The 144,179-nt window shown below is 37.1% G+C and overlaps 7 protein-coding genes and 2 long non-coding RNA genes across 11 annotated transcripts; 4 read left to right on the top strand and 5 right to left on the bottom strand.

Moving 5' to 3' along the window:
• Positions 1–56,429: 56,429 nt before the first annotated feature.
• Positions 56,430–58,861, bottom strand: LOC104103900 (uncharacterized). Its single transcript, XM_009611854.4, has 2 exons — positions 58,209–58,861; positions 56,430–56,969 (listed from the first exon to the last, which is right to left on the bottom strand). The coding sequence occupies exons 1-2, from the start codon at positions 58,677–58,679 to the stop codon at positions 56,907–56,909; spliced, it is 534 nt and encodes a 177-aa protein (XP_009610149.1). The 5' UTR covers positions 58,680–58,861; the 3' UTR covers positions 56,430–56,906.
• A 6,684-nt stretch (positions 58,862–65,545) lies between these two features.
• Positions 65,546–68,472, top strand: LOC117278637 (uncharacterized). Its single transcript, XR_004508989.2, has 2 exons — positions 65,546–65,728; positions 68,237–68,472. It is a non-coding gene; the product is annotated as an uncharacterized lncRNA (long non-coding RNA).
• A 9,512-nt stretch (positions 68,473–77,984) lies between these two features.
• LOC104103903 (uncharacterized) lies at positions 77,985–79,586 on the top strand. The gene has a single exon (XM_009611855.4). The coding sequence runs from the start codon at positions 78,880–78,882 to the stop codon at positions 79,369–79,371; it is 492 nt and encodes a 163-aa protein (XP_009610150.1). The 5' UTR covers positions 77,985–78,879; the 3' UTR covers positions 79,372–79,586.
• A 6,582-nt stretch (positions 79,587–86,168) lies between these two features.
• On the bottom strand, positions 86,169–90,675 carry LOC104103904 (FRIGIDA-like protein 3). 2 transcript variants are annotated; one of them, XM_009611856.4, is made up of 4 exons: positions 90,493–90,675; positions 88,330–89,385; positions 86,982–87,154; positions 86,169–86,738 (listed from the first exon to the last, which is right to left on the bottom strand). In XM_009611856.4, exons 2-4 carry the CDS (start codon positions 89,372–89,374, stop codon positions 86,319–86,321), a joined length of 1,638 nt encoding a protein of 545 aa, XP_009610151.1. In that variant the 5' UTR covers positions 89,375–89,385; positions 90,493–90,675; the 3' UTR covers positions 86,169–86,318. The 2 variants fall into 2 exon arrangements, with proteins under 2 accessions (XP_009610151.1, XP_070052478.1); XM_070196377.1 differs by having other exon boundaries at positions 90,498–90,675.
• Positions 90,224–90,605, top strand: LOC138906780 (uncharacterized). The gene is made up of 2 exons (XR_011414422.1): positions 90,224–90,380; positions 90,484–90,605. It is a non-coding gene; the product is annotated as an uncharacterized lncRNA (long non-coding RNA).
• A 4,206-nt stretch (positions 90,676–94,881) lies between the features above and the next one.
• LOC138906236 (uncharacterized) lies at positions 94,882–95,880 on the top strand. The gene has a single exon (XM_070194768.1). The coding sequence runs from the start codon at positions 94,882–94,884 to the stop codon at positions 95,878–95,880; it is 999 nt and encodes a 332-aa protein (XP_070050869.1).
• A 10,147-nt stretch (positions 95,881–106,027) lies between these two features.
• LOC104117623 (uncharacterized) lies at positions 106,028–106,663 on the bottom strand. The gene has a single exon (XM_009628697.1). The coding sequence runs from the start codon at positions 106,661–106,663 to the stop codon at positions 106,028–106,030; it is 636 nt and encodes a 211-aa protein (XP_009626992.1).
• A 2,245-nt stretch (positions 106,664–108,908) lies between these two features.
• LOC104117621 (mediator of RNA polymerase II transcription subunit 19a-like) lies at positions 108,909–114,303 on the bottom strand. Of its 2 annotated transcripts, none has more exons than XM_009628695.3 (7): positions 114,064–114,303; positions 113,467–113,533; positions 111,887–112,176; positions 111,462–111,689; positions 110,592–110,651; positions 110,304–110,446; positions 108,909–109,511 (listed from the first exon to the last, which is right to left on the bottom strand). In XM_009628695.3, the coding sequence occupies exons 2-6, from the start codon at positions 113,495–113,497 to the stop codon at positions 110,396–110,398; spliced, it is 660 nt and encodes a 219-aa protein (XP_009626990.1). In that variant the 5' UTR covers positions 113,498–113,533; positions 114,064–114,303; the 3' UTR covers positions 108,909–109,511; positions 110,304–110,395. The 2 variants fall into 2 exon arrangements, with proteins under 2 accessions (XP_009626990.1, XP_009626991.1); XM_009628696.4 differs by having other exon boundaries at positions 108,909–109,506.
• Positions 114,304–116,373: 2,070 nt separating this feature from the next.
• Positions 116,374–119,889, bottom strand: LOC104117620 (large ribosomal subunit protein uL18-like). The gene is made up of 9 exons (XM_009628694.4): positions 119,752–119,889; positions 118,763–118,832; positions 118,577–118,668; positions 118,208–118,334; positions 118,036–118,115; positions 117,848–117,964; positions 117,231–117,365; positions 116,916–117,085; positions 116,374–116,673 (listed from the first exon to the last, which is right to left on the bottom strand). The coding sequence occupies exons 1-9, from the start codon at positions 119,752–119,754 to the stop codon at positions 116,562–116,564; spliced, it is 906 nt and encodes a 301-aa protein (XP_009626989.1). The 5' UTR covers positions 119,755–119,889; the 3' UTR covers positions 116,374–116,561.
• Between the last annotated feature and the right edge of the window lie 24,290 nt (positions 119,890–144,179).

Below are 144,179 nucleotides of genomic sequence, written 5' to 3'. Positions count from 1 at the left end.
TAGGCTTCATTCAGCACCTTCATCAGGGCATTCCTATTTGCCTCGGAGTTTTACAACAGTGATAAAATGGATATTTGAGCAGGGGTTTTGTTCAGATAATCAACCACAGAATATTCTCTTGCTTGTACCTTTCTCCAAAGGTCATCCGGGCCAACCTCAATAACAGGCGGTTTAGATGCAGCTTCTTTGCTCATTCCTCCCAAATGCTCGGGTGTATAGACCCTACCGGTTCTAGCCATGCCTTGCGCTTCACCTGTTTCTTCCATTTTTTGCTTTTCCTTTCCTTCTTGCTTCCGCAACATAATCCCATGGTATAACATTAGACTTATAAGACGACATAGGTGCTACCATCACGGTGAAGGGCATTGTTCCTTCAACCTCAAACAGGGTTAGTGCAGCTACCTTAACTTCAATTGGTGCCTGAGTTTGTACCACGATAGGTGTGAGAGTGACTAGAGATGTTTTATGATTATCCCCTTCTCGAATGAGTCTAATTGACCCTTCCGAGTCCCATTCATCATCGGTCTCTATCACATTTACCCCTTCACCCCTATGATCCGGGAGAGGATTCTTATGGATATTGGGTGCAGCCTCATTTGCCTGTATGACTTTGGTGTCAATTAATGTCTGAATCTTATCCTTCAAAGTACGACACTCATCAATAGTATGGCCCTTCATGCCTGAGTGATAGGCACATGTCTTATTTGGGTTAATCCAATGGGAAGAGTTTTCCATAGCAATATCGGGAATGGGAGTGACATAACCGGCAGCCTTTAGCCTCTCGTATAGTTGGTCTATGGGTTCAGCAATTGGAGATCATGAACAACTTCATAAGAATTCTTTCATCCTTTCCAACCCCTACAAGTTTGTCACAATATGTTCTCAAATGTACCTTCGGATCACCTGTTCCGTCCAACATTTTGAACTTAGGAGGTTTGTAACCCTCTGGCAGTTCTACATCTGGTTGAATACACAAATCCTCATAATTCAAACCCTCAATGCCTTTGCCACCTTCGACACTTTGAACTCTGCCAGTAAGTTTTTTGAGTTCTTCCGCCATATTCTTGATGAGCAAGTCCTTCTCGGAGGATTTGGGTATATATAGGGTCAGTTGTGGAGTGTATGGTAAAGTTTTCACATATGGGATTGCTTTGGTGGACTCCGGGAATCTGGGCGTAATGGTGGTCGTTGGTTGAGTTTTGTGGATCAAGAGTAGGCTGTGGTGTATTCTGAGGGGTGTGGTACGTGGTTATTTATGGGTATTGAGTTGGATAGTGATGGTGTTGTTGAGGACTAAGTACCGGTGGAGGGTTGTGGTTCTGAGGAGGTGTGGCATATTGATGTGGTGCGGGAGGATTTGGTGGTGGGTTTTGATTCTGCGTGTTTTGGGGAGGTGTCGGGTTTTGGGCGTTTGTGTTTTGTTGGTTGATATCATGGATGTTTAGGGTAAGGGAAAGGTTTGCCAAGTTTCGGACCTGCTCAAGTTCCCCTTGTAGCTCCAATATTTTCTGTTCCAGATGCAGGACCAATTTATTCTATGCTGGAGTACTCTGATCGTCCGAAGTTTCAACGTTCTCTACATTGTCCTTTCTGATACCTCTTAAATCATCCATTTTTCCTTTCCTTTTGCTTTTGCCTTTAGGATCACTTGGTGGAGGAGGAGGTGGAGGACCTCTGGATCTAGTATGATATGTGGATGATGCCAGTATACACGAACCAACCTTGGGGAATGGGAATAATCAAAAAAAGAAAAACAAAAGGTAACCAAGTCAGTAAGGGATATTGAAAGAATGCTTGCAATATTGAACATGCTCTGCAAAATCGTGTAATAGAATCGCGTCCTAATTTGGGGGACCTCGTTGTGCCCGAGGTAGGCCTAAGCGACACATAGACTTGGAAGAAAATTGATGCCAATAATTGTGTCATTTCATTAATGCGAAAATAAATTAAATCCTTACTAAAACGACAATAATAAGAAAGTTACTAATGGCATTTGCCTTATTATATTTGAAATCTAAAACTAAGCTAAAAAGAAGTAAAGAACATCATTTCCTAATCTACTTGGTCCCAGAAGGACCTTCCCCGTGCTTGTCTCTCTTGACTCCGTCAATCAGATTCCCCAGGTCGTGCATATCCAACAACAGGTAAGCCTTTGCTAGATGCCCCCTTCATTGTCATCCGTGTTCTGACAATTTGAAAGCCTCTTTCTCATCTTTCCCTCAAGCTCCATCAACCCTTGCGCCAAATATTCTAATCTTTCTCTTGATTTAGTGGCGGTTTTCTTCCATTCGTTGATTGCTTCCATATCCACTTTGTGTTGTTCCATATGCCTAGCTTCTGACTCTGAAAACCCTCTTACGTAGCATCCTATACTTGACTTGTGCTTTAGCAGCGTCATCTATAACCCTATTTTTTAGATTAATTCCTAGCTTAACATCCCCCGCTATATTATCTGCCAACCATGATGGGTAGAAGTACAGATGGCCGACATGATACTTGTCTGGCTCGATGGTATCTTTCCCCACAATGACCTTTTTATTCCACATATGTTGTGCCTCGAACTTGAACGGAATGATGTTCCCTGTAAAATCTGCTTTGCATTGGACCATGTTGGAAACCCGAGGTATAACCTGTTTTCTTCCCGCTTGCCTCATTACCCTTATAGGAGCATAAGGATAGATCCATCTTAACCCGATCAACACTAGATGAGTAGTTTCTCTTGATCTGATGATGAACTCACTACTAGGGAACCATTCAAACATCCAATGTACCTTTTCATCAGTCAGATTGCTGAAGAAACGCACCCAGCTCACAGCACTTCCAGGTTATGCAAACCTATATGGGATAAATGTCATTCTATTTGGATGATGGTAAGCTATGTAGTTATTCAATGGTCATCGCAGAAGCTCTTGGCGATATTTACCTCTCTGGAAATGTTCTAATAACCAAACCTGCAGCAACAGATTACAGCCCTTGAAGTGTCCATATTCATGCTTGCATCGATCTAAAGCGCGATACATTTCGGCTAAGATCATAGTAATGATAGTGTAAGTTTGTCCCTCGATTCCTTCCATTAGAGTCCTAGCGACCATGGCTAAGCGAGTGTGGATCCTTCCCCCTTTCATCGGAAATATCAGCGATCCCAAGAAACAGACAATGAACACAAAAACTCGCGATGCGTCCAACCTAAGGAAGTGATGTCAAGTTCATCATGATGAAGGCGATATGACTTGCTATGCCCATAACGTTCATAAAGGAATTCAAATGGGATGTATGACTTCTTCAAACAAAACAACTCATCATTTTTCTTGAAACCCAGCATTTTCAGAAAACCGCGAGAGGTGCGATTCTCTGGCACTAATAACCCTGGACTATCCCACGGGAGCTTAGCGAAACCTCCTATTTCCTCTGAGAGAGGAGTCATTTCTATGTTACCGAAGCGGAAGACAGCTCTTTTCTCATCCCAAAACATAGTGGCGGCCTCAATCAAACCCCTATTTGGCCGAATGTCCAATAAGAAAGGTAAATTACCAAGGACCCTTTTCACATGATTCTTGTCACTAGGTGAAAGGTTCTTCCACCAATCAAGTAGCAAAGGTGGGATGTTTTGGACCATGCCGAACCTGGGAACTTCGTGCTTCATTTTCTTCAAACAAAGAGAATTAGCCTTTTTTCCCTCTAGATTCGACTATTTACACACTAATGATCAACATATTGGCCTATTTTCTCCAAGTAATGCACATAACGTGACAGTGTCCATTGGGATTGTGAAAATTCCGTCGGACTTTGGACAAGGCTTATCTTAGCGGGCTATCACGTTAGCAATGTTCTAACCCGTACTAGGTTTAATCTGATGCATGTACATTTAATGTTGGAGTGAGGTTTCTAGAATGTCCTAGACTGGTACTCCCAAGTGGACAACTTGAGAGGGAAAGGTACGGGACCGTCGACTGCACCGCCGATCGACTAGTCTACCACAAATAAGCCTTTCTAATTTAAAAGGGTAATTTTGGCCGAGCGCGGGCACTCATCAAGTATCGCTATGATGATAGTTGGCACGAGTGGAGTATGATGTGGAGCATGCTTTATGCAGCAATAATAACACCTCAAATAGTTTTCATTAATGAAAGGCTGGACAAATTAATTACATGAGTCCAAAAACTATCTAGAAAGGATATTACAAAGGATAAAGAGCAAATTGCTACTGCCATTATCCAACCACCTCCTGAGATCAAAGACTTTAAAATACAAAGTCTCAAACATCTGGAGGATTTGTTAGATAAAAGATTTGAAGGATTTAGAATTAGTCCTTTAAATTTAGAGCATTTATCTGACGAAGATAGGAGAGTAAGACTCTCTGATGAGATAAATACGATCTGAGAAAAGTATGCTCGAAAACCATACCAAAGGATGTATTATTATCCTAGGCCAACTCCTCAAGATGTACTACTAGAGGAACCAAATTTTAGCCATTACTTACAAAGTTACAATGGCAAAGAAATCTATGAATGGAATATAGATGGTTTTACTGACCATCAGATTTATACCCAAGTGCATAGAATACTTATGTACAGTATCATTTGCAAGGTTAATAATAATTCTGAAAAGGCCATTGTTGATATGATAACAGCAAGGTTTACTGGCTAATTAAAAGGCTGGTGGGATAACTATTTGAAACCCCAACAACGCGCTGAAATTATAGGCGCAATAAAGGTAGAAAATGGTTAGAATGTTCAGAATGTTATTTATTCTTTGATTCTTAATATTATAAAACACTTTTCTGAAATGTGGTCAGATAAAGTGAGACCATTAAGACCATGCTCCAAAACCTTAGATGTAAAACTTTAACAAGTTTTAGATGGTATAAGGATATTTTCTTATCTAGGGTAATGGAATTACCAGAGTGTAATAGCACTAACTGGAAGTCCAAATTTATTGATGGACTCCCCACACTCTTTGCTGAAAGAGTTAGAAAAGCTCTTCGTGGAACAACAATGAGTATAGATTATGATAGTTATTCCTATGAAAAACTTATTAGTGTACGTACACAAGAAGGCTTAGCTCTGTGCAATGAGATTAAGCTAAACCAGGAAAGTAAGAAGCATCATCTTATTGAAAGACAACAGTTAGGTGAATTTTGTGAATAATTTGCCATAGATATTCCTAAGAATAAAAAATCTTATAGACATAAGAAAGATCAGAAAGAGCCATATAGGTACAAGAAAAAGAATAGACGATCTTCTGATAAGAGATCTGAGCGGAAAGATAAGAGGAAAAAGGCTTATAAGCATAGAAAGGATTTTACAAAATCCAATAAGCCTAATGCATGTTATAAATGTGGCAGAGTAGGTCATTATGCGAGAGATTGCAAAGTCAATGATAAGATTAAGAACCTTGACTTAGATGATAATATTAAAGACTCTTTCTACAAGATTCTGTTAAATTCTTCTCGTAAAAATTCACCAGAAAATAGTGATAGAGAAAATTCATCAACTAATGAAGATCTAAGGGTTCTAAATGAGGAAAATTATATTTCTTCAGATGATGAATGTGGACCCTGTAAACAAAATCAGGATAATCAGTGTTGTAATAATAACACAGATGATGAGTTTTTTAATATTTATTCTAAATTGAAGGACTTAGAAGTTAATGTCCTCACAAATGATGGTTTATTAGAACTTCTCAGGTTTATTAAAGACCCGGAATTAAGGTCCCAGATAATTGATAAGGTAGACAAAATTCAGTAAAATATTCCTTCTACTCCAGAGATTGAAGAAATTTCGTCTCTAAAGGGACCATATACAATGTCTGATATTAAAAAGAATTTTTAGAAAAATATCCTAGGCCATTGATAGGCCAATTATAGTTCAAGATTTGAAAAATGAGATTAATAATCTCAAAGGAGAAATCTTGGACTTAAAGGCTCTATTATAGCCTTAGACAAGAGAATTATCATATTAGAAAATTCTCATGCCACTACAAGTCAATAATTCAGTACTAATATTACTGAACAAGGTTTTGATGATATTAATGCTAGTACCTCTAAGAATGAGGTAAAAGATGATTTTCTAGGAGTAGTTAATATGGTTGATGATGAGTTTTTACAAAAACTTCAGCTATTTACTACTCAAAAGTTTTTGATAAAAGTTACTCTTTTAATTGATTATAATTTCAAAAAAGAGTTTGTTGCTTTATTTGATAGTGGTGCAGATTTAAATTGTATTAAAGAAGGGATAAAACCTTCGAGATATTTTCAAAAAACTATACATAAACTAAACAATGCTAGTGGTAATAGAATGAGTATTTCTTATAAATTACCTAAGGCTTATATTTGCCAAAACAAAGTCTGTATACCAGAAAGTTTTGTTTTAGTAAAAGACATCCACCAAGATATAATATTAGGTGTCCCATTTTTTCATCACCTAATTCCTTTTACTAATTGGGATACTCATAGTTTTACAGGAACTTTTAATGGGAAAAAGATTACTTTTGAGTTTATAACTCAACCAGTTCAAAGATTTTTGAATGAAATAATTTCTAAAAAATATCACTGCAAAAACCAGACAAATTGATTTCTTAAAAAACGAGATTTGCAGTCTTACTATTGAACATGATTTAAAAACTCCTAAACTCACTAGAAAAATTGATCTATTAAAAAATCAATTGTCTTTACAGATTTGTGGAGACCATCCAAATTAATTTTATAATAGGAAGAAACGCATAGTTGGTCTTCCATATGAAGAAGACTTTTCGGAGGATAATATTCCTACAAAGGCAAGACTCTGCCAAATGAATTCTGAATATTTGAAATTATGCAAAAAAGAAATAGATTCTTTGTTGCATAAAGGTCTTATCAGACCTTCAAAGTCTAATTGGTCCTGTACTGCTTTTTATGTTAATAAACATGCTGAACAGGAACGAGGATCCAAGGTTAGTTACTAATTATAAACCCTTTAATAAGGCTTTAAAATGGATTAGGTATTCAATCCCTAATAAAAATGATTTATTGGATAGGTTACATGATGCTATTATATTTTCAAACTTTGATTTAAAATCAGGTTATTGGCAAATTCAAATATCTGAGTTAGATAGATATAAAACTATTTTTAACGTCTCGATGGGTCAATATGAGTGGAATGTCATGCCTTTTGGTTTGAAAATTGCCCCTTTTGAATTTCAGAAAATAATGAATGATATTTTCATACCTTATACTAATTTTATAATTGTCTATATATATGATATCTTAATATTTTCTAAAAATATAGAAATGCACTTTAGGCATTTAGATATTTTCAAAAAGATTATAATTCAAAATGGTCTGGTAATATCCAAGCCCAAGATTCATCTTTTCCAAACAAATGTAAGGTTTTTTGGTCATAATATTGAAAAGGGAAAAAATATTCCTATTCATCAGAGTATTGAATTTGCTTCTAAATGCCCTGATATAATCACTGATAAAACTCAGCTTCAAAGATTTATAGGAAGCTTGAATTACATTTCTCCTTTTATAAAAGATCTTGCCAAGGATACTACAATTTTATGCGAAAGGTTGAAGAAAAATCCAAAGCCTTGGACTGATAGTCATACAGAATCAGTCAAACGAATTAAATAAAAAGTTAATAACCTTTCATGTTTAACTCTTGCTAATCCAGGCTGGGCAAAGGTTGTGGAAACTGATGCCTCGGATATAGGATATAGTGGGATACTAAAACAGTGTTCCCTAACTGATAAACAAGAATATCTTGTTTAATTCTATTCGGAAAAATGGAATACCTTCCAAAAGAATTATGCTATTGTGGCTAAGGAAATCTTTGCTATAGTAAAGTGTGTATTAAAGTTCCAAACTGATTTATACAATCAGAAGTTTTTAATAAAAATTTATTGTCAAGCAGCAAGATTTATTTTTAATAAAGATTGTAAGCATGATGTTTCTAAGCAAATGTTTGCAAGATGGCAAGCCTTACTAGCCCCATTTGATTTTGAGATTAATTATAAAAAGGGACAGATAATAGTCTCCTTGACTTTCTTACTAGAGAATTTTTAAATTAATAATTCTTCTTTTAATTTCAGGAAATGAGACCTGCATACAGGCCTCCTCGAGGACGAGGAAGATGAAATAATAGAGGCAATATCCTTTCCCAAATTGGAAATCAATAGTTGGCAGCTGCTAATATAGGATAAACTTCAGGTGTTGATACAGAACACCCACTGTATAAAGAATTCATGGATTTCATAAAATCCAAGCAGAAAGAAGGTAATACACCAGCGTACTCTTCAGTTATAACGGAAGAAAGTCATGAGAATTTAGAGGTTTTTAACCGTAAGGACAAAAAATAATTAATAATTATTTTAGAGCAATCCGATCTTAAATGTAAGGATGATCCATGGCAGTTAATGACAAGGTATTTCGATACATTGTCATATGCCACTCCTTCTTATAAGTACAGGATGCATTATGAGGTAATTGTAACGATCCGGACGGTCATTTTGAGTATTACAACCCAGTTCCCCCATTTACTGCTCAATTTGTGCTTTACAGTTGTTATGAGATTTGTCGGGGTAATTGGTTCGGGTCCGGTGAGGTTTTTAAATGAATTGAGACACTTAGTCTCCAAAATGAGAACTTAAGTTGAAAAGGTTGACCAGACGCTGGCTTATGTGTAAACGACCCTGGAATGGAATTTTGATGGTTCCAATAGCTCCGTATGATGATTTTAGACTTAGGAGCGTGTCCGAAAAATTATTTAGAAGTCCATAGTTAAATTAGGCTTAAAATGGCTAAAATAGAAATTTAAGTTGGGAAGCTTGACCGGGGAGTCGACTCTTTGATATCGGGGCCGAAATCCGATTCTAAAAATTTAAATACCTGTGTTATGTCATTTATGACTTGTGTGCAAAATTTGAGGTCAATCGGACTTGATTTGATAGGTTTCGGCATCGAATGTAGAAGTTGAAAATTCATAAATTCATTAAGATTGAATTGAGGTGTGATTTGTGATTTTAGCGTTGTTTGATGTGATTTGAGGCTTCGCCTAAGTTTGTATGATGTTTTAGGACTTGTTGGTGTATTTAGTTGAGGTCCCGGGGGTCTCGGGTGAGTTTTAGATGATTAACGGATCAAATTTGGACATAGAACAATTGAAACTTGTCGCTGCCTACTGATTCAATCGCACCTGCGGAATTTGGCTCGTAGGTGCGAGCTCGCAGAAGCGAGCCTGAAATCGCAGAAGTGGATGGTCTACAGAAGAGGATGAGGCATCGCAGAAGCGACGCAATGGTCGCAGATGCGGCCTGGGCTAAGGGGGACTTGGATCGCAGAAGCGGACTCCTTGTACGCAGAAGCGGGAGATTTACTGCAAAAGCGGAACCACAGATGCGGTTAAACATTCCGCAGAAGCGGAACCTCAGGCCAGTGTACAAAAACATAGGGTTCCGAGTTTTTGTCACTTTTGGACATTTCCAACACGGTTTTGGGGCGATTTCAGAGATAATTCACGAGAAAACTTGAAGTAAGCCACTTGTGATCATTGTTAGTCAATAATATTGGATTATCATTGAGTATTTCGCTTATATTACATGTTTTTTAGGTGAAATTAGAGGATTTGGGGCTAGAAATTTCAAAATAAAAATTTGAGATTTGGAGGTCGAGTTGATATCGGAATTCGGTAAAATTGGTATGGTTGGACTCGTGATTGAATGAGCGTTTATATTTTGTAACTTTTGTCGGGTTCCAAGACGTGGGCCCCACGGGCGATTTTTGAGTTAAATTTGGGGGTTTTATTGAAAAATCTGTATTTTCATATGGAATTAATTCATATAATTAGTATTGACTGAATCGAATTAATTGTGACTAGATTCGAGCCGATCGGAGTTGAAAAATCGAGGGAAAGGCATTCTTATTGACTGATTGAGCTTGGCTCGAGGTAAGTGACTTTTCTAACTTTGTGTGGGGGAAATCCCCTTAGGATTTCGTACTATTGTAACAATTTGTATTATGCAAGCGCCGTGTATGCGAGGTGACGAGTTCGTATACAGGCTGATTATGAAAAAATTTGGTTCTTGCTGATTTGTCATCTTTTAAAATATATTAACTGAGTTGTCTTCTTTTAAAATACATTAACTGAGTTGCCTTAGCATATGTAGTGATCATGTCTAGCCTAGTATCACATGTCTACGTGCCTTAACTCTTACGTGCAATACGTGCAACATGATTAACCGAATTACCTGCTTTCCTTGATTTGATTTAAATCTATAACTATAAGATTTCTTGCTGAAAATTTATTGTTCCTCCGACTACCTGTTGCATATTTACCTTGGGACTACGAGGCGGTTCCTCGGGAGATCCCTATGTACTGGATATTTATATTTGGGACTACGAGTCGGTTTCTCGGGAGATCCCCTTGTACTGCATATTTACTTTGGGACTACGAGGCGGTTCCTCGAGAGATCCCCCTGTACTACATATTTACTTTTGGGATTACGAGGCGGTTCTTCGGGAGATCCTCCTGTACTGCATATTTACTTTGGGACTAGAGGCGATTCCTCGGGACATCCCCCTGTACTGCATATTTACTTTTGGGACTACGAGGCGGTTCCTCGGGAGATCCCCCTGTACTGCATATTTACTTTGAGACTACGAGGCAGTTCCTCGGGAGATCCCCCAGTGCTGCATATTTACTTTTGGGACTATGAGGTGATTCCTCGGGAGATCCCCCTGTACTGCATATTTACTTTTGGGACTACAATGCGGTTTCTTGGAAGATCCCCCTACACTGCATATTTACTTTTGGGACTACAAGGCGGTACCTCGGGAGCGCCCCTGTTGTTTACCTCTATTTGCTGTGTTGTTCACTTCTCAGTCATTTTGTTATATTATTATATCCTTTGTCTTACTTTTCTATTATTTCCAGTAGGGCTTGACCTGACCTCGTCACTACTCTACCGAGGTTAGCCTTGGCACTTACTGGGTACCGCTGTGATGTACTCATACTACGTTTCTGCACATCTTTTTTATGCAGATCCAGGTACTTCTTACAAGCCCAGATATCAGTGAGCTACTGTGTGTGGAGACTTCAAGGTACATCTGCCAGCGTTCGCAGACCTCGGAGTCCCCCTCTATCTTTAAATCCTTATCATGTTGTTTTCTTTATTTTAGTAAACTCTGATGTATAGAGATATTAGTATTCCTCTTAGAATCTTGTGACTTGTTTCTATCGGGTTTTGGGAGATTGTAGTTCTTTGACTTGCAGCTTTCATTTATTACAACTATTAAGGTTTGAGTTTCAGACTCTTATTATGTTATTTCGCAATTTGTTAGGCTTACCTAGTCTTAGAGACAAGGTGCCATCACGATATCCCACAGAGGGTGAATTGGGGTGGTGACAAGTTGGTATTAGAGCCCTAGTTTCATAGGTGTTATGAGTCATAAACAGGTTTAGAAGAGTCTGGCAGATCGGTATGTAGACATCTGTACTTATCTTCGGGAGGCTATGGAACTGTTAGGAAAATGTTCACTTCTTTGATTCCTTATCGTGCGCATTTGTTGACTTCAAAATTCTAAACCCTTGTCTTTCTATTTTCTCACATATGGTGAGTACACGCACAACTGGATCCGATGATCAGACACCCATACCCCGTGTTGGAGTCGTAAGAGGCCGAGGAAGACCATGTGGTGCAGCCATAACACCTGCACGAGCTACTGCAACAGAGCCGCCAGTAGTGCCTGTTACTACCCCTGCACTTTAGGAGACTCTTGCCCAGTTTTTGAGCATGCTCGGCACTCTAGCTCAGGCAGGGTTGATTCCACTTGGTCCTGCCACATATCAGGTCGGGGGAGGAGCACAGACTCCCGCCGCCCGTACCCTAGAGCCACGGGCCTAGGTTGACCATGCCCTAGAGGTTATACCAGTACAGACAGTTGTCCCAGTTCGGCCGTGGTTAGGGCAGTAGTTTCAGAGGGGGAGTAGCTCAGGCTCGAGAGGTACAAGAAGTACCACCCTCCCACTTTCAGCGGTTTGGATTCAGAAGATGCTCAGGGTTTTCTTGAGGAATGTCACTGTATTCTCCGTACTATAGGTATTTTAGATTCTAATGGGGTTTCTTTCACGGCATTCCAGCTTAGAGGAGTGGACTACCAGTGGTGGCGGGCATACGAGTTGGATAGTCCAGCTGAGGCAGCTTCACTCACTTGGACTCAATTTTCAGATATGTTCCTGAGGGAATATGTTCCTCAAAGTCGTAGAGATGTATGGCGTGTAGAGTTTGAGCAGTTTCTCCAGGGTTCTATGATTGTGTCAGAGTATGCGGTCTGATTCAGTGACTTGGCTAGGCATGCACCAGCCTTGGTTGCTACTGTTCGAGAGCGGGTTCGCAGATTTATTGAGGGGCTCCACCCTAGTATCAGATTCAGTATGGCCCAAGAGTTGGAGATGGACATCGCATACCAGCAGGTGGTGTTAAATGCTAGGAGATTGAAGGGTATGCGTATCCGAGAGAGAAAAGAGAGGGAAGATATGAGACCCCAAGATTCTGGCATGTATAACAGTTCTCGTGCCCCATCTACAACTCATCAGGGTAGGGGTTATGGGAGTTTCCCTGTTCATTCGGCACTTCCAACTACCAGCAGTACTCTAGCCACTCCTAGGCCCCAGGATCTCTATTATGCACTGTCAGTGTCTAGTGTACCTCTTGTACGGGGTGCTTCCAATGGTCAGTCCAGTCGATCAGGCCCGAGCCAGTCACAGCAGACGCGTCCTCCAAGAGCTTGTTTTGAGTGTGGTGTCACTCGTAATATTGTGAGGGATTGCCTCAGATTCAGGAGGGGTGCACCTCCACAGATTTTGCAGGTTCCACCTATTCCATAGGGACCTCAGGCTTCCCATGCCATGATTGTTGCACCATCTACCACTCCACTTGCACAACCAGCTAGAGGCGGAGGTCAGACAAGTACAGGTCGGACAGGTAAAGGTTGCCCTAGAGGGGGAGGCCATGCCAGATATTATGTTATTCCTGATAGGACGGAGGAAGTTACATCTGATTTTGTTATCATAGGTATTGTTCTGGTCTGTCATAGAGATGCATCAGTCTTATTTGATCCAGGCTCCACTTATTCTTATGTGTCATCTTATTTTGCCTCGTATTTGGGCGTATACCGTGATTATTTGAGTTCCTCTATTTATGTATCTACACCCGTGGGTGATTCTATTATTGTTGACCGCGTGTATTGGTCGTGTTTGATTATTATCAGTGGTTTTGAGACCAGAGCTGATTTATTATTGCTCAGTATGGTAGATTTTGATGTTATTTTGGGCATGGACTGGTTGTCGCCCTATCACGCTATCCTTGATTGTCACGCCAAGATGATGACGTTAGCTATGCCAGGTCTACCGCGGCTCGAGTGGAGAGGTACCTTGGATCATGTTCCTAGCAGGGCTGTTTCATCTCTTAAGGCTCAACGAATGGTTGAGAAGGGGTGTGATGCGTATCTGGCCTATGTGAGAGATGTTAGTGTTGATACTCCTACCATGGAGTCAATCCCTATAGTAAGGGATTTTCCTTATATATTCTAGCGGATCTTCCGGGTATGCCACCCGACAGGGATATTGACTTTGGCATTGATTTGTTACTGGGCACTCAGCCCATTTCTATTCCATTATATCGTATGGCCCCAACAGAACTGAAATAATTAAAAGAGCAGTTACAAGAGCTGCTTGATAAGGGTTTTGTCCAGCCCAGTGTATCGCTTTGGGGTGCTCTTGTCTTATTTGTGAAGAAGAAGGATGGTTCTATGCGGATGTGTATTGATTACCGCCAGTTGAACAAGGTTACAGTAAAGAACATGTATCTATTGCCACGTATTGATGACCTATTTGATCAGCTTCACGGTGCCATGGTATTCTCTAAAATTGACTTGCGTTCGGGCTATCACTAGCCAAAGATTCGGGAGCCATATATCACAAAGACTGCTTTCAGGACTCGGTATGGTCATTATGAGTTCCTTGTGATGTCTTTTGGGCTGACCAACGCCCCCAACAACATTTATGCATTTGATAAATAGTGTATTTCAGCCCTATCTTGACTCATTAGTCATTGTGTTTATTGACGACATTCTGGTGTACTCCCGGAGACAGGAGGATCATGAACATCACCTGAGGACTGTGCTTCGGATTTTGAGAGAAAAGATGTTATATGCAAAATTTTCAAAGTGTGAATTCTGGCTTGATTCAGTGGGATTTTTGGGTCATATAGTTTCGTGCGAGGGGATCCAGGTAGATCCAAAGAAAATTGAAGCAGTGCATAGTTGGCTCAAACCATCATCACCTACTGAGATCCGGAGTTTTCTTGGCTTGGTGGGGTAATATTGCCGATTTGTAGAGGGTTTCTCTTCTATTGTTGCACCTATGACCAAATTGACCCAGAAGGGTGCTCCGTTCAGGTGGACCAAGGAATGTGAGGAGAGCTTTCAAAAGCTCAAGACAACTTTGACTACAGCCCCAGTATTGGTATTACCTACAGGTTCAGGGTCTTATATTGTGTATTGTGATGTGTCGTGTATTGTTCTCAGTGCAGTGTTGATGTAAGATAGTAGGGTGATTGCCTATGCATCCAGACAGTTAAAGGTACATAAGAAGAATTATCCAGTCCATGACCTTGAGTTAGCAGTTATTGTTCATGCTTTGAAGATTTGGAGGCATTATTTGTATGGTGTCCATTGTGAGGTCTGCACCGATCACAGGAGTCTACAACATCTGTTTAAATAGAAGGATCTTAACTTGTGGCAGCGGAGGTGGTTGGAGTTGCTTAAGGATTATGATATCACCATTCTCTATCATCCCTGAAAGGCCAATGTAGTGGCCGATGCCTTGAGTCGTAAGGCAGAGAGTTTGGGTAGCTTAGCATACTTATCAGTAGCAGAGATGCCTTTAGCCTTAGATGTTCAGGCCTTGGCCAACCAGTTTGTTAGATTGGATATTTCCGAGCCGAGCCGAGCTGAGTTTTGGCTTGTGTGGTTTCTCAGTCTTCTCTTTATGATCATATCAGAGAACGCCAGTATGATGACCCCCATTTGCTTGTCCTTAAGGACACAGTTCAGCATGGTGATTCCAAGGAAGTCATTATTGGAGATGACGGTGTATTACGGATGCATGGCAGGCTATGTGTGCCTAATGTAGATGGTTTGCATGAGTTGATTCTCCAGGAGGCTCACACTTCGCGGAACTCCATTCATCTAGGTACCGCAAAGATGTATCAGGATTTGAGGCAGTACTATTGGTGGAGGCGAATGAAGAAAGATAGAGTTGGTTTTGTAGCTCAGTGTTTAAATTATCAACACGTGAAGTACGAGCATCAGAGACCGGGCGGCTTACTTAACAGACTTGAAATTCCGAAGTGGAAGTGGGAGCATATTACCATGGACTTCCTAGTTGGGCTTCCACAGACTTTGAGGAAGTTTGATGTTGTTTGGGTGATTGTAGATTGGTTAACCAAATCCGTGCATTTTATTCTAGCTGTTACTACTTATTCTTCGAAGCGGTTGGCTGAGATTTATATCTGCGAGATTGTTCGCCTACATGGTATGCCAGTGTCCATCATTTCGGATCGATGCACGCAGTTTACATCACAATTTTGGAGAGCAGTGCAGTGATAAATAGGTACACAGGTTCAGTCGAGTACAGCATTTCACCCTCAGAAGGACGGACAGTCCGAGCGCACTATTCAAATATTGGAGGATATGCTACGCATTTGTGTCATTGATTTTGGGGGTTCTTGGGATAAGTTTCCACCACTTGCAGAATTTGCTTACAATAATAGATACCAATCGAGCATTCATATGGCTCCGTATGAGGCTTTATATGGGAGACGGTGTCGGTCTCCAGTGGGTTGGTTCGAGCCGGGGAGGCTAGGCTATTGGGTACATACCTAGTTCACGATGCTTTGGAAAAGGTTAAATTGATACAGGATCGACTTCGTACAGCCCAATCTAGACAGAAGAGTTATGCGGATTGGAAGGTTCGTGATGTTGCATTCATGGTTGGTGAGTGGGTCTTGCTCCGGATTTCGCCCATGAAGGGTGTTATGAGATTTGAGAAGAAGGGAAAGTTGAGTCCTAGGTATATTGGACCTTTTGAAATACTTAAGAAGATTGGAGAGGTGGCTTATGAACTTGCATTGCCGCCTAATCTATCGGGTGTTCATCTAGTGTTTTATGTATCTATGCTCCAGAAATATGTCGGGGATCCGTCTCATGTTTTGGATTTCAGCACAGTATAATTGGATGGTAAATTGACTTATGATGTGGAGCCGATAGCCATTTTAGATTAGCAGATTCAAAGGTTGAGATCAAAGAACATAGCTTCAGTGAAAGTACAGTGGAGAGGCCAGCCGGTCAGAGAAGCTACTTGGGAGATTGAGCGGGAGATGTGGAGCAAATATCCACACCTATTTGAGACTCCATGTATGATTCTAAACCCGTTCGAGGACGAACGTTTGTTTAAGAGGGGAAAAATGTAACGACCCGGCCGATCGTTTAGTATTACAACCCCGTTTCCCCATTTACAACTCAATTTATGCTTTACAGTTGTTATGAGACATGTCGGGGTAATTGGTTCGGGTCCGGTGAGGTTTTGAAATGAATTGAGACACTTAGTCTCCAAAATGAGAACTTAAGTTGAAAAGGTTGACCGGATGTTGATTTATGTGTAAACGACCCCGGAATGGAATTTTTATGGTTTCAATAGCTCCGTATGATAATTTTGGACTTAGGAGCATGTCCAAAAAATTATTTGGAAGTCCGTAGTTAAATTAGGTTTGAAATGGTTGAAATAGAAATTTAAGTTTTGGAAGTTTGACCAGGGAGTTGACTTTTTTATATCGGGGACGAAATCCGATTCTAAAAATTTGAATACCTCTGTTATGTCATTTATGACTTCTGTGCAAAATTTGAGGTCAATCGGACTTGATTTGATAGGTTTCGGCATCGAATGTAGAAGTTAAAAATTCTTAAGTTCATTAAGCTTGAATTGAGGTGTGATTTGTGATTTTAGCGTTGTTTGATGTGATTTGAGGCTTCGACTAAGTTCATATGATGTTTTAGGACTTGTTGGTGTATTTGATTGAGGTATTGGGGGCCTCGGGTGAGTTTTGGATGGTTAACGGATCAAATTTGGACTTAGAACAATTGAAACATGTTGCTGCCTACTGATACAATCGCACCTGCGGAATTTGTCTCACATGTTCTAGCTCGCAGAAGCGAGCCTAGCATTGCAGAAGCGGATGGTCCGTAGAATCAAATTAGGCATCGCAGAAGTGGCGCAATGGTCACAGATGTGGCCTGGGCTAAAGGAGCCTTGGACCGCAGAAGTGGACGCTTCATCGCAGAAACGAGCCCGCAGAAGCGGACTCCTTGTCCGCAGAAGTGAAGTCTTTCGTAAAAGCGGGAGATTTACCGCATATGCAGTTAAAATATCCACAGAAGCGGAATCTCTGGGCAGTGTACAAAAACAGAGGGTTCAGAGTTTTTGTCATTTTTGGACATTTCCAACACGATTTTGGGGCGATTTTCAGAGAGAATTCACGGGAAAACTTGAGGTAAGTCACTTGTGATTATTGTTAGTCAGTAATATTGGATTATTATTGAGTATTTCGCTTAGATTACATATTTTTGAGGTGAAATTAGAGGATTTGGGCCTAGGGATTTTAAAATAAGAATTTAAGATTTGGAGGTCGAGTTGATGTCGGAATTTGGTAAAATTGGTATGTTGGACTCGTGGTTAAATGGGCATTCATATTTGGTAAATTTTGTCTGGTTCCAAGACGTGGTCCCCGCGGGCGATGTTTGAGTTAAATTTCGAGTTTTTATTGAAAAATCTGTAGTTTCATATGGAATTAATTCCTATAATTTGTATTGACTAAATCGAATTATTGTGACTAGATTCGAGCCGATCGGAGTCGGAAAATCGAGGGAAAGGAATTCTTATTGACTGATTGAGTTTGGCTTGAGGTAAGTGACTTATCTAACTTTATGTGGGGGAAATCCCCTTAGGATTTGGTACTATTTTAACAATTTGTGATATGCAAGCGTCGTGTACGCGAGGTGACGAGTGCGTACACGGGATGATTATGGAAAAATTCGGTTCTTGCTGATTTTTCATCATTTAAAATACATTAACTGAGTTGCCTTAGCATATGTAGTGATCATGTCTAGCCTAGTATCACATGTCTACGTGTCATAACTCTTACGTGCAATATGTGCAACATGCTTAACTGAACTACCTGCTCTCCTTGATTTGATTTAAATCTTTAACTGTAAGATTTCTTACTGAAAATTTATTGTTCCTCCGACTACGTTCTACATATTTACTTTAAGACTACGAGGCGGTTCCTCGGGAGATCCTCATGTACTGCATATTTACTTTAGGAACTACGGGGCAGTTTCTCGGGAGATCTCCATGTACTTCATATTTACTTTGGGACTATGAGGCGGTTCCTCAGGAGATCCCGCTATACTGCAAATTTACTTTTGGGACTACGAGGTGGTTCCTTGGGAGACACCCCTGTACTGCATATTTACTTTTGGGACTACGAGGCGGTTCCTCGGGAGATTCCCCTATACTACATATAATTACTTTGGGACTACGAGGAGATTCCTAGGGAGATCGCCTGTACTGCATATTTACTTTTGGGACTACGAGGCGGTTCCTTGGGAGATCCCCTTGTATTGCATATTTACTTTTAGGACTACGAGGCGATTTCTTGGGAGATCCCCATGTACTGCATATTTACTTTTGGGACTACAAGACGGTACCTCGGGAGCGCCCCCTGTTGTTTACCTCTATTTGATGTGTTATTCACTTCTTAGTCATTTCGTTATATTATTATATCCCCTGTCTTACTTTTCTATTATTTTCAGTAGGACCTAACCTGACCTTGTCACTACTCTACTAAGGTTAGGCTTGGCACTTACTAGGCACCGTTGTGGTGTACTCATACTATGCTTTTGCACATCTTTTTGTGTAGATCCAGGTACTTCTTACCCTCCCAGATATCAGTGAGCTATTTGTGTGAGACTTCACGGTTCATCTTCCAGCGTCGGCAGACCTCATAGTCCCCTCCCCCCCATCCTTATCTTGTTGTTTTCCTTATTTTAGTAGACTCTTATGTATAGAGACATTAGTATTCCTCTTAGAAGCTTATGACTTATTTCTACCGGGTTTTGGGGGATTTTAGTTCTTTGACTTGCAGTTCTCATTTAGTATAACTATTGAGGTTTGATTTTCAGACTCTTATTATTTTATTCCTGTAACGACCCAGCCGGTCCTTTTGAGTATTATAACCATGTTCCCTCATTTACTGCTTATTTGTGCTTTATAGTTGTTGTATGACTTACGGGGTTAGTTAGTTCGGGTCCAGAGGGAATTTAGAGTGAAATGAGACACTTAGTCTCTTAAATGGAAAGCTTAAGTTGGAAAAGTCGATCGGATGTTGATCTATGTAAATGACTTTGGATTCGAATTATGATGATTCCAGTAGTGCCGTATGGTAATTTTGGACTTAGGAGCATGTCTGAAAAATTATTGGGAGGTCCGTAGTAGAATTAGGCTTGACATGGCGAAAGTTAAATTTTTGTGAAGTTTGACCGGGGGTTAACTTTTTTATATCGGGGTCAGAATCCGATTTTGGAAATTGGAATAGATCCGTAATGTGAAATGTGACTTGTGTGCAAAATTTGAAGTCATTCCGGATTGATTTGATGTGTTTCGGCACAAGATATAGAATTTAAAAGTTCAAAGTTCAAAGATTTTTTATTTGAGGTGCGATTCATCATTTTGATGTTTTTTGATGTGAGTTGAGGCCTTGAGTAGGTCTGTGGTATGTTTTAGGACTTGTTGGTGTATTTGGTTGAGGTCCCGGGGGCCTCGGGTGAGCTTCGGATGAGGTTCGGATCAATTTCATTTCATATTGCATTGTTGAAGGCTACTAGTTCTGGTGTTTTCACATATGCGGAAGAATGAACACAAATGCGGACAGTTGGTTGCAGAAGCGAAGGAAGGCTGGGCTGGAATTGATCGCAGAAGCGGGAAATTGGGGCGCATCGGCGGCCCCGCAGAAGCGAAGGTCGTGGGCGCAGAAGCGAGTTTTAGCGCAGGTGCGGCATTGTTCTCGCAGAAGCGGTTGCACATGAGCAAGCCCAGGCTCCGCAGGTGCGAAAAGCCTGGGCAGAACCCTTTAAGTTTGAGGGTTTGACATTTTCACCCATTTTCGGATTTTGGAGCTCGGTTTGGGCGATTTTGGAGAGGAATGTTTCCATACAACTTAGGGAGAGTGTTCTTGACTCCCTTGTGATTATATTTCATGAATTAATCTTCACTTTCGGTGTAAGATTATCGAATCCTCAAGAGAAATTGAAGGAAATTCCTTTAATTTCATAAAACGGATTTTTGAGTTTTGAACATCGATTTGGAGTCGGAATTGAGTGAAATTAGTATGGTTGAACTTGTAATTGGATGGGTTTTTGGATTTTGTGAGTTTAATTGGATTTCGAGATGTCGTCCCCATGGGCGATTTTGGAGTGTAATTTCGGATTTTGTGAGAAAATATTAGTATTTTGATATGGAATTAATTTCTATAAATTGTGTGGACTGAATCAAATTTATTGTGGCTAGATTCGAGCCATTCAAGAGTTGATACGTGCAGAATAGGATTTCTTGAGCATTATTTAGCTTGCTCGGCATTGGATTCGTCTTGTTCGAGGTAAGTAACTCTTCTAATCTTGGAGCTTAGGGTATGAACCCTGATTATACGTGTTATGTATTTGGTGTTGAGGTGACGCACATGCTAGGTGATGGGGTGTGGGCGTGCACCGTGTGAATTGTGACTCTATTATTTTTGGGGTATTGTATAGTTACCTGAACTTATCTATAATCATGAAATCCCTACGTACTAGAGTTATTGAGTTGTGATTCGTATTAGAAACCATGTCTAAGCTACATGCTTATTTTGTTAGGACCCACTGAGGTCATTACTGTTGTTGAGTTATTTGCTTACATTGCATTGTCATACTCAGTCATATTCATTCATTACATATCATATCTCAGTCTCTGCTGTTATTTATTGATACATCATATCATCATTTTCGGGGTAGTTTCAGGACATTGTGAGCCCGTGAGAGAGAGACTGGAGAGATTGATGACTGAGTGAGGCCGAGGGCCTGATTGATTTTGATATTGATATTATGGCACGTGAGTTGTCTGTGCAGATTATAGCGCTTGGGCTGAATGAGCCCCTACGGAGTCTGCACACACCCCCAGTAATCGCAGTTGATATTATTGAGGGATGGATCTTGTCAAAAAGTATTATATACCTGGAGATGGATCTTCTCCACGGGCTGGATTGGCCCTACTCGGTACTGGGTGACTGATGATCAGTTGATGTGTATATTCCGGGATAGATCTTCCCTGGGTTGGATTAGCTATATAGAGTACTGACTGATTGGGCATGATGAGTGGAATGTGTGAGAGAAAGTGATATTGAGTACTCTGAGAGTGTGAGTACATGAGTTCATCTCTGAGATACATTGCATTGACATGCACACATGACATCCAGGCATAGAGATATATTTTTCTCATGTTCTATGGTATCACATCATTCATGATTTCTCACACATGTTGACAAATGGGCATAGTGATGCATTTGTTTTACACTAGTTATCTGGAAAGAAACTGAAACATCTTATTTATTATTGAAAGGATTTTGGGAAAATTATTATTTTCAAACTTATTCATATTTTTGGCAACTTCGGTAAACAATTTGGGTTTTCATTGATGTACTTGAAAGGCAGAACTCTTTTCAGAAATCATGTTTTTGTTGAGCATTTTATCGTTGAGTTACTTCTGGTATTACTTGTTTTATGTTGTTATGAACTATTGTTGATTATTGAAGTTGGACCCGACCTTGGTACAAGCTCGTCACTACTTTCAACCTAAGGTTAGGTTTGTTACTTATTGAGTACATGGGGTCCGTTGTACTCATACTGCACTTCTGCATCTTGCGTGCAGATGTTGGTTGTTGATGTTGCTGTGTTCGTTGGGAGATGGATCTAAAGATTTACATGCGCTTCGGTTGTAGCTGCCTTTTGTTCATAGGAGCCTTAGATTCATAAAACTCTATTTATGTACTTTTCAAATAGATGATGTATTTACTTCATACCAGCTTTGTATGCTCTATTCTTAGAAGCTCATGATTTGTACTACCAGTTCTTGGGGAATGTATAAGATTAAGATTTTTCTTTACTTAAGTTGCTTTAATAATTGTTATTGGAATTGGATAGTTGATAATTGGCTTACCTAGCGGGTTGGGTTAGGTGCCATCACAACTAGTTGGATTTTGGGTTGTGACAAGATGGTATCAACAGTGATCAGGAATGGTGCTGCGAGCATGCGAGATGTGAATATGTCTGGGGTCATAGTTGTGGCTAGATACAGCTTGTTCGGGCTGTATCAAGTTAATGATTTTTGTTGAGTTGTGATGTCGGGCCTATATAGAATAGGGTGACATGGGTTCATCCCCGGGTACGTGCGTGGTAAGATGGAATAGTGATTTTATGGCTTGGAAATAACTCTTGGCACGTTCGAGGACGAACGTATGTTTAAGTGAGGGAGAATGTAATGACTCAGCTAGTCGTTTTGAGTATTACAACCTCGTTCCCCTATTTACTGCTTCATTTGTGCTTTATAGTTGTTGTATGACTTATCGGGTTAGTTAATTCGGGTCCGGAGGGAATTTAGAGTGAAATAAGACACTTAGTCTCTTAAATGGAAAGCTTAAGTTGGAAAAGTTGACCGGATGTTTATCTATGTGTAAACGACTTCGGGTTCGAATTCTGATGATTTCAGTAGCTCCGTATGGTGATTTTGGACTTAGGAACATGTCCGGAAAATTATTTAGAGGTTCGTAGTAGAATTAGGCTTGAAATGGCGAAAGTTGAATTTTTGGAAAGTTAGACCGGGGGGTTAATTTTTTTGATATCGGGGTCGGAATCCGATTCTTAAAATTGGAATAGGTCTATAATGTGAAATGTGACTTGTGTGCAAACTTTGAAGTCATTCCAGATTGATTTGATGTGTTTTGGCACAAGATATATAATTTGAAAGTCCAAAGTTCATAAATTTTTTATTTGAGGTGTGATTCGTCGTTTTGATGTTATTTGATGTAATTTGAGGCCTCGAGTCGGTCCGCGGTAAGTTTTAGAATTTGTTGGTGTATTTGGTTGAGGTCTCGGGGGCCTCGGGTGAGTTTCGGACGAGGTTCGGATCAATTTCATTTCATATTGCAATGTTGAAGGCTGCTAGTTCTGGTGTTTCCACATCTGCAGAAGAATGAACGCAGATGCGAGTCCGCATATGCGGACAGTTGGTCGCAAAAGTGAAGGAAGGCTGGGCTGGAATTGATCGCAGAAGCGGTAAATTGGGGCGCATCTGCGGCCCAGCAGAAGCAAAGGTCATGGGCGCAGAAGTGAGTTTTAGCGTAGGTGCGGCATTTTTCCCGCAGAAGCGGTTGTGCAGGAGCGAGCCCAGGCTCTGCATGTGCGAAAAGCCTGGGCAGAACCCTTTAAGTTCGAGGGTTTGACATTTTCACCCATTTTAGGATTTTAGAGCTCGGTTTGGGCGATTTTGGAGAGGGATTTTTCCACACAACTTGGGGTAAGTGTTCTTGACTCCCTTGTGATTATATTTTATGAATTACTCTTCATTTTTGGTGTAATATTATCGAATCTTTAAGAGAAATCGAAGGAAATTCCTATAATTTCATTAAAAAAATTGAGTTTTGAACATCGATTTGGAGTCAGAATTGAGTGAAATTAGTATGGTTGAACTTCTAATTGGATGGGGGCCATGAGCGATATTCGGAGTGTAATTTCGGATTTTGTGGGAAAATATTTGTATTTTGATATGGAATTAATTCCTACAAATTTTGTGGACTGAATCAAATTTATTGTGGCTAGATTCGAGCCGTTTTGGAGTTGATACGCGTAGAATGGGATTTCTGGAGCATTGTTTAGCTTGCTCGGCATTGGATTCGTCTTGTTCGAGGTAAGTAACTCTTCTAATCTTGGAGTTGAGGGTATGAACCCTGATTATATGTGTTATGTATTTGGTGTTAAGGTAACGCACATGCTAGGTGACGGGCGTGTGGGCATGCACCGTGTGAACTGTGACTCCGTTATTTCTGGGGTATTGTGTAGTTACCTGAACTTATCTATAATCATGAAATCCCTACGTACTAGAGTTATCGAGCTATGATTCGTATTAGAAACTATGTCTAGGCTACATGCTTATTTTGTTGGGACTCACTGAGGTCATTACTGTTGTTGGGTTATTTGCTTACATTGCAATGTCATACTCAGTCATATTCATTCATTACATATCATATCTCAGTCTCTATTGTTATTTATTGATACATCATATCATCATTTTCGGGCTAGTTTCATGACATTGTGAGCCCATGAGAGAGAGACTGGAGAGATTAATGACAGAGTGAGACCGAGGGCCTGATTGATTATGATATTGATATTATGGCACGTGAGTTGTCCGTGCGGATTATAGCGCTTGGGCTGAAGGAACCCCTCCGAAGTCTGCACACACCCCCAGTGAGCGCGGTTGATATTATTGAGGGATGGATATTCCCTAGACATGGATCTTGTCCGAAGTATTATATACCTGGAGATGGATCTTCTCCACGGGCTGGATTGGTCCTACTCGGTACTGGGTGACTGATGATCAGTTGATGTGTATATTCCGGGATAGATCTTCCCTGGGTCGGATTGGCTATATAGAGTACTGACTGATTGGGCATGATGAGTGGAATGTGTGAGAGAAAGTGAGATTGAGTACTTTGAGAGTGTGAGTACATAAGTTCATCTCTGAGATACATTGCATTGACATGCACACATGACATCCAGGCATAGAGATGTATTTTTCTCATGTTCTATGGTATCACATCATTCATGATTTCTCACACATGTTGACAGATGGGCATAGTGAAGCATTTGTTTTATACTAGTTATCTGGAAAGAAAATGAAACATCTTATTTATTATTGAAAGGATTTTGGAAAAATTATTATTTTCAAACTTATTCATATTTTTGGCAACTTCGGTGAACGATTTGGGTTTTCATTGATATACTTGAAAGGCGGAACTATTTTCAGAAATCATGTTTTTGTTGAGCATTTGATCGTTGAGTTACTTCTCGTATTACTTGTTTTATGTTGTTATAAACTATTGTTGATTATTGAATTGGACCCAACCTTGGTACAAGCTCGTCACTACTTTCAACTTAAGGTTAGGTTTGTTACTTATTGAGTACATGGGGTCCGTTGTACTCATACTACACTTTTGCACCTTGCGTGCAGATGTTGATTGCTGATATTGTTGTGTTCGTTGAGAGATGGATCTGAAGATGTACTTGTGCTCCGGTTGTAGCTGCCTCTTGTTCATGGTAGCCTTAGATTCATAAAACTCTGTTTTTGTACTTTTCAAACATATGATGTACTTACTTTATACCAGCTTTGTATACTCTATTCTTAGAAGCTCATGATTTTTACTACCAGTTCTTGGGAAATGTATAATATTAAGATTTTTCTTTACTTAAGTTGCTTTAATAATTGTTATTGGAATTGTATAGTTGATAATTGGCTTGCCTAGCGGGTTGGGTTAGGTGCCATCACGACTAGTTGGATTTTGAGTCGTGACAATTCCGCAATTTGTTAGGCTTACCTAGTCTTAGATACTAGGTGCCATCACAATATCCCACGAAGGGTGAATTGGGGTAGTGACAGTAATACTCTCATCTACACGATCAGCTGAAATTCAGCATTTTTATCTTGCTAATACGAAGAAAATTTACATTGTTTCTAAGATTATTGTTAAAAAGGTATTAGCCTCAGATGAATGGGGACTTAGTACTTTAAAGGAAAGGGAATTCACCCATCCTGAACAAAAAGTCGCGGTAAGATTCAATTACTGGGAATATGTTGAAAGTTTTAATAAAATTTTCTTATATGAAAATCCTAATAGGAAACATTCATGGTTCATAAAACTATGTTCTAATATAATAGAGCAACAGATCCCAAATTTGTTCTGTAAATGGTGAAAATCATATGGACCATCATTAGACATACTTCCTCTACTATTTAAAAGTTTATATACTCAATGGGTAGATATATCACCCAAAATTATTTATTTACAAAAAGATGATATCTTTTATGATGGTATAGCAGCCATATTTTTTTTCATAGAATTTTCAATCCCTTGGATAGTGAAATGGGATGTAAAAATTGGTTATACCACAGAAGGATTCCCCAGCCTAAACAGAATCATTTATACAAAATTCTGGAGTAAATTACTCCAAACAAATAAGCAAGGAAAAATCTATGGTGAAGAGTTAATACAAGAAATTCAAGCCAAAATTGAAGGCTATGCTAAGACAGAGGTAACAGATGTGGTAATGGAAGAACTAAGTCCATTCCAAAAGGTTACCAGAAAACTTCAGATGAAGAAAGGAGCTCTCTCCAAAAAAGAAATTCTATCTTCATATTTCGAAGAAATAAAAAAGGATTTAGAAAGAAACTTCGAGATTGAAGTAAGTGATGATGTATCAATGACCTCTCTGGGTAATACCTCAGAAGAAGAAACATTTCTGGCAGGAGAAGCACAACAAAGCTAGCAAGAACCAATTAATTTGGAAGAAATTGAAGAATTCCTAAAGAAAATGAAGGAAGGAGCAGAAAAATCTTCTGTAAAAAATGATAAAGGAAAAGAAAAGATCTGAAAAAGATTGAAGACCCCACCACTAAATTATTGCGATAATAAGAATGAAGGAATCTACTTTAATAAAAGCAGACGGACCTTGCTATGATAAGATGCTGGGAATCTACTTTTAAAAAGTTTTTTGTTTTATTACTTTTATCTTTTTCTTTTGTCGGACAATCTTGTCGGCCATTTTACTATTCTTATTTTGTTATTTTGTGTATGAGATCCATTATATAAGGATCTAATATTCATTAGTAGAGGCAGGTTTCAGCTTAAACTTCAGATAACTCTCCCTTCTCTCTAACCTCTCTCTAAATTTCTTTTGTAAATCTCCCTTTGTAAAAATTTTGTATTGAATAAAAAATCAGAAAAGGCTACTTAGCCACAACTCCGGTAGTCTCAGGTACTCTTTTATTTATTTAGTTTCTTTATAATATAGATATTCATTTAGCCTTAATGATAGGCTAAATAGTATTGTGTTGAACTTATGCATACTAGTCTATTCTTAAAGCATGTTTTATTGCTAGTTTTATACTGCATCACCCAATGGTTCTAAGGTTGAGACTGTAGAGCCCAGGCAGTTTAACAATCCAGGCAGTAAGCCTTGGTTATGGCAACGTAACTGGTGGTCCTCAAAGTCTCGTATTATCCAGGGGCATTGTAAAGAGTCATGAAGAGGACCGTGGTTTAAGGCTTGCCTGACAGGACTGTGGCTTGACAGGGTTGGGGTCTCACAAAAAGCTATTTAATTGTTGTCTTGTAGTTCCATTTAAGTGATCTTAACTTGGTATTAGAGCCATGTGAAAGAATCAAGCCATGTGGCTTGATAGGTGCTAAGTTCAACATAATTCTCTCTAATGAATATCATTAGAAAGCAGACTATTGTCAAAAATAATAGAAAAAAAGAGTATGATATGCCCCAACAATTAGATCTACTTAATAAATGGGCGATTCCTAGAATCTAACCTAAGGTTATATATCAACTAGGTACCTTAGTGTTAAAACAAATAGTTAAAACTACTGAAGAGACTATCACGGTAGATAGTGATCATGCTACCTTTAGATTATTATCTGAAAATAATTTAGCCCCTTATAGGAAAACTCGTGATTCTTACATATTGGTTTAATACAAGTTGTTTTCAAGCCACTCACGTTAAGAGGCTTACCTGACAGTTTCATAGCAGCTCTCAGAGATGGCAGAAACCAAAACTGGAAAAAATTCCTTATAGGGACAATACAAACCAGTTGGCCTATGGCCCTGTTTATTTAATTATTGTCCTATAATTCCATAGAAGTGATCTGGTCTTAACTTAATATTTGACTTTGTTCTTTTATATTTTTAAACATCATAATTTATTAAGAATGTTTTTATTTGGGTTGTTTATATCTAGAGAAAGAAACATATTTAATTACAAAGTTAATTTTGTATATCACATATTCTTTGTATGGAATTAGGATTATTTTTTATTCTACATGGAAGAAACATACTTATAATTACATGCTGGTAGTTATTTTATTCAATTCAAGTAAGGAAAAATATTAGATAAATAAAAGCTTATTTGATTTTAAATTATTAAATATTAGGACTTTCTAAATAATTCAAATAAGAAAATATTTAACAACAATAATTTTAGTTGATTTAAAGTCCTAAATATTAGGAAAATAAAAGTCCTAACTATTAGAAAAATAAAAAAAAAACTAACTATTAGGAAAATAATTAAATTACTAACTAATAGGAAAATAAAAAAAACCTAACTATTAGGGAAATAATTAAATTACTATTTTGTCTAGTCTGAATTATATTTTTAAAGGGTAAAAAAGGCGAACGACATTTCGCTAAGAGCCTTCGTACTTTTAATATAGAGAAAATCTCACTTTATACCTATTAAGCCTAAACTATTTACCTTTTAATACGTAGGCCCAAACTATTTACTGTTCCTACCCATACGACTCATACTATTACGTGATCCACCTAATAGCGGATTCTCATACCCGGCCCAAGCTATTTCACCCAACAGCCCACGCAATTAGCGGATCTCATACCCACCGTCTTTCTCATTTATTTTGTCTTCGTCCTTTAACACTACAGACAGTTTCCAAATCTCCATGGTCAAACCATGAGAACCCATATTTCACCCAGATTCTAGTTTTTAATTTTTTCTTCAGATTTCGTTCTATCTCTTCGTCTAATAGTAATTTCTGGTGAAATTTTTGCTTGTGAAAGTACATTTTAGTGAAAGTGGATTTTGAAAATTGTAATGACCCGGTCGGTCGTTTTGAGAATTTAAATCCCGTCCGACGGCATAAGGCCCTGAGCAATTTCGTATTATGTGTATTGACTTGCGTGCGTGGTTGAATTCAATTACCGGGTGATTCGGAGTGATTTAGATTAGTCCCTAAAATGGAAGCTTAAGTCTTAAGATTTTGACCGTAGTCGGAACTGTGTAGAGACAACTCCGGAATAGAGTTTCGTCAGTTCCGTTAGCTCCGTTGGGTAATTTTGGACTTAGGGGCGTGTCCGGATTGTGTTTTGGAGGTATGTAGCTCAATTAGGCTTGAAATGGCAAAAGTTGAATTTTTGGAGATTTTGACCGGAAGTGAACTTTTTGATATCGAGGTCAGAATGCGATTCCGGGAGTTGAACATCTTTGTTATATTATTTTGGACTTGCCTGCAAAATTTGACGTCATTCCGGGTTGGTCAGATTAGTTTCGGTACGAGTTTTTGAAGTTGGAAGTTTTAGAAGTTCATAAGTTTGATTCGTGGTGCGATTTGTATTTCCGGCATTGTTTATATAATTTGAGACCTCGAGCGAGTCCGTGTTAGGTTATGGAACTTGTCGGTATGTTTGGACGGGGTCCTGGGGGTCTCGGGTGTGTTTCGGATGGGCTACGGGCCATTTCCTTATCGGAATGGATGTTCGGGTTTGGTAAAATTTGTCGGGTTTCGAGGTGCGATCCCGGGAGTCAACTTTTGGGTCGATTTTTAGATTTTGATAAAGATTGAGGCTTTATGATCCGAAATAGTTTCTTATGAGTTTTATTTATGCTTTGATATTATTTTGGTTAGATTTGAGCTGCTGGAGGTCATTTCACCTGAGAAGTTTATTTTAGAGTATCGGTTTGTCTTCTTTGAGGTAAGTATCCTGCCTAACTTCGTGTGGGGGAACTACCCCTTAGGATTTGAGTCTTCTATGCTAATTTTAGTTCGTGTACACGAGGTGACGAGTACGTGCCCGGACTTATTTGTGAAAAATTTGGCCTTTTAAGGATTCTTAGGTCCTTATATTCATTGAATATGTAGTTGTTCTCGTTACGATTACATTTCTAAATTTTCAGTTTCACTTCTACCTGCTTTAATTGGAATTAATTGCTTCATGATCCACTCGTGTTGTTCATTTGATTCATATGTGCCTAACTGAAATTGTTATCTCTTCTATTGTCGTGTTGTCTTTTCCCTAACTGCTTATCTTTATCTGAAATTATAATTATCTCTTCTGTAATTGCTCATCCTTAATTTAGGCAAATAATTATCCTTATACTGTTTATCCTTAATTGAAGTTGTTGTATCTCTATCTTAATTGACCAACCTTAAAAGAAGTTAGATATCCTATATTTTAGTTGACTTGTCCTTAATTGGAATTATTCGTCTTGTGTTAGCTCCCTCGTTGTCGAACTGTACATTGTGGACAGTTGTTACATACAGTAATATTTTCTTTCTTGCTGAGCTGTTCTTATTATGACTAGTATTCTCTATTGTGGCTACTCCTTATGAATTAGTTCCTTCGTTTTCTTGAGTTCTGAAATTTCTGAGTTGACGTATTTGTCGTATCCTTGTATTATTATCATTGTTGTTGTTGTACTTATTGTGGTGATGCACGAGGTTCTACCGTGCGGTTGATGTTATTGTGATGCACGAGGTTTCTGCCGTGCGGTTGGTGTTATTGTGATGCACGATATTTCTGTCGTGCGGTTGTTGTTATTATGATGTACGAGGTTTCTGTCGTGCGGTTGTTGTTATGGGGTTGCACGAGGTTTCTGCCGTGCTATTGTTACTAATATATTTGCACATGTGGCGTGACAAGGCGGGTATATATATATATATATATATATATATATATATATATGGGGGTTGCGCATGTGGCGACACAAGGTGGGAACATTATTATGCACGGGTGGCGAGACAAGGCGGGCACTTACTTTATTATTGCACACATGGTGAGACAAGGTGGGCTATGTCAGGGATTGATTTGTGATGATTTGTGATGTCCTGGGGGCATTCTTGTTGTTGATATTTGTGTAGTGGTACACTTACCTGTGTGAGCTTTATCTTATGAAAGTTGTGAGCAAACATTCTACGTATTGTCCATTCTTTTCCTTATGCTCACTAGCTGGTATGAACTATGTCAGAACACTTGCACAAGCATACACGTAGTTAAGCACTCTTATCGGATAAGAGGTTTTCTTGATATTGTTGAGTATAAATGCACACCCTTGCTTACTTGACTTCTATGTGAGAATGGCTTTATTGGCACGTGAGTCGTCAGTGCGGTTATGAGGTATTATGAACAGGATGCCAAGTGTTAGGGTTCAGGTATTGAGACCCGTGAGTTGTGATTTGTCCGAGGTTCGGTACCTCGTGGAGTTTGATGACTAAAACCTGATGTAAAAGCGATTTTAGTTGATGAGTTATTACTTGTCCTTGCTGTATTTGTGATTCCGGATTTAGGTTGTGTCCCATTCACTTTTCTGTGTCATTTTTATGGTATTTCGCTAATACCTGTTATTTCCTTTCTTATTGCAATTACTGTATTGTGAGCCATATTGCATAGTCTTTATGTATATATCGTATTTCTGCTGTTCATATACTTATACCTGTTCATTTTATTAGACCAGTAGGTGTCTTGACTGTTCCTCGTTACTACTCCACCGAGGTTAGTCTTGATACTTACTAGGCACCGCTATGATGTGCTCATTCTACACTTCTCTATATTTTTGTGCAGATCCAGGGATTTTGTTCGTTAGCAGTTGTGCGGGTCATTGCTGTGGAGACTCAAGGTAAACCTGTTGCTGTATTCGCATGCTTCGGAGTCACCTTCAAGTTTTTGTTTTGCACTGTTTATTCTTATTTCTGGACAGTTATATTTAGAAGTTTTCTAGCAAACACTCTGTAGAGCTTATGACTTGTAAGAGCTTATGGTTTTGGGAATTGTAAATTTTAAGAGATTTCTATTTCAAATTGTTATATGTTATTTAAATAATGTTGTTGTTTCAATTAATGCTAGGCTTACCTAGTCTCTAAGACTAAGTGCCATCACGATACCCAACGGAGGGGAAATTGGGTCGTGACAAAAATCATAGAATTTTTGTATTTTTCTTTGTACTTTTGTGAATCAATGTCTATGGGTAGTTGTTTTCACTATGGGTCGGAAGCATTGTGCGCGTAGATGGTGGCGTCATGGACAACATCATTCTTCAACCAAAGTAGTTGTTGAATCTGTTGCCTCAGTCATGTTCTGTCCTAGTAAACCCTAGCAGTAGTCGTGTTGAAAACACAACTAAAATGTAGAATTAGAGGGTGGAAAAGGCAACAATATTGATTCTTCGTCAGTCGATGGAACTCCCTACCAGTCTTTACCCGACACAAATTCTGAACCAGTCATAGCAGGTGTTGCTGTGAATGATAAGGGAAAAGGTAAGGTTGTTGAGGATTCTGAATTTGGGGGAAGCCGACGTGAATCCGTGCCTGAAACAGAGACTCAACCAGTAGATGTTGATTGTAGCAATGATTCTCAGTTAAAGAAGAAAAATTGGTGTCGCACCCAAGAAGGTAATTTTCTTAAAATTAGGATCTGTGCTTTTGAATGTATAGTACATTGTTATTTTTTGATTTCCTGGTATGCTTTTGTATTATATTATAGTTATAGTCAGTTGTGTTATTTTTAAGTGAATTCTATTTCTGAAATAATTTATATGATCATGTTTTGCATTGTTGAGATTCTCTTGTGCCTATAGACATAGTGTCTGTGTGTTATGTAATAGTTTTTATAGTTATAGGCAGTTGTTGGAACAATCACGTACAACTATATACCTTGTTAGTATAGTTATATACTATATTGGTATCATATGCTTTTGGATCCTTTTTTGGCTGTCTTGGCTATTTATTTTTCCTTTAATAATAGTAGTATCGTACAATATCTTGAAAATACTTTATAGCTGCATAGCTTTTTGCTTTTTCTCTTTATGCCTATCTGTTATGTAATAGTAGTATATTCATTTATATTGGCCGGAAATTAGCCAGTAGAACTGTATACCCTATTGGTATAGTTATATGCCGTATTGGTATCGTATGGTAGTTGTAACATTTTTGGTTGTTTTAGTTACATTTTTAAGTGAATTCTATTTCTGAAATTATTTATATGAATATTTTTTTCAGTGTTGGGATTTCCTTATGCCTATGGACATAGATTATAAACCAAAGGTTGATTGGGATACCAACTGCCATGTTATTCGTCTGTTGAAAGAGAATTTATCAAAGACGCAACTTCGGATGTTTAAAAAAATATGCTTTGGATATTTTTTGGATCTGCCACCACTTATTGTGCAAATTCGGGTTATGCACCATTTTCTTATTAGAGAAGTACATCATGAGGTAAAAAATGAGATGTGGTTTGTAGTGAGTGATTCTAGGTTGCGCTTTGGTTTGGGTGAATTTGCACTTGTTAATGGGCTGAAATGTAAGGGTGATATAAATATAGAGAGCGTAGAAGAGAATAGGTTGATTTTAAAATATTTTGGAACTGCATCTGTGACATTGGCCCAACTAATAGACTGTTTTACGAAGAAGAAATGGGAAACAGATGATGATGCATTGAAGATAGCAGTTCTTTATTTTATGAACAACTTCTTACTTTCTCTACTCAAAACAAAGGTTATTTCACGGTCTTACATTGACTTGGTTGAGTGCGGTGATTTTAATAATTATCACTGGGGTATAGATGTTTATAACTCTACAATCGACTCGTGTTCCAACAAGTTTCAAGATAAGCCTTCTTTTTATAGACTCGGTAGCTTCCCGTTGGCTTTACATATTTGGTTGTATGAATGTTGCCCAAGTTAGGATGGTCACTTTGCTGATCATATTGGAAACAAACTTCCACGAATTCTGAATTGGGTAGTCATGGTTCAAATACAGAATGAGCGAGTTGCTTTGCGAATGTTTAGCTTGCAACACGAGCAGGTAATTTTCTCATATTTTTGTTGCCTATCTTAATATTTTAGTATAGTAGTTTAGTCATGGGTAGTTGTAGCAATATTCCAGATCAATTATATACTCTGTTGGTATACATGTATATCATATTGGTATCATATGGTAATAGGGATATTTTCTGCTACTTATACTTTTAATTTTCTCACACTTTTATTGCATCTTTTAATGTTTTGGTACAGTATTTTAGTCACAGGCAGTTGTATCAATATCCCATATCAATGATATATTCTGTTGGTATACATGTATATCATATTGGTATCATATGGTAATAGGGATCTTTTCTGCTACTTATAGTTTTATTGCTACTTATACTTTTAATTTTCTCATACTTTTATTTCATCTTTTAATGTTTTGGTACAGTAGTTTAGTCACAGGTAGTTGTAGCAATATCCCAGATCAATGATATACTCTGTTGGTATACATGTACACCATATTGGTATCATATGGTAATAGGGATCTTTTATCTTTCCCTGTTTTATTATCATTTCTATTTCTAATAGTGTGTTTAATAATTGCACCTAAAGAACATTACCCCAACTGATGCTGAGAAACAACTATTTGATGTGCGTGGTCTAAACTTTGAAATTGAAGTTGATTGCACTGACAGTCAGCCTGATAGCTTTCAGGTTTTTGGCACTCAATTGCCAAAGACACAAAGTATGCATCAAAGTACTGGAGGTGATTCCGAACCTACCAATGCTGAGGTAATGAAGGAGTTACAAGATTTGAAGCTTTTTGTAGAGACCAAGTTTGAGGAAGTGCTTGTAGCTATTGGTAGGCAATCAATGAAACTAGAGGGAAATTCAGCGGTATTGATCTTTTATATAATATAATGCTATAGTATATTGTTCAAAGATGCAATATATGCTTATAGGATACTATTCCATTTTTTACTTTTAGTGTACATAGTATTCTTGTAATATACATAATAATAAAATTGTTATTTTCTCATTTTCAGCATAAACAACAGGATAATGATCCTTACTTTGGTGAGATGCGTAATGATTATGACCGGTTTGAAAGGGCGACGGTGGGAATGATCCTGTAGTTATTGGAGATAGCATGCCCAAAGCGCCTTCTAGTACGTAAATCACATATTTGATTTTATTTTTTTTGCTATTGTTTTTTTAAAATAGTACTCCTGATTATACTTTTATATGTTTAGTGTCTGGTTTTAGTGGGGTTGGTCGAGAGGGTGGTGCCAGTGGTGTCAATGTGAAGAACGTCACAGCAAGGCATGGCGTAGTTAATGATGATTTACGTTCTGGTAAAATGTTGTATATGTAATTTTTTATTCTTTTTTTATTTATTTAACTTTATGTATTTGTGCATTCACTAACCTTTTTTAACTTTTTTCAGCCCCATTCGTAAATGAGCATGATATTGGCTTGGATTCTAACTTTGAACTGTCTGCATCTGCAATTGATCAAATCACCGCCATTACACAACAAGCAAAATATAAGCTCTCATCTCATGATGTTAAAAAGTTTGGACCTGCTCCATTGCCATCAGGAATTCCTGCACAGACATGACCAGATGCTGTTATTGAGTCTAATACTGCTCTGCATGGTACGATTGTTGATGTTACTGATTCTGAAGTTAGTATGTAAATGAGAGATTTTTGATAGTTTTATTTATTTGAAATAGTGATATTGATAATGCTTTTATGTGTTCAGCATCTCGGGTTGATGGTGTTGGTCAAGTGGATGTTGGTGGCAGTAATGTGAATATGCCTTCTGGTAATGTCTTTGTAACGACCTGGCCGGTTGTTTCGAGAGTTATAGCCATGTTTCCCCAATTTCTGCTTCTTTTTGTGTTCTTCAGCTATATTGTGATATACCGGATTAGTTGGTTCGGGTCCGGGGTGGTTTCAGAGTGAATTGAGACACTTAGGCTCTTTATTAGAAGCTTAAGTTGGAAAAGTCAACCGGATGTTGACTTATGTGTAAACGATCTCAAAATTGAATTTTGATGGTTTCGTTAGCTCCGTTAGGTGATTTTGGGCTTAGGAGCGCATCCAGAATGTGATTTGGAGGTCTGTAGGAGAATTAGGTTTGAATTGGCGAAAGTTGGAAATTTAGCAATTTTGGTCGGCAGTCGAAATTTTGATATCGGGGTCGGAATGGATTTTCGGAAGTTGGAGTAGGTTTGTGGTGTTATTTTTCACGTGTGTGTAAAATTTGAGGTCATTCGGGTGTGGTTTGATAGGTTTCGGCTTTGGTTGCGAAATTTGGAAGTTTAGAAGTTCTTAGGTTTGAATCTGAGGGTAATTTGGTGTTTCGATGTTATTTTGAGTGATCCGAAAGTTCGAGTAAGTTTGTATGATGTTATAGGATATGTTGGTATGTTTGGTTGTAGTCCCGAGGGCCTCGAGGTGATTCTGGGTGGTTAACGGTTGGAGTTGGAGGAGTGCAGCTGAAGCTGCTGCTACTGGCGCTTTCTGCACCTGCGGAGTGGGAACAGCGGGTGCGAGGCCGCAAGAGCGAAGGAAGAGCCGCAGGTGCGGCTAAGGGAGACCTAGGCTCAGACCGCAGGTGCAATGGAAATCCTGCATCTACGGTGGCCGCAGAAGTAGTTAGGGAGGCGCAGATGTGCAGATGGAACGCAGGTGCGGCTTGGGTCCCGCATCTGCGATGACCGCAGGTGCGGTCAGGTGATCACAAGAGCGGAGTCAGTCTTTTAATGAATTTTTGCAGAAGCAGAGCCCTTTTCGCAGATGCGGTTCCGTAGGTGCGATTTTAACTGGGCAGAAAATCCCAGCTCGAGGTTTTGTCTTCCATTTCCAATTTTGGACTTGGGGAGCTCGGGAGAGAGGCGATTGTTCGAAGGTTTTCAAGAAGGTCATTGAGGTAAGTGATTCTAACCCGTATTGGTCTAATTTCTATGAATCTATGACTTTGCTCATCATTTAATTAGGGATTGGAATTGGAAATTTGGGGATTTAGGGCTTGGGAATTAGAGAATGAATTTTGGGGTTTTGGAGGGGCAATTGAGGTTGGATTTTGGTAAATTTGTTATTACTAGACTCGTTAGTGAATGAACTTTCGGGTTTTGTGATTTTTGTTGGATTCCGAGACATGGACCCGGGGGCCTGGTTTGAGCCGATTTCGGATTTTGGTTATAAATTGGTATTTTTCTTATGGAATTGGTTCCTTTATATTGATCGTATGGTATTGCTTTTGGCTAGATTCGGGACGTTTGGAGGCCGATTTGCGAGGCAAGGGCATCGCATAGTAGGATTTTGCTTGGGTTGAGGTAAGTAACGCTTCCAAACTTGGTTCTGAGGATTCGAAACCCCAAATTATGTGTTATATGATTGATATTGAGGTGACGCACATGCCAAGTAACGGGCGTGCGGGCGTGCACCGTGAGGATTGTGACCTGGGTGATTCCATGGCACCGTTTAGTGACTCTATCCTGTTGATATCTATGTTTTCATTAGGTGATAAAGTAGTTGAGTTGTAGATCGTGCTAGATATCATATTTAGGCTTTATGTCGGTATTGGTTGGAACCTTGGCGGTCGTTTATTGCTGTCATCTCACTAGTTTCATTAACCATTCCATACTAAGTCATGATTATGCATTTTTATATCATATCTCGGTCTCAGTTATTTTTTGATTCATCATATCATTGTTCCAGGTTATTTTCAGGACATTGTGAGCCCGTGGTGAGACTGGAGAGGTTGATGACTGAGTGAGGCCGAGTGCTTGATTATGAGTGATAGTTATGGGATCGGGATGCATGCCGCAGTGGTTATATTGATGATTATGATAGCTCTTGGTTTGTAGGAGCCCCTCCGGAGTCTGTAACACACCCCTAGTGAGCGCGGATGATATTATTGAGGGATGGATTTCCCTGGACATGGATTTGTCTGAAGTACTTGATACCTAGAGATGGATTTCTCTACAGGGTTGGATTGCCCTTTTTCCTCGGTGCTGATAACTTATAGTCAGTGTTGTATATGTTCCGGGATGGATTTCCCTGGGCTGGATGGCCATATACAGTACCGAGTGGTTGAATACTTGAGAGTGGAGTACATGGTGCATTTCATACAGTCTGTGCATTGGCATGTAGAGATAGCTGAGTTGTATACCTTACACTATTCAGATCCATATTTCCTTTACTGTTTGAGCTGTATATTTGACTTGAAAGCATGCCAACGTTTCTGCACATTTATTTCTGTTATACCTGTTGAGGTTAAGTTCGTCACTACCTTTCAGTCCAAAGATTGGACTTGTTACTTACTGTGTTGGTGTACTCACGTTACTCACTGCACCTAGTGTGCAGATCTAGGCGATACCGATCGTAGCGGCGGTTGCTGATTGAGGATCCTAGAGTTTTAGAGACTATCAAGGTAGCTGCACTGCGTTCGCGTGCCTTGACTCTCCTTCTTTATCTTTGTCGTACTTTCAGTTAATATCTCTAGACACTGTAGTAGACTGTATTTCTGATCTAGACGCTCATGTACTCAGTGACACCCTGATTTTAGGTGGATTGTATCACTTTGGGATTTTCATATGTTTTAAACAGTTTTTTCTTAAATGTTAAATGCTTTCATTAACATTTTCAAACTTATTGTTATTGGTGTTGGGTTGTTGAGTTAAGGCTGGCCTAGTTCCACGATAGGCTCCATCACGATGGTTGATTTTGGATCGTGATAAATTAGTATCAGAGCCTAGGTTACATAGGTCTCATGAGTAATGAGCGAGTTTAGTAGAGTCTTGCGGATCGGTACAGAGACGTATGTACTTATCTTCGATAGGCTGCAGTACCCTTAGGAAACTCTACATTCTTGAATTCTTGTCGTGTGAATCTGTTGGTTCTAGTAAATAACATATATTATTTCATTCTCTCACATATGGTGAGGACTCATACTATCGGGAAGGATGGACAGCCACCAGTACCACTAGTCAGGGCCGCGAGAGGCCGAGGGCGTGGTAGAGGCCGCGGTAGGGGCAGAGGTGTAGCCCGCACAGCAGCTGGGATAGTACCTGCAGATCCACCAGTTGCCCCAGATCAGGACTAGATTCCAGTTGTTGATGCACCAGCTCAGGCACCACCTGTGCCTATTGTGATTCCAGGCCTTCAGGAGGCCTTAGCTCAAATTCTGACCGCGTGTACCAGTCTTGCTCAGGTGGTCTCTGTTCCGGCCGCAATAGCCATTTCTCAGGCTGGGGGAGGTGCTCAGACTCCTGCTGCCAACACACCAGAGCAGGTGGTACAGGGATTCCAGACACCGGGGGCACCACCAGCCCATCTGGTTGCATCTACTCAAGACTGTGTGGTTCCCGCTATTCCTAAGGATGAGCAGCGTAGATTGGAGAGGTTTGGGAAACTCCAGCCTCCATCTTTCAGTGGTGCAGAGGGAGAGGATGCAAAGGGTTTCTTGGACAGGTGTCAAAGGATACTCCGTATAGCAGGTATTCTGGAGATCGGTGGGGTCTCGTTCACTACCTTTCAGTTCTCTGGGGCTGCATTCAGTTGGTGGGAGGCTTACGAGAGGCGTAGGCTGGTCGGCGCAGCGCCCCTGACTTGGCAGCAGTTCTCCGTTATCTTTCTGGAGAAGTTCGTGCCTCAGTCCCACAGAGAGGAGTTGCGCAGGCAATTTAAGTAGCTTCGTTAGGGTGATATGTCTGTGACACAGTATGAGATGCGATTCTCAGAGTTGGCCCGTCATGATATCTGGTTGGTTCCCACAGACAGGGAGAGGATCAGGAGGTTAATAGATGGCCTCACTTATCAGCTGCGATTGCTTATGACCAGAGAGAGAGTGTCCGGTGCTATTTTGATAAGGTTGTCAACATTGCTCGTCAGATTGAGATGGTTCGCAGTCAGGAGAGGGTTGAGAGGGAGGCCAAGAGGCCTTGTGGATAAGGAAGATTTAGTGGTGCTCCTTCTGGGGGTCAGTTACAGCACGGTAGAGGTCGTCCTTTTAGGCATGCTCAGACGGCTCGCCTAGTGCACCGAGGTGCATCATCTGGTCATGGGCCCCATGGTTATCAGCAGGGCCAGACATCATTCGGTGCGCTACCAGCTCAGAGTTCGTCGCATGCACCATTAGCTCAGGGTTCATCTGTGCCAGGACCTTCTAGCGGTTATTCTAGTGCTCGGGGTTCCCTTCAGTCCCCAATGGCCGGTAGAGGTTGCTTTGAGTATAGGGATTTGGTTCATATCAAGAGGTTTTGTCCCCGCCTGACGGGGAGGTTCATCTTAATAGAGGAGACAGCCTTCAACTTCAACACCAGTTCCTCCACCACCCGCCCAGCCAGCTAGGGGTGGAGCTCAGTCAGCTAGGGGCCGTCCGAGAGGGGGAGGCCGATCAGGGGGTGGCTAGGCCCGTTTCTATGCCCGCCCAGCTAGACAGATGCCATTGCTTCAGATGCTGTGATTACAGGTATTGTTTCGGTTTGCCACCGAGATGCCTTGGTATAATTTGACCTGGGTCCACTTATTCATATGTTTCCTCGTATTTCTCTCATTTTCTGGATATGCCCCGTGAATCCTTAGTCTCATCTATTTATGTATCTACTTCTGTGGGTGATACTGTTATTGTGGACCATGTATATCGATCTTGTGCGGTGACTATTAGGGGTCTGGAGACCCGAGTGGACCTTTTACTGCTCAGTATGGTTGATTTTGATGTGATACTGGGTATAGATTGGCTGTCTCCATGTCATGTTGTTCTAGATTGTCATGCTAAGACCGTGACGTTGGTGATGTCGGGGTTTCCAAGGGTTGAGTGGAGCGGTTCTATAGAGTATGTACCTAGTGGGGTGATTTCATATTTGAAGGCTCAGCGTATGGTTGAGAAGGGTTATCTATCCTATTTGGATTTTGTGAGGGATGTTAGTGCAGAGACCCCTACCATTGATTCTGTTCCGGTGGTACATGATTTTTCGGATGTGTTTCCTGCAGACCTGTCGGGCATGCCGCCTAACAGGGATATTGACTTTGGTATTTATTTGGTGTCGGGCACTCAGCCCATTTCTATTCCACCGTATCGTATGGCAATGGCGAAATTGAATAAGTTGAAGGGACAGCTTCAGGAACTCCTTGATAAAGGGTTTATTCGGCCTAGTGTGTCACCTTGGGGTGCACCGGTCCTATTTGTGAAAAAGAAGGATGATTCCATGAGGATGTGCATTTATTACAGGCAGTTAAACAAAGTCACAGTCAAGAACAAGAATCCTTTTCCTCGTATTGATGATCTATTTGACCAGCTTCAGGGAGCGAAAGTGTTCTCCAAGATTGATTTGAGGTCTGGGTATCACCAGCTGAAGATTCAGGATTCAGATATTCTTAAGACAGCTTTCAGGACCCGATATGGCCATTATGAGTTCTTAGTGATGTCTTTTGGGTTGACCAATGCCCCATCAGCGTTCATGCATTTGATGAGCAGTGTATTACAGCCCTATTTGGACTCATTCGTTATTGTATTCATTGATGACATCCCGGTGTCCTCTCGTAGCTAGGAGGAGCATGCTCAGCATCTGAGGATTGTATTATAGAGATTGAGGGAGGAGAATCTTTATGCAAAGTTCTCCAAGTGTGAGTTTTGGCTCGGTTCAGTGGCATTTTTGGGGCACGTGGTGTCCAGTGAGGGCATTCAGGTGGATCCGAAAAAGATAGAAGTAGTGCAGAGTTGGCCTAGACCATCCTCAGTCACGGATATTAGGAGCTTCTTTGGTTTGGCGGGCTATTACCGTCGCTTTATGGAAGGATTATCATCTATTGCATCGCCCTTGACCAAATTGACCCAAAAGGGTGCTCCATTCAGGTGGTCGAATGAGTGTGAGGAGAGCTTCCAGAAGCTCAAGACTGCTTTGACCACAGCTCCAGTTCTAGTTCTACCGTCAGCTTTAGGTTCTTACACCATGTATTGTGATGCTTCGAGGATAGGTATTGGATGTGTTCTGATGCAGGAGAGTAGAGTGATTGCCTATGCCTCGTGCCAGTTGAAGACTCATGAGAAGAACTATCCTGTCCATGACCTTGAGTTAGCAGCTATTGTGCATGCCTTAAAGATTTGGCGACACTATTTGTACGGGGTTCATTGTGAGATCTATACTAATCACCAGAGTTTGAAGTACCTATTCAAGCAGAAGGATCTTAATTTGCGCTAGCGGAGATGATTGGAGCTTCTCAAGGACTATGATATCATTATTTTGTACCATCCGGAGAAGGCCAATGTGGTGGCCGATGCTTTGAGTTGTCGGGCGGAGAGTTTGGGGAGTTTAGCATATCTTCCAGCAGCATAGAGACCTTTGGCATTGGATGTTCAGGCCTTAGCTGGCTAGCTTGTCAGATTAGATATTTCGGAGCCGAGTCGGGTATTGTCTTGTGTGGTCTCCTGGTCTTCTCTTTATGACTGTATCAGGAAGCGTCAGTATGATGACCCCCACCAGCTCGTTCTTCAGGACAGGGTTCAGTGAGGTGATGCTATAGATGTGACTATTGGTGATGATGGTGTGTTGAGGATGTAGGGCCGGATATGTGTACCCAATGTGGATGGGCTTTGAGAGTTGATTCTTGAGGTGGCCCACAGCTCGCGGTATTCTATCCATCTGGGTGTCGCAAAGATGTACGAGGATTTGAGACAGCACTATTGTTGGAGGCGGATGCAGAAGGATATAGTTGGGTTTGTGGCTCGATGTCTCAACTGTCAGCAGGTTAAGTATGAATATCAAAGGTCGGGTGGTTTGCTTCAGAGGTTAGAGATCCCAGAGTGGAAGTGGGAGCGGATCACCATAGACTTCGTAATTGGGCTCCCACGGACTTCAAGGAAGTTCGATGCTATTTGGGTTATTATGGATCGGCTGACCAAGTCCACGCACTTCATTCCAGTTGGTACTACTTACTCTTCAGAGCGGTTGGCGGAGATTTACATCCGAGATATTGTTCACATGCATGGTGTCCCAGTTTCCATCATTTCCTATAGGGGCACTCAGTTTACATCGTATTTTTGGAGGGCCGTGCAGCGAGAGTTGGGTACTCAGGTTGAGTTGAGCACAGCCTTTCACCCTCAGACAGATGTACTGTCCGAGCGCACTATTAAGATATTAGAGGACATGCTACGCGCTTGTGTCATCGATTTTGGGGGTTCATGGGACCAGTTTCTGCCGCTCGCGGAGTTTGCATATGACAACAGTTATCAATCAAGCATTCAGATGGCTCCGTACGAGGCTTTATATGGAAGGAGGTGTAGATCTCCAGTAGGATGGTTTGAGACGGGTGAGGCTAGGCTCTTGGGTACAGACTTGGTCCAGGATGTATTAGACAAGGTGAAATTGATTCAGGAGCGGCTTCGCATGGCGCAGTCTAGGCAGAAGAGCTATGCGGACAGGAAGGTCTGTGATGTGTCTTTCATGGTCGGAGAGAAGGTTTTGCTGAAGGTATCACCCATGAAGGGTGTTATGAGGTTTGGGAAAAGGGGCAAGTTGGGCCCCCGGTTTATTGGGCCTTTTGAGGTGCTTCAGAGGATAGGGGAGGTGGCTTATAAGCTTGCCTTGCCACCCAGCTTGTCGAGTGTGCATCTAGTGTTTCACATTTCTATGCTCCAGAAGTATAATGGCGATCCATCCCATGTTTTGGAATATAACACGGTTCAGTTGGATAGTGATATGATTTATGATGTGGAGCCGGTGGCCATTTTGGAGTGGCAGGTTCGGAAGTTGAGGTCAAAGGATATAGCTTCAGTGAAGGTGCAGTGGAGAGGTCGGCCTGTAGAGGAGGCCACCTGGGAGACCAAGCGGGAGATGCGGAGCAGATATCCACACCTATTTGAGGCTCCAGGTATGTTTCTAGACTCGTTCGAGGATGAATGTTTGTTTAAGATGGGGAGGATGTAACGACCCGGCCATTCGTTTCGAGAGTTATAGCCCCGTTTTCCCCATTTCTGCTTCTTTTTGTGTTCTTCAGCTATATTGTGATATACCGGGTTAGTTGGTTCGGGTCCGGAGTGATTTCGGAGTGAATTGAGATACTTAGTCTCTTTATTAGAAGTTTAAGTTGGAAAAGTCAACTGGATGTTGACTTATATGTAAACGATCTTGGATTTGAATTTTGATGGTTTCGTTAGCTCCGTTAGGTGATTTTGGGCTTAGGATCACGTCCGGAATGTGATTTGGAGGTCCGTAGGAGAATTAGGTTTGAATTGGCAAAAGTTGGAAATTTGGCGATTTTGGTCGGCAGTGGAAATTTTGATATCGGGGTCAGAATGAATTTCCGGAAGTTGGAGTAGGTTCGTGGTGTCATTTTTCATGTATGTGTAAAATTTGAGGTCATTCGAACATGGTTTGATAGGTTTCGGCGTCGATTGCGGAATTTGGAAGTTTAGAAGTTCCTAGACTTGAATTCGAGGGTAATTTGGTGTTTCGATGTTATTTTGAGTGATCCAAAAGTTCGACTAAGTTTGTATGAGGTTATAGGATATGTTGCTATGTTTGGTTGTGGTCCCGAGGGCCTTGAGGTGATTTCGGGTGGTTAACGGAAGGTTTGGAGTTGGAGGAGTGCAGCGGAAGCTGTTGCTACTGGTGTTTTCCGCACCTGCGGAGTGGGAACAGCAGGTGCGAGGCCGCAGGAGCGAAGGAAGAGCCGCAGGTGCGGCTAAGGGAGACCTGGGCTCAAACCGCAGGTGCGATGGAAATCCCGCATGTATGGTGGTCGCAGAAGTGGTTTGGGAGGCGCAGATGCGCAGATGGAACGCAGGTGCGGCTTGGGTCCCGCATCTGCGATGACCGGAGATGCGGTCAGGTGATCGCAGGAGCGCAGTCAGTCTTGTAATGAATTTTCGCAGAAGCGGAGCCCTTTTCACAGATGCGGTTCTGCAGGTTCGATTTAACTGGCCAGAAAACCCCAGCTCGAGGTTTTGTCTTCCATTTTCAATTTTGGACTTGGGGAGCTCGGGAGAGAGGTGATTTTTTGAAGGTTTTCAAGGAGGAAATTGGGGTAAGTGATTCTAACCCGTATTGGTCTAATTTCCGTGAATCTATGGCTTTGTTCATCATTTAATTAGGGATTGGAATTGGAAATTTGGGTATTTAGGGCTTGAAAATTGGAGAGTGAACTTTGGGGTTTTGGAGGGGCAATTGAGGTCGGATTTTGGTAGATTTGTTATGATAAGACTCGTGAGTGAATGGGCTTTCGGGTTTTGTAATTTTTTTTGGATTCCGAGATGTGGTCCCGAGGGGCCAGTTAGAATCGATTTCGGATTTTGGCTATAATTTGGTATTTTTCTTGTGGAATTGGTTCCTTTAGCCTATATTGATCGTATGGTATTGCTTTTGGCTAGATTCGGGATGTTTGGAGGCCGATTTGCGAGGAAAGGGCATCGCAGAGTAGGATTCTGCTTGGTTTGAGGTAAGTATCGCTTCCAAACTTGGTTGAGGGTTCGAAACCCCAAATTATGTGTTATGTGATTGGTATTGAAGTGACGCACATGCCAAGTGACGGGAGTGCGGGCGTGCACCGTGAGGATTGTGACCTGGGTGCTTCCATGGCACCGTTTAGTGACTTTATCCTGTTGATATCCATGTTTTCATCAGGTGATAAAGTAGTTGAGTTGTAGATCGTGCTAGATATCATGTTTAGGCTTTGTGCCGGTATTGGTTGGAACCTTAGCGGTCGTTTCTTGCTGTCATCTCACTAGTTTCATTTACTATTCCATACTCGGTCATGATCATGCATTTTTATATCATATCTCGGTCTCAGTTATTTGTTGATTCGTCATATCATTGTTCCGGGTTATTTTTATGACATTGTGAGCCAGTGGTGAGACTGGAGAGGTTGATGACTGAGTAAGGTCGAGTGCCTGGTTATGAATGACAGTTATGGGATCGGGTTGCACGCCGCAGTGGTTATATTGATGATTATGATAGCGCTTGGGCTGTAGGAGCCCCTCCGGAATCTGTAACACACCCCTAGTGAGCGCGGATGAAATTATTGAGGGGTGGATTTCCCTAGACATGGATTTGTCCGAAGTACTTGATACCTGGAGATGGATTTCTCCACAGGGTTGGATTGCCCTTTTTCCTCGGTACTGGTGACTTATAGTCAGTATTGTATATGTTCCGAGATAGATTTCCCAGGGCCGGATGGCCATATACAGTACCGAGTGGTTGAATACTTGATAGTGGAGCACATAGTGCATTTCATACAGTCTGTGCATTGGCATGTAGAGATAGCTGAGTTGTATACCTTACACTATTCATATCTGTATTTCCTTTACTGTTTGAGCTGTATATTTGACTTGAAAGCATGCCTACGTTTCTGCACATTTATTTCTGTTATACCTGTTGAGGTTGAGTTCGTCACTACCTTTCAGTCATAAGTTTGGACTTGTTACTTACTGAGTTGGTGTACTCACGTTACTCCTTACACCTCGTGTGCAGATCCAGGCGATACCGGTCATAGCGGCGGTTGCTGATTGAGGATCCTAGAGTTTTGGAGACTATCAAGGTATCTGCACTGTGTTCACGGGCCTTGACTCTCCTTCTTTATCTTTGTCGTACTTTTATTTTATATCTCTAGACACTGTAGTAGACTGTATTTCTGATCTAGACGCTCATGTACTCAGTGACACCCTGGTTTTAGGCTGGATTGTATCACTTTGGGATTTTTATATGTTTTAAACAGTTTTTTCTTAAATGTTAAATACTTCCATTAACATTTTCAAACTTATTATTGTTGGTGTTGGGTTGTTGAGTTGAGGCTGGCCTAGTTCCACGATAGGCGCCATCACGATGGTTGATTTTGGGTTATGACAGCCTTCTATATATAACTTTTCATTCTTTTTTTTTATTTAAATTTCTTAACTTGGTATATTTGTTGATTCACTGTCATTTTCTAACTTAAGCTCCATGTCGACACGAGGGTGATCTTGACTTGGATTCTGATTTTGAATATACAGATTCTCAACTTGATCTAATTGTTGTCATTACACAAGGAGAGAGACGTAATGTAAATCAATCTGGAAATGAACTGACAATTCGTGATGTAAATAAGTCTAAACCTGATCAGTCGGTATCAAAAACTGTTGTCCAGACACAAATAGATGTTGAAACAACTCCTGTAGTTTTCACACAGAGAAGACGCCCTGCAACTGTAAAACAGTCGTCGTATAGGAATAACTGGCAATCTGGTGTTAGTGTAGTTGGGGGATCCTCGAAGGTTATCAAAGGAAGATTTCCATTTGTAAATGACATTTCAGTGGTTGTTGATTATAAGCTTACGACTGCATTCTCAAACTTTGTTGAAGCAAACATGCAATTGGGAGAGTGCGTATTCGTTTCCATGTACTTTTGTTTTCATGTTTTCTTAATTTTTGTTGATATATTTCTTATGCATATCTTCTTTTATACGAAATAGGAAAGTGTATTTACCTGGTGATCAAAAGCTGGAGCCTTGTTTTGACTTTGAAGTTGAACAGATTGATGATAAGATGTTTTTCCATACATTAAACTATTCTGGCAGGCCGCTGTCTAGTTCGGTATGTGTACTGCTTTTTATTTTTATTGTTGTATTAGTTCATGCATATTGCTAGTGTTAGTCATGTTTTCTTCCTCTCATTTTTGCAGCACTTGAATATTATATTCTACTATCTTAGGAAGAAGGCGAAATATGGAGTTAATATGCCAATCAAAGTCACAACTATAGATACTCTTTTTAATAATATCATTCAAAGGGTTTACACAGAATTTGTAAAAGGTGAGAAACAAGATCATTTGATTGATAGATTAGACGATATTATGGAGTACATAAAATAATTTAGGATACATTGCAACACTCCATGGCACCAGGTTGATCATGTCCTCTTTCCAATTAATTTGGCAGAAAAGTGACATTGGATATTGGGGTGTGTATCATTCCATAAGAGATGTTTTTATGTATATAACTCGCTACATAGTCGAAAGCACAAAAAAGCTATTCAAAAGGTGGCAGAGGCATATGCTGTGTTGATCCCCGTGTTTCTAGTTAGCATTGAATTTTATAACCAAAGAAGTGACATTGTAGTACAAAATGGTGTGCACATAGGAAAGGACTTGACTGATCCATTTGAGATTAAAGTGATTACAAATCTACCAACACAGCAAAATTCGTAAGAATAGTTACTTTTTTTTACTTTGTTTTCCTCATTCATATTAACATTTTTCACTACAAATTTTATATTCTATTCATTTGTTTTATTTCATAGATTGTGGAGTATATGTTGCATACTTTGCTGAGTACATTATTGAAGGTCTTCCAGTCCTTGTTGCCAATTTTGATATGGATGGTCTTCGAGCTAGGTTTAGTATACTGTTGTGGCACTATGGGAGGAACCAGCAGTTGCATGGTGAATCAAGTGAATTTGAGGCTCCAGTAGCAACAAAAAAGACTCGTGGAAAGAAGCGCAAGAAATAGTATAGGTCTCTTTTTGCTTTTAGTTAATCGTAGCATGAAAACTTTGCAGGATTTTAATAGTTTTTGGTGAAGTATGGTATTTTGCATTATTAGATTGTAAAAATGCTAGCTTTTAAAAATGTGTTCTAGGAATACAATTGTAATAGTACAATATGTTGCTATAACTGTTTTAATGTTGGAATCTATCTTCAGTTTGTTTTATTAGTCTTTTCTTAGATTTCTTCAATAAAGTTGTTGGTTTATTAGGAGTGCCTTTCGGAGACAAAATTTTCTCAGCACTTGAAGTCAAGCCATTAGTGCAGAACATGTATGTTATAGCAGCACTGTTAGTTCCTACTCTTACTGCCATTTGTAGTAGGAGGAGCATTGTTAGTTCGATGTAATACACCAGCAGAAGTTATTTTTGGAGGTGTATTTTTAACGGAGTTACGACGTTCAAAAAGAGGAACTATGTTGCTATTTGGTTGAAGAACAGGGCGAGCATTGATTTGAATGAGAAGAAATATTTTTAGAAAGTGAACTGCTTTTGAATTTGTATTGAGAGTAGATTTTCTGTGCAGATTTTGCATTGCTGCACCAGTTGTATTCTGCAAAGATTTTGGTTCAGGTATATTAGTGCAGTAGAACTATATACCAATTGGGTATACAGATATACCATTTGGGTATCACGTTGTATTTGAGTACCTTTTTTTCTGCAGCAACTAGATGTAAATACTGACATGAGTTACAAAGTGTGCTAATTTTGTTGAGGAAGTATGTATAAATGTTGCATTTTTTTGGTGCGCCACTTGTATTTCTGCACATATTTTGATTTAACCATATTAGTGCAATACAACTATATATCATTAAGGTATACAAATATACTATTCGGGTATCACATTGTATTTGAGTACCTTTTTGTTATACTTCAATGTTGACATGAGTTGCAAAGTGCGCCCATTTTGTTGAGGAAGTATGTACAGATGTTGCATTTTTTTGATGCAGCACTTATATTTCTGCACATATTATGGTTTAACCATATTAGTGCAATACAAATATATACTAATAAGGTATACAAATATACCATTCGGGTATCACATTGTATTTGGGTACCTTTTTGTTATACTTTAATATTGACATGAGTTGCACATTGTGCCCATTTTATTAAGGAAGTATGTACAGATGTTGCATTTTTTTAGTGCACCACTTCTATTTCTACATATATTTTGGTTTAACCATATTAGTGCAATACAACTATATACCAATAAGGTATACAAATATACCATTTGGGTATCACATTGTAATTGAGTACCTGATGATGTACATAACTGCATGTAAATGGCTTCCAATTTTTTATACTTCAATACGGACATGAGCTGCAAAGCGTGCCCATTATGTTAATGATGTATGTACAAATGTTGCATTTGGGGCACCACTTCTATTTCTGCACATATTTTGATACCAATAGGGTATACAAATATACCAATAAGGTATACAAATATACCACTTGGGTATCACATTATATTTTAGCACCTTTTTTCCTGCATCAACTAGATGTAAATGCATCCCACTTTTATAAAGTAAAATAGAAAATAAATAGATTTTTATTGAAAACACAAGTAGCCATATAAAGTTTTTGCTAAAAAGTAATTTGGCAAAGAATCACCATATCAAATATATGTCTAGTGCAAAACATGCATTTTATTTCTTTGTAATTCAAATGATATGATTTTACGATATATGAGTTCTATAAAAATATTGAAGTATTATATCAATCTCTTTTTGGAATATTTCGGCACGTTCTCCGGTTGTGTTCTTTTTTCCCGCATAGTGCACATGTAATTATATTTCCTTCCCAACCTCTTATGCCTCTGTTCTTTTTAGGTCTTCCTGGTTTAATTTTTTCTTTTGGTGGCAGTACCACATGCGAAGACACATGTTCTGAAATTTGCCACGTTGTTTCATCAAGCAAAGGGTTTACTAGTATCTCATATGTTTTCAACAAGTAGTTTATGCTATAGGAATCCGAGCAATACTTGTATGAATCCATATGGGATTTTTGTATAACTGTCACTGCATGTGAACATGGAATATCGTCTAGCTGAAACCTTCCACAAATGCAGTTTTTTCATGTAGGCGTACCACATTTTTTGTTTGGCCATCAATTACTAAATGTAAGAATTGAGTTGATGGCAACACCTAATATAATTTTAATTAAGAAAAGTCATTAGTTGTATGAAGTAATAGTATTTTTTTTAATAACAATATGCAGTTGTTTAGTGAAATCTCTCAGGTGCAGAAGTAAAACTACAGTACATGCAGTATTTTTATGATTCTGAAAATGCATACCGTCATCGTCTGTGATAAGATAGTATTATCTGCCAATATTTTTTCATACTTTATACCGATCTTCATAAATGATTCCATCGTCAGTGTGTAGTCGTGTCACTGATCCTGGGTTAGCGTACTCTAACATATAAAGATATGTTGGTATTTTCTTGTATGATTCACTTTGTGTTCCTCTCAACAATTGCATTGCTTTTTCTTTTGATCTCCATGCTTGCATGTAGCTTAAGTCCATACCATATACTTTTTGGATGTCTCTCTGGATATCTGTTGGTGTATATGTGATTTTCGGATTAACAAGTTTATCTTGTACCACAGCTGCAACAAAAGCTGAGACAGTTTGCTTTTGTGAACAAAATCTCTTATCATTTAAACAACTGTTGACAGAATTGAAATCCGTCACTTTGAAAAGATTTGATGCTCGCAGGTTTGATACTTTAAGTCTCCAAGTGCATCTTTCGTCCACGCATTCAAGGGTATACCTGTTTATAATACAAATACATTTATGTATCATATTTTATTGATAAAAAAACACACACACAAATCTGTATAATTCTATACTCACATAATATACTCATATAGCATACCTATATACTATATCAGTATCATATTTTACTGATAAAAAATATAGACAAACCATCACAATTCTATACTCATATAGTATACTGATTTAGCATACATATATACTATATTGGTATCATATTTTATTGATAATAACAAAAACACAAACCAGTACAATTATATACTCGCATAGTATACTGATATAGCATACTTATATACCATATCAGTATCATCTTTTACTGATAAAAAACACATACAAACCAATACAATTCTATACTCGCATAGTATACTAATTTAGCATACTTATATACTATATCCATATCATCTTTTACTGATAAAAAAATACAAACACAAACCAATATATTCTATACTTACATAGTATACTGATATAGCATAGTGATATACTATATCGGTATCATGTTTTACTGATAAAAAATACACACAAACCAGTAGAATTCACATAGTATACTGATATAGCATCCTGGTATACTCACATAGTATACTGATATAGCATCATGATATACTATATAGGTATCACATAGTTTTTTTACTTGAAAAAATGCAGACGAACCTTCTTAGGCATGATTTATTAACCCGATATTGATATTTTTCTCTAACAACATATTGTTTCATAAGGAGAGCCAGCAGTTTCTTGTCTTTGTAAATTTGTCCTCTTTCAACTTTTTGATGAAATTAATCAGTTATCATGTTTATGATGTTTGCCTCATCAAGTTCAATACCGGTGTTATCTCCTTCTTGCATATCAAAAGTACTAATTATATCACTGCTTTCAAATTGTGCAATTTCTGATGAAATTGTAGCAACATCGAAACTGGAGGTGCTTGCAGCTATAGTATTTTTAGCAAACGACACACATAGTGGGAGTGTTATCATCCTTGCACTTGATTTTTTTAATTTCATGTAAACACTAACACGCATATTGCTGCAAATTATAATTGGTGGATATCCTTGAGCAATAGCATACTGAATAACTATTGTGTTACTGTCCTTTTGAAGTTGCTTTGCAATTTCTCTGAGAAGTTCAAATTTCCAACAGGTCTTTATTAGAATTTCATCAACATGAAAGTTTATGAAATTATGGTTATCATCCCATTCTCCACTATGCTGCACCAGAATTGGTATATTTTCCATGATTCTGAAGTTATAACTACTTTTATATCCAAAATTGAATCTCGACAATGCAAATTTCAATAGTATTGATGTCAAATACTGAATTTCAAATAGAAGATTTTTTTTCGAAATCAAATCAGTTGTTATGATTCAAACCTCCAGATATCCAAACTGAGAACAGAACTTTCAGCTAAAAATTCAGAAGTTTGAGCGCTAAACTTCTATAATCTGCGAAATCAAAATCGGAAAAATAAGATGTCAATTTGAGCATCAAAAGTTTTAGCATCTTCCAAAGTCAAATCAGCTACTTTTACAAAATTTAAGGAGAAAACTAGAATTTTAAAGAGAAATCAGCATCTTCTCTCTGTTTTTTCACACTTCTGATCTTCAAATTAGGGTGGCAATCTTCAAATCTTCAACAGATGTTGGTGGAAATCTCAATTTTTGTGCGCTAATTTTCTGAAATTTTGAGCAGCTTTTGCATTTTTATAGGCAGTGCATTAGCGTGGGGTAGTTATTTTGAGAAACTCGTTCGTTTATTAAATGGGTAGGGGATTATAATTATTTAATGGGTAGAGCACGGTAAATATTTTAACTTTTATAGGTACTCCTATCTTTTTCCCTTTAATATAGTATAAATTTCACTGGCAGAATATATTGGCGTTGTAGGTAGGGCAGAGCCTTTAATCCATATTTTGTATTTATGTTAAAAATTTTAATATATATATATAAGTAAAATTAGATTTCAATTACGAACACATGATGTCGCTATCTTATAATTTAGAACCCACAAAATTCAAATTCTAACTTCACTTCTGGTTATGTGACAACTTTTATTGCCACGAAAAAGTCTGATTTCATCTCGTAGTTAATTTAATTTTTCGTGCTAAATCAAATTTTCCCTTTGTTTAGCTTCTTTGCGTTAGTTCCCTAACTGTTCCACTACTAGAATAGACAGTCTTAATCCTCAACATGTGGATCGAGAGAAGGAAAATGAGAGGTAGAGTCTATATAAGGAAAGAGGAATAGCAAAAAATAGGTGAAATTAGAATAAGTTTAGGTGAACTCAATAAGTTTTGTTTAGATTTTATATATGTATTAAAAATTTATTAAATATCTTTAAATATTTGATTGTGACCTCAATTATTAATATATATATATATACTCATTCCGTTCCAATTTATGTGAACCTATTTCCTTTGGTCCGTTTCAAAAAGAATGACCATTTTCTAAATTTGAAAACAATTTAGTTTAAACTTATAAATTTACCCTTAATAAGAAACTTTTATAACCACACAAATACTCTGGGGCCCTTTTTTGACTTGTTTAGGACCATAAATTTCAAAAGTCTTCATTTTTTCTTAAACTCCGTATCCAATCAAACGAATTCACATAAATTGGAACGGATAAAGTATTAAATTAAAATTGCTATAAAAAACCATAAACTTTAAATTCTGAGATTAAATATCATTGTTGTCAGTGTTGAATAGAGAGAAGCTTTAGAGACAGAAAACAAAAAGGACAAACAACAAGTGAGGTTTGTTCTTTTCTTTAATAACCAGCAAAAATCCAATAGGTAGCAGTGGCCAAAGAGTCAATAGTAGTGATATATATGGGGCTTCTTATAATATTCCTTTTCCATTTTCCACCTGAGTTGCTAACAGCCTAGCCCTTCTTCCATGTGATTTCCTCACATACAGACATAAAATCTACGTGGTATATAACGTATCAACTACTAATTTATTATTATTATTATGATGATGATGTTGTACGTATCCACGTGCTCACATCTTACTTCGCCAAATATTTATTGCCTCATTCTTGGGCTGAATACCTTTGTCCATCAAGTTTTAGGCGAATAGGAGAAAATTATAAAAACATATTTTGACTTTGTTAGAATTTGAACCATAATCTCTCGTGATTTTCACTCAGTTTATTTATCATCTGACCACACTTCATATGTGTATCTCAAAGTGTTTAAGCTTGCACGACAAGTGCGTATGTGACTTACACAACATCAATATGAATCTACCATCTCTCAATCGAGTTTCAATATACCTGAGATTACCACAACGATACTGTCTGTAAATTATATCATGAATTGAATTCCACTTGACCTGTCGATTGTTCCATTGTGTAATTGAATGATGTCTAGAAGTCCTCATCTATAGAATTTAGAAAGAAAAAAAATCAGCTAGAAACATAGTGGAGAAGTCATTGACTTCAGATCCTTTTTTTTATCACTTCCTGCCCCTCTGATTGTTATTTTTGTTGTCAATAAGGGCAGCACAATCCAAAGCAATGCACAAAAGCCAGTCTGGTATAATACCAACAAAAACATGGCTTCTTGTGTGTTAGAAAAGCTGGTGCTCATTTTTCTGTTTGGCCCCCAACAACTTTTTTTAATAACTGTAGTGTACGTGCCACCATTTACTATTTTTCAACAACACATATATTGATAACAGGGACGACGGGGCTAGAATTTTAAGTTAATGAGTTTTATATTTTAAAAAAGGCAATATGCTGCTGTTCTAGGTAAATTATTTACATATAAAATGAATTTCATATAGAATTTGGATTAAAGTTATAGGGTTTTGCCGAATCTGTATGCAGGTTTGTGGCTCCGCCCGTGTTAAATTTGTCTATCAAAACTCAGACAAATAAAAAAAATTACTTAGTAGGCGGTTGGACATAAAAAATATAATTTTTGAAAAAGGTAGTATTTGGAATTAACTAGAAAAATGATATTTAGAATTTAAAATTATGTTTGGACATGAATTTCACTTGAAAATAAGTTATAGTTTTGTGAGGTAAAAAAAAAAAATCATTGTCAAAAACTTATAAAATTTCATGAACAAACACATTTTTGAAAGAAAAAATAAATAAACAAAAAAACCACTCTTGTGCTCATTTTGCTGTTGCCATAGCAACTTTTCACAAACAAAAGATACTAATGGAAGTGGAAAACCACTCTGGCAAATTAAAGACCTTTTAATTAAAAAAACAGCAAAAGACAAAATTGCTTTTTTAACTTGCACATCCTACACCCTATAAAAATCCTTTAGCCATAACCAATTATACAGATTCCAATATTTGCCTCATTCCACTAAAAAAGACAAGACATCTCTGTGGTCTTTTCATATTCTGTTTTTGTGTGTGAGAGAGAGCATGAAACTTTGTCTTCTCTTGCAAAGAAATCAACCTATTTGTACATTTAAAGGTTTAGGCTAGCTGTCAATGAATTAGGATAAAATTAAAAAAGATAAGGGTTCACAAGTAGAGGAAATCAAGATACAAAACTCAAATACCACAATTTCTTAAAAGAAAAAAGAAGAAATCAACCTATTTGTACATTTAAACATTTAGGCTAGGTGTCGATTCGTTTTCATTTGCCTAAGCCTTTCATAATTATTGGAAATATGTACTAATAGGAGGTAGCGAATGGAATAATATATAACACCATTTTTACAAAGAAAAGAAGAAGAAATCAACCTATTTGCTTTGGACCACCCTTTCTGCACTGCAAGCCAGAACTTGCTCTTTATCCATCTGGCTTAACCAGCAAAACTTTTTTCTCACATCTTGATTAAATTTACCTATAGTATTAAAAATATCTAATTTCTATGATTCACGTCCTTTTAGTTCCACCAACTTTAGAATGGTACAAGACTACAAGTTAATACATACTAGCACTCAACCCCTATTCGTAGCAAAATCACTATAGTGCTCAACCCCTATTCATAGCAAATTAATACATACTAGCACTCAACAGTACACAGAAGAAAATATAGTGCAACCCGGTGCACAAGGTATCTTGCATTCATCCAAAGTTAAAAAAAAGATCGCACCCTAGGGGTGTGACGTAAATAGCTCTAACCTATGCAAGTATTATTTCATAGCAAAATAACTACAACACTACAGAGAAGAAAATATAGTATACGAAAGAAATGGCAAATTTATTTCATTATTTCATATTCTCTGTCTCCAACTACAAAAAAGTGAATTGTTCTAATAACCATTATTTATGACTATATCCATAAATGAATAATCCAACAAAGAAACAAACCTTTACTGAGAATTTCACATTTAGAGCTGACGATGCCCTTTATCCCTATACCCCAAACTCCAAGTACTGTAAGATGCCCTTGACATCACTCTCTTGCTTACCATCTTAGCTTCCAATTTCTAATAAGATATCGCTCTTACTCGCTGACTCTAAATTCTGAATTCACTTCTGTCTGCACTGTACAAGAAAATGCAAACCAGCATAGAGCACAATCTGTTCCAAGCAAATGAGACCTGCTAAAACCAGACTTGACTCTCTGCAGACATTTACAATACAAGGAATGACAAGACAACCACACCTTTGATTGAGCTATGTGCAATTTTGTACCAACTTTTGAACCTGCATATTCTACAAAACAGCATTCCCAATATTCCCCTGATCAAGTTTGTACTTAATCTTACTGGATAGACTCTGCTCACAAATAAACACAAGGAAATCAGTACAAGCTTATCAAATCAAAAATGGAACTTGATGTGCTAATCTTGTACTACCGTCAGACCTCTCTATAACAGCATTCATTATAAAAACCAAATTTTATATGGAACCAATTTTCATGCTATGTAGTAATATATATTTTCTATAACAGCACTTTGCTATAACAGCCAAAAAAATCCGGAACAAATACAGCTGTTATAGAAAGGTTTGGCTGTACTTTAAACACAATGCTGACAAAAACAAAGAATTATAAATTCTTGAAATCTCTCTATATAGCACTCAAATAGAACCCCAAAAAAGACAAATTTTGGAACATTCTGCCTGCAGCTTGTTCCAAATATAGTACTAACTATGCTTAACATGAATTTTTCAGATTTAATCAACAAATGGACAGAAACCCGAAAAACCATATCAGAAAACCATACAGATTTAGAGCAGAACTGAAATCACCAATATTTGATTAACCATCCAATTGGTAATTGGATTGCTGTCAAGAACTAAAGTTCAAATCTTGTAAATAACTACTACTACACCTAAATTCATTCTGCTCTATTTAGACCATTCTAATTTTAATAGTACTCAATAATTTCTCCCTCTTAGCCATAGAGTCATGAGACACAAATAGTCAATTCATGAACTCCGAGCAGGGAATACACAATGCAAATCCATATTAGTCAAGATAGTGGATACTAAATATCGAATACAACAACAACAAGTACGCCTCAGTCCCAAACAAGTTGGGATCAGCTATATGAATTCTCATTGACCACGTTACTCCATTTTGATTATAATAGTACTCAATAACTTCTCCCTCTTAATATTAGAATCTTAAGAAACAAATAGTCAATTCATGAACTCCCGGCAGGGAGTGCACGACGTGAATCTAAATTAGTCAGGATAATGGATTCTAAATATCGAATACAACAACAAGCACGCCTCAGTCCCAAACAAGTTGGGATTAACTATATGAATTCTCATTGACCACTTTACTCCATTCTGATTTCAATAGTATTCAATAATTTCTCCCTCTTAATCATAGAATCTTGAGAAGCAAACAGTCAATCCATACAAGTGGATTCCGAATACTGAATGATTAAACAAAAAAAACAATACTAGTAAAAGCAAACCAATCAAGAAAAAGTTAAGACCTTAGACACGTGTCATGTATATATTTGGTTTGATTAGTGTAAACACCAGGTGCCGGCAAGTTCTTACCTTAGCTTCAAGATCTGTAAGTTGAACAGCAGTACATTCCTTTGGACTATCAAATGCAGACAATGAAAACTGCTTAGAGACAACACCAACATCAAAGTAAATAACCCCAGAACTTGAAGCTGATACATAGATTCTTTTCACTTGAAACCATAAAAACAAATCCTTAGCTGAAATCCCAGAAACTGAATCGATCTGACCATCACTAACTCTTCCTGATACATTCCTTTCATAGTGTAATTCATTCTCTTTTTTATCAAATACTGCATTACAAGCTTGATCTAAATGGACAACAAAATTGCCAGAGTTGTCTAATGTAAAATTCCTCACACCCTTTGGTAGTAATCCCTCTGGTAAGCCATGGGATTTAAGTACTTCATATATTGATGATTCTGCTGTGGCTAAAACCAATATAGAAAATAAAAGAAAAGTGAATATCACAAAGGATTTTTCAAGATTATGATAAAACAACATCTTGGTGTTAGTGCATAGGGGAAAAAAGAGTTTTGGGGTTTGAGAAAATTAAGGTTTTGGGGTTGTTTAAAAAGTGGGATTTTAACAAGAAGAAAAAAAGAGGAAAATGATGGTGGAGGAGAATAAGAAGATGAAATGAGGAACAAAGGAGAAGCTTAGAGGCAAGTGTTGCCAGCAGGAGTACAGAAAGATTAGGAGAATTATCAATTATTGGTGGTCATTATGTGGGTCCCTTCAAGTTGAGGTATTTTTCCCATGTGGTGAAGTACACCAGAGCTAGTAGTACAGTTTTAGTCTTTTTTTTGTTTTGCTTTCCCACTTAGGGGTCGTTTGACAGGGATGTAGTAATAGTGCTGAATAAGGTGTATTAGTAATTTAGGGATTAATAATATATTTGTTAGTGATGCAAATATTAGTTATGCAGAGATTATTTTTTATACACTGTTTGGTGTGGTATATTAAAAATTAAAATATATTATATAATTTTTAAGAAAATTAATTGTTTACAAAAATACTCTTCATATTCTTAGTTTTAAGGGACTTTAAGGATAATTTTATCCTTAACTATGCTAGTGCATGCATTATTATCTTTGGTATTGTTAATACCATAATTTCTTATGTATTAGTTATATATAAGATAATACCAAATATGTTGTATAACTAATGCTTGCATTAGTAATATATATATTAAAAAAATATATCAAATAAGAGATTAATAATATCAAAATATTTAATTTCTCTAATACATCTTACCAAACAATCCCTTAGTTTGTTCAGGGTCACGACTAATCTGAAATCACATTTCGTAAGGCTGATTAAGGGTGAAACGCTCTTAGAATTATTTTTACAGGTACCATGTATATCACATCACAACTCGTGGTGATCAATTAGTAGTGCCATATGTTTAATAGGGTTATATTTGGACAGACAATCAATAAATTTGAGTTATAATCTGTTTAATGTTCGCTTGGATCAAGCTACCTGAATCATTTGAGTTAAATACCAGCTCATAATCATTAATCAAAATTGCCAAATTCAAAATCGTTTTCCATTGCTTGTTGTTTATTAATTACCAAATCAATTTTTTTTAAATGTTTTTCATTATCATGACTATCTTAAGTAAATCAAAACACCACTATTTTGATGAATTTGTTGTGTTTCATTTTGGGCTTCATTTGAAGTTCAAATTGACGCAAGCTTCAAAATGGAATAATTTAAACTATGTCTAAAATGATCTGCAGTAAGTGTATGTCATTAGACTAAGGACTTATCCATAGATTTTTTTTTCTTTTTTCGTTTTTTTTTTCAAAAATGTATTTGTCCGTCAAAATTAGTAAGTTTAATTATAAATTTCAAATATTATTTTTCAACTTAACTCTAAATATATTCATAAATTAAGTGGGTGTTTGAACATAAGAATTGTAAAATTTCAAAAAAAAGTAAAAAAAATATTCAAGTGAAAATGGTATTTGAAAACTAGAGTTGTATTGGGATATAAATATAATTTTGAGTTATTTTTGAAGTTTTATGAGTGATATGAGTTAAAATTTTGAAAAACAAAACGTTCTAAAATTTGACATAGTAAGTTCTGACCTACTCCTATAGACACAGTAGAGGATATAGTCGTAATTTCACCCTGGACAATGAAAATATCTGCATACACGCGTAGGATTCTGCGTGGAAGATGAGCTGGCACAATGGAGAGTGTAATTAACGTGCAAGTGTTAGCGAGTGGGCCGCTAAGGGACCCGATAAGATATGCAGCTTGATATGCATGAAAATTGAGCGATAAGTACGAGTGGGGCGAAAATGACGTAAGAAAACAGTGACTTTTAAGGGAGCGTGGACCGGCAGACTAGTGGAAGCTGCGGTTGGATAAGCATAAAAGACCAAAATTTTGCGTTTACTACATTTAATCATGAAATATGTGCATGAACAAAGGTAAATGGGAATACAAGGAAAATGAGACATCACCTTTGCTTGGAAAGAAGAGAAAAAAAATATGGAAAATAATTAAAGAGCGAAGAACAAGGTTATAGTTTGGTGGGAAGTCGGATGTATATGAATAGTACTGAATATAATATTAATAATGTTGGGATTAGTAATAATAAAATTAGTTATGTTATGATTATTTCTATCAACTGTTTGATTTAGTGTATTAAAGGTTTTGAAATGACAGTTTTATCATTATACATATTTAATTATATATTAAAAATTATGGTATTGCTAATGCCCTGATTTGCTAATATTTGTATTAGTTATACATATGTTGAACAATATTACTAACAAGCAAGGGATTAGTAATAACAAAGTTAATACATACATTATTTTCGCTAATACTTCCTACAAAACGATCACTTAGTGCAATAACCTCCCGCTATACATAAAAATAAGAGGAAAGGCCCAATAATATTAGGACCTACATAGTCATACCTTGTATTTTTATGAAGGCTATTTTTATAGCTTGGATTAGTGACTTTTTTATCACTTTTCATTAATTTTTTGTTACACCAAAACTCCCCTTTAATGAAAAATAAAGAACAAGTGTGAGAAAATATATGTTTTTCTCATTTTATAAAAATAGAAGATTTTTACTTTAAATAGAAAAGTATAATAAGTGAGAATTCATATACTAAATTATAAGTTTTGTTGCGAAAGATTCTTGGTGTGCATCAGTGCATGTATAACTTTTTTCCCTTGAATTAGACACGTGAAACTGTTTTCGTTGAGTTGGGTGATGATGCTGGAATTCATAATCTTTGTCAATTATGAGAAAGTGCCACTACAAAAACCTATTAAACGTAAGAAAATATATTTTTGAAAAAGAAACTTAAAAAAAGGTCAAACAGTCAATTTCTTCTTATATGAGAAATATGTTGATATTTTTTTTAAACATTCACTTTCTTCTAACATGGTGCTTCTGTTAATCAACTTATGTCTGCAACACGAGCGGTGGTATCCGTTTCGAGTCCCTAACTAATTTAAGTTTGTACAGTGTAAGACCAATTAAAGGGAAAACGTTTTTTTTCTATCAATTTTTTTTTTATTCTCAAAGGCTCAATTCCGGAACATCTTATTGAAGGCAGCAAGATTCTCACATCTTTTTCTTCAATGTGTGAGTACTTTACTTTTTTGTTTTTTGTCACTTTGTCGTTTGATAAACAGTACATATAGGGAGCAGGCAAGAGTGTATCCAGTACAGAGGCTATTTATTTGAATCCATGGTTTTCACTCCTGCCCTTACATATCACCAAAAAATTATTATTAAATTAAATGAGATACGATAAAATTATAAATCTTAATTATTTTAGTTTAAATTTTGAATCCGCCCTAAAAGTAGGCGTGAATTGTAATTAAGGACCTTTTGGTTTATGAATTTTGGGGTTTGATTTGGGGAACAAAACATCATGTTACTCCTAGTCTCCTATTATTATACTAGTCCTGCAACCCGTGCTGAGCTCGGGCCCAAGATCAAGGCAATAAAGTTCATCATAATGTTTTTACTTATTATTATTATTATTATTATTATTATTATTTATGTTACATTTTTAGGCACAATTTTTTTTAAATCATCGCTTCTTAACTATTTATTATTCATTATTTATGTTTTCTGATCATATTATTAGATAATTTATTTAAAAAAATATTTATAAGAAAGCAAGTGTGCTAAGGAATAAGTAAATATATCAAAGGGACAAAGGTAACTTGATTCCAAATGGACTATAATCATATATTAAAGAAGATATTTTAATATTTTATGAATTTGTGAGCATACGATTTCTAATTAGAGGTAGAAAAAAAGAAGATATTTGGTATTTATTGATTAACTACTCATAATTTCATATGACCATAGTTTATGCTAGAAACAATATGGTGATTAAAGTCTAGGTTTAGATGAAATTCAGAAAGACCCAAATTCATTAAAACAAAATCCAGGAAATAACTTAATTTGTCATTAACTCATTAATGCTTTGTTTTTAAAAGAAAATTCTGCTACCCAGCCAATTAAGGATTATATGATTTCAGACAAATTAAATAATTTTAAGAAAAAAAAATATATCTTTGTTTCAATATCATGTAACCATCAGCCGTATTTAATAAATGTGAGATTACCAGTTGATCACTTGCTAAGCACTTCTCCCTTTTCCTCTGTTCTATCCCCACTTAATTAAGTAAATTGGATAAAATTTAATTTTTTTTAATTTTATTTTCAAGATTCTAATCTATTAATTTTTTTTAAAAATGAAATTTATTTTCTATTGTATAATTGTGTTAAATCACTAAATCTAAATTTATATTTTTAAAATAATTTTTCTATTAAAAATAAGATCGAAGAGAAATTTAATTATAACTTTAGAATTACTATGTAAATTTGATGGATAAAGCACTCTCCCAATATCAAATGAGTTCTTCAAGGTTATTGTTATCAACATTTTAGATTTATTTTTGTGCATAATTATTCATCATCATTCACAACTTTTCAAGCATTTTTGAAGGGCTCAAGTTTAATATATCTACCAAATTAAATATAGGAACCTAAGCAAAAAAAGAAATAAAGTAGGGGCAAAAAACTTATGGTACATACTTCACCTGCAAAAAGTTAGGTTAAGCAGCTATGTATTACCAAAAAGGGTTTGAAAGTATCTTGATTTATTGGAAACATACTTTAGTATATGAAGTAATAAATAGCAAATACAAGGACATATTAGGAAGGGCAAACCCTTTTGATTGGCAAGCTAACAAGACAGTTACAATGTAACTAAGGACTACAAAACTCTTTACATGGTCAACTTATATATAGTAGTAATTTGAATTTCCTTTAGATCATAGGATTAGATTAATGAGATAATTTTCGGGAAAATTTTATTTACACTTAGTATTTACATCATACAATAAGTATACAATATATGTCATATTTTATACACTTTTATTGCTAACCATAACTAATTAAATACTTTCGTTGTAATTTATCAGTTAATTATAATAAATTAATGTAATTGACATAAACATCATGTGTCGATAAATTTTATATTTCGAGTGTTTTTAACCTTTTGCTTATTCTAATCTAACCCCTCACTCCACCACCCACGAAGCTTTGCATGCTCTGCCACCTATTTTTCCTACCAGTAACTTTATAGAAAGATAATAGAGTAAATTGTTTCATACTATTTCTTTTGGTAGAAAATTGGATGATTGTTTTTTTAAGGAAAACATTTAAAAATCAATTTTATTTTCATTTAAATTTTTTAATAAACAGAAATCTAACTTACAACCTATTATACGATAGTAATATATAAAAACTGATGATAGAACCTCCCACATTATAATTAATTCTGCTGATAGTTATAAATGGAGCGCACATGATGGTAAGAAATGGACCTGATTTGAAATGTTGAAACTTAGAAATAAGTAGCACCGTCATATTTTATGTTACGTATTGGGTCAAACTCTAACTCGTACAATTTTTTTAAAAAAAATTATTAAATACGTATAAATTATTAATTTAAAATCAAGTAACATAAAAGAAGATTTGAATCTCGAACTCATTTTAAATACTAGCTCCGACTCCGGAGTGATCGTATATCAAAAAAGGTAGGTGCATAAAAATCTAAAAATGAATAGCTGTAGGATGTGAAAGCAATACATATTGTTTAGGTAATAGGAGATCATATGAAAATGAAGGGTGGGGAAGAGTATAGCTGGAATGATACTTATCATGTTTTTTGTGTTTGCCTCTAAATATACATTTGAATATTTCATAAATATGATTCGTGTCTTCATATACTACTGTCAATATCAATTTAATACACGTAGACATATTAAGCAATTTTATTTTTTTTCACAAATAGTGTCGTTCTATTTTCACAATTCGTCTTTTTCATGACAAATATGATTCGGGTCTTCATAGTTATGTCAATATCATTTGAATACAATTAGTTGTACGCAATTGTTTTGACAAATATTGTCGTCCTATTGTCACGAATTGCCTTGTAAGTCAATTTGGGTTTAGGACGGTGAATTTAAAACCATTTTTTTTTTAATTCCAAAATGATATTTAACTCGGTAATTAAATTCTAGGGATTCTTTCTTTAATTTTTAAATTATTAAATACATTAGATTTTTAAATTTAAGGGTTCATATCTATTATTTGTTCCAAATTTAGTGATTCACACATAAAATATTATGTGTAAAGAGCAACAAATAACTTGTAGAAATCTAAACCTAGTAATTTCCACAAAAATAAAATATTAAGACAGTAGAGATATTTGCATTTCGTGCATTAGTGAGCATGGTAGACTTGGGAGTTATACTGTTCTGAAAGAAAAGGCAACAGGTCCTATTAAAAACACAGTAAGGTTACTTCATTAAAGATGAAAAGGACAACTGGGAATTGTCTAATTTTCTATTTTGATTAGTGCATGTGCAAAATTAACCCTTTTTCCTTATAGATCGAAAGGGTTATTGGAATCTCTAATTGGTGGTATACCAGCATTTGTAAACAACGGCCCAGGAAAAAGAGCCCAAAATAATATTTTAAATGACCCAACGATCGTGCAATATGACCCATCAGATGTTCAATTGGCCCGGGCAAGTGTACATATAGCCATTCTTATGGATACTATTTAGAGATTAACAAGTATTTATTTTATTTTAAAATTTTAAACTAAAAATCTTAAATTCAGAATATTTTTGTCCCAAAAAATTGCATTGAAAAACTGAAACTAGAAACTTCATTCAATTGGGCCTCAACGGAGGGAAGACATTCCTTACTTTATGGTGGAGGGAAGTGCACAAATACAAGGAAGTTCGGATCTCCCCAATTTTTTTGGGTCACTATTAAAGTCATACCCAATTCTCATATATATATTTCTTAGAGTTGCAGCTGGTTATTCTCTGTCTTTTCTTCATCAATAAAGAAGAAGAGAGTTCCAGTGAGGGTTTTTTTTGCTGATGTAGTTGTTCTTAATTCCTAGCTCCTAGGATTTAGGAAAAGAAGAATATGAGAAAAAGGGGGAGGAGGAGGCACGCCTGAAGATCTCTCAGATCGGGTAAGAGTTGAATCTTCTTACAAAAGTGAGTACAAGTTACTAAATAACATAGTACAAATAGGGAGTGGCATGAAAATTTTACCACAAATGCTTGATTTTTGGGTCAATGTTTAAGTTGTATCATAAGTTTTAATTTTTTTAACAAATATTATTTTACCCACTTTAGATACTACTTCAAATGTACGTGACTGAAGTAGCACAATATGTGACTGAAGTTATAAATTTTGTCTGAATTTGGAAAGTCACAGTCATATGATGTGACTTCAAATGCTACGTGTCAAGTGCAATCAAAAAATTGGTTGCACTCCAGACACACATGTCTTAAGTGCAAAATTTACATATAAGATGCACTTAAGACGTATAAAGTGTAGCTAACTTTTTGCATGAACTTAAGACGCACGCGTAATCATAAATGCAAAAATTACATTTAAGAAGCATTTAAGACGTATGCATCTGAACTGCAACCAATTTTTTGCATGCACTTAAACGTTTGCGTCTAAAGTTCAGATTGCCCATGAAACGGAGACTTGTTATTCGAATTTTAACTATTTATTCAATGCCTAAATCTACTTTAGATGAGCTCAAATCTGAAATATAATTTTTAAATATAATACAGAATAAACTCCAATCATCGATTTGATAAAACAATAATAAATCTAACAACCCATTTTGCAACTAAGAAAAAAAGGAAAAAAAAACTCTAACCAATAGCAAAAAAAAGGAACGTCACATCAACTCAGAACACCATAAATCGCAATTAAATCTGCTCACAAACATCATTTCAATCCATTGTCACATCTATCTTTATAGCAATTAAGAAAAAGGAGGAGGAGTAGAAGGATTAGGATGAAAAAAGTAGAGAAGAAGTTATTTATATGAAGTTACATGTACTTTGGGTATCAATTAATTTTTTTTTTTTTTAAATAGGTGCAAGTTAAATGGGGATCAAATAGAGCGTCTCATGAAACTTTTTTACCTTTAACTTTATGATGACAGTTGTTTCAAACAAAAAAGGTAAGACAACTATTCAGTTATTGCAAATATAGGAAAATTTATTGATTTTTTAAAAAATAATTAACACCTTTTACAAAACTTAATATCCAAATCCTAATTAGAAATGTAAGTGTAAAATAGTCACCTTTGCCGCACACTAAAGTGTGATATCTAATATGTCAATGAAGTTAAATGAATGATTATGAAAGATTGGATTTAAATTCTGATTTAATTTTGGGATGCTAGTCACATACTCATACTATTTTTTTTCTTTTGCTTTATACATTTGATATCTAATACTAAGAGCTTTCTTGTTTTCTGGCTAGAAAAGGAGACATCTAACTAACTAAAAGTGAAAGGATCCCATTATAACCCTATATTCCTTGATGGTGTTGCATTGCTAGGAAGATATATTATTCAAGTACAATAGTCGAAATCAATGCAAAATTTAAAGATCAAAGTTCTAATATATTAGAATAAAAAATGACAGGTGATTTCTTTCTGTTTGTTTAATTTTGGTGGATAAAATTAACAATATTACTTGTATTGGTGAGAATTAATAGGTAACTGTATAGTAGTCTAAGGTCCACAAGTTCGTCTACACACCAATGTAATAAATAAATAAATAAGTTAAAATAAGTATAAACATGGGCAAAAATCATTATTAGCCCCTGGCCGAAGTTATTTACATTTGATATCCATAAAAATGTATAAAATTTATATATTTTTGTACACACACACAAATATATATATTTCTGATATTATTTTAAGAGCGGTTATACGATATCATTTTCCTTATAAACAACTCAAGACAACTTTAGAGACAGTTGAGAACATTTGGCAAGAAGACCTCCTTAACTCTTAAATTGGTCAAGTGACCTTCCATTTTCTTTCTCAATTTCTTTTGGGTTGAAAAATGGTTAAATGAGTGGGTTAGGGTGGATGGGCCTTTTAACATTTAAAAAACTTGTGGGTCACCTATAAGATTTGAAAAATACAATTTCTCTCTCATTTTTTCGCCCAATTGCTCTCTCATCTCTCTACTCTCTTTGCTCTCTCTTTTCTGTCATTCAACCCCATCGACCAACGTGATTTTCGGCGGGAAGGGACAAGAATCAAGCTTCAATTTTGGGTATAATCGTCTCTATAGACCCATCAAACACTGTATTAAAGCTCAGAACGCGTCAATTTTGGTAAATCCTTAATTTTTCTTTTTCCGTTTCTTACATTTTTGATTTCTAGTTTTGTAGAGTGATTCGTTCATATGCATGTTCAAGATCGATTGGGTTGTGTATAACCATATCTTATATGGCGTAGGTGGTTATATTTACTTCTTGGACTACCTCTGTGGTCTGTATTTCAGAATTTCATCGTAACTGGCGACCTAATATTTATTGATAAACCTGTGGTCGATTATTTTCTGGTCATAGATGTTTGCTGGAATTTGAGCTTATTTTTCTTATTCTGATTGTAAGTTTAAAATTATTAAATGTGACATTGCATATTTGCATGTAGGTAACATGAGGAGGAAATCAATTGCTAAGAAGCATATTCCTTTGACAAAGCCTTCACATCATTCAAACAAGAAAGGAAATGCAGAAAAAGAAGCATAGCCAAGTAAAGCAATTGCTGAGCCTTCAAAAGCTGCTACTAGAAAATAAAATGTTGATACTTCCAAAGCTTCCCCTAGTAAAGGAAATGTTGAGATTTTTAAGCGTAATAGGAGAAAAAAGAATAAAGAGCCATCAAAGACTTTCGGTAAAAAAAAGAACAAGATCAAGGTCTAGATTAGTTGACGAGTACATACTTGTTAGTAAAAAAAAATTCAAGGAGGCTAGCATTAGAGGGTGTTGATGAGGAGGAGTAATAAGACTTGGACATAAATGCAGCACAAACTCAAATGGAATAACATATTTCTGAAATAACAATTGTCGAAGAAGAAAAGGACAGTGATGATGAAGCTTTGGGTGTGAAGGATGATAAAAATGGTGATGTTGCTGCTCTGGAGGTTGATAAAGATGCTGAAGAAGAACAAGAAGAAGATGTAGTAGAAGATGATGATGAAGAAGAAGAAGATGATGAAGAACTTGAAGATGATAAGATGGACTGGAAAGTGAAACACATGCAGCAGTTGAAGATGACCAGGATGCTCTGTCAATTCATGTGTTTGTAAGGGCGATCGACGCATCCAAATACAAATTCAGGACTTTTCTAAGAAAGCATAGATGTTTCCCGGCCAAGATAAGTGTGAGGTCTAGGATCAATGTACTCCATGAGTTCAAGGATAAACTTAGAACAATTAAATTGATGAAAAAGTTTAATAGTAGTAGTTTTGGACAGTTTGCAAAACTTGCAGAGCACTGGACACAGTTCAATGAACAGTTTATTCATTCCCTGTGGATTCGCCGAATTTATTACGCGAAGAAGCGCGAGTTGTGATTTTTCGTCGGAGACAAACCTGTTCACTTTGGATTGAAAGAGTTTGATATGATGACTGGATTGAACTATGGTTCCAAACCCAGTAAAGAAGCTATGAATAAAGTGATGGATGATGGCCAAGTATTTTGCGACAAAGTTTGCCAGTCTAGCAGTAAAGGGGTGGATACAAAGCTGCTTTTGAAACAGTTGAAGTGCAAGAGGTTTGACACATTATAGAGGTTTAAGATTGCATTGATGTGGTTTGTCTATTCAGTATTGCTTGCAAGGGATAACATAGCCCGCGTCGATAAGAAGTGGATTCCTATGGCTAACAATCTAGAAGTTTTCATGAAATATCCATAGGGCAATGAGTATTTTGAGATTACAATTGAGTACTTGAAGAAGAACATGTTGCCAATGTATAAATCATATGTGAGCAAGAGGAAGGAAAATAATATCTCTAGTAAAAAGTCCAAATCGGCTAGTTATGCCCTATATGCTTCCCATGGGCATTCATGGTAAGTATTAAAAAAACTTCTCAAAATTTCTTTGCAGTTGAGTACTATTATTTTATTTAAAACAAATAGAAATTAATACTTTTTGGTTCATGAAAAAATGTAGGCATGGGCGTACGAAGCAATTTCGTTATTTGGTCATAGTGCCGAGAAATCAAAGGTCGAACCGCTGTCGCTGCCAAGGATGTTGAGATGACACAGCAAGAAAGTGACATCTGACCCTGATCATGATCCCTCTAAGTGGAGAGTTGATGACCCTGGTATGATAAGATAGGGAGTGCAATAACACTCCACCAGTAGATTAGAATCAACCAAAGTAGGAGATTATAATAGACCTCGTGTCTAGTATTTTGTATTGCACGTCTATTGACTTCTATCTATGCTATATTTCAGGAGGTGCACCCTTACCTTATTCTTATCCTACGTGAGATGGATAGGGACTTCATGAAGAATTTGGTACCATACGACGATGATGTAGCGGATCCTATAATCAACTAGCTGGCGGTTGATTTGGAATATGTAACTATCATTTAAAAACCACCTGTGCAGTGAGCTTAGAGACTAATGATGACGCTGACATTGCTAATGATGACCCTTTGGGTAGGAATATTTCTGGTTCACCACTTGGTAGTTTTTCTGATATTGGTAGATGAGGACCATGCATGATGTGCAATGCTCAGCCAAGTGATACAGACATGCACAAAGAGTTGAAGATTGTAAATGAGAAACTGGATAAGGTGTTGAAGATCCTTGGAGAGATTGAAAATCAGAATGAGAGCCTTTCTAAAGTAGTTGAATCACATTGGTACATAGTTACAAGATTGCAAAGCAGAATGAGAAATGCTCCAATTTATGCAAGCAAGATGAGGAAGTTGAAACAGAGCAAGAAGAAGAAACCAAAGGTAGATGTACTCAAACCAGTTTCGAAGGAAGATAAGAAACTATTATGTGAATGGTTTGACAAGAAGGAAAAGTTTCCCAAAAACTTCTTGACTGGCAGCTATGGTTGGAGTTTTTTCGAGCAGTTATGCGGTGCTAACCCATCCGTTTTAATTTTTGTAAGTCCCTTAATCACTATGTGTATTTATTTTTTTAGTAGCTCCATATATAACGTATAATTTTTTATAATATTTAGAATGTGGAGGAACTTTTGGTACTGATGCGTGTACGAAACATAAAATGTCCACGTATTTATGCTCGTAGTCATATTGTTATGGATGTTGCATTATGAAATAACATATGCATTGCATGAGATAAGATCAAGGAGGTTGCTTAAAGAGGGAAAGGATTTGAATTTTTGTGAGACAATTGATACTTGTCAAGACTTGTGCCTTACACCCTTGATGTTATATCCTCAAAGAAGTATGCCAAAACCTGGGTTGTGGAGTGGTGCAAGGCTAAGATGTTGTACTGTGTGTGGCAAATTGATAACAAGTATTTTTTGCCTGTTATTTTTCACTTGGCAGAGGATTTGATCCGAATTTATGATAGAAATGTCAGTTTATATGATGATGGTAAACTATAAGAACTGGTACAACCCCTCACACTTATGATGCCTAGGATTTTGATGAAAACTGGCGAGTTTGCAGACTTAGGTCAAGATGTGCTTACGAAGAAATGGTCCTAGGAGCGTATTATGAATGTGCCAGTCATTAAGCAAAGGCAAATTAAATGTGTCATCCATTATATTTTACTCATTCTTATGGTTTATTTAATAACTAATTGTGTCTTTGATTATTATAATGAAAGCAATGGAGCATATGCAGTGAAGGTTATTGACTTCCTGCTAACTGATACGCCGATGGATCAACTTAATGACAAGCGAATGGAGTTGTTCAAGGAAAGATTTGTAGTTGATATCTTCAGGGGAATGATGGACCCTTCTTAGTTTTATAATTGTAATTTCAATTTGTGTTGGTCATGGGGCAATTTCATTTTGGGTGAACTTGTAGTAATTTATGATATTTGCATCTACCTATATGTAATGAAACTACCTTGCTACTTATTAACTGTTGATGCCGTAATTTTTGTTTCCTCATCACTTCCTTATTGTATTACAACATGCAGCTGCTTGGTTGTGTAATAGACAGCGTGTCTAGTAATAAACTAGCTACTTGGTTGCGTAGTAGACAATGTATCTAGTACTAATAACTTGATCAAATATAACATTATATCAGGCATAACCCAGAGGTTGCGTAATACACATTGGGTCCATCAATAAACTAGTTGCTTGGTTGCGTAATAGACTCAAGGTCGCGTTTAATAACTTCAACAAATTTAACATTATATCAGTACAATATTACATGATCCAAAATACTTCCAACAAAACAAACTCACATTAATTAAATTATTCCTACCAACAACAAACCAATGTTCTCCTTCTTACTTCATCATCCAAGCTGCCACAAATTCGACAACGACGCACAAGAGCATTACCCACTTATTGACCCTCATTTTATTCATCTTAATCATCCTTCAAACTGTACAATTTACAGGAATATGTCATCCCTCCAGATCAATTCCTCTATCATCATCATCTTCCTCATGAACATCCATTGCTAATATATTTTCATGTTCAACCACCTTTATCTGCAGAACGGTCTTTTCACACTTAAGAGCGCCCTTTTCACACTTCAAACTACTAATAAGGTCAGCAATCCTTGGATCTAGCATATCATCGTTACATTCCCAAATTTGACATCTTTTACCCTAATGAATCAAATGGGAAAAATAATTTATTTATAAAATTAAATCCCTAAAATTAAAAAGAGGTGAATATGTGAAATTCATCTTACCTTAGTTTGGAACATTTTGAGAAACGTCGACCAGCATTCACCGGAGTTGTAGCTGTAAATTGACGGGCAACCATGCCGCAGTGACAATTCTTTCTCGACTCAAAGGATGCACTCGGCCCTTGACTCATTTTCCTTCAATTGTTTGAGTAGTAATATTTTTCGGAAGTAAAAATTGGGGTTAAAATGCGATCAATTTTGTTTTGAGATGGCAAGTGAAATGGGTAATTTAAAATGGGTCAAATGGGTTAATTTGAGTAGGTAAAAAAATATTGTTGAAATGTGATCAATTTTATGTTGATCACATGGCCGGTCAAATGGGTAATTTCAACGGGTCAAAAAATCTATGGTTAGGGATAGACCACGTGGACATATTTTAATTTACTGAACAATACGAGCTGCCTGCCATCAACCACTAGTCGCTGATAAACTTCTTTAATAGTCTATAAACCCTGAACCGCAACCCTGGACATTCAGCGCAAATCAATAGACTTCCTTAATGGGCGAGTGTCAACTTGAGGTTTCGTCCTCAACTCTTATTGCGATCGAGGGTAAACTAATGGTTGAGAATTCACAAAAATAAGGATTATACCACGTTCAACCTTGGTTTTATTTTATTTTATAATGTTTAAACATCATGGAACATTTAAAGTTATTATACATGGCGGTGTATTTCATACCATTGAGAGTTGGTCATTCTAGAACATGTAACAACTCAAGAAGCAAGACCTCTAAGTATAAGAGTGTTGTCTAGTGAAGTATTGTCAACAAGTAATGCCTCTAAGTATGAATATTATATATGGAATATTGGGTTGTAATATCAACATGTGTTGATATTAAGTAATGCTATGATAGATTATAATAGGTAATTAGTCTTCAAATTGTATACATTTCCTTAACATTATGTTATAATAATATTCATTGACTATATAATGAAAATTATTTTCATCAATTATAGGCTTAGGTTGATACCGATATAATTGATATGTTATAGTAATCCATTTTATCCAATTCAAAGTTTGAAATTTGTTGAATTAGATATTTACAACTTTAAGTTATTCATAAATTATTATTATTATTTTATTTAAGGTAACTAAATTAATACTTTACACTAACGAATAACTAATAATCGAGGAACTACTCTTATGCGGGAGATTCAAATAATTGGAAGACTGAAATTTGTATCCTTTGAGTTGTATGTTTATTGGAACCTTTTTATTTTATTTTGGGGCCTTTTTGCACTTAAGTGTTGTCAAATAGAAAAAAACAACCAAAGCATAAAAATAGAAAACATGGCAACAAAATAAAAAAAATAAGGCAGAAAATTGAATAGACAAAAACTTAAGTTAAATATTTTATTAAATAACTCCCCTCATAGCAACATACATTTTTTTCCAATAACTAAAGAAAAAAAAAATTAAACTGTAGGGGGAGAAGGATCACGGGGAGGGAAATTTTCTGGGTTAACATAGTGGTGAATATTTGCACCGGCCCTACGAAGGAGAATCTGCAACATGCATGCGATACGACAAATGTTCCTCTCTTGCCTCACAGTGTCTTCTTAGATCTTTCGGATGAGCCTATTCTCTGATGAAAATGGCGTCCATGCTTGGCCTTGGCCTCGGAGGCATTTATCTGTTAAGTGATTGGGCTATTTGGAAGAATGATGAATAAATATTTCCATTAGATCTAGTGTATTTATCGGCAGAATTTGACACTAAATAGTGCCTTTCCATATGACTTCTCGTAAATGACGTGACTGTTGAGAGTTTTGAGAAACGAATTGATGCTTTGAATCAGCATATTCGATGTATTTCAATTAATTAGACAAGTCTTTTTCATATTGGCTATCAGTGCTTATTAACATTAGACATTAAATTAACTACCTAAATCAGTGGTTGCCAATAGACTATCTAAACCGGCGCAACAAGTCTTGGTTAAATTGAAAATAACTCTTAATTAAATTGAAAATATCTATGGGGGATGACAATAGAATATTGGTTGATTACAAGTGGTTGACAATAGACAATATGGGTGGTTGACCATAAAATAGTAGTCTATGAGACAACTTGGTCACATGACTCCTTCTTAAAATAAATGAGGGTTCCCTCCCTCTAGATCATAGGTCTGCAATAGACAATGCTAGTGGTTGACCATAAAACAATAGTCTATGATGTACAATGCAGGAGTTGATAGTAGAAATAAGTCTAGTAGAAACAACAAGTGATTACAAACAACAAGTCTAGAATATTAAAAGAGTTAATTATCTTTATTACAATACCAGTAGCTAAAAGATCAAGAATGCTGCAACAATACTTTACAAGTCGTTTTCTTGTGGCCAAGTTCTTTGCAAATGGAATATTTATTTTTGCCTTTTTTCCTGCTGCCATAGTGGACTAGGTTCTAAAATGCTTGGACATCTCTTAAACTTCCTTATACCATTTGTAGGCTCGACATTGGGTGAAAGTATTTTTGTGGATTGAATCTCGTCAAGCATTACCCATTTCTCTTCTATAGGGATTTTGTGAATGGTTCCTTCATATGTAGCCATGTATGTTGAAACCTTATAGAACGGTTAGGAGTGATCGTAAATGGAGGAACCAATCCCTAAAGCTCAATCTCAGAGTTGTCATTGCATGTGGGTAAGGTATCTTTTTTTCAAATCAAACTCACAACAAGAAAATGTGTTCAAATCGAGATTAACTACTGCATCCTTGTCGTGCCCGACGACGCTAAACTGGTTATTCTCTAATTGATGCACCGGAGTGCGTCGCCGACAACCATATTATTCCTAATCTTATTTTCAGGAGAAGGAACAAAGAGGGTCAAAATATTTTTCATTTCATTACGCCTCTCCTTGAATTTTTCTGAAAACTTTCAAATAATATGAATGAATAGGCCAGTGATTGGGAAGTCTCTTTGATCCTTAAGCATTGCGTTAAATGGTTATGCAATATTTGTTGTCAACACGTCGTATCGGTTTACTGGAAAGAAGGCTCTAATCTACTTTTGGAACCCAATTTCATTCGCGAGGTAGTTAGCTACTTCCCTACTTTTATCACACAATTGCTGGAAATGGTCAAAGAATTCCTTAGTACTGTATGACTGTGCAACAGAAAAGAAATGCTTAATAAAAATTCCACAATGAAACCTCTTGCGCATATTTTCAGTAATGTGACGCGTGCAAAGACCATGATGAGAGGCAGTAAAAACTTTTTTGAAGCCATTACCAATAGATAGATGTCGATCAGAGATAATGCATAATTCATCACTATCGTCAACAATGTGCCGCAACTGTTCAAAAAAATAGGTCCAAGAATCATCGCACTCTTTATCGACTACACAGAACGCAATTGAAAAAATGTGATTCTCTGTATCTTGTGCTACAACCGACAACAAGCAGCCTCCATATCTGCCACTCAGAAATGTCTTATCAACAGCAATAACCTTTCTCATATGTGCGAATCCCTTAATGAAAGCTCCAACAGATACGAAAAAATATCTAAAATGCAATTTATCATCAACCTTCAAATCAACAATACTTCCTTCATTATAGGACATCATAACATGGTGATACGATTCCAACAAAGCATACCCCTCTTCCTGAGTATCTCTGATCATAGCCTTAGCTACTTCACCTACCTTCCAGCTCCTCCAATAAATAAGATTTTGATTAAAATCTGCAAACTTGGCATCCTTCAGATTTGACGGGGATGTGCCTTTGCTATTAACATACCGTTCCTGGTAATATGCACTCAAAGTCTTCGACAACGCGTTAGGATGACAGCTTGATATATGTTGTACCCCGCATGTGTGCTCGCCATGGTACTTAGTAATATAAAACATATAAGAACTCTCATACTTTAAAGTGCATAACTTCCACGGGCAACTCACATCTCGTCATGCCACTGAAGTTAATTTACTAATACTCTTCCTCATACGAAACGTAAAATGCATTTTAACAAAAGCAATCTCCAACTATTTTATTAGATTCAATTTGTTGTCAAAATATTTCCCAAGGAAAAAACATGTACCATCAGGATGGTTGTGTTGTGTAACTATCTAGTCCACCAAGAATTTATCTCCAGTTGCCCGACTGACAATATTTGGGAGCTCTTTCGCTCCATCTACTTCTTCCGGACCATACGAGTTCATTTCATTGTCACTAAAATCATGCAAGTCATCACTAAATCCATTGAAGCCATCTTTTACCATTCGTTCCTCCTCTACTTCTAAAATTAGTGGTTGTGTTGTTGGTGGTGGTGGTGGTGCAGCTGCAACATTTGAACCTTGATGAGACCTTTCAACATGAACTTCAGTCCCTTCTTCAAACTCATTTTCAACCACAAATATCTTCAAGCAAGGCCTCATACTATCAATTGTAACATCAAGGAGGTATGATTGCAAATCATTGTCATTCTTAATAAAGGAAGGAGGAATCTTGTCCCTCTTTGGTGCAGAGCTAAGCATATATGTAATATTCAAATTCTTCGGGAAACATGTTCGTTTTCCACGTTTAATGATGACATCAACAAATTTGTCAAATGTACAATTGCTAGGTATACAGATAGGTACTGTAACCTTTGTATATGAATTCCAATTCCAACTAGTTGGCCCCTCAACCCATTCACCAGAATATAGACCACATACTAATATATGATCTCCCATCAGTCTATTGTGAACCAATGATCTATTCTAACAATGGTCTATTGTACACCAGTGGTCGAGCATTGTGTAGAATATTTTGGCAGAAACCCAAATTAACAATGACGAAGGAGATGAGATGAAAACACTTACCAGATGAAGTAGGTACACAATATACCACTTGGAATGAATTATCAATCCAATGTACTACCAATTTCTTCCCCAAATTCGACGATCTGAAAACCCCCCAATTTTTTGATTTCTTCAAAGTAAATGATAACTCAAAAGAATGAAGTTTTTAGAGGAATGGGGAAGAAGGGAGACGACCTCTGTGTGTTGAATGCAAGAAAAACAAGCTGTAATGGAGGAATCAACCGTGGAAAATGTGGATTGGGGCGGCAGATGAGGCGGGAAGGGATGGGATTTTCTTTTTTTCTTTTTTTTTTAAAATCAGGTAATATTACATTTATAGAGGTTGAGGCCAACGTGTAATAACTAAAACTTTAGGGATAAAGACTAAATTTTTCCTTTCACTTTATAATCTTACATAACCATTAATTAAGCATGAACGTCAGCCCTACAATAATTAAATCTGATGGTCACTTGGCCAATTCAACTAGTAGATATAGGCAAAATACATAGATTGCCACCTAAACTTGTCCCCAAATCCCCGTTACACACTTGTAGACCACGAGAATTATTTTATACACTCAAGCTTTTACAAATGTATCTATTACACACCACTTTTGTGTTTGACCGTTTCTTTTAAACAAGTATATCTCACACACCAATTAAATCGTGACACGTGTCATTAAGTTAAAACAAAAAAGAAAAAGAAACCCATCTTCTTCCTCGATGAAAACCAACTAACATAGCTACTACAACCTTCATCTCAGTTTCAAGGTCAGAGAACATGAATACAAATCAACAACCAAAGTTTTCAACATCAACCTCACATTTCTTCAAGTTTAAGGCCCAACTAAAAAATTCAACGCACTCTTTTTCGGCCTTCTTAAACAAATTTCGATCCAACTACTTAGTTCATCTCTAAATGAATTTCAATTGAAATGGAGCTTCTAATATACAACTAATTCAATCCCCAAACACCAATTTCAACAAACAACAACAATTTTAAATAATCAATTTTTAGGTCTTGCGCAATTTGTAGAAATAATTCGGATGAGAATAGGTGAAAATAAAAGATCTCAAGACGATTTTACCTTGGAAAAAACAAAACCCAAAAAAAGAAGAAGCAAAGGCCAGAGATAGGCGCAGAAGAATGGTAACGGATCTAGGATTGAAGCGGGGTGGGGTTTTAGCGAGGATGAAGGGCAATATCTGAGAAAAAAAATGTTCTGTAATGGATTTGGGATGAGATTCAGGCTCATGAGTTAGAGAAGGAGGTGTTGATATTATTAGAAGTGTTCTTTAGGAGTATCAATGGAGGAACTGGCTGAAATTTGATTCATAAAAATGAAGAAGATGACTAAAATTGAAAAAAAAATGAAAAAGTGAAAAAACCTGGACATGTGGAGTCCAAATGAGGCTTTAGATACAAAAAAAAATGTATAGTTTGCGTGACTCATTTCGTGTAACATGAATTTGGGACAAGCTAAGGTGTTATTTTATGTATTTTGCCCGTATATATACCCATAAAATAGGCATACAACATAGGCAACACAACTTTATCAACCAAAAGGAAAAAAAAACGAAACAAAATAAAAATTAGCCACCTCTGCCGGTACTATTGAAGAGCCCTCACAATCCTAGCAATTCCCAACCCTCAGAAATGGCGATCGCTAATCTACAAAGATTTGCCTCCCAAATCGTCCGAAACCCATCTCTTTCCTCCACCTTCAGAGCCTCAATCACTCGCTCTTCCGCCACGTCATCATCCCCCTCCCGCTCCGCCTCCGCCAAAGTCGCCGATCGGATCGTCAAGCTCTCCGCCGTGGACCCGGACGGCCACAAACGCGAAATAATCGGGCTGTCGGGTCAAACACTACTCAAAGCCCTAACGAATCACGGGTTAATTGACCCGGATTCTCACCGACTCGAAGACATCGACGCTTGTTCCGCTGAATGTGAGGTTCACATTGCTCAGGAATGGCTCGAGAAGCTTCCACCAGCTACGTATGATGAGCAGTATGTTTTAAAAAGGAATTCTAGGGCTAGGGTTTTGAACAAGCATTCGAGGCTTGGTTGTCAGGTTGTGCTTTCGCCTGAGCTTCAAGATATGGTTGTTGCTATTCCTGAACCTAAGCCTTGGGATATTCCGTAAGTAAAGTTGTACTGGAAATTTCTGTAAGGTTTTGAGTAATGAAATTTTAGTGTTTTGAGATAATGATAATAATATGTGGAACTTTTGGTACTTGACAATGTTTTCATTGATATTCTGTATGTTATGTTTTGGCCACTGGAATGCTTTCAATTCGAACTAAGTGGTAATTTTAATGTTAAAATTGTCTGAAGTTGACCAACTTGGTTTATTTGAAATCAATGATTCTCCATTTCATGTTGGAGTTATGTATCTTGTATCTGTCTTTGGATGGATGAGCTTATATTCCCAATATGCCTGATGATTTTAAAGTTTGTGTCTTTATGAGAATGTATTGCTGAAGTGACTTACTTGATTAGTATTGGGTATATGAAAGCCTTTGGATTAAAATTCATACACCATTGTAGCCCCTAGGCGTTGGTCTGGTGGTAAGAGTGCAACACGTGATGTGTGAGTTAGACGCATGTCACACGTTCGAAGACAAGCCTAACCTGGTATTTAAGTGGAGAAGGGTAGATGAGTGAGCCCTTATCTATCAAGTTTCTATCATGTGCCACTAGCCTTCGGGGTTTCTCGATTATAGAAAAAAATTCATACACCATTGTTGCATAAGGTCAAGAGTCAAGAGAATCAGCATGCCATAGTATCTGCTACTGAATGTTCCCATAACTGATTGTAATCTTTTGGGATGTTATCTTGCTAAGTAGAATATGTCCTACGCCTTATGAGGCAACAAGTATGTTATCTTTCTAGGATATCTATCCTAGATTTGGACAGAGAGGTTCCAAAACACTATCTTGTGGAGGACTGTAAATGTGGTTATTTGAGCAAGATCAAATACATATTTAACTTTCATCTTTGGGAGGATAGAACTCAATCTTATGTCGAGACTTAATGGGCGGTGGAGACAGTCTCTAAATGTGTCAAGACTTAATGAGGGGTGGAGACAGTCTAGATAGAGAGTTTGTACAAGTGGGTCTTTAGAAATGTGACTTAGTGTTTCTTTTGCACTCTTGTAAATAACCTTGTGTCCAAAACGTCACAGATTAAGTAGGTTGAGAGCCAACAAATGACTTATATAGTGCTCCTACTCAGCCAACATGTGACCCAGCTGGCCCAGACCATGACCTGCAAAATTCTTAAGACCAATGTATCATGAGAAATTCACGTGATCAACTATTGTGATGTGTAACCTTAATTGACTGTCGGAGTTGGTTAGGAGCAGTCCATTAGTTTCACAGTCTCACTGATCTTACATACTTTCCCTTTTCCTGGTTACGAGCATTGTTATGCTTTAGCTTTGATGTCTGTTTCTTATTTTGTAAACCAATCTGCATTTGAATCTCTTCTTATTACTAGGTGTATCTTATCACAATATCACTTAGCATATTACATGTCGCAACTAGATTTATATAACTAGGGTTTTGAATGTACAAGCAATCAGATTAATTTGGAGGTACTATAGACTCATTATTTCAGCGTGAAACTAGGTGAAGAAGTTATAGGAATGACAAACTCTGGGCTGGAAATTGTAATTTATACAAGCAGAACATTTAATCTGAGGAGCAAAAACTTCAAGGTCCCACATTTAAATGTTCATTTACTAAATGCCCTGTAACAAAAATCTTTGGTATATCTCAGAAGATTGAAGTGATAAAACTTGAGTTCAAGATACTTCTTCGTTTTTGGGTTACATGGGTGTGGGGACTGGGGAGTCGATAGAAAATAGCTAAATGGTAAGGAGGAAGTGGCATCAATGGAAGAGGAGGGTTAGATCTTGCTTTCTATCTTTCGAACGGATACCTATTGCTTGTCTAAAAACTTGAATTCAAGATGATATGCTCCCTTGAAATTGCCCGATATGACATTAGGGGGACCACTAAAGAGATATCCTGGACATTGTGTCAGCTACCGCATATACTACCCAAATTCTGTTCTAAGTCATGAACAAACTTTTGCTGAAAAGTGACTGAAACATATTCAATTCTTTTTTAAAACAATGGCATGTAAATGAGTGTTGTGAGGGAAATTTTGCATAGTTGGTGGAATAGGTTTGGAAGACTTTGGAGGTGTTAGGGATTATAGACTTGAACAAAGAGTGAATAAATTGAAATATGAATGCTTCAAGACTAGATGATTTCCTCTCACCTGCCTAAGCTTTGTTCGGCAGAGTTACTCGGTACCTATGCTGGTGGGAGGCAGCAGATATCCAATGGAATGGTTGAGGTGTGTGCAAACTAACTTGAACACCCCCTTTATTAAAAAGGGGGGAAATGCGTCATGTTTGTACCTTTATTTTTGGTCATATGCTTACTAGATGTCTTTTAACCTTGTTGGGGTCTATATGCCAATAGAAAATATAGAGAACTTCTAGTACTTTTTTATTTTATTTTGTATAATATTGTCTTGAGTTGAGTTTAAATGGAGAATCATAATTAGTGAGGATCACTAACTCGTTTGGAACTGATGCATAGTTGTTGTTTGAATACTTTAAGAGAAGAGGAAATCTATAAGAACCTTTGTAAGAAATGTAAACCGGTAATTACAAATAAAATGAGTAAGCTGAAGTTCTGTGGCACCCCTTGAATACTTCAATCAAGAACTAGAAAGTTTTATTCACAAAACATAACGTAATTACAAAAGAGAGAATTGATTCTTAATTACATAATGAGTATTTAAGCTACTACCTATATAAAAGATTTTTTTTTTAAAAATAATCTAAAAAGCTGCTAAGCCACCTCTCTTGCCAAAAGAGATATTCTAGTATCCATTAAAGCCTTCATAATCTGCTTCATGCTTTCTTGTGAAAAGCTAGGTGCTTCTGATATGAATTTTGTAGATGCTTTGTAGTTCTTGAGCAGTTTCCATGTGGAGTGTGGGGTATGGCGGTCTTTCCAACTGACCAAAGCCTTTGATCTCCTAGAATGTACATTCATTCAAGTCGATTGTGTAGCTATCTTTCTGTAATTTCAAGACCTTTTGGAATAGTTGGTAAAGAAGTTGTGCATCTTCCAAGCTGTCCACGTAATCTAGCAATAAGGTTTAAACGATATGGTGGTTGATTGTTTAGTTCCATTAGCAATTATAAACCACTTTCTTCCTCCCTGCTTGCTACTTCAAATTGCTTCAAAGATAGCAAATTTAGCGCATCACTGACACTAGGCTTTGCCTTGCTATGTTTCTTACTTTCTTAAGTATGGGCTTTAAAAGAACTTCCTTAGTGCCAAACTGAAATTTATTGGTGCTATTTTGCCACAAATTAGGCATCTCTGTCATATTTACAAATGGTGATAAAGCAGCATGTGGGCATGGTTACATGTTATGTCATCCTTATAAATGTCATAAGCAATTAAACTAGTGGACGTTTATTTTATTTTTCCTTTTATATTGTTTTCTTGTCTGCCCAAGCATTTCTTGTGGGGTTGTGGATGTGGTTAAAAAGACCATAATTTTCTTTTCTGAGTGGTTAAAAGACCTTTTGACAAAAAAAATGTCGTTTGTAATCCCTCATCATAATTGTATTCTGAATCTCATCCTAAGGTGGTTTAATCAATAAGATCAGCTGTCTCTTTCATTTCTCTGTTGCTAATATGTAGACCGTTTGGACTTCAGAGCAGAGTATTTAAAAGAGACCCTCTTTTTGTTTCCTTCAGCTAACCATTTGCTATATACAATTATTCATTTATACATTTTAGCAACCCTTCCTTTTTTACTTCTATGTGTCTTGTGTAGGCCAACTTGCACACACCTTTCTATTCCATGTGTTTTATTTTATAGTTTGAAACATTTCTTTCCTTTGGTTGTCGGCTTGAAAGGAGGGCTTCTCAACTTGAAAACGCATCCTCTTGATTAATGATTGTTTTGATCTTCTCCAGCTCCATAACCTTTGCATTGGCATTGGAAAAAATTGTTTGTCCCTTCCATTAGTTCCTGTTTGGGAATTCGTCACTTGTTCAAAGTGAAGTGGACACTGAAATTACTTAATTATATATTAGGGTATCTTATTCTCTTAATATAGTTTAGAAGCAAGTAGGTAGTAGTGACAAAAATGTATCAGGATTCTAGCCGGAGACAGTTGCTGTTAAATTCTGGCTTGTCGGCCCGAGGACTATCTAAGTGTGCTCTTTATTCTAAAACGGAAAGCTCCGTAAGATCGGGCGTTGTTCAGACTGATAGAATTGGAATCAGGAAAAGTTATTCGCTAGACATATAATTGGCCTTCTATTATAAGCAAAGGCAGCTGTTAGTACTGTGATTCTCTCTTTATATATATATATGCAATTATCTGATGCTGAAGGACCCATAAAAGGAAAAATGCTTCAGAGTTGTACATAAAACATCCATATTCCATTTACGTTCCAAGAAAGGTCTATCAGTGACAACAGACAACATTGGCATGCCTTATAATTGAGTTACTCATAGTAATATTTACCGGTTTGCCCTCAATAGCCAATCAATTCGTGTTTTTGTAGGTTGATGATTCCATAAAAGATACTCCATTTTTAGTGCTGAAATCTTTGACTATAAAGAAAACATAAGATTGAACAAGAAAGAGGTACCTATGGCTTTGTTTCAGCGGTAAGGACGCAAAACGAGTAGCGCAGGATTAGCTGTTAAGCACATCTCACGAGTTTGAACCCAAAATTACAGAAATATGACCCTTTTTTTTTCTCTCATTTGCCTGAGGCCATACAAATTGAACATTCCAGAAGCTTGTAGAGACCGGTGCCTGGGTACGGCAATTGAGGTTGCTTCCAGAAGCTTGTAGAGACCGGTGCCTGGGTACGGCAATTGAGGTTGCTCCTGCTATAATTCAAGGGCCCATCAGCAGAAATGTCTCGAGGAGTAGTTAAACGGGCAGGAAGACAGGACTCTTTTTTTCCTCCTCCCTTCACTCCAGTTTGAACCCATCCAAACAACGAACACCTTCCTACTACAAGCAGAACTTTAAAGTCAAAAGTTAAAGGTGATACCTATGGGGAAAGCTAGAGGCAATATTTGTTAAACTTGAAGTTGTGCCTATGAGACAAGGAAAAAAATTCAACGAACACCTTCCTACTCCAAGCAGAACTTTAAAGTCAAAAGTTAAAGGTGATACCTATGGGGGAAGCTAGAGGCAATATTTGTTAAACTTGAAGTTGTGCCTATGAGACAAGGAAAAAAATTCAAAACCATCTACTTTGAGGGCTATTTGTGTACTTCACTCCTGTTATCGACTGAAGCATGATATTTAATTAAGTGGTAGAGGGGCGGCTCATACTCTGCTGAATTTCCAACTAGTGAGAATAAGGAGTTGGGCTAAGCTAACTTAACAGAAAATGTCACGCAAATCTGTCATCATACATCTTACATAAAATAGTTTATGTGTTTGCTTTGTCAATTTGGACAGCATTGATGGTGAAGCAAGATTTAAAGATTTTCCTGTTGAAAGGAAGACTTTAAGTAGGCGTTCCGACATAAAAATTGTAATTTTTGAAAAAAAATAGTATTTGAAATTAGTTGAAAAATGATATTTGAAATTTAAAATTATAGTATTTTTTTTTTATCGACAAACGGGTCCTAAAAAGTGCATCAGAATTTCCCTTGGGACTGACAAGGCAATCTTATGATTAAAGAAGAAGTAAAGCTGCTCTTGAGGTGACTGGCCATGGTTGAAGAAGCAGTTGGCCATTTGGCAAGTCTTGTTAGATATCCTCTGGTCTGAATTAAGGGGTCAGAAATATAACAAAAGATGCATCATATGTTTTTCTAAAATTTTGTTGGATCCGTGTCAGATCCTCCAAAAATAGAGTGCATTTTTGAAGGATTTGGTACGAATACGACGATATTTTGAAGAATTCGAACAACACAAGATGCATCAGAGAGTACTAGAGGAAACTGAAGAGAATCATGAGTAGGCAAATTGTATCATTTGCTCACAAATTCGTGGTTCTGAGGTAGAGAGTTATTGTACATGGGACCTTGTCATTGACTCATTGGGTTTGTAGAACCATATTTGGTATCCTCTTTAGCAGTGGCGGACATAATATACGTATATAATATTTTGAAAAATAATTCAAACTCGACACTAGTTAAAAATAGAAGTAAAAACCTTATTGAATTTATACTCCAGAATATTTTTAAATTGGAGATGGTCTTTTGGCTAAAATAGATTTATGGAGTTGTCTTTAGGAGGTAAGAATGGGTATATTCTGGATGCTAATTGGCTATACTGATTTATGATGAACCAATATATTTACCATTCGCTTCTCGACTTTTTTCATGTGGCAAATCGCATAGTAGAACAACAGGAAAATAATAAAATTTACCACTTTATATTACCATAGAATTAAGTTATATCCACCGCATCAGAGAAAAGTTTTTACTTGCTCTGTGTAAATTGACCGCCTGCAACATTTTATTCGTCCTCTTTTTCAAGCTATCCGACCATATTAGGTATAAGTAATTAGCTTTTAAGTGATTTAATTGAATTAACGATTTAAAGTACTTTGCAAAATTTATAGCCTGTTTGGCCAAGCTTCTCCAAGTCAAACATTTTTTTTTTTTAAAAGTACTTTTTTTCCTAAGTAAAAAGTAACTCTCTCTAAAAGTACTTTTGAGAAAAATAAACTTATAAGCAGTTTTTAAAAGCTTGGCCAAACACTAATTGCCGGTAATAAATTAGCCAAACACAAACTACTTCTCACCAAAAATACTTTTGAAAAAAACACTTCTCAAAATAAACAGATTTTTGCAGCTGTTGACTTCTAACAAGTAGCATATGAGAAGAATCAAATATCAAGAAATGAACGAAGAAATAATAACATAAACGACAGTGCATACTGCATATATTAAAAGATCACAGTATCAGCTGTTACATCAGAATAAAAGTTAAACAAGGCTACTTCAGTACTAGTTAAGAAAAAGGGTTAACACTAACAGCTAAAAGGATCTTTAGCAAAGTTTACTGATTAGTGCAGGTAAGTAGCCTGGTAGTGGTAGCCATTTCCCAAGAAGTTGCCATGCCCAGGAGGAAGGCTGTAGGGAGTACCAAGGAATGAGGGGACGTGGGTGTCGGTTGGTACGGGATAAGCATATGGTCGGTCATACATGTACTGAGGATACCTATCAGTCATTCTACTAGCATAGAAGTTCTTGTCAGTGGCAACGTTAGTAACTCGAGCTGCTCCATTTCCTACGCAATTGGCGCGAGGTCTCTTGGGTTGAGGTTTGGCAACTTCAGTTGCCCTTTTCTTGTCAGCTTTTTCTTTCTCCAGCTGGAGAACCCTTTTTTGGAGAGGATCCACGGGGTACTGCGCCTCAAGCTTATGTTCTTCAATGCATTTAATCACAGCCTTCAGTGCAGTCAGCTGTTTCTCATTGACATCATTCTGGAAAAAAGAAGATATTTCATTGTTGGTATGTAAAAAGAGTTGCTTTCGAAAAGAAATTCTCATTAAGGAGAGGTAATTGTAAACAGAAGGGTATCGACTGTGCATAACTCCAGCTGACCAGTATTTGTTCCCCCAACCCAGGGAAACTAAGAGGAGAAAGAGATTCTTGCACACAAAGAGCAAGAGCAATACAGTCAAAATTAGTGAATTTCAAAATATACCAAGGTACAGAGTAAAAACCTGTGGAGTAGGTGATGCGTTTCCAGATTTGACAGGTGAAGATGCTTTGCTTGCTTCATTCAAGTAGGATTTTAGCAGTGAAACAGGTGAAAACTGGTCGGTTAGCTCGAAAGCAAATGCTAGATTAACAGCATCTATATGCCTTCCATTATTAACTAACACGTCAATAACACCTGTAGAAATACAAAAAGAGAGACTGTAACAAATCTGTTAGAATCTAAAGCACATGAGCCGAGCTGAACTCTAGACCCATATCCAGCAGATGATAGGAAATACTGCTCCACAGTAGTAAAAGGCTAAAAATAGGCAATTATCTCCCAGCACTGTGATACAGTTTTAGATGTGTGTGCGTATTTATGTAAGTTTCATACATGTGTGTGTTACATGCAGATCTCTTGGGCATGACATGAAATTGCACGACTTTCCAAACTACTATAGGAAGAAGAATAGAAGAGGAACAAAAGTAGATTATAACGCAATGTGTCATACCCCTTTTTTAAGGTGCAAAATTTCAGGGAGGGTCAAAAATTACATGTCTACACAATGTATCAACAAACAAATTCTCACCAGGTAAATACCAAATTTCCCCAAAATTAGGAAGCCTTTGCCTTTTGGTTAATGTTACATTAAGTTTAGTAGTATAATACAAAGAGGAATACAACATAACCGAACTACTAGACAACAAGATGAACCGCACCAGCAATTCTTATCATGTTCCTATTTTTCAATGTCCAAGAAAAAGAGTTCAAAGAAATCTTAGGCAATCCTATCACGAGATAGTTTCTTCACTTCCTTTATCACCAAAGAGATTGTCCTAGTTTGCTTCCCTAGAGTCGAACAACAAAGAAAGTTTGTTTTAAAATGCATAAGTTTGCAACATGTACATCAACTAATTTTTAAAATCTTTCACAATTTGTCCTAATTTCTATCTGAATTTTGTCAAATTGAAACCCTCACGAAAATCTACTAGACTAGAATAAAATTGGAATAGAAGAACTGAGGAAGTAACATATGAAGCTAGAAAGATGAAGTGACTCAGAGTACTATACAGGAGATTTAATGCTTATTGGCATCTTCCATTTAGAGGCAAACTTCACGTAAGCATGCGACACCAGAGTCCAAATCAATCTCAATTAGGCCTATAATGTTCTAACAATCAAAGAATCTTCAACTGTGTAGACAGAACCGAAACACATTGATTTTGACTTTACCAAATAAGGATACCCTTTGACCAGTCAAAGAAATAGAAAGGGGAGAGAAGAAAAATAAAATGGAACAAAAAGAAGAGGTGAAAGCATAAGAATATAAAATGCACGAGCCATTGACTCAAGTATTTTTGAGAACCAACCTGGCATTCTCTCAGAAAGTCCAAGGGAACGACAGAGATCAGCTGTTTGGCGACGACGAGAAACCATGGGTATCAGCTTGTACAGGTCCTCCTGGTTAAAGTTGGAGTTAATGTCAAAGGTAGCTAAAAGCTGTAAGAATGCATGAGCCTCCAAGGAATTCCCATTACTGGCATCAGCATCAAGCTCATCTAACTTTGGTTTCCATTCATTAGCAATCGCTTTTGCACGTTCCTTTACGCTTCCTGATATTAAACTTGAAATAGAATCTACTTCCAGGGTCTTTAATAAAATGCTAAGGGATTCCATCAGCATAATACAAGTTCGGCGAAGACCTAAGAGATTTGCATCTTTTTTAGCATCTGAAATTGACACTTCAGACGGGTAGAAACCCTTGAGTGAGTCCAGAACCAAAAAGGCAGGATCAACAGCAGCTCTTAAAGCAGGTGGAATTTCCTCCCTTACTGCAGCCAGGTTCTTGCGATTGTCTGATATAAATTTGTGAAGGCCTCCTGAGTCCATATCTTGGCATAACTTCACTAACTCTGGATAAAACTTGACTTCCCCAACATCATTCTTAAAAGGCTTGATATGATCCTCTGTATTATTATTCTCAAGTGGTATGAAATCAAGGGGCTTTGCTTCAAACATAGACGGCCCACCTTGCACCTCACAAGAAGGTTCCACAGAATACGGCTTCCTATGCTTCTCCAGAGCAATAGTAATGGCAGAAACTGCTGCATCTCTTTTCTCTTGGAGGCTCTCAAGTGAAGCTTGCTCCTTAGAGATAACAGCTGCTTGACGCTTCTCCAACATCTTTCTAGATTGAACTATTTTTGTTTCAAACTCCTTCTCTTGATCTTCCAGTTCAGTGAAACGCCTCTTCAAGGACTTCTCAAGCCCATGAAAATGCTCTTCAAGTTGCTTCCATTTCAGGTTTAGCGTAACAGCACGATGACTTTCCAACTCAGCAAATGCTTTCTGTAGCTGCTGTATCTTCGAGGTTGTGGAGTCCATCAGTGTCGTAACTGATTGTGTATCTTCCATGGTAGAAATTCCTTAAAATGATATCAAACTTCAGTATGAAAAGTTTAAGAGATAAAATGTACGAAGCAACAAAAAGCTTCTACTTCTGTGAACCGAAAGAATTCCAAAAATTTTATTCTACACTTTGCAGCATAAACTCTAGACAATTTATTGACAGAGATGATATATATTCCCATACCTCTGAATTTACAGGTAACATATTATCGATCAAGAATAATAAAGAAACAAACAAATGGTTCAAAATTGGTTTTGGTAATAGAGCTAGAATATCAATTATGTGAATTCTCTATATCCATTCTGTTCTATTCAGTCCAATACCATTTTAACACTGATAAATAACTTGTATTAATAGCAAATACTTCTTCCATCTCATTTTATGTGGCGGTGTTTGATTGACTATGGAGTTTAAGAAAGAAAGAAAGAAAGATCTTGGAACTTGTAGTCTAAAACATGTCACAAACATTTCTATGGACATAAATCATATCATCAAGTGTAAAATAAAAAGTTTAAGGTTATGTTATTTCTAAATATAAAAAGGTATATCATTTTTTTCGTGACAGACTAAAAAAGAAAGCCTAACACATAAAATGCGACCCAGAGAGCAAAAACCTCCTAGTTATCCATACTAACATACAAGTCTTCAAAGAGTAGAAAGATTCTCCGCAAATAATGGACACAATAATGAAAAAGTTTTTTTTTTATAAAAAAAACTCCAACTTTTAACGATGCAAAAAAAAAAAAAAAAAGAGGATAATAAAATAATAAGAAAAAAAAAGCACAGAAATTAACATGAAGCACACGTTCAATTACTACACTAAGAAGAGCCAAAGAGAGCCGGTCGCAACATACCAGCAAAATATTGCACTCAAATTTCACCAAAGGCCAAACAATAATATCCAGATCGCAGCAAAAGAAAGAATGTCCAAAATGAAACGAGTAACAAAGCTAATTACAAGATTGCGGAGCTCAAATGAGCACATAAAGCAGTAAATTTTCCACAATTTTTGTAAATTACAGCTAAAAAAAGGCAATTTATTGACAAGCAAAGACTTGATCTGAAGATACTTAGGGAGAAAGTGACTGAAAAAGAAAGAGAAATTCAAAGTGAGAGAGCTTACAGTACCGGCGGTGAGAAATGAAGTGTCGGCGGCAGCAATTTCGCCGGAGAAATTAGGCCATTTTTGGGTGGCTGAGGGTTTTATGGTTGCGAGCGAATCCCTAAAAGAGAGAGGGAGTGAGAGAGAGCGAAAAGAGGAAAGTAAGAAAGAGAAAAAAAGAGGAATGTTGACGACTGCTTATTTACGACAGCTTCTGACACATACCACTCACACACGTGCATAAAGCACACGCACACACACACTCTCTTCACTTTGCTTTTTCCCTAAAAAAAACACTCTCCATTTTGCTATTGACACACACACCAAAAATATTGAGCTACTAATTTAGATTCGTATCGAATAACGATAAATAACTCCAACATATCCAACATAGATATCTCTGATTAAAAATGGGGATCTTATCAATCGTACCGTAGCTCATAATGGCACACTCTTCAAGGGGTTGGGATATTCTCCCCGTTTTATTTTATGTGAATCTATTTCTTTTTTAGTCCGTTTCAAAAATAATGACTCATTTCTAAATTTGGAAATAATTTAGCTTAAATTTTCAAATCTACCCTTAATAAAAAGCTTGTATAATCACACAGATACTCTGGACCCCCTTTTGACTTGTTTAGGACCACAAATTCTAAAAGTTTTCATTTTTTCTTAAACTCCGTACTCAATCAAACATGTTCACATAAATTGAAACCGAGGGAGTATTATACAAAATTTATAGTACAAGAATTATAATGAGAAGTAATAATACTATGTTCAAATTTATATTAGACTTTATTTATTTTGAAAAATATGGTACCTTGCTCTCTTTCTCAAGATTTTGCTATTACCAAACCAAGGCGATAATGGGATTGGTTTCCACGGGCCTAACAGAAACGCTCGAGTTTCCTAGAATTTGAAATCCGAATCCAAGAATCTTCATTTGATTGCAAATATTATCCAATCTATGTTTTTTCTTTCTTTTTTCATTTGTTTGGTTGAAAATATGCATGCTACTCGTATTTTCATGAAGGATTTCAATTATGAATATTAGCAATATATTCTGTATGCTAGTAGTGAATCATATATGTTATAACTAGTTATAATTTTTACTAGATTATCAATTAATACTTATTATACAAATTTATAGGTATACAAATCAGGATTTAAACTTAAAGAATTCGACATACGGGTCATAGCAGCCGGTGTAACTCGTTTATACTTCTAAAATTACTGTTTAGATATAATATTTATCGAAATTTTAGTTTTGAATACTAATGGTAGTAACTAAGTCAACAAGACAGCAAAATGAGTTTAATTCTTGAAGATGCAATGGTAACACAAGACAAGTTTCGTTAATACGAAGACCATAACTACTTCTCTCTTATTGGGTATACCATGACGCAGAACATACTAAGATTTCAGTAATAACAATTTTTTTGAAAGAATGGAATTTCATAAATTATTTGTCCCTCTATCCCACTTTATATGGTACAAATTATTTGGAGGATTAAAGGAATTCTTCTTTGATCATATTTGTTTTATGTTTTTTAAACGTTTTGGATTGACTTATACTATTTTTATATATTTCCTAAATAAGATGTTGATTTTATTTTAAATATTTTAAATATTATATGCTTGAATTTACACAAAAAAAAAAATAAATAGATTATTTGGCACTCATATTTTGAATCGTATCACAAATGATAAAAAGATAGTAGTATACAAATTTACGAGACAAACTTGTTAGTTTAAAATATCATGTTCCAAGTGGAGCAAAGTTCACTTAATAAAGTTATTGGTTATAAGTTTAAAACAAAAAAAAATACCAGTTAGGTTAGTTCTTTTTTAAAATTTCAACATTTTCTTGTAACTTAAAGCTTCTAAGAGGGAAGATAATGAAGTCGTGCTAAGCTTTTAAGATAATGAAGTAAATTCTGTACGGTATCTTTTCAGCATGTTAAATTTGAGGAATTAATTCAAATAGCCGTACATCAAACCATTTAAACTAAAAATAGTCGGTGAAGGTATAATTTATGCATAATTTATGTATTATAAGTGTATAATTGTGTATAATTAATATATATGGCTAGAAAAAGTAAACAATGAATATGACCGGTTATTTGTGTAAATATCCTGTTAAATTTCTAGTAATATCCTTTGTACTTTTCACATTATATTTTAATTTTGACACTTATTACGCTCTAATGCCTACCTGACTTAATAATGACCTCTTTGAGCCTGTACTTATAATATGTGATGTGTATGGGCTAGGTAAAGCTAGCAAAATGGGCTGGCTTAATCCAGTCCAACCCAATCCACATGGGCGATGTGCACAGATAGCCAGTAATAACACATATATTTACTTTTAAGCCATTGTTTAAAATATATTTAGTCTTTAGCCACTGCTTTAATAAATTTTTACCCGCCTGGACGAAAATACCCTTCTGCTATATAGGATTTCGCTGATACATACGCTCCTTATTCACGATCAGCAGCAGCTCAAACTTACGTGCAAACTTACGTGCAGAGAATTGTTGTGATCGTCCAAAATTGCAGAAGCTTCTCTTCCGATTTCAAACTTTTTGTCTAAGTTCAGAATTCAACTTTCTCGTCCAAAATTCACCATAAAATTACAGTAAGTTCTAAAGTTTCAGATATCTCTATATGCTTTTGTGTGTTTGTGTGGATTTTTATTTCGTTACTGAAGAATAAGATGCTAGGAATTTGATTTTTATTTTTTTTCTGTATTGATAACGTTAAGGATATCGCGTCCTTAACTCTGTGATTGTTCTGTAAATATTGAGGACATAATGTTAAGGATTTAGTGTCCTTAACATGACTGTTGTTCTAAAAAATATTAAGGATAAAGTGTCATGTGTGTTTGCAACTTGTATTAATAAAGTTAAGGACACGATGTCCTTAACTTCAAGACTGTTGTTCTAAATATTAAGGACATAGTGTCCTGTATTTGCAAATTGTATTAATAAAGTTAAGGACACAATGTCCTTAACTTTTTCACTGCACACATCAAAATTAAGGACAGCTTGTCCTTAACTTTTACAATGCACACATCAAAGTTAAGGACAGCTTGTCCTTAACTTTTACAATGCACACATCGAAATTAAGGACATCATGTCCTTAACTTTTACAATGCACACATCCAAGTTAAGGACACCATGTCCTTAACATTTTGACTGCACACATCAAAGTTAAGGACATAGTATCCTATTTTTGCAACTTGTACTGATAAAGTTTAGGACATGATGTCTTTAACTTCATGACTACTGTGTAAAAATTAAGGACATAGTGTCCTGTTTTTGCAACCTATACTAATAAAGTTTAGGACACCATGTCCTTAACATTTTCACTGCACACAGCAAAGTTAAGGACACAATGTCCTTAACTTTTTCACCGCACACATCAAAGTTAAGGACAGCTTGTCCTTAACTTTTACAATGTACAAATCGAAGTTAAGGATACCATGTCCTTAACATTTTGAATGCACACATCAAAGTTAAGGACATAGTGTCCTGTTTTTGCAACTTGTACTGATAAAGTTTAGGACATGATGTCCTTAACTTCATGACTACTGTGTAAAAATTAAGCACATAGTGTCCTGTTTTTGCAACCTATACTAATAAAGTTTAGGACACCATGTCCTTAACATTTTCACTGCACACAGCAAAGTTAAGGACACAATGTCCTTAACTTTTTCACTGCACACATCAAAGTTAAGGACAGCTTGTCCTTAACTTTTACAATGCACACATCGAAGTTAAGGACATCATGTTCTTAACTTTTATAATGTACACATCCAAGTTAAGGACACCATGTCCTTAATATTTTGACTGCACACATCAAAATTAAGGACATAGTGTCCTGTTTTTGCAACTTATACTGATAAAGTTTAGGACATGATGTCCTTAACTTCATGACTACTGTGTAAAAATTAAGGACATAGTGTCCTATTTTTGCAACCTATACTAATAAATTTTAGGGCATGATGTCCTTAACTTCATGACTAGTGTGTAAATATTAAGGACATAGTGTCCTGTATTTGCAACTTGTATTGATAAAGTTTAGGACATCATGTCCTTAACTTCATGAATGTTGTTCTAAATATTAAGGACATAGTGTCCTGTGTTTTGCAACTTGTATTGATAAAGTTTAGGACATCTTGTCCTTAACTTCACGATTGTTGTATAAATATGTCCTGAATTTCTCATTTTTTTGACTTGCAGGATGGATACAATATGTATTATAGTTGCTTTTAATGGTAGATGGACTGCAGACTATAAGTATCTTGATCATCAAACAAAGCTTGTTCTAGTACCTGAGGCAATTCGATTTGAAGATTTCATTAACCAGGTATTTAAAGTTATTGAATTGGATAGAGACAAGTTTGAAGCAATGATATGGTTTGATATCAATCTGGGAACAAGCAAGGGAATGCTTGTATCCAAAGATTTAGATCTTCACACATGTATAGAGTTACTAAAAAGTCATTCACTCTTCAAGGGCTATCGTTTCATTGTTAATATTTCAGAAAGAGTTTTTGATTCTACAAGCACCTTTGAACATGTCAATACAGAAACTCAACAAGACAATCAAGACAAATGCCAACAGATAATGGAAATAGATGTGGTTGAAGCTCAACCAATAACTGAAGAGGTGCTTCAAACATTTAATTCTATTCAAGTAGAAGGACAAAGCATTATAGAGATTGACAACGAACACGCTCTGGGTATTCAAGTCTTAGAGAGTGCACCGGTAATAGAAGAAGTTGCTGAAAAAACCTTTACTCAACTAACTAGACAAAGCTCAAATTCAAAACAAAAAGAATCCCCAACTACGATATTAAGAGAAAATGCTTCGTTGGATGAAATAAAAGTGGGATCAATATTTGACAAAAAGAAGAGTATAATTAACTGTTTTTCCAATATAGCAATTAAAGGACATTTTGAATTCAAGGTTGTTAGATCAAGCTCAACAAGATATTCGTTGAAATGCAATGATGATAGGTGTGGGTGGTGTGTGCATGCTTTCAGAATTAAAGATTCAACACTATTCAAGATAGTAAAGATTGAGAAAAATCATGACTGCTCAGTTAACACTATGAAAGATGATCAAAGGCATGCAACTTCAAAGTTGATTAGTGGTTACATTATCGACAATCTTCGAGACCCAAGGTTTGAAGTTACACCAGCCTTTGTCATGGCAAAAATGCAAAAATTGCATGGACTAGACATTGGTTATCACAAGGCGTGGCGTGCTATTCAACGTGCTTCAGCTTTAATAAGAGGAACTCCTGAAGAGAATTATGAATTATTGTCTTCATACTTGTATATGATAAAAGTTAAAAATCCGGGAACGTACACTAACATAAAGATAGACGACAACAACATGTAAACAATCAAAAAGAGTCTATTAGTCTGTTTTATAAACTTTAGGACATGGTGTCCTTAACTTGGATGTGTGCAATGAAAAAGTTAAGGATATGGTATCCTTAACTTTGATGTGTGCAGTAAAAATGTTAAGGACATGGGGTCCTTAACTTTGATGTGTGCAGTAAAAATATTAAGGACATGGTGTCCTTAACTTTGATGTGTGCAGTGAAAAAGTTAAGGACATGGTGTCCTTAACTTGGATGTGTGTAGTGAAAAACTTAAGTACATGGTGTCCTTAACTTTGATGTGTGCATTGTAAAAGTTAAGGACACAATGTCCTTAACTTTGCTGTGTGCAGTGAAAATATTAAGGATATGGTATCCTTAACTTGGCTGTGTGCAGTGAAAAAGTTAATGAGATGGTGTCCTTAACTTTGATGTGTGTAGTGAAAAAGTTAAGGACATGGTGTCCTTAACTTTGATGTGTGCAGGGAAAAAGTTAAGGACATTGTGTCCTTAACTTTGCTGTGTGCAGTGAAAATGTTAAGGACATAGTGTCCTTAACTTTGATATGTGCAATGAAAAAGTTAACGAGATGGTGTCCTTAACTTTGATGTGTGCAGTAAAAATGTTAAGGACGTGGTGTCCTTAACTTTGATGTGTGCAATAAAAATGTTAAGGACATGGTGTCCTTAACTTTGATGTGTGCATTGTAAAAGTTAAGGACACGGTGTCCTTAACTTTGATGTGTGCATTGTAAAAGTTAAGGACATGGTGTCCTTAACTATGATGTGTGCATTCTAAAAGTTAAGGACAAGTTCTCCTTAACTTTGATGTGTGCACTGAAAATGTTAAGGACATTGTGTCCTTAACTTTGATATGTGCAGTGAAAATATTAAGAATTTGGTGTCCTGTATTTTTAACCTTCTGTTAAACTGTATTTTCAGGTTTCTTTATATGTTTTATGCATATGCATCATCAATAGCTGGTTGGAATCATTGTAGACCAGTGACTGCTGTTGATGCAACTTTTTTTAAGTCAAAATATCGTGGTGTTTTAATGATTTCAGTTTCAAATAATGCAAATAACCAAATATTCCCACTAGCCTTTGGAATTGCAGAATCTGAAAATAACAATTCCTATGAGTGGTACTTTAGTGAGCTTCGCAATGCAATTGGGAGCCGTGAAAATTTAATTTTTTTATCGGGCAGGCATCAATCTATTCCACATGGCATTGCAAAGCTATATCCTGAAAGCCACCATGGGATTTGTATCTATCATTTGGAGCAGAACCTAAAGCGAAGGAAAGTGAAAAGTGAGGTCATAAAACTTTTTCAAAGTGCTGCAAGAGTATACAGGTACAAAGAATTTGATCTATACATGTCAGATATAGCAAAAGTTGATAAGAAGACTTTTGACTACTTGATGGAAGAACCACCGGAAAGGTGGGCACGTTCTTGTAGTCCACGACGAAGATATGACATGCTCACAACAAACATAGTTGAGTCAATGAATTTTATGCTATTAGAAGCAAGGGAGTTGCCTATATTAAGAATGATGGATTTCATCCAAGTGAAGCTACAACGTTGGTTTTATGAAAGAAGAAATGAAGCAGAAGGAACTTTTTATGACGTTTCTTGTTGGGTAGAAGAGGAATTGAAGAAAAAGATAGATTTAGCTTTTACTTTAAATGTAAGTATTATGTTCTTACTTTAGCTTATTATTTTAATGATAATTTAACATAATGTACTAACTTATAGTTTTTCAACTTTGAAGGTCTTCCCTGTTGATTCATGGCGTTCTAGAGTTGAGGAAGAAGGAATTACTTTCTTGGTGGACTTAAACAAAAGAACATGTGATTGTTTTCAGTTTCAATTTGATGAATTGCCATGTATACATGCAATTGCAGCTATCGAGAAGAGAAACATCAAGAAGTCCAATTTCTGCTCGGACTGGTACTTAAAGGAATCTTGGCTGAAAACATATGAAAGACAAATACATCCTGTAGGAAATACGGATTCTTGGATTGTACCAGAGAGTGTTAAGTCACAAATTATTATACCTCCAGATTTCAAAGTCCCGCTAGATAGAAGACAGAAGAAAAGGCATATTCCAACTACCGAATCATCAAAAATAACATTCAAATGTGGTCGTTGCAGAAGAATTGGTCATAATAGAACATCTTGTATATATTCTCCGGCAGTCCATCCATTTTCAAGGAAGCATAGAGAATAATAGATATATCCACTTATATTTATCTACTCTTTTAAGTTTTTGCTATAAATTGGATTAATTTAGATTATTTTTATTTGAGCAAGTAAACATTAGCAGATGGTTATATAAAAGATGTCCTGAATTTTCAAAGTTTCTTTGCACTTACTTGCTCTTTGTTTCTTTTTATTTTTCTGGGAGTTCAATTTACCTTTGTCGGACCAATTATTATTTATGGGATTTTATTCTTGCCGTAAGTAAACAAGAAAGTCCTTTTCTTTATATAATTTGACGCCTGCAACTTGCTACATCTTTATTTTTAAAATGAGATTGGTACAAGTAAAACTTAAGGACATAATCTTTTACAAGTCCTGAAAATTTTAAGTATGAATCTAATATTAAGGACATAAATTTCTAAAATATCCTTAACTTCTTGATTATTATCTAGATTTCCAGAAGTTCAGGATATTTCAGAAAAATATGTCCTGAATATTATTTTCATCCTTCAACAAATCAGGACGTTTATGAACATATTGTCTTGAAGTTCTACAACAATCAATGTATCTTTTGCTATATCTCTACAGATTTAATAAATAACTGGCAATTTAAAATAGACAAATCAGTAATTATAAAATTGACATCTGCAGCTTGCTAAACACAACTTGCTATATCTTATTTTTAAAATGAGATTGGTACAATTAGACTTCAGGACATAATTTTTTGAAATGTTCTGAACATTTGAAGTATGAATCTAATATATAGGACATAAATTTCTAAAATGTCCTTAACTTCTGAAAATCTCAGTTTATTGTCTATATTCCAAAAGTTTAGCACATTAAAAAAAATATGTCTTGAATATTATTTTCATCCTTCAATAAATAAGGATGTAGTTAACAGATTCTGAAGTTCTACAACAATCAATGTGTGTTGCTTTGAATTTCTAAAAACTTCAAGACAATTTAATCAAAGATTGGCCCTTTAAAACTGTGAAAAAATGGACAAATCAATAGTTAACAGAAAGAAAGAAATTAATAACACGGTGCCTTTATATTACCGCTGAAACTGTAATTTAGCATAGTTGTGACCAAAAAATTATGCTATGCAAACAAAATAAAGTGCCTTGTGATAATTTACAGGATATTTCAGAATTCATATGGATTCTTTACAGCAATTTTATACCAATTTCTCTACAGCTGACTTTCTTTACAACTACACTACAGCTCCTTTGGGTAGGAAGTTTTATTTTCACTATCATAGTCGTCGCCGACATTTTCTGGTGGTGTATCATAACCAAAATTTCTTTTCCACTTTCCATGTGCCCAAAGATTTGCTGCAAGTTCTTTTCTGAAGTTTGATATGTCCTCAGGTTGGAATTTCTCCACATCCTTTTCCATCATTAACAACTCCACATACTTGATTAGGAATGCACCACAATCAGTCCTAAGAAAAATATGGAGTCAATTAAATAATATCTTTAATAAAATAAATCTAAAGTACATATAAATTATATAGCAAATGACAACACGTACGATCCAGTTTGGTGTGGTGATCTTTGCCACTGAATATCAAATTTGTTGAATGCATTTCCAATAGCTCATCAAATTATGTCAATCATCAAACTCGAAAATACGATCTCCTTCCATTAGCACACTACAAAGAAGGAAATAGAATGTAAACATTAGGACTATTTTTCTGAAATGTCCTTAATATTTAAACTAAAAAACTAAAATTCAGGACCTAAGTAGATGCATCTTTAATAGAAGAACAGTAAACTAAACTTAGCTTACAAATTCTTAGGACTATTTTTCTGAAATGTCCTTAATATTTAAACTAAAAAACTAAAATTCAGGACCTAAGTAGATGCATCTTTAATAGAAGAACAGTAAATCAAAATTAGCTTACAAATTCTTAGGACTATTTTTCTGAAATGTCCTTAATATTTAAACTAAAAAACTAAAATTCAGGACCTAATTAGATGCATCTTTAATAGAAAAATAATAAACTAAAAATAGCTTTCAAATTCTTAGGACTATTTTTCTGAAATGTCCTTAATATTTAAACTAAAAAACTAAAATCCAAGACCTAATTAGATGCATCTTTAATAGAAGCACAATTAACTAAACTTAGCTTACAAATTCTTAGGACTATTTTTCTGAAATGTCCTTAATATTTAAACTAAAAAACTAAAATCCAGGACCTAATTAGATGCATCTTTAATAGAAGCACAATTAACTAAAATTAGCTTACAAATTCTTAGGACTATTTTTCTAAAATGTCCTTAATATTTAAACTAAAAAACTAAAATTCAGGACCTAATTATATGCATCTTTAATGGAAGTACAATTAACTAAAATTAGCTTACAAATTCGTAGGACTATTTTTCTGAAATGTCCTTAATATTTAAACTAAAAAACTAAAATCCAGGACCTAATTAGATGCATCTTTAATAGAAGCACAGTTAACTAAAATTCCTAAACACAGCTAGCTTACAAATTCTTAGGACTATTTTTCTGAAATGTCCTTACATAATCAATATATTGATTGAACCACAAACACGTTTCAATACCAAAAGGTTATCAATAACTTTCTCACAAAAATCTGCACCTTATTCCTCAACGAATCAAGTTATAATCATTATTTTAGACATTTCACACATACTTGATGACAAATACAGCATTGATCACGATTAGAGATATACAAAAAGAAAAATGCATAAAAGCAGAATCGAAAACATACCAGTACGCTAGTTCGCTGCAGAGAAGATGACAAATGAGAAGAGATTAAGTTGAACAAAGTATACGCAGAAAATTTTTGTGGGCTGGACAGGAGCGATATTAAGGGAGCAAAATTTTGGCTCTGAACTTCAATCGAGAGAAGAGAGTTGCATGCAGAAACGATATTGAGGGAGCGAAATTTTGCCTATGAAATTTTGGCTCTGAACTTAAATTAGAGAAGCGTATAAAGGAAGGGTTTGGAAATAAAAGAAATAGAAGAAAGGGTAAAAATATCTTTTCATATTAATTTTAATAGAGTAGTGGCTATTTTTGCTCAACATTAGAATTGGTGGATAAAAAATAAACACCACCTTATTTAGTGGCTACCACACGCCATTTTTACAGCAATAGCCCTATTCAATCCAAAACAGATAAAATTCACAAATAGACACTTTTCGGCATAAATAAATAGAAATTATCACTGTCATGGAGTTTCAAATTCCACAAATAAAATGTCAAGATATTGTCCTAGAATTTCACATTTGTAATTTGATGTTTCATGATAGTGACTATTTTTCAATTATAGGGCTAAAAAGTGGCTAGACCGCTCCTTTACTACATCCAAAATATGCAAATATACAGTGAGCTATCCCTCGGGCTAGCACGTCAAAGAAAAATAAAAATAAATTATTAAGAAATGAGAGCAAAATAGAACAATATAGTAATAGAGACAAGATGTATATGAGGAGAATGTAGAAGTTATCTTATTCAGGTGTGTTTCTTCTGTGTACGTCATAGGATAAAGAATACCCTATTTATAGGATATAAAATACATGAAAGGTTACAAGAATACACCTAAATGCTACAAATATTAAGTGATTAATTAACTAAGTACATGAACTCAAATGGTTCATGGAATAGGGATGTCTAGGAGTATTCAATGGACATCCATTTTAACATATTCATAACACTCCCCCTTGGATATCCATTTAAAAGATAATGTGCCTCGTTAAAACCTTACTAGGAAAACCCAGTGGGAAAAAGCCTAGTGAAAGAAAAAGAGTACGCATATCTTGTAATACATCATTAAAAAACTTACCAGGAAAATCCAATTGGGACAAAACCTTGGTTAAGGGAAAAAAATTACAACGCATATTATACTCCCCCTGATGAAAGCTTTATTTGATATCTCGGAGACGACGCATTCCAATATTATGTCTCAACTTCTCAAATGTTGATGTTGGCAATGCTTTAGTGAATAAATCTACTAGATTGTCACTTGAACGGATTTGTTGAACATCTATCTCACCATTTTGCTGATGATCGTGTGTGAAAAAGAACTTTGGTGGAATGTGCTTTGTTTTGTCTCCTTTGATATATCCTCCTTTAAGTTGAGCTATGCAGGCAGCATTGTCTTCATACAATTTCGTTGGAATCTTCGTTTTTAAAGAAATACCACGCAATTGTTAAATATGTTGAGTCACTGATCTCAACCATACACATTCTTGACTAGCTTCATGAATAGCTATTATCCATGCATGATTGGAAGATGTAGCAGCTAAAGTTTGTTTTGTTGAACGCCATGAAATAGTTATACCCCCACAAGTAAATAGATAGCATGTTTGAGATCGTGATTTATGTGGGTCAGACAAATAACCTGCATCTGCATAACCAATCAACTGTGAATCGGATTCATAAGAATAAAATAATCTCATATCAATAGTCCCTCGGAGGTATCTAAAAATATGCTTAACACTATTTCAGTGTCTTGTTGTTGGAAAGGAACTAAATCTTGCTAATAAACTTACTGCAAAAATTATATCTGGTCGAGTATTATTTGCAAGATACATTAGTACCTCAGTTGCACTAAGATATGAAGTTTCATCACCAAGAAGCTCTCCATCATTTTCATGAGGTCGAAATAGATCTTTATTTATATCAAGTGATCCCACAACCATCGGGGTACTCAATGGATGTTCTTTATCCATATAAAAATACTTTGGGATCTTTTCGGTATAAGTTGATTGATGGACAAGAAGTCCATCTTTCATATGCTCAATTTGTAGAGCAAAACAAAATTTTGTCTTTCCAAGATCTTTCATTTCAAACTCTTTCTTCAAATAGTCTATTGCTTTTGGAAATTCTCCTGGAGTTCCAATGATATTTAGATCATCAACATACACAGTGATTATAACAAATTCATATCCAGACCGTCTTATAAATACACAAGGACAAATTGGATCATTCTTATACCCTTCTTTCAGCAAATACTCACTCAGGCGATTATACCACATTCGCCTTGATTGTTTCAATCCATGTAAGGATTTTTGAAGCTTTATTGAACAAGTTTCCCGGAAACTTTTATTAGTTTTAGGAACTTTGAGCCCTCAGGGATTTTTATATAAATTTTGTTGTCTAATGTGCCATGCAAATAGGTTGTGACAACATCCATTAGACGCATATCAAATTTTTCATGGACTTCCAAATTTATAAGATACCTGGAAGTGATTACATCCACCACAGGAGAATATGTCTTCATATAATCAATGCCAGGTATTTGCGAAAATCCTTGTGCCACAAGTCGTACTTTATATATAACGACTTTATTTTTATCATTTCCTTTTCGCACAAAAACCCATTTGTATTCCACTGGCTTTATTCCTTCAGGTGTTTGGACTATACGTCCGAATACTTCACGTTTTTCAAGTGACGCTAATTCTGCCTGGATAGCGTCTTTTCATTTTTGCCAATCATTTCTCTGTCTACATTTATCGACAGATCTTGGTTCAAGATCCTCATCTTGTTGCATTATTTCAACAACATTATAAGCAAAAATGTTGTCGACAATAATATTATTTCGGTTTCACCTTTTTACCGTAGAGACGTAACTTATTGAGATCTCTTCATTCTTATTATTTTCAGGTACCTGGACCTCCTCTGAGGTCTTATCATTTGTTATGTCACATGGCTCTTTTTGAGCAATTACCTCATATTATGATCTCCTAGATCATTTGCTCCTTTTCGCTTTCGAGGATTTTTATCTTTGGAAGCAATTGGTCTACCATATTTCAAGCATGGCTTAGATTCATTTGCATTTATAGATTGTCCAACCGGGACATCAATTCGAATAGGAGTATTAGCAGCTGAAATATGTGACTTAGTCACCCTTGGTAGGTTAGTGAATGCACCAGGTAGTTGATTTGTAATATTTTGTAAATAAATTATCTTTTGAACCTCGTGTTCACATTGATTTGTTTGAGGATCTAAATGATATAATGATAATGCATTCCAATCTATCTCCTTTTGCAGCTGCTTATTTTCTCTCCCTAATATTGGGTATACTGATTCATCAAAAATGACAATCAACAAATCTTGCCGTAAATAAATCTCCAGTTATAGGTTTCAAATATTTTATAATAGAAGGAGATTCATACCCAACATATATCCCCAATCTTCTTTGGGGTCCCATCTTTGTGCGTTGTGGTGGAGCAATCGGAACATTTACTGCACATCCAAATATTCTAAGATGGAAAATATTTGGCTCCTGACCAAAAACCAATTATATTGGGGAGACTTTATGATAACTTGTGGGTCCGATCCGCACAAGAGCTGCAGCATGCAAAATAACATGGCCCCATGCCGAAATGGAAAGTTTTGTTCTCATAAGCATCGGTCTAGCAATTAATTGGAGGCGTTTGATCAATGATTCCGCTAGACCATTTTGAGTATGAACATGAGCAACTGGATGCTCAATTGTTATCCCAGTTGATATGCAATAATCATTAAAGGCCTAGGACGTAAATTCACCAGCATTATCAAGACGAAGTGTCTTGATTCCATAATTTGGAAACTGTGCTCTTAATCTTATTAATTGATCTAGTAACCTCGCAAGGCCAAATTGCGGGTTGATAACAAGCACACATGTGACCATCTTGTAGATGCATCTATCAAAACTATATAATATCTTAATGGTCCACATGGAGGGTGTATGAACCCACATATATCACCCTGTATACATTTCAAAAATGCAGGAGATTCAACTCCAACTTTAATTACTGATGGTCTAATAATCAGTTTTCCTTGAGAACATGCAGCACAAGAGAATTCTTTACTTTGAAGAATCTTTTGGTTCTTCAATGAATGACCATGTGAATTCTCAATTATTTTGCGCATCATATTATAACCGGGATGGACCAACCGATCATGCCAAATAATAAAATCATTAGTAAACTCCTTGTTTATTATGGCATGTGATTCAACTATACTAATATTAGTGTAGTATAATCCGGAGGAAAATACGAGAAGCTTTTCAAGCACATACTTCTTTTCCGCTTTTATTGTAGTAATATAAAGGTATTCAACCTTTCTTTCATTGGTGGTCTCAATATGATAGCCATTTTGGTGAATATCTTTGAAACTCAACAAGTTTCTTTGAGACCTACTACAATATAATGCATCATTAACAACCAATATAGTTCCTCCTGGTAGTAATACAGTCACTCTTTCAGAACCCTCAATTAATTTTGTACTACCAGATATTGTTATGATATTGGCTTCTTTCATAATTAAATAAGAGAAATATCTCTTATCTTTTAATATGGTATGCGTCGTAGCACTATTCAGAAGACATATTTCTTTTTTATTATTCATACGGCCAACTAAAGACTGGAAAGTTTTCATATTCTTCAAGAAGAAAAAAAATACATTATAAGTAATATTGAAAAATTTAAGACCAAAAGAAACTACATTTATGAAATTAAATACTGACAACATAAAAAGTTTTATTCAAAATATGAACTTCATAAAAAGAAATACATTTATTCTTATAATTTTTCCCAATAATAAGTCTTCAGTTATGATACTCAAAGAAGTCTCCAACTTCTAAATGAGTAATATTTGCAAGGCATTCAAAAATATCATCTTTATAGGCAAGGTTTGCTTTAACTTTATCATGATTATTCATAGGGCCCGCCTCAACATCATTTTGAAAAGTCAAGTGAGTCTCAACTTTATTTTGTTTCCCTTTTATAGATGCTTGATAAAGTTTGACAAAATGTTCAGGTGTACGATAAATTCGTGTCCAATGATTTTTCATACCACATCGGTGGCAAACATTACATTTGCCTTTTGAAGGATTATTCTGAGAACTCTTATTGTTCTCTTGTTTATAACGACCACCACCATGGCTATTATTATTTCACCCCTTGCCACGCCCACGTATATTTATATGGCCACGATAATTATTTTATCTTTTTTCAGACTTTGGATCTATCGTTCCCAGATTCGCTTCTAGAAATGGAATTGATCCAGTAGGGCGGGCTTCATGATTTTTCATTAAAAGGGCATTATGTTGTTCAGCCACCAAAAGGCATGAAATTAACTCAGAATATTTCTTAAAGCCCTTTTCATGATATTGCTGTTGTAACACCATATTTGAGGCATGCAAAGTGGAAAGAGTCTTTTCCAGCATGTCCTCATCATTCATAGGTTCCTCACATAATTTTAGTTGGGAAATTATTCTATATACAGCAGAATTATATTCACTTATAGTCTTATAATCTTGTAGCCGTAAGTGCATCCACTCACGACGAGCTCTTGGCAATACCGTGGCTTTTAGGTGGTCATATCGTTCCTTCAAACTAGTCCATAATTGAAATGGATCTTTCAAGGTTAAATATTCACTTTTTAACCCTTCATCGAGATGATGGCGAAGGAAAATCATTGCTTTCGCCTTATCCTCACTTGATGCTTCATTTCCCTTTTTAATAGTGTCACCAAGACCTTTAGCGTCAAGGTGAATTTCAGCATCAAGTAGCCATGGCAAATGGTTATTTCCAGATATGTCAAGTGCCACAAATTCAAGCTTTGACAAATTCAACATAATAAAAACTATCATAAAATATAAGTGAATTAGAATTATAAGAATTATTATCAATGCATATCATTTATAGTTATAGGGGAGTATACTAAATCGTAAAATTAAGAGAACGTGTGTTGTTACTTCATTATGTATCATCGTAAATTAATGCATAATCTTTAATTATACTATGTATACTAAATGCAATCGTATAATTACTAACCTCAATAAGCTTAATTAATAAAGCATCATTTATATCGATTACTTAGTGTACTAAAATATAAAACATTGTAAGGTAAACTAATACGATAAATATCCTCACCCATGTGCAAGTTTTATATATATATTGAAATAGAAAATGAAGAAACAGGTATTAATTCAATAACATATATAGTCATGGTTACATGGAGAGAGAAAAAAAAATCATCTTTATTCTAACTAATATGCTAATTCTTTACATTAACTATGTTAAGAAATGAGTGGAACATATATATTAAAACGTTGCTAAGAATAAAACTGTAAATACATACCGGATGAAAACGTAGACTCAACTTCAAAGGACGGGAAAGAAATTAAAGCCTCGTGGAGCAGGCAAAGTAACTATGATTTGAGCAACTCGTTTTGGTAACGTATTAAAAAACGAGAGCAAAATAGAACAATATAGTAATAGAGATAAGATGTATATGAGGAGAATGTAGAAGTTATCTTATTCAAGTGTATTTCTTCTGTGTACTTCATAGGATAAAGAATACCATATTTATAGGATATAAGATACATGAAAGGTTACAAGAATACACCTAAAGGCTACAAATATTAAGTGATGAATTAACTAAGTACATGAACTCAAATGGTTCATGGAATAGGAATGTCTAGGAGTATTCAATGGACATCCACTTTAACATATTCATAACAAAAATCTACTTGTACTACATTTCTATAGCATAAAAATCGGGAAAAAAAAAATCAGAAATAGTCATATTTACAACTGGTAATTGAAAAATAGCCACAATTTCAAAAGTAATCAAATGTTAGCTACTTTTTCATGTAAAGATAAAATCTCAACAAAAATATCCTTAAAAATCTGAAAAAGTTCCAACATAATATGCTGGAGTTCGAATTTTTTACATATGAGATTCCAGCATAATGTACTGGAGTGCCAACATAATATGCTGGAAGTTTAACGCAGGAGCTCCATAATCGAGCATATTCTGTGGGAACATTCCGTGTGCTGGAATTCCAACATAATATGCTGAAGTTTATATACAGAAACTCAATAATCTAGCATATTGTGCTGGAACTTTCCTTGTTTCAGCAAAACAGTGACTATTTTTTAATGACTTTGCAAACGCTGGCTATTTTTCGATTTACCAATCCGAAAACTAGCTAGCCCACTTTATTTTCACATAAAAATTTAATCATATTTTTGTGCATGTCATGCACACATAATAGTTTCCAGAAGTACTCTATGTGAGCATTGAGTATCCATTAGATTGCCTATCATGTATATTTATAGTTCAAGTATGCTCGGGTCTTTATTAACGCCAAAATATAAGTTTCTTTTTGGTATACCAAAAATCAAAGCTTAAAGTGCTTCGAGTTAATTCCTTCAATGAAACTTAATAAAGGACTATATTGCATCGGCCTCTGTCTATGTATACACAAAGAGGGAAACTTCAACTTCAACACCTACATACGGTCAAACTTTTCTATAACAGCTTCATCTGTTCCGAAACTTTTTGGTTGCTATAGTAAAGTGTTGTTATAAAGAACATATATTATAACATAACATAAAAAATTAGTTACAAAGAAAACTTGACCATTACAGTGAAGATTGTAAAGTGATATTATAAAAAATAAATGTTATAGAGAGGTCAATGCATACACAAGGAGGGAAACTTAAACTTCAAAATTACTTGGTAATACCTTTTCCAACGCAAGGCCATTTATGACTCATTGAAAAGCTGAAAGACATGAAATCCTATAAATTGTGTCATTTATGACTCATTCATGCCTTGGATTCTCGATGTAGCCAAAAAAGTTAGGACTAGTAAGTGTTGTTTTCCTCACTATTTTATGTGTAGCTCATCTTAAATGAGTAACTTCAGTTACTAGATGGACAAACTACTATGTGCATGCCACTTGAACTGCAGCAAATACTCTCCCTTTTCTTGTCACAAAACACTATCTGAATTTGATATTAAAGATTTGAGGCCAGGCTTCTCAGTTCAATAAAGTTGAGTAATAAAACAAGCATTCACAAGTTCTAATATTAGAAAACTGCAGCTACAAAATATTAGAAAAAATGCCAAAATTTTACATGTTTATCACTAGTGATACATTAAAAATTAGCTTTAAAAAGTCCTGGAGCACAAAAATCTCAAGCATTACCTTGTCAGAAACAACTTGATTTCATTTTATCCTAGATATACAACAAAAACTTCAACCCTAGCAACTAGAATTCCTAACACAATACACATTCCCACATCCTTGAAAACCTAGTCCTCTCCCCCCTCCCCCCCCCCCCCCCAATATTTAAACGCCAATGAGTCGCAGTCAAGCTCAAAAAATAACAAGAGACCTGACCAACACTCAACCTTCAATGCTTTCTTATTACCCAATGCTGCAACTGGGTAAGACTAAGAATTGAGATTAGAGCCGCTGAAAGATGGGGAAGGACTGAAAGAATAATTAATCATCATAAGGCAAGACAACCAAAAGAATGGATCAAGGTTTTCAAAGTCATTGCCAACTAAAGAAGCCCTTTTAATATGATACAATGAGGTTCTTTTTCAGCAGTTTGTACCTTTCACTAAAATCTACTTCAACAAGTGAATTCACCCTCTTGGAATTCTTTAATTAGTCCAGAGCTATTCTGCATGGAAAAGAGAAACAGAAACATTATGCAACACATGACAAAACAAATACTATGATGAGCTATTCTATTCGCTCTTGGTTAAAAAACAACAAAAGTATATACTAGCAACAGAATGCAACGCCAAATAAACTTGGTACATCCTCACACATAAAAAGGAACAGGTATGCAGATAAATGATATAATAGAACTCTCACGACTAATGAGAAGATTAATGATACTATGTGCTTGTTATTACTTTTTAATTAACTTGCTTGTGATGAACATTATATTTCCATGCCAAACAAGCATTCTTTTATTTCGCCCATTCTGGGATTGGAAAAAATACATCCGCAAGGAACATTATCCCTCGACCCTCGGTAACTCTTCCATTTTCTACTTTATTTTTTGATAGCTCAGAAACCCTTCCATTCTGCAACAGAATATATACCAACAGGCACAAATAACTTCCTTCTCCATTTTTTATAAGCTCAAGGGACACTAAAAACCCGTGTAGGAAACTGTTTTTTATCCAACAAATGCAAATCGTTCAATATCTGAAATACTTCAAAGCATGTCTTTAGTCGTAAACATGAACCTCATGAGCACCTAATGGCCTGAAAAAGGCTGCCCAAACGGCTTTTGACGCATATAACTAGTCAATGTTCTTCTTTTCCCCCAAAAAAGCGAAAATTTGTAATGCAGATGCAAGTATGATATGGACCACGTATAATAGATAGCACAGATGGAACACTTGGGCATGCCATAAAGTTCTTCAATTGGTGGGATATGGCAGGATATGAACTTCTGTACCTCAGATATTTCACAAAAGTAAGCAAAGGATCCCTCCAAATTCTTAACTGCAACACCTGAGGACAATAATTAAAGTAGCACATGCCAAAAATTCAGCCTGCAACCCTTATAGCACCAATTTCATCAATCTTTGAGCTCTTGTGCTGCAACATTTCAAGATGTGAGGATATCACCATTAGTATAAGGTGAAGATACAGTCTCAATATAGTGAAAAGATCACCCCATATAATGAGCTCAGAAACAAACTTAACATTTGCAAAAATCATATTGAACACAATATTATATTACCTTGTTTCTCTTGTGTTTGTGAACATTATTAACATCCTCCTCACCATCATGCTTCCTTTTCTGATATCATCAGAAAGATCATAATCAGTGAGGTCATACAAAAGTATAATCACATTTAATACAGTGAATTGCCACTTTAGCTATTTGCTAAAGTCCTAAAAGTGTTGCAAATATGGGCTGAATTTCTACAGCAAGAAGTGATCCCAACAAGCCAGCACAATTGCTAAGCTCCACTAGCCCAAGAACTCGAGTCAAACAAAAAAAGTTAACCACATTTGTCACATAAAGAAAAGTTAAGAGTGTCAACTTCTCACAAATTCACTACATAGCACAAATTCACTACAAAACATACAGTAGGATGAGAGAAATCAACAAACTCGGACTTGAAGCTACTATTACAAGCAAAAGACGAGTCAAATTTATGACGGCGTACAGAAAATCTTGTTAAACTAAATCAAACGGCTATTTTTTGCCGCAGCAACTGAAAACTGAAAGTCAAACAACAATTGGTTCCACAAACTCTGAGCAAGATATTCCTAGAAAACTAAACCTTATGCCCTGAAATCTATTCTACTGGAATCCCATAAATGCAACTTATAAGCTACATCACAAACGATGTAGTTAAAGTTCACGAAAGCAAGAGGAACAGACAGCAGGATTCTAGTGGCGCCTACTAAAAAAGTACTACTGTCAGTTTTAAGTAATGTCATTTTCAGTAAACACAGCATTGAGCAAATTATTAAGTGGCTTTACTGTGAACCAGTCTTCTAAACTTCTTGAATATGAAAGAACCACATGATATTCACTGTATACCGCATGCCAGGAGAATCATCGTATTTGCATAACTCTTAAAGTTTGCTAGTAGCAGACCTTTTCGTGATGTTTCTTTGAATGGTCAGCGCCAGAATCATGATGCCCAGTTTTATCTTTCTTTTTCTCTTTATCCTTGTCTTTACTTCGATCTTTATGACGGTGTTTGTGCTTCTTATGCTCTTTGTCCTTCTCCTTGTCTCTATCCTTGTGCTTTTTATGCTTCTTCTCCTTGTCTTTCGACTCACTTTTAGACTTTCCAGCTGCAGTGGGAATCCCTTTCTCAGACTACGAAACACCAAAAATACCTATTGATCAGCAATTACTGGAACAGGCAAATTGGCAATATGCAAAAGCACAGGGTTTGAAAAAAAATCCAGTTCACGATCTCCAGCTTCAGAGATCAGAAAGGATTAAAAGGGTTACTTAAATATGCTGAATCAGATGTACTCATACAACTCAAGCTTCCAAAGTAGATTTCTTACAGGAGGCAGATCAATTGGAGCTGTTTCACGTAGTTGAAAAGCTTCTCTAAGAACATCTAAGTCGAATGATTGGATGCATGAATTTGACTCTTTTGAAGACGAAGTATCCTGTATAAGCTGATCCAACTGCATTCCTTCCCCTTTCCTAATTTCTGTGTCTCCCACCACATTGTGAAGATAATGAGTATCTGAAATTGACAATGAAAGAGGCTTCTTGCAGAAGAACTCGTGATGAGCCAACAACTTGAAGTGAGTGATAAGATCCACAGCACCTGTAAGTTCTCTTGGCCCTAATAATGTATTTGGACCAATCAACCACAGTAAGCCAATGATATCTTGATTTAAAAGAAGATATTTTAAGGAGAAGAAGATCAAAGTGTCAAATGCTTTATTTTAAAATTCTTCATATGAAATCTGAGAGATGGGTCACAATTTTTACAAATATATCTTCGAACAAACATGCAACATAAGGCAAAGGACTCACTACTATTTAAAGTCAGATCTCAAATTTATTGCTAAATGGTAAGTCTGCTACGCAACTCACAATACCATACTTTGAATTCCTCTGCGTTTTGTATTACTTCCATTTATCACTTCTAATATTATAACTCGTTATACTGGAACATGCAATACTGTTAATCTCTCTCCTCTGCTTTCTGTATTATCTTCAGTTGTCACCTCCAATATCAGAACAACTAATGCTAAGTACTAAAATCTTCTCTTTTTTGGTTTGATTCTGCTTCACAAACTAAGCCCAATATTCTTTTTTGGCAATCACAGCTTTTACAACACCTTAACTGTTTGCAAACTGTGAACCACTTTGGCAAGGCTTCAATCAATTTTTAGTTATTTGTGAGATCTTGTTACTGAAGTCGTAACCCTAAGTACATAACTCTAACAGACAACATCATCCAAATGTTGAAGGAAGAAGCTGGATAACACATTGCTTCCAAAAGCTTCAGAACTTGCATTGCTAATGAATTTTTTTTCTTTTGTTAAATAAACGACAGTTGTTTCATTCTTGGAATGAAAATGAAATTGGCAAATATAAGTCGGCAGTAAATCATTAACTCCTACCTCCTGAAAGTAAAAACAATAGCACCACAAAAGGAAAAAACAAAAAGGAAACAGAAAACAGAAACTGCAGAGCAAATAGATCACGCAGGAAATTCACATTGTAGTACTGATCAACTACTCCCTCCGTTCATTTTTTACTTGTCCACAATGGACTTTGCACTCTCCTTAAGAAAAAATAAATGAAGTACATATTTGACTATAATACCCATGATAATAATAACATTTCAAAGTCTTGAAAATGATTTGGGGAATAAATAGTTAATGATAAGTGTAAAAACATGAAAGAAAATTTGTCTCTTGATTTGCTAAAATGGACAAGTAAAAGTGATAATATATTTTTAGTATAGTTGACAAGTAAAAGTGAACGGAGGGAGCACAATGCATTTCACCTTAAAATAAAACCTAGGCATGCAATAATGACCCAAGTAGAGTCAAATGTCTACAGTAGTCATTTTACCCTAACATGCAAAGAGACTGTTGGGAAATCACTGTAAGAATCATACCTCTTCCAAACGTCTTGCTGTCTGGATCCATCAATTAGCGCCCAGCACATGAATAATGCATTATTTCCTGGAAAGTATTGGGGCGTAAGACAATTGAACACAACCATCTAGCCAAGCAATGGTTTACTCTACTTATGGGACTAGAATGCAAACAAAATGGCAATGAATATATACAAATTATACATATTTTGCACCTCCTAGGTACTATAACAAAATTACTTTACTTATCAAAAAAATAGATATATACAAATTAACGAATGTAAATAACCACCATGGTGAACCAATAGAGCTCATCGATTTCAGTATCTTCCAAATACTCCCTCCTACGTGATAAACATGACCTGCTTTTAGCCTTTTACTAGTGGGGAGTTCAAGCATAGAATGCTTGACTTGATATTATATTGAGTTTGGTAAAAATGTGTTTAAAATTGTAGTTCCAAATTCTCATCATTTGGCACATTCCCGTATCAATCAAATCTCAGAGTTTATATATAAGGGACAACTATAATACAACAAAAAGAAATTCAGATTTTCAAGAATACAACAAAAAGAGGACTCCAAATTTACAAAATACAATATAGAGGAAGAAAAGTATACTCGATCCGAGACGTAAATTAGGGTTCCGACGAAGCACGAAACTCGTTTATTCTCCAATTGAAGAAAGAAATCGAGTATATAGAAGAATTTGATGATTTAGGGTTTAGCAATTTTAGAATGAATTTGGATCTAAGGATCTTTATTGAACTGGAAAAAAAAACCCTAATTTTCCCGTTTCGCGGAGTTGAGATACTATTGGCTAATGGCTCAGGAAAGAGGGAAAATGGACCTCTATTTTTAATTATAGCCTCAACCTATTACGTATTATTATTTTTATTAGTGTTATATCTTATGGTAATATCTTATGTCATTTTTTTAACGTCAATTACCCCTGATTATGCCTGGGTTCAGATGGAGTTTTGCGTCATTTAGGAAAGGTTTTTCCCTTTTTTCTTATTTTTCAAATGGTAAAGGTATATATATTTAGGAAGGATTTATTTGTCAAAAAAGTCATTTAGGAAAATTCTTTTTCTTGTGGTGTCATTTAGGAAAGTTTTTTTTTAAAAGTATTTAATAGAAATTTGTTTGGACTAATAAAACCAATAAGTTATTTATTTCAAGTATTTAATAGAAATTTGATTGGACTAATAAAACCAAAGGAGTAATAAAACTAATTAGTTATTAAATGTCTAACGTGTGATATTAATGTTCAAATTATGACTTATTGGCCATTGAATTGTCCTTGGTATTTATTTGAATATGACCTTGATCCAAAGACACAATGCTAGATCAAAATTTAAGTTCCACGGGTTTAACTTACAAAATTCTTAGCATTAAACTTGTTATATGTTTTAAATTATGGGATTTTTGTTCTTAAATTATGAATTCTTATCTACTATTTGTTGTAATTTTTATGAATTTTTACTCATAAAGTTTACTTCGCGTCGAAAGTATTAGATTCAGATGAATCCAATGCCGCAACTTTAGATCTGCCTCTGTTGAGATATGGCTAATGTTTGAATCAGGCTTGATAAAGTCAAAAAGAGAAAGACGATTAAGTAGAATTGTTACTAGGTTATATATGATTAAGAATGAAGTTATTCGGGATAAGGTGGGTGTGGCCCCGTGGAGGATAAGATGTGGGAGATGAGGTTGAGATGTTTTGGACATGTTAAGAGGAGAAGTACAAAAACCCCTATTATGAGGTCTGGGAGGTTAGCCTTGGTGGGTATCGAGAGAGGGGGTAGAGGTAGGCCAAAGAAGTCTTAGGGAGAGCAGTGATTAGGCGGGAGTGGCACAGCTGGAGCTTACTGAGGACATGACCCTTGATAGAAAGATATGACGATCGAAGATTAGGTTAGTAGGTTAGCAGGCAGCCGAGCGTTCTCCCTGTGTCTTCTCAGTTCTACAGCATTAATGTCAATATGATATTTCTTTATTCTTAGAGTGTTATTACCACTTAGGGCTCTTGTGGTACGAGAGATAAGGGATAATTAATCCCGGAATTAAATTTGAGATGAGTTTATCCCACGTTTTGTTGGGATAAAACCGTGGTATAACTAGTCCTGATATTCTTTATTCTTAGAGTGTTATTACTACTTAGGGCTCGTTTGGTACGAGAGATAAGGGATAATTAATCCCGGAATTAAATTTGAGATGAGTTTATCCCACGTTTGGTTGTGATAAATTTGTGGTATAACTAATCCTAATATTCTTTATTCTTAGAGTGTTATTACTACTTAGGGCTCGTTTGGTACGAGAGATAAGGGATTATTAATCCTAGAATTAAATTTAAGATGAATTTATCCCACGTTTGGTTGGGATAGAATCGTGATATTAGTTATACCGGGATTATGGTATTTTTTATTCTCATGAGAGGATGAAATAATTAATCCCGAAATAATTAATCATGAGATAACTTATTTCCCAACCAAACGACCCCTTAGTGTTTACTTGCTATCTTGGCTTCGGTCTCTCATTTTTTGTTATGTTACTAGTTGTTGCCTTTACACCTTTTCTTCCTCTCTTTTGTCGAACCTCTATCAAAAACAGTCTCTCTACTCTTCTAGAATTCTTTTCACGAGGGTCTATCAGAAACATCTTTGTCCTTTCAGGGTAGGGTAAGGCTACATACATCTTCCCGCAGGTTTGTTGTTATTACTAAATTGACTTATTCCAAGTCATTTAACCAAATAGAATAGGATTTAAAAATACACTAAAAATATAAAACAATTTGACATTGATATAGTATAGTTTATTTTGTTATTACAAGTTGCTTGCTTTATTTTCAGAAAGCTCGTTCTACTATCATGAGTACTTGATGTTATCTTTTTGTTGACTTGATAGTGTAAAACTTCTAACATGTGAATGTAAAGAAGTTAAAACTCAATGGAATAAACAGATGAAGAAAAATATAATCTCATACATCGTCACTTTGGTGAAGTCTCATTCTACTAAGCATGCAAAACTGAGATTTCTACTTAGTAGAAAACAAGAAAAGAAAAATATAATAGAAAACCATAAGCGACAAGAATCCAAAATTCTTGTTATGTAGTAAACTAATCATCGTCTTCCTCGTCATCATCATTTCCAGCAGCAGCATTCAAAGCATTGAGTCTTTCGATCAACCTAGCTTTCCTCTCGTCATACGTTAGCTTCTTAAGGTTGTACCTGCAGAACAGCAGCCCCAAAATGACTAAAGTGAGAAAAGAAGAAAGATTTTCAGCCATTAGAATCTAAGCATCATGTAGAAATCGGAGACCAAAGACCCTATATGGACACACGACACAACTAATGTACCAATGAATTTCAACTCGTCCTTGTACCTTTCAGTTGATAAGGTTTGCAGAAATAAATGATGTTCAAAAGGCTAATAATGATCGATCAATTAAACTATAGACAAAATCTCAAACCTCTTGTGCTGCTTAGGAGGTTGCTTGTCGGACTTCTTTGAGCTTGGATCCGCACGTATGGCAGCATGAACCTTCTTGTACATCTCCTCGAGATCGTCTGCCTCAAGACCCGTCTTGATGTACTCGCTAAAGTGTGACTGGTATTTCTCAGGTTCATCTTCCATCAATGTCTGCAAACAAAGGTCGGGCATTTTAGAGATGGGGAGTAACAAGAAGCCAGAAATAATAGTGAAGATCAACATCCCTCTACCTATCCATGGAGCCTACAATAGTCACAAATTACAAAAGATTCAAATATAAATACTACTATCTCACTTTCATATATGCAGAAACGTGGCCACCGTAGATATACTTGCGGTGAACATCTGCATCAAGTTGCTTGGAATCCTTGCCAAATCCAGCAAACCTCTTCTCGCTATGAGGGATATCAATCCCACCATCCAATGCACCCTGATCCAACAATCAACATTGCAGATAGACATTGTTAAAAGTCAAAAGATAGGCAGAGTTTTTATTTTTGTTTTTATATGGAATAATGCAGATAGACAGTTAAAGGTCACATGACCTTAAAATGCACCTTAAACCTTAAAATGAATGAAAAAACTATCCTCCAAACAGCAGAGGTAGTACTCTCATTATTATACAATCAAACCAACATGCTAAGAAGGCCCAATAGCCCAAGCATTTTTTAAAGTCGGACAAACGAAACATATTGCTTTATTTCCTCAGAGATGGAAATAACCATTGCTAATGTCTATATTTTGAGGTTTAGCTGATTCGAAAAACCATCCGATCAACGATTCATGAAAAGCATAAATGATGCTGTTTCACGAACAAAATTTTTGAATTAAAGCTAAAATTAGCAGTGTGGCATAATGATGTATAGACTTTAACTAGGTGAAAATGAACCAAAAGCAGAAGCAGGATAATACCTTGAGAGCACCAAAAACACGATTGCCTGTAGTAGTTCTTATAAGGCCAACATCCAGGAGAGCACGGAAAGGCCTCCTGCTTTCAGCAGGTTCAACAGAATAATCCTCCCCATTGACCTGTAACGATGTGTAATTAAATTAAAGTCAGAAATAAAAGCAAGTACTGTGCAGCCAAAGCTACTACTTACATCGAGGTTTCCTTCATACTCTTCGTCCATTTCAAGCTTTTTGAGAACTCGTCTTGCCAAGAGAAGTCCAGTACAGTATGCTAAATTGAGCATTAAAAGACGTATTACTTATATATAAAGAACAGAATTTCAGGAGGGACAACAAACAAATTGAATAGCTTTGTGTAAGTACCGGCAGCATAGTTTGTCAGTCCGACTTTAAGTCCATAATGAGGCAACTCACGAGCATAGGCAGAGGCAAGAATCATGTCACCAGCAATGCTAGCAGACACAATTTGTGCGATTATGTCCTTGTTAGTCTAGAGAAAATGTTAAGATAAACTAGGAACATTCACCTCCCGAAGTCACAGATAAATGATTATCAAAACATCCATAATTAATCAAGTCATGAACGTTCAACATGGCATTCAATGAACCCACAGTAATAAGGAAACGTTCTGTGGACAAAATGCGAAGGCAGATCATCCTATGAAAGAAATAGCAGTGTAATTAAGTAGATGCTATGCAAGTTAAGGGCAGAAAACTGCATTAGAAAGGATACAAATCGGACAACAAAACGGTATTTTGGTGTGTTGTACTTATTTTTGTCCTGATTGATCAGCCGATTCCTGGCTCTATAGTCAGTCTTTCCCTCTACACAGTAGCAAAACATTGAAATTAGTGATACTTTACTTGCAAACAAGATTGAGAACAGACAAAAAAATGATGACGGAAAATAGAGCTTTACCTCTCCTTCTCTTGAATTTAACCTGAAAACGCTTAAAGTAAGCCCTCGTCTTCTGGACTTTGATGAAGGCCTGTAACATAATTCAGCAACAATGTCAAAACTCAACCAGAAAATAAAGAAATTCCCCAAAAAAGAACTAGCAATGCTATTGGAAGGTCAAGTAAGGAACATAAGCGGAAGTGGTTCAATCTCCTTGGGGATATGCAGTGGAGGATGGAGTTCATAAATTACGGGTTCAGCTAAAACCAAATATTCTTAACACAACATAAATACATGGGGGAAACCCTATAATATTTTAATAGACATTTACACTCAACCCCATAACTTAAAAGTACAATAAGTTCAATGATAAGAAACTTAAAGGTTGAACTCATCATGTTAAAACCCTAAATCGGCTCTAGGGATATCTTGTCATAAAAATCTAGCTCCAATCCGAAATGAATTTGCATAATAACATTCTAATACACATATACATTTTCAAATTCCAACAAAAAAACCATTTTTGTTAACATTTTCAAAGACAGACCAAAAAAGGTGATAAAAAATCTCGAAATCAAAACTAAGCATATCTCAATAAGATAAAACAGATAAAAATATGAACAATAATATTATGGCCATAAACAAGAGAAATAACACTAAAATCACAATTTGCTATTCCTTTAGACAGCAAATACACGCATACACAGTACAAAAAATGCATGAAAAACTTTAACAAGTTTAGATAGTTGTAATTTTTTTTAAAACAACAAACTTTTTTTGTGTGCAAAAACTAAATGAAAAAACTCAAAACAAATGTATATTTCATTAAAAAAAACATAAACTGAACGTCACCACTCCCATTGTAATTATCTAGCATATTCTGCTTTTTGTTCTTCCAAATCTCGACTGCTTTAGATAATATTAGTATATAATGCAATTAAAAAAAAACAGAAAATGAAAAAAAATGCAAAATATGGTCAAATGAAAACCTAGAAGTTATTGAATTTTACCATTGTTGTTCTTCGATTAGCCTCCGCCGCCGGCGTTAGGGGTTGAGGGGGTGAGACGAAGCTGTTGTGAGCAAAAGAGTATTACTTTGAAGTTCAAATACGGAACTGAAACCCTAGCTAAATGTTTGGACCTTTAAGGCCCATATGACTTCGGCCCATTGGCCTGAAACCCAAAAGTTTTTGTATTAATTTAGCATTTACTTTATTTTTTTCTTGTCTTTTGAAGGGGAATAATATGAAATTTTGTCATTTATATATTATATTATACCGTCAATAAGTTGTAGAAATATATACTTTTCAATGAACATTTTGCAAAAGTAGGTTGTCAAAAAATTGCTCGCCAGCTTAGTGTTAGAATTATAGAGGAAAAGATGTTCACATTTATCATGTATATCATGTACTATTTGAATTGTTCAATTTTGTCATCTATTATATTTTTGGTTCATTCATATCTTTACTATTAATGGAATGCCAAAATGGAATAGATGATTCTACGTGTCCAAATTTTTCAAGAAAAAATATTCAAATTTAATATTTAACTTATAACTGCAATTTAAAAATACCCTCGAGTTGGAGCTCTATGATGGGCCAATGGCAAAAAAGAGATTGTTTCTTAATGATGAGGTAATATTAGACAAAAAAGGGTAGTACATGAATATTCACGTGTTGTCCGTCAACTACGTCTTTCGGCTTGATCTTAGGCTGTAATTATAACGACCCGATCGGTCGTTTTGAGTTTTAGCGTGTCATTCAGCGATTTGAGGTCCCGAGCAGCTTCACTCCAGGTATTATAACTTGTACACGTGGTCTGAATTTAATTTCGGGAAGTTCGGAGTTGATTTGGAAAGAAAATTCAAATTTCGGAAGCCTTAAGTTGGAGGAATCAACCAAACTGGGATTTTTGAGTAAACGGCCTCGGAATCGGGAATTAAAGGTTCCAACAGGTTCGTATGATGATTTTGGACTTGGGCATATGTCCGGATCAGGTTTTTGGATGACCCGAGAGCGATTCAGCGCCTATTATGGAAATTGGCATTTTGGAAGAATTTCAAAAGAATTGGGTTGAGGTGTATTTCAAATGTTATCAATATCTGTTTGGGATTTCGAGTCTGGGAATAGCTCCGTATGGTGATTATGGTATTGGGAGCACGTTCGGAAGTGGATTTGGAGGTCCGTAGGTCATTTCGGGGTCATTTGGCGAAAAATAAAAATTTAAAGTTTTTGAAAAGTTTGACCGGGAGTGAACTTTTTGATATCAGGGTCGGATTCTGATTCCGAAAGCTTGGGTAGGTCTGTAATGTCAATTATGACTTGTGTGCAAAATTTGAGGTCAATCGGACATGATTTGATAGGTTTCGGCATCGAAGGTAGAAGTTTGAAGTTCTAAAGTTCATTAAGTTTGAATCGGAGGATGATTCGTAGTTTCGATGTTGTTTTGCATGATTTGAGGCCTCGACTAAGTTTGTAATATGTTTTGAGACATGTTGGTATACTTGGTTAAGGTCCAGAGAGCCCCTAGTGGATTCCGGATGGTAAACGGACCGAGTTTGGACTTGGAATAAGTGCTGAAGCAGCTGATACCTGGTGCAATCGCACCTGCGTGAATAACATCGCATGTGCGGCGATTGGGTCGTAGAAGCGACATCTGGACGGAGCTGGGATGGCCGCAGATGCGAGGATGTTTCCGCATCTGCGAGCCCGCATATACGAGGAAAGCTCCGCAGAAGCAGAATGCGAGTTGGCAGCTGGAGTCGCAGGAGCGGAAGGTCTCCGCATGTGTGAGACCGCAGGGGCGCGTTTGGCATCGCAGGTGCGGAGCTGTGCTGGGCAAAGGGCATGCGTAGGTGCGAGGTTTTGGTCACACCTATGAGACCGCAGATGCGGTGAAGCGGCCGCAGGTGCGGGAGTCGCTGGGCAGAAGGGTTCTTTAAGAACGGGGATTTGGCCCATTTTTTTCTATTTTTCATTTGGTTGGGGCGATTTTGGAGAGCTTCAAAGGGAGGTTTCCATCAAGCAACACAAAGTAAGTGATTTCCATTTATTACAAGTTAAATACATGGTTTTTATATGGATTCAAGCATGAAAATTGGTAGAATTTGTGGGATTTTTTTAATAAAAAAACTAGAATTGGTATTTTTGGATTTTGACCACGAATTTAGGAATGGAATTGGAAATAAATTATATATTTGAGTTCGTGAGGTTATGGGTAATAGTTATCTTCAAAAAATTCGAAATCCGGGCACGTGGGCCCGAGGGTGATTTTATCGACCTTTCAAGTGGAGTTGGGAATTTATCTAAATTGATTTGTCAAGAGTATTAGAGTATATCCTTATTGGTTTGCATATTGTTTGACTAGTTTTGGAGCGACGGCCATCGGTTTGAGGTATTAGAGCAGTGTTGGAGCCGGTTATGGAACTTCGGAGCGAGGTAAGTCTCCTGTCTAATTCTATGAGGGAGAAAAACTACCCCTAAGTAATGTATTTAATGTGTGCAATTTGTTGCGGAGACTACATACACACGAGGTGATGAGAGTCCGTACGTAGTTAGATTCATGTTATTGTCCGGGTAGACTTAGGTTCACACCATGATGTACTTGTACTATAGGGATTTTCCTTGCTCATTTAATTCTTTATTTTACCTTTCTACTTGAGAGTAGACTTGCTATTATAGAGACTTCACGATTTCACGATTAGTCACCGAGTAACTTCACTCCTCTTACGGTATGTTTTCGTGATATATATATATATATATATATATATATATATATATATACATATATTCATTGAAAGGGTTTTGTTAAAGAAATTACAACTCACATGTTTATTGGTGAGTGGGGTCAAGGACCCGTCAAAGCCACTTATGCTTATGGGATCGGGCCGATCGCTTCGGCAGGAATTTGTATTTTACTTCTTATGGGAACGGGCTGTTTGCCTCGGCAGGATTTATGTATAACACTCTCATGGAAGCGGGCCGTTCGCCTCGGCAGGTTAATTGTTTTATCATATGGTTCGGGACGTTCGACCCTCGGTAGTGCACAATTTTATTATTATGTTGGATCGAGTCGTACGCCTCGGCATTTCCTATATCACGTTCCCATGAAATCGTGCGTAAAACTTGGCAAGAAGCTAGTGTATTTGTAAATTCCGTATTTGAATTATGGTAGCCACTTGATGAGTTTCACTATACCTATATATATGCTCCGGTTAAGGAGAAAATTTCTAATGAAGAGCTTGAGTTCCTCGTAAAGAGAGGGGATTTGTACCACGTGATCTATATTTGTCTATTTCACTTACTTACTCTGCCTCATATTTGCTACCTCTTTACTGTACCTTATGTTGTTGGACCACTAGTGAGTGTCGATGTCGACCCCCTCGTCACTACTTCTCTGGAGTTAGGCTAGATACTTACTAGGTACACGTTGCTTACGTACTCATAATACACTTTCTACACATTTTTGTGCATGTACATATATTTCTAGAGGCCATGTGAGAGCAGAGGTGTGTATACATGTGGGGACCTAGGTGAGCTGCATTCCATTTGTCGACCCACAGCCAGCAGAGTCTTCTTCAGAGTATTTACATTTTTTCTGTCCAATTTGTATTCCGGACAGCTGCTGTATTTTATTTTATATTCCTAGTTAATGCTCATGCACTTGTGACACCGAGTTTTGGGATGATTATGGGTTGTTCTGTATTGATTTTGTTAAAAGTATTATTATTTACTTTGTAAATCCTCATTCTTTACTATTTAAATTAAAGGAAAATATGATTTAAAAAAATAACAAAATGAGAACCCAATTAAGTAATTATTTTTGGCTTGCCTGACAGTGGTGTTCGACGCCATCACGACCTTTATGGATTTTGGGTCGTGACAACATGGTATCAGAGCACTAGGTTCACTTGGGTCTCATGAGTCATAAGCGAGTCTAGTAGAGTCTTGCGGATCGGTACGGAGACGTCTGTACTTATCTTCGAGAGGCTACAGGACTGTTAGGAGCACTTCCCTTCTTGATTCCTCATCGTGCGATTTGATTCCTTTAAGGCCTGTGCCTTCATTTCCTTCCCATTCAATCTTATGCGACGTGAAGCGCTTGTTATAAATTTGGAATCGAGGAATTTTAATGGCATTACTGATGTAGAGCAGGATGTTTCTCCCTGCGTATTCGATTGGGCTGGTGTTGTCGCCTTGTGGAAGGTTGTTTTGTCATCACAACTCAGTAGCTGTATTTCTAATGGTTTTGGGGCTATGCACCAATTGCTATGATATTCACGAGTTGTTATCGCACAATATTAAAGTAATGGTAGGATTCTTGTCTATGTATAGGGGCAATGAATGAATTGAAAGGAGTTTTTTCTCAATGCGTGATTCAGAGGTTCAGTGTTTTATTTCCAACGGAGGGAAAGGCAATTAGACTAAGAATGTTCAGGTTGGATTGATGGAGAAAAGAGACTTGGTATTTTCGAGTGTGGTGGAATCTTCATCCGAGATGTGGTGTCATCATCCTTGATTGAATATGTTAAGTTCGCCGGTGTTATGGCCTTCTTCAAATCGCCTTTGGGGTAGAGTATTGTGAATGGTACCGGGGAAGCGGCTGTTAGATGTCGCAGTGTGCTATGGTTCAGAATCGAATCGGTAATCCTAATGTTGATGGCTCGAGAAGGGTGATCTTCAGAGAGGTTTAGAGTGGTAGAGATCTATTGGTTCAAAGTGCTACAGAGATGGATTTAATTTACGGCCACAACTGGGCATTTATGAGGAAGGACATGTGGGAGGTGTCTTGCGGTGGTTAAATTTTTAGGAGGCCAAGTGTGTGAAGCTGAAGCTGAGTAGTTGCTTAAAGGAGAGGGTTTGACCAAAGTGGGAGAGTGGCAGAGTAGCATATGGGTTATATGGTAGGATAGCCACATGCCTTGGGGGAAGTTAGAGTGATTTGGGATTCATGGTGGACAGTGACTAGGTCTACGAGCTTAATTTGGAATATTGGCTGCTATATTAAGGAAGATTGGATGTGACAGGAGGGAGTTGCTTAATATGAAGCATGATACAACATGACTTTGGATTGGAATATATTGTCGCACATTTAGTTGATTTCCATGAGGAGTGAACGGACTTGTACAGATGGTGAATGAGCACAGGCTTAGGATGGTTTATTGGTTTCATGGTAATTGTACTCGATGCAGCGTTGTTGGAGGATATCGGCATGGAATTTCCACAGGTGGGATATCTCCTGTGAGCAGGTTAGCGGTTATGTGGTGTTGATGAAGCTTCTACGAAAAATTTTACTGGCTATCCAGTAAGAGGTCGAATATGTGAATGTGGCTAGTGATTCAGAATGATCATGAAATGTTTAACATAAGGATTTCGAGGAATTTGGCGGGTTGGTTGTGCAAGATCATGTCAATAGGGGATAAGGAATCTTGGTGGGTTCTAGAGTTATGCAATGGTATCTTCAAGCTAAGTGGGAGAGCCCCACCGTCTATGATTGGATTGCGTAGTTGTCAACTTGTGCGGTTTCTGGTTATCGGTGTATTGGTGGGTTATCATGACTAAGGAAAGAGAACATGAGTGGTAATTTAAGCAAAGGAATTGAGGAGTGTGTGCTGTAATTGGCCTTATCGATTCATGTTCAGGTTTTGGGAAGACTTAGAGTTTATGCTTCGCGGGGATGTGATGTACAAGGAAAAAGAATTTAGTCAGTTGCGGGTGTACCCGTGCTAGTAGGGCCTTGGAGTTGATTATATTTGGGACCGAGTCAGAGTGGGTGACTCTCAACAATGGTCCTAGTGGATTCAAAAGCTAAAGTGCGGTACCTAAGGATTTCGAGTCTGTAGTATGACTGAGTATCAAGCTTTTGCAGCAGATTATGAAAAGGGGCTTGGAGTGTTTTATATTATCTTCGGTCTGCGATGTAGCATTGCAGGAATAGGAGAAAATAACTTCGGATTCATAAGGGAATTATCAGAATGGGTGTACCCTATTAGTGGTTCAGGAGTTATGATGAAATTTTTATACTCTTGCGTATTGGCATGATTAAGTGTAGTGGGTAGCATAGGAATTGGTAGTTGAGGATCAAGGTTGCGGTTCGGTGTTTATAAAAATGTCAAGAGCTCGGATGAGCAGGGAAGAATTCAGATGTTTAGAGTGAGCTGGTATTGCCTTTAGCGTCACCTGAGATCGGTGTCTTGTGTAAGGGGTTTTGTGTTCTTATTTGCGGATTCCCGATTCGCTTTACAGCCTTAGTATGACCAGTGGTATGGATGTGCAGACTTGTTACCTGGTGCGAAAGGTCGTGAGAGTATATCCCACGGGAAGATTGTATAAGTGTGACTTGTAGTCACTAGATTGATTAAAGATTTAAAACCAAGTATGGAGATTGTGGTACTATCGCTAATGTGAGACTTTATGCCCGTAGGGCGCTCGGTTCATCCGGGTATGGACTGTAGAAGTTCATTCCGGATTGACGGTTGTTCTTGTGTGTAATGGGAAAAAGGGTTATTGTGGATCCTTAAAAGGTTATTAGCCCAATGCAGTACGATTAGAATCGGCTTGAGGTCCGTGGATGGATCTAAGTGTGAATGTGGGCTCTATATCAGACCGGATGTGTTCATTTCAGCATAACGTTATTTTTGGAGGGGTCTTCGGGCCTTGGATGTTATTTCTATCGTAAGCTATTTTATGTAATACTCTACTGTGCCATGTGGGCTGTGAGACGGTTTGATTATTCGCACTCATATTGAGATCCCATATAGTTTGTGGTATTATGTGAGCAGGATGACTCTCGTGATGCAGATCATATATCGCACCTTAGTTGTGCTTAAGTTTAATAGTGTATGAAGCTACCCGTCTCCCCAGGATTTGTATTATGCACTTGGCGTGCTTATGGTTGATATTCGGGCATTTCGTGAGTATAAAAGTTACGGCTCGATGTGTGTTTTTTTAGATTATCATGTGTGGATCGGGTGGCACGCCACCACGGGTATATGGTTAGATCGGGTGACATGCCACCACGGATATATTGTTTGGATCAGGTGGCATGCCGCCACGAGTATCATGTGTGGATCGGATTGCACGCCGCAACAATGTGTTATTGAGTACAGTTTTCCACATCTATTATTGTGTGTTTTGCTTCCTATTTCCCGGGGAAGGTTCATAACATCTTTTCGGTTGTTTAAATTAGTTGCATGGGTTGAGTAGATCATTCTAGAGTTCGTTTCCTTATGTATCATATTCGAGTTTGTAGCTTGTGGGCACATTGTGGCATCATATGAGGCTTTTGGCAGTATCTAAGGTGGCTTATTGCCTGAGCAGCTTGTATTGGGTGAGATGATATTATTGGACTTGAGATCGGCGCGATCAGATTTATATGAAGCATATTAAAGAGTAAATATTGTTAATCAGTCCAGAATGAGGTAATAGTTCTTGTCGGGAGGAGAGACTCCATAAATTGTGATTCGGCAGGTGGCTAAAAGTTCTACACATCTTCTCTGTCGTGGCAGTGTTGAGAGAGTTAAAGCAAGGCTTAATTGGTCATGAGGTACACTACGGGCTTCGGTCAGTGGAAATTTTAGTTGTTGTGCTAGGGAAAGATTGCCTTGGGCAAATAAGTTACGCAGTGCATGGTAAGAATTGAGTAAGGGTATACAATCATGTATTGGTACATCATGTAGTGATTGAAACATTGTTCGTATGTTGGAAGCAGTCCTAGTAGAGAATTTCAGACGTTGGAATTTGGCTCTAAGGCTTAATTGCCTAAATAAATGGGAGGATCTTCATATTGGCTCGAGCTAATGTGCTCAACTGGGTGTGGTAGCACGGGTAGGTGCACGAGGTGTTAAACACTGATTTCATACAATTCCAGAGCAGTTCTTAGCACGTTCGAGGACGAACGTATGTTTAAGTAGGAGAGAATGTAACGATCTGACATGTTGTTTTTAGCTTTAGCGCGTCGTTCAATAGTTTGAGGCCCCGAGCAACTTCACTTCAGGTATTATGACTTGTACGCATGGTCGGAATTTAATTTCGGGAAGTTCGGAGTTGATTTGGAAAGAAAATTCAAATTTCGGAAGCTTTAAGTTGGAGTGATCGACCAAACTGGGATTTTTGAGTAAACGACCTCGGAATCGGGAATTGAAGGTTCCAACAGGTTCGTATGATGATTTTGGACTTGGCGTATGTCCGGATCGGGTTTTGGATGAACCGGGAGCATTTCGACGCCTATTATGGAAATTGGAATTTTGGAAGTATTTCAAAAGAATTGGGTTGAGGTATATTTCAAATGTTATCAATGTCCGTTTGGGATTTCGAGTCTGGGAATAGCTCTGTGTGGTGATTCTGGTATTGGGAGCGCGTCCGGAAGTGGATTTGGAGGTCCGTAGGTCATTTCGGGGTCATTTGGCGAAAAATAGAAATTTGAAGGTTTTTGGAAAGTTTGACCCGGAGTGGACTTTTTGATATCGGGGTTGGATTTTGATTCCGGAAGCTTGAGTAGGTCTGTAATGTCAATTATGACTTGTGTGCAAAATTTGAGGTCAATCGGACGTGATTTAATAGGTTTCGGCATCGAAGGTAGAAGTTTGAAGTTTTAAAGTTCATTAAGTTTGAATTGGAGGGTGATTCGTAGTTTCGATATTGTTTTGCGTGATTTGAGGCTTCGACTAAATTCGTAATGTGTTTTGGGACATGTTGGTATACTTGGTTAAGGTCCCGAGAGCCCCGAGTGGATTTCGGATGATAAACGGACCGAGTTTGGACTTGGAAGAAGTGATGAGTCAGTTGATACCTGGTGCAATCGCACCTGCGTGAATAGCACCGCAGGTGCGGCGATTGGGTCGTAGAAGTGACATCTGAACGGAGCTGGAATGGCCGCAGATACGAGGATATTTCCGCAGATGCGAGCCTGCAGATGCGAGCCCGCAGATGCGAGGAAAGCTCTGCAGAAGCGGAATGCGAGCTGGCAGCTGGAGTCGCATGAATGGAAGGTCTCCGCATGTGCGAGACTGCAGGGACGCGTTTGGCATGCGCATGTGCATGTGCGGAGCTGTGCTAGGCAGAGGGCATACGCAGGTGCGAGGTTATGGCCGCACCTGCAAGACCGCAGATGCGGTGAAGCGGTCGCAGGTGCAGGAGTCGCTGGGCAGAAGAGTTCTTTAAGAACGGAGATTTGGCCCATTTTCTTCCATTTTTCATTTGATTGGGGCAATTTTGGAGAGATTCAAAGGGAGGTTTCCATCAAGCAACACAAGGTAAGTGATTTACATTTATTACAAGTTAAATACATGATTTTTATATGGATTCAAGCATAAAAATTGGTAGAAATTGTGGGATTTTTGATAGAAAATCTAGAATTGGTATTTTTGGATTTTGACCACAAATTTGGGCATGAAATTGGAAATAAATTATATATTTGAGTTCATGAGGTTATGGGTAATAGTTATCTTTGAAAATTTTCGGAATTCAAGCACGTGGGCTCGATGGTGATTTTATCGACCTTTCAAGCGGAATTAGGAATTTGTCTAACTTGATTTGTCATGAGTATTAGAGTATATCCTTATTGGTTTGTATATTGTTTGACTAGTTTTGGAACGACGGGCATCGGTTTGAGGTGTTAGAGCGGCGTTGGAGCCGGTCATGGAACTTCGGAGCGAGGTAAGTCTCCTGTCTAACTCTATGAGGGGGAAAACTACCCCTAGGTGATGTATTTAATGTATGCAACTTGTTACGGAGACTACGTACGCACGAGGTGATGAGAGTCCATACATAGTTAGATTCATGTTATTATCCGGGTAGACTTAGGTTCACACCATACTGTACTTGTACTATAGGGATTTTCCTTGCTCGTTTAATTCTTTATTTTACCTTTTTACTTGAGAGTAGACTTGTTATTATAGAGACTTCACGATTTCATGATTAGTCACCGAGTTACTTTACTCCTCTTACGGCATGTTTCCGTGATATATATATATATATATATATATATGTGTGTGTGTGTGTGTGTGTGTGTATTTCATTAAAAGGGTTTTGTTAAAGAAATTACAACTCACACGTTTATTCGTGAGTGGGGTCAAGGACCGTCAAAGCCTCTTATTCTTATGGGATCAGTTCGTTCGCCTCGGCAGGATTTATGTACCACACTCTCATGGGAGCGGGTAGTTCGCCTCGGCAGGTTAATTGATTTACCATATTATTCGGGTTGTTCGACCCTCGCCAGTGCACCATTTTATTATTATGTTGGATCGGGCCGTACGCCTCGGCATTTCCTATATCACGTTCCCATGAAATCGTGCGTAAAACTTGGCAAGAAGCTAGTGTATCTGTAAATTCCGGATTTGAATTATGGTAGCCACTTGATGAGTTTCACTATACCTATATATATGCTTCGGTTAAGGAGGGAATTTCTAATGAAGAGCTTGAGTTCCTCGTAAAGAGAAGGGATTTGTACCACGTGATCTATATTTGTCTATTTTACTTACTTACTTTGCCTCATATTTGCTACCTGTTTATTGTACCTTATGTTGTTGGACCACTAGTGAGTGTCGATGTCGACCCCTCGTCACTACTTCTCTGGGGTTAGACTAGATACTTACTGGGTACACATTGCTTACGTACTCATACTATACTTGCTGCATATTTTTGTGCAGGTACATATATGTCTAGAGGCCATGTGAGAGCAGAGACGTGTATACATGCGGGGACCTAGGTGAGCTGCATTCTATTTGTCGACCCGCAGCCAGCACAGTCTTCTTCAGAGTATTTACATTTTTCTTATTCAATTTGTATTCCGGACATCTACTGTATTTTATTTTATATTCCTAGTTAATGCTCATGCACTTGTGTCACCGGATTTTGGGATGATTATGGGTTCAGTATTGAATTTGTTAAAAATATTATTATTTACTCTGTAAATCCTCATTCTTTACTATTTAAATTGAAGAAAAATATGATTTCAAAAATAACAAAATGAGAACCCAATTAAGTAATTATTGTTGGCTTGCCTGACAGTGGGGTCCGACGCCATCACGACCTTTATGGATTTTGGGTCGTGACAGTAACTCACCCTCCGTGAACAAATCTTGCGGAGGAACCCTTAGGTTTTCGGGACATTGAATTCTCACAAATGTTTACATTACTCAAGCCGACATTCTCGCTACCGCTTCGTCCACCATCTCTCGCGTGGAGGCTTCTCTCTAAGGCGGAACGCGCTCCTAAATATTTATTTTTACATCGCACGACTTCGACAGATCGCTTCGCTCGTTCATCTTCGATACGGAGCATGAACACGCGACAACTCACGTTTGATCCTATCTTCAGGAGTATGAAATCAAAGACCCTTGACATGTACCCTCCGCCGGAGTTCAGAGCTCAACCTCTTGATCTGAAGATTTAACTTGTTTTCTAAACTTTTTATATACACCCTCCGTTCACTTTTACTTACCCACTAAACAAAAAATATATTTTCACTTTTACTTGTCCACTATACTAAATCAAAGAAAGAAAATTCTTTTTTCTGTTTTATCCTTATCATTAACTACTCATTTCAGTCATTTTTCAAGACTTTTAAAAATGCTATCACTAGTCTTTGGGCACACGCGTTGCGTGCGTACGCTATATTAATGAGTATAAACTTTTTATATATATATTTGAGAAGGACAAATGTATCTTTTATTGTTTTATCTCGAAATTGTTATTCCATGTCGAGTGTGGTTTAAAAATAAATCGCAATTTTAGTATAAATAACACTTATATCGCTTGTACTGGAATAAAAATTTGGGCAACCAAACACAACTAAAATAGTGATTTGCAAATATTGTGCACTTGAGATGGCATCAGGTAAGGGAACCATTTAACAATAATCTGTATAAATTTTTCTATAAAGTTTTCCAAAAGGTTTTTCCCAAAATTGTCCATGCAATACTAAGTAAGGTAATCAGAACCTTAAATTCCAGATTCAGACTAGCATTGATCTAATTGGTCATTTTTAATGGAGAGGTACAACTACTATATTTCTTTCACTATATACAATTGCTTTACCATATTTATTCAGCTCACTTTCAGTAAAGGTCATCAAACTTTTGTGCAAACCCTATTCTCTTCCTCTCTTCCATTTCTATCAAATGCTTATGTCACGATCCCTTTTTTTACTTTTCATATTTACTTCTCTTATTGCTCATTTTTCATACCATAAGATAACACTGACGTGCTTACTTCTGAAAAAATGAGGTACAATTACTATATTCCTCTCTGCATGTATTCGTATACAAGCAAGATCTCATTTTCTTCCCAGCAATATCCAATTAATTTTACGAGATTTGGATGACTAAAATTTCTCAAAAGTTTACTTAAGCCTGCAATCCTTATATTAAGTAATTAATAATTGTCTATAGACTACAACCCTACAACAAAAAAAATATTAACTCGTGGCCAACCAACTTACTTCCCTCAAATCCCCCCACCCCACCCCCACCCCACTATTAATTTTGTGTATTTCACTTGAAAGATAATTATAAATAGCATCTCATGGTGTAATCAATATGTATAAATAAATTCTTAATGTTTCATTAGAAGTATTACATGATACTTTTATTTAGTGGTGCGGAAAACTACGTATTATTTTATGTGAAATAGATTGTAAAATAAGAATCATAACTGTTTCAAATACAATCAAAATCCAAAAGGGCTTATAACTCTATGTACGTGCTACAACAACTAGGAATTTATGAGTATAAACTTCTTATGAAATATTTTTGAGAAGGACAAATGTATCATTTGTTGCTTTATCTCGATATTTTTAATCTCGAGATTGTTATTCCATATCGATTGTGGTTTAAAAATAAATCGCTATTTTAGTATAAGTAATAGTGATATCATTTGTACCGGAATAAAAAATTGGCCAACCAAACACAACTAAGTAGTGATTTGTAAATATTGTGCATTTACGCTGGCATCAGGTAAGGGAACCATCTAGTAATAATATGTACAATTTTTCTTTTAAAGTTTTTCAAAAGCTATTATTCCAAAATTATCCATGCAGTACTAAGCAAGGGAATTAGAACCTTAAATTTCAGATTTAGTCTAGCATTGATCCAATCGCCCATTTCTAATGGAGAGGTACAATTACTAAATTTCTTTCTCTATATACAATGGCTCTACCATATTTATTTAACTCACTTTGAGTAAAGATCATCAACTCAGTTGTTTGAAGTCTTTAGTAGCTTCATATGTTGTATTATGACTTGTGTGTATCATCGATTTTTTGGTTTTCAGGTGATTCAAATTTATTTGGAAGAATGATTCTCAAATAGGAAGTTTTAAGTTGGAAGAGTTGACCAAGTTTGACCTTTTTGTATTTGACCCCGTATCGGAGTTTTGATATTCCGTTAGGTCCGAATGGTGATTTTGGACTTGGGCGTATGCCCGAATTTGTATTTGGATATTTCTAGAAGGGTTTTGCGCTAATTGCCAAAAGTTGGTAATTTGAAGGTTTAGAATGTTCAAAAGTTTGACCGGAAGTTGACTTTGATGATATCGGGTTCAAATTATAGTTACGAGAATTCAAATAGTTTCGTTATGTCATTTGGGACTTGTATACAAAATTTAAGGTCATTCTGAGTTGATTTGATATAGTACGAAAATATTAGTCGCTTCTGCGACACAAGTTCCGCTTCTACGGACTCCACTAACCAGCCGACCACTTGCACATGCAGACACTGTTCCGCTCCTGCGCAATCGCAGGTGCGAGGCTAAAGCCCGCTTCTGCACAAACTCCTAACCAAATTGCTATCCGCTTCTACAATCAGATTCTCACTTCTGTGGACGCGCGAATACGTCCAGCTTTCCGCTTCTACGGTCTTCCCTCATCCAGACCTTCTTCACTTATGTGCCCATGTGACCACATCTGCGGCCACCATACCTGCGCGCATAACCCCGCAGGTGGGACCACACCAGATCTAGCAAAGACTAACTGTCACACATGAATTAAAAATGATCCGAAACTCATCCGCAACTCACCCAAGCCCCTCGGGACCCCGTCCGAATATACCAACAAGTCCCATAATATAACACGAACTTACTCGAGGCCTCAAATCATGTATATACATCAAAATCACGAATCGCACCTCAAATCGAACTTAAGAAACTTTTGAACTTTCAACTTCCAAAAGTTCCTTAAGTTCGATTTGAGGTACATGGATTGGGGTAAGTATATCTTACTCGATTTTGATTATATTTCATGAATCCATCTTTGTTTTTGGCATTTGGATTATGAATTTTAAATAGAAATTGAGTTTTTTTGTCTAAACTTTCCTAAAGTAAATTTTTGAGGTTTGGACATCGATTCGGAGTCGGATTTGAGTAAAATTAGTATGGTTGGACTCGTACTTAAATGGGTTGTCAGATTTTGTGAGTTTTGTCGAGTTCCGAGGTGCGGGTCCGAATTTGACTTTTTGGTTGACTTTGAGTAAATGTGTAAAGATTCGACCTTTATCATTTAGAATTGTTTTCTTTGGCATTATTTGATGTATTTGAGTTGCTTTTGGTTAGTTTCGAGTCGTTTGGAGGTTGATACGCGCAGGATGGCATTTTTAGAGTATTGCTTGGCTTGCTCGGTATTTGATTTGGCTTGTTCGAGGTAAGTAACATATCTAAACATGGATTTGAGGGTATTTAACCCCGAAAACTATGTTGTAAGAGACGTATAGAGGTGACCCACATGCTAGGTGACGAGTGTGTGGGCGTGCACCAGAGAAATCATGATTGTAGTTGACCAGTAGACTGTGACCAGACTTATTTTGCTGTTATACCTTGTTACATCTATGTTCTCCCTACTTGTTTGATTATATGAGCTGTTAATCATGTTAGAAATTATGTTTAAACTATGTGCTTATTCGATTGAGACCTAATGAAGCTATTTCTGTTGTTTTGAGTCATCTGCTATAACTGCAAATATATACTTAGTCATGATCCTTCATTTGCATATTATATCTCAGTCTCTGTTCATCACTCATTGTTATATTATATGTTATCATTATTTGGGCTGAGTGGCACGAGATTGTGAGCCTTTAAGACTTGAGAGATTGATGAATGAGGTAGGCCTGAGAGCCGTGTTGCGAGTGATATTTATGGGATCAGGCTACACGCCGTAGCAGTGATATTTATGGGATCGGGTTGCACACTGCGACTGTGATATTTATGGGATTGGGCTGCACCACAACAGTTATTTATGGGATCAGACTGCAGGCCGCAACAATTATTATAGGATCAGACCGCACGCCGCAACATGCCATTTTGACTTTATATTAGCGCTTGGGTAGGATCCGCCCCTCCGGAGTCTGACATACCATCAGTGAGCACATGTACCATACAGTGATAAGTGATTGAGTGTGCTGAGTGATTAAGTGTGATGAGTGGGAGTGTGAGACAATAAGATTGAATACTCTGAGAGTGTGAGTACATGGGTTTATCACTGTAATGCATTACATTTGACATGTAGACATAGAGACATGACATTCCTCATGCTAGATGTACTTGGCATATTTATCAGTGGTGAGCTTAAATTGTTGAACTCGAAAGCATGCCTAGATTCCTGTATTGTGTATGAGCTGAATATGGAAATTTTCTCTGAATTATTACTGTCATTATCTTGTTACATATGTGTTGTCATTGTTTGAATAGGACAGTATCTTTCTGAGCTCGTCACTTCTTTCAGCCTAAGGTTAAGTTTATTACTTATTGAGTACATGGGGTCGGTTGTACTATACTATACTTCTGCATCTTGCGTGCAGATTTTAGAGTTGATGTTGCTGTGTATGGCGGGATATGACATTGAAGATGCACTTGCGTTTCAGTTATAGCTGCTTCTTGTTCTTGGTAGCTTTAGATTTATAAATCTGTTTATGTATATTTTAAACATATGATGTATTTATTTCTTACTAGCTTTGTAAACTCTAAATCTTAGAAGCTCGTGATTTATACTACCAGTCCTTGAAAAGTTGTATAGAAGTTAAGTTATTTCATCATTATTTTCTCAATAATTCTCATTTTTATTTCTTTATTATTAATTGGCTTACCTAACGGGTTGGGTTAGGAGCCATCACGACTAGTTGAATTTTGGGTCGTGACAAGTTGGTATCAGAGCTCTAGGTTTATAGGTTCTACGAGTCATGAGCAAGTGTCTAGTAGAGTCTTGCGGATCGTTATGATGACGTCCATACCTATCTTCGAGAGGATACAAGGCATCTAGGATAAATATCCCATCTTTCCTTCATTATCGTGCGGCAATGATTCAGCTTGAAGCGTATCTCTTTGAATTCCTTCCACTCACTCATATGTTATGTGAGCGCTCGGTATCGGTCGTGCACCGATGACTTGCAATTCCATGGGTGAGGTGCGAGATGTGTTTTCAGTGTTTTGGTGATGGGCCAGTCAGGAAGACTTGAGGCCAGGTTTAAACCGTAGCTTAGGCTCGGTAGTTTCAATTATGTGAGCATGTGATTTTGGACTTATATGTCCGATAGTTTCCCGATGAGTGGATTTTATGGCTCGGTGAGTGATTGAATGGTTATATGAAGAGTATGATATGACTGCAGGATGTGTTCAGATAGTTTGAATATGACGAGAAGAGTTTGCTTGAGATGTGAAAAGGACTATTGGGTGCTTGATTTCTTTCTTAATGTGTTGTATAGTCTCGAGTTATGAGTGTGTTGATGGATCTTTCATGTTGTCCAATTATGGGATGAAGTAGATTCCTATGTTTTGTTAATAAGTTCAGACTCGGGAAGATTTAGTGATTGCATGATGGTTGCGACCATGGTAGAGGGTAGTCCAAATGCCAAGTTGAGACTAAGCAGCTGGGTTATCTCCTGCGGGGTGGTCTACAGATGTATGAGTCGTATGATGGTGTGTGGAGAGTTTCTTTCTACCAGTGGGTTATATGTGTTGTGATTTGGGTTTGGATTGGTTAAGAAAGTTGACCTGACTATCACGAGGATGAATGCGAGCTTAGCAGATGATTTGAGGTATTTTATGGTTTGTGTTTCACGAGTTTATGAAGGATTTAGTTGAATTTAAGTACGAGATTACGGTAGTAATAAAGTATGGGTATTGTGAGTTATCAGATGTTTGGTTCTATGGCTTTGAGCCAAGTGGGGGAGTTTGCCATCGATGATTTGATTGCATGGCTATGTGTTGTACTTGTTTCGGTTTGGGGCATACTTGCAAATCAGTTATGACTTGCAAAGATTGAGATCAAGGATGACTTGAGTAATGGAGTTTTTTAGATACGGGTTATATTACACTTTATGGGTATATGGAAATCATGGAATGATTTGAGTTGTTATTCGTGACTGATGTAGTGCGCATGGAGTAGGAATTCACTCGGTTGCTTAGAGGTGTGGATTACTTCTTTGGGTGTTGTTGTACTAATAGGGCACGAGTCGTTCGACTTGTTTGGGCGGTGCACTTGAGATTAGAATAGGGTGGATGACTCTCGAGAATGTTCTAATGGATTCAAGATTTATATGTGGCAATTGAGAATTTTCCAGATTTGCATATGGCTAAGATCTGAGATTTGCATTGGATGGTGCCGGGACTTGCGGTGCTTCTGTATCACTATGGATTCTATATTTTAGTATCAGAAAGGTAAAAGGAACAACTTTAAATTCACAGAAGGTCTCTTCAGAGTGGGTGTCTCGGTTGTGGTACTTTTGGGGTGCTTAAGAGGAAATACAACTGCTTATAGGCCTTAGGGCAGTATAGTTTTATGCTAGGATCTCTTGTGGCGAGCTTTGGGTAAGGATCATGGTGTTCTGGAAAGGAGAAGTGTCAACTTGAGAGTAATTCGGAAGGGACTCGGAGAAATAGGACAACTTGGTAGTAGGTTGGATTAGAACGGTAATGGATATGATCAGTTCTTTGGGTACCTATGATGTGGTGAGTCTCTACAGGTATTTTATGGCAATACTCTTAGGTTTTGCGACCTGCGTGGCTTGGTTGAGTTATAAGGATTAAGTTCTAATGGCTTGGTTATGTGCAAATGGGTTTCGAAGTGTTCTCGATGATTTCTGCCACATTTTGAGATAGATATTATCTACAGGTATGGGAAGTTTGTTGTGCGTTGTGATTTTCTCTTGAATAGGATCAGGTGGAAGGTTTCTAGCTAATAGATCATGTAATCTGCTTGCGACTCAGGGTCGATAAGGTGGTTCTCGTGTTTTCATATGATGGCATGATAGATGCGGTGCGTCGTGTGGGATTGAGATTTGCATGTGCAAGGTCACGGTTCATTTTTGCAGTGAATGCCATGAATTCTTAGACAGTATGGGCGGTTCCAGACGATTAGGTGAATGTTATTACTACTTGGTATTGCCTGAGAAAGGTGCGTATTTCAGAAGTCGCATTGTGTTTTGACTTACATATGCTTCATTGGTATTGCGTTACTCGCATGGTTGATCGACTGCTGATGTTTAGATTTTGCGATATGGCACGAAAGAATTATAGAAGTATTTCTCGTGGGATGATTGTGTATGAGTGTCACGACCCAAACTAACCCTATCGTGATGGCGAATATCGTGGAACTAGGCAAGCCGACTCATTTCCAAAACAAACCGATATTTTCATTTCAAAGATAATTTCAAGGCTATCTAACATAAAAACCTTCGTAAAGGAGTTCAAATCAAAATAAAAGCGCGAAAAGAAAAGCCCGACATCGAGGTGTCACTAGTCATGAGAAAATCTGCAACCGGAATAGCCAACGACCGCTACCGTGTCTAGCTACACCCGGATCTGCACACAAGGTGCATGGAGTAACGTGTGTATGCCAACTCTATAAGTAACAATAATAAATAAAGACTGAGCAGTAGTAACGGGCAATAAGCATATAAAGTTTGTATCATGAAATCTCAGTAAAATACCACATGCTTTTAAAATCAGGGTTTGAATCAAAACATCTCGTTTAAAACCAGTTCCAATAAAATTATTTAAAGATATTTTTCAATAGTTTTCAAACAATGGCTCAATGCAAGGTAAGCAAAAATGATGAAATCATAAACAGCCCATCGGGCAAAAACATCACTTATATACAGCCCCTCGGGCAAACCTCACAGTCACTCGTATACAGCCCCTCGGGCATACATCACAATCACTCGTAAACAGCCCCTCGGTCATACCTCATCATCACTCATGCCTCCCAGTCACTCAGTACTCGGCACTCGCATTCAGTAGGTATCTGCGCTCACTGGGGGTGTGTACAGACTCCGGAGGGGCTCCTTCAGCCCAAGCGCTATATCAAGCCAAATTATGGCATAAATCAATCAGGCCCTCGACCTATATCAAACATGCTGCAGTGTGCAGCCCGATCCCATAAATATCCTTACAAATCAGGCCCTCGGCCTCACTCAGTCATAGACCTCTCAAGCCGCTCGGGCTCTCAGTAAAACAGGGTATTCAGCCCAAAACAACATTTATATGCATCAAAATAGAGTAATAAAAACTGAGTTATGCAGTAAACAGGTATAACCATGACTGAGTATAAATTTTCAATGGAAAACAGTGAGGGGATAGTAAGAAAAGGCCCCTAAGGGTTCAAATAGAATTGGCACAAGGCCCAAACATGGCATTCAGCCCAATTTACAGAAACTCTTTCTAAAACCCATAAGTATCATATAGTTTCAAAAAATATGTAACTTTATAGTTGCTACGGGACAGACCAAGTCACGATCCCCAACAGTGCACGCCCACACGCCCGTCACCTAGCATGTGCGTCACCTCAAAATAGTAGAATGATACGAAATCCGGGGTTTCATACCCTCAGGACTAGATTTACATTCGTTACTTACCTCAAACCGGTCAAATCTCTACCCCGCGATTCTCTTACCTCTCGACTCGGCCTCCAAATGCTCCGAATCTATTCAAAATCAGTACAATACCATCAATATATGCTAATGGAATGAATTCCACAAGCTAAACTACCAATTCAGACCAAAAACCCGAAATTTGCTCTAACCCGGCCCCCGGGTCCACGACTCAGAATCGGATAAAAGTCACAAATTACAAACACCCATTCACTCACGAGCCCAACCATACTAGTTTCGCTCAAATCCGACTTCGAATCGACATTCAAATCCCAAAAATTTATTTTATGAAATTTCTACAATTTCCCCCAAATTCCCACCTAAAAGTACTAATCACATGATAAATTCATTGATATATTCATGTATATTAACCAAATTCGAGTTAGAATCACTTACCCCGATGAATTTCTTGAAAAACCCACAAACAATCGCCACAAACCGAGCTCCCTAGGTCTAAAATGTGAAATAATGCCCTAAACCCCATTTATAAAGTGCACCTCTAATCTCCCACTTCGCGGTCCGCGAAAAAAAAATGGTGCGGCCGCACTTTTGGTGGCTGCACTACCAAGCTTTAGTATTTTTTCCATAACTTTCTCTACAGATGTCCATATGATGACTTCTTTACCTTTCTGGAAACTCGATGCGAAGGGCTACAACTTTTGTTTTTGAATCATCTCAAAATTTCTTGTAGATGAAAAGATATAGGCTTCTGAAATCGGACTAGCGGATCTGCAGAACTTTTCCCCGGCGTGCGGCCATGGCAGAATTATGCGGCCCATGAAATTCTGCTGAGGTCCACGAAATTCAAAGCACCAGAACCATACTTGAGTTCCGGAAATGCTCGGACTCGCTCAAAACTCACCCCGAAACACACCGAGGCCCCGGGACCTCAACCAAATATACCAACCAATCCTAAAACACTATACTAACTTAGTCGAACTTTCAAATCACTCAAAACAACATCAAAACACCAAATTACCCTCGGATTCAAGCCTAAGAACTTCTAAACTTACAAATTCGACAATCGATACCAAAACCAACCAAACCACGTCTGAATGACCTAAAAGTTTGCACACACATCACAAATGACACTACGAACCTACTCCAACTTCCGGAATTTCATTCCGACCCCGATATCAAATTTTCCACTGCCGACCGAAATCGCCGAATTTTCAACTTTCGCCAATTCAAGCCTAATTCTACCACGGACCTCCAAATTACATTCTGGATACGCTCCTAAGTCCAAAATTACCTAACTAAGCTAATGAAACCATAAAAATTCACATCAGAGGTCGTTTACTCATAAGTCAACATCCGGTTGACTTTTCTAACTTAAACTCCTAAATAAGAGACTAAGTATCTCATTCCACTCTGAAACCACTCCGGACTCGAACCAACTAACCCGGTATATCATAACATAGCTGAAAAACATAAAAGGAAGCAGAAATGGGGGAAACAGGGCTATAACTCTCGAAACGACCGACCGGGTCATTACATCCTCCCCCTCTTAAACAACCGTTCGTCCTCGAACGGATCTAGAAACATACCTGGAGTATCGAATAGGCATGAATATCTGCTCCACATATCCTGCTCGGTCTCCCAGGTGGCCTCCTCCACAGGCTGACCTCTACACTGCACCTTCCCCGAAGCTATATCCTTTGACCTCAACTTCCGAATCTGCCGATCCAAAATATCCACCGGCTCCACATCATTAGTCATATCACCCTCCAATTGAACCGTGCTGAAATCCAAAACATGGGACAGATCTCTAATATACTTTCGGAGCATGGAAACATGAAACACTGGGTGCACACTCGACAAGCTGGGTGGCAATGCAAGCCTATAAGCCACCTCCCCTATCTTCTGAAGCAACTCAAAAGGCCCAATGAATCGGGGGCTCAACTTGCCCCTCTTCCCAAACCTCATAACACCCTTCATGGGTGATACCTTTAGCAAGACCTTCTCTCCAACCATAAAAGACACATCACGGACCTTCCTATCCGCGTAGCTCTTCTACATAGACTGCGCCATGCGAAGCCGCTCCTGAATCAATTTCACTTTATCTAATGCATCCTGGACCAAATTTGTACCCAAGAGCCTAGCCTCACCCGGCTCAAACCATCCAACCGGAGATCTACACCTCCTCCCATATAAAGCCTCGTATGGAGCCATCTGAATACTCGACTAATAACTGTTGTTATATGCAAACTCCGCGAGTGGCAGAAACTGGTCCCATGAACTCCCAAGGTCAATGGCACAAGCGCGCAACATGTCCTCTAATATCTGAATGGTGCACTCGGACTGCCCGTCCGTCTGAGGGTGAAAAGCTGTGCTCAACTCAACCTGAGTACCGAACTCTCTTGCTGCACGACCCTCCAAAACTGCGATGTAAACTGAGTGCCTCTATCTGAAATAATGGAAACTGAGACACCATGCAGGCGAACAATCTCTCGGATGTAAATCTCAGCCAACCGCTCTGAAGTGTAAGTAGTACCAACTGGAATGAATTGTGCGGACTTGGTCAGCCGATCCACAATCACCCAAATAGCATCGAACTTCCTCGAAGTCTGTGGGAGCCCAACTACGAAGTCGATGGTGATTCGCTCCCACTTCCACTCTGGGATCTCTAACCTCTGAAGCAAGCCACCCGGTCTCTGATGCTCATACTTAATCTGCTGACAGTTGAGACACCGAGCTACAAACCTCACTATATCTTTTTTCATCCGCCTCCACCAATACTGTTGTCTCAAATCCTGGTACATCTTCGCGGCACCCGGATGAATGGAATACCGTGGACTATGGGCCTCAATTTAAAAAGAAAGAATCAAGGTATATAAACAAACCACAAGGTTCTTATCTAGATATAACTTCCACCGCGGCTCGCAGCCCGGCTCAAACATATCAAATCCCATGGAATCGCGAGGGTCTCATCCTCAACTCTGAATCTCAAGCCGAATACACATCATACTAATTGAAATCTTCCACTAACTCAATTCTGCCAATAAAATCACAACACTTACTGAACTCTCATCTCGGCAGAGTATTAAATCACAAATCGTAACCAAATTATTCAGGAATCACATCAAACCTACCATAATATACAACATGAATTCACTTCTAGTCTCGCAACTCTCAATAATGGATAAAAGCAAATGATAGACACGGGCTACCACTCATAAAATCTCCCAATAGGGGCAAACACATAAATAGAATACTAAGTTATGAACTCACCCATAGGTGCAGAAACAAATAAGGGGACTCACCACGATAAGCAAAACTGAATCAAAATATGAATGGTGCCCCTCTATAAGAAATCAAAAGCATGCCTATATGATATCATCTGACGTAACGACCTCAAGCCTACTATATGAAACACATCAACGGGCCGGGCCTCCCCCTATTGGGCGCCCTCTACTCGCCTGAATACCCCACTGTAACACATCTATCCGGAGTCTAGGACAATCTCTAACCCTGTGGCTGGTATCTCCACACTCGAAGAAACCACTCTGCTGGCGTGGCTGTGGGAACTATGCGGTATGTGTACTCTGAGACCCGTGAGTACCTAAAATATCGTGCGAAGCCGGAAGTGCAAACTAAACTGGCTGACCCACAAAACCTCTACCATGACATACCCTGCCTCCAAAATAAGGACCAGTGGATCTCTTCGGTCTACGAGGCCTCCTCGCCTCCCTGTCTTTTCTCTCCTGGCGTCACATGTCCTCTCTCTCATGGCCCCGCCTGTCCTCTCTCTCCTGATCCCACATGCCCTCCACTCGGCGAGCGATCACTACCACCTGCTGAAACGAAACATCCGACTCCAACTCCCGAGCTATGCTGAACTAAATATCATGCTTGAGCCCCTCAATGAATCTACGGACATGCTCTCTAACTGTAGCGACCAAAAAGGGTGTATGTCTGGCCAACTCACTGAATCTAACGGCATACTCTGACACTGACATAGTGCCCTAGCGTAGCTGCTCAAACTCCGCGCGCCATACATCTCGAAGGAACTGAGGTATAAACTCTCTCAGGAACATCATTGAACCCATGTAAGTGAAGCTGACTCGGCCGGGCTACCCAACTCATACGCCCTCCACCACTGATAAGCCGCTCCCCTGAGCTGGAACGTAACAAAAGCAACCCCGTTCGTCTCCACAATACCCATAGTACGAAGAATGCGGTGACACTCCTCCAGGAAACCCTGGGCATCATTTGTCGCCAATCCACAGAAGGTAGGAAGGTGGTACTTCTTGTACCTCTCAAGTCTAAGTTGTTCTTCCTCAGATTCTACTGCCCTAACCACGGGCTAAACCGGGACCACATGCTGTGTCACTATGACACCTGGAACCTGACCAACATGAACTCGCTGCTCTGGAGTGTGGGCGGCGGGAGATGATGCAACCGGAATCAACCCCGCCTGAGCCAGTGTACCAAACATGCTCAGGAACTGTGCTAAGGTCTCCTGAAGTCCGGGGGTAACAACAGGCGCTTTTGGTACCTGCCCCCAAACTAGAACTACTGGCGGCTCCTCAACTGATGCCCCGGTAGATGCCCTAGTTGCGGCACGTGCTCCTCATTGGCCTCTGC

The sequence above is a fragment of the Nicotiana tomentosiformis genome, chromosome 2, assembly GCF_000390325.3.
Source record: "Nicotiana tomentosiformis chromosome 2, ASM39032v3, whole genome shotgun sequence".
Taxonomy (NCBI): domain Eukaryota; kingdom Viridiplantae; phylum Streptophyta; class Magnoliopsida; order Solanales; family Solanaceae; genus Nicotiana; species Nicotiana tomentosiformis.
Note: the sequence above shows the minus strand (reverse complement) of the source record. Positions and strands in the feature narration are given on the sequence as shown.

Bases quoted from the DNA above. Each gene is read 5' to 3' on its own strand.
- LOC104117623 (XM_009628697.1), bottom strand. From the start codon at position 106,663: ATGTTGAATTTGTCAAAGCTTGAATTTGTGGCACTTGACATATCTGGA.
- LOC104103900 (XM_009611854.4), bottom strand. From the start codon at position 58,679: ATGTTGTTTTATCATAATCTTGAAAAATCCTTTGTGATATTCACTTTT. The intron at 56,970-58,208 runs GTAAGAACTTGC...ATTTGTGAGCAG, and splicing joins TTACAGATCTTGAAGCTAAG to AGTCTATCCAGTAAGATTAA.
- LOC104103904 (XM_009611856.4), bottom strand. From the start codon at position 89,374: ATGGAAGATACACAATCAGTTACGACACTGATGGACTCCACAACCTCG. The intron at 87,155-88,329 runs GTTGGTTCTCAA...GTATTTCTACAG, and splicing joins ACTTTCTGAGAGAATGCCAG to GTGTTATTGACGTGTTAGTT. The intron at 86,739-86,981 runs GTTTTTACTCTG...TCTTTTTTCCAG, and splicing joins ACGCATCACCTACTCCACAG to AATGATGTCAATGAGAAACA.
- LOC104117621 (XM_009628695.3), bottom strand. From the start codon at position 113,497: ATGGATCCAGACAGCAAGACGTTTGGAAGAG. The intron at 112,177-113,466 runs GTATGATTCTTA...ATACATTATTAG, and splicing joins CAGCAAGACGTTTGGAAGAG to GGCCAAGAGAACTTACAGGT. The intron at 110,652-111,461 runs GTCTGCTACTAG...TGATGATATCAG, and splicing joins CAAAGAAACATCACGAAAAG to AAAAGGAAGCATGATGGTGA.
- LOC104103903 (XM_009611855.4), top strand. From the start codon at position 78,880: ATGGCGATCGCTAATCTACAAAGATTTGCCTCCCAAATCGTCCGAAAC.
- LOC104117620 (XM_009628694.4), bottom strand. The intron at 117,965-118,035 runs GTAAGTAGTAGC...ACATCGTTACAG, and splicing joins AGTATGAAGGAAACCTCGAT to GTCAATGGGGAGGATTATTC. The intron at 117,366-117,847 runs GTATTATCCTGC...TTGTTGGATCAG, and splicing joins GTGTTTTTGGTGCTCTCAAG to GGTGCATTGGATGGTGGGAT.
- LOC138906236 (XM_070194768.1), top strand. From the start codon at position 94,882: ATGATATGGTTTGATATCAATCTGGGAACAAGCAAGGGAATGCTTGTA.